This window comes from Phaseolus vulgaris, chromosome 9, assembly GCF_051622355.1.
Source record: "Phaseolus vulgaris cultivar YP4 chromosome 9, ASM5162235v1, whole genome shotgun sequence".
Lineage (NCBI taxonomy): Eukaryota > Viridiplantae > Streptophyta > Magnoliopsida > Fabales > Fabaceae > Phaseolus > Phaseolus vulgaris.
The window spans coordinates 15,194,027-15,305,873 of record NC_143506.1 but is presented as its reverse complement, the minus strand read 5'-3'; the positions used below and the strand labels follow the sequence as shown (position 1 = coordinate 15,305,873).

The window sequence follows — 111,847 nt, the reverse complement described above, 5'->3', positions numbered from 1 at the left end:
TGTTAGACATAATAATATCATCATATATTCCCGATTTCAATCAATCTGTATGTTATGTATTAAAGTATTTTAGTTTACGAAAAATTAATAACTATTAGTTATATATTTTGATATTTTAAATAACATACTGGTCATACAAAGTGAAACTGAATTTGAATATATTATATAAGATATTGAATGAAAATCGTATACAAAAGTATAATTAGGAAAAGATACATGGGTCATTTTTTTGAGAGGATTAGTTGTAGGAAGAAGAATGTTTGTAAACAATTCTATTGGGACAATGTTATTAAATGTTTTGGAAATATTAAGAACAAGGTCTACTAGTTGTGTTTATTTTAATAATCTGTGAAGTTGTTTTGTTTTGATTTGGTTGTGTGTCGGCATCATTGAAGTAAATAACGAATTGAAGTCCCACATCGTGTGGTTGGGGTAGGGGTGCATGCAAGTGGGGTATTGATTTGATTCCATTAAGATATGTAGTGGGGTTGGGGTGACGATATTGACTGATCATGAAGTGATAAACCCTAATAATCCTAATGCTACAATTTCCACAGTGCGAAAATCCTTTGGAATTCGATACTCACTACACACCACTCCAGTGTGTTGGGAACTGGCCAACAAAACCAGTCAATGAAGGTCATTGCATGCCTTATCAGAAATTAATGGAGGCTCTATTCCTTTTCAATTTTTTATTTGGCAGAGATGGTGGCAAGCATGCATGCATGTGACCAGAATTTGGAGCCATGTGCTTCATATCACACATTCATAATAACTTTACTGCTGTGAACTCTGCACGCCAATATTGGCTAAGTTTGGCGGTGTGTATGTAACTACATCCCTACCTCTGCACTGTTGCAGAACCTTGTTGCTGCTTCTGGAGCTGGTGGATCCATGCATATTTTTTGCTTCTCTATCTTTAACTATTTTATGCCTTCTTTTCTTCTTTCTTTCCCATATTTTTAGACTTTACAAAAGAAATTCAACTTTATTCCTTTTACTCTATGTCTCACTAATATATATATATATATGGTAAGAGAATGGTTTCTTTGCAAGTGTAACTTGTGCCACTGGAATAAGGTACATTCTTTCTTAGTTTAGAGGTAAAATAAGAATGTATTGTTTAAAGTTTAGCATCATATTCATATATGCATATTTCTAAATGGTTCTACTTGCAACCACTACTAGGAAAACATTTATTACCTACAAACTTTCCTGCAAAAAATTATTCATAGAAAATACTTACAATTTTTATTTTAAAATATTTTTCGTAAAAAATATATATGTATTTTCTAGAATTATTTTTGCAAAAAATATCTACAAATTTTTTTTGCAAGATTATTTGCAGAAAATCAATATTAACACTACAAGCAAATTATGAAATAAAAATTAATTTAAAAAATAATAATTAGTTGGTATAATAAATAAATTAAAGATAAATTAAAAAAAATTAATCTCTAAATTAGTTTATATTATTGTTAAATAATTTTTAAATTAGTATCTAATTAACAACCAAGATTTTAACTACATTGGTTGCTAATTAGATATCAATTTAAAAATCATTTAACAATAATAGAAACTAATTTAGAAATCAAAATTTTGTTTAGTCTTTAAAATGATATCTAATTTAATCATTATAGCAACTAATTATTTTTTGTCTCTGAAATTAATTTTTATTTGATAATTTTTTTAGTGTAATACTTGTCAATTTTACTGCATCAATTACTAGAAAAATATGTATTACCTGCACGTTTTTCTATAATTTTTTTTATAAAAAGGACATCTGTGATTTTTGTGTGGAATATTTGTTACAGTAAACACCTACAAATTTTTTGGTAAAAGACTAAGAAATACATGCAAATTTTGATTTATAAAATTATCTGAAAAACAGTATTTATAAAATTACTTGCGTCGATGTTAATTTAGACATTTTTTTGGCTAATGCAATTTTGCACCAAAACTATTAAAAATTTCATTATTATTAGAAAATCATTTATTACATGCAATTTTTTTAAAAGAAATTTTTCCAAAAAAATTATGTAAATTATTTTTTGCAAGAAATGTTTACATATTTCTCTTAAAAGAATTTCTGCTACAAAATTACATGTGAATGTTTCAAAATTATTTTCAATACCCGTAAAATTAAATACTTTTATATTAGTTGTATAATTATATAACTCTTTTTATAAATAAAAATGTTGTGAAGATTCAATACTTTGTAATTTTCAGAGCTTCCCAAAACTCCTAAACAATACAAACAAATTTCATACGTTATCTTCTGGTGCTTGCAATCCCTAAAAACAAATTTGAATTTATCTACGAATATGTTAATAAACATCAAGATATGGTATTTGATATTGCTGTGTTCAACATTTTATACACAATGAAGAGGAATCTCTCCAAACATGGAAGCTACCAAATTTTATGAAATGTCAAATTCTACTCATAGACCATTCTGAGAGTTTATTATAAACTAAATAAGAGTTTATTATAAACTAAATAATTGGTAGTAAAAACTTTGATTGCTAATTAGTCATCAATTTAAAAATCATTTAACAATAATAGAAACTAATTTAAAAACCAAGATATTTTTAGTATCTAAAATGTTCTCTAATTTAGTCACTATAGCAACTAATTATTTTTTGTTTTTAAAAATTAATTTCTTGTAAAAAGTCTCACAAGCTTGTTTAATTGATGTGATGAAATTGATGAAAGAATCAAACCATCCTAATAATCTAATAATGTCATTCCTTCTAATTTTAGGGAAACAAAGAAACTTGTTGCAGGGCTTGGTTTATCAAGAATAAATATAGATAGTTGCATTGATGAGTGTATGTTGTATTACAAAGATCACAATAGTTTAAAGGAATGCAAGTTTTGTAAAAAGACTCCATATAAAACACACAACAAGAAAAACTCTAAAATATTAAAAAATTCTAGTAGTAAATAAACTAACATGCAATTTGAATTTGTATTTGTATCAGCAATAGATTCTGCAAAGCAAGGCTCAGGTTAACTTGGTGGTTGTTATTGTTAATATAATATTCTTTAACACAGTTTCAACTCACTTCTTATAATTAGATAAAATTAATGTTTGGTAATGTAAATTATACTTTTATCTTATACACTGTATTTAGAAGTGTTACTAATTTGAAGATTTACAATATTATGTAATATGAGGGTATTATATGTACTAATATTTTACATATCATGTATTAGTGAAAGATATTTTGTTAACATAAATATTACACTGTTAGTGCAATAAAGACAAAGGGCAATCTAATAGTTTATATAAATCTATAGTTTCTGACAAGCAATTAATTTCTTTAGGTAGTGTGGTTATTAAGAGCTCTCTCCTTTACCATTCATTCTCTGTTCCTTAATTCAAACAGGAAAAATGTTGCAGAAATTAAATTCTATATCTTGGAATAACAAAAGTTCAGGTCTGCTCACATGACAAAAACCCTGTGCAGTGTTATACAGTAACGATGCATGCAGTGGTCTTTCTGCTCTACCTTTGACATATTTTCTGACCATGTACAATGTATATTTACTCCAACCTCAACACTTTGTCAGAAAAAAAAAAAAACTTCATGGGGGTAAATAAGAATGTAGAATCAAATCATTTCTTTAAAATTGGCAAAATATATATCAAGAAGAAGAAAAAGCAAAGTAATGAGTTCTGGGTAACTTAATTTTGGTACTGAATGAAGAATATTGTTCTTGTCCTTGTAAAAAAGGAACTACTATCCTTAAAAATCTGTCAGCAGTTGTCAATTTCAATACATAATTTTAAAATAATTGAAACACTTCCATTGTAGTTCATCGAAAACAAATGTGAAGCGTGAGCAACTGTCACTGTATCCCATGGCTATATGGCTCTGTCTCATTGCTCAAAACCTTTATTAGTTATCTATCAGTTTTTAGTTTCATCCATGCATCTGCAATTTTAAAATCCAAACTTCAAATATAATCATCATAGAAGTTCAAATGCAGAGTCCATTGCTATCATTAGATTCAACTTTTACTATTTTTAATTAATATATATCATTTATTTGCACTAAAAATGATTTTCAGAGCTTAATAACTTAATCTATTCTCATAATAAGCAAAAACTAATATTATTGTAAAGAGATGGGCCCTTAACCTATCATATGCTAAGGATACAAAAAAAATAAACCTAAATTGATCTACTAAATTATTTCAAAACATTTCAGTTGAATAAAAGTCTATATATTTTAAAATTTTAACTATTATTATCAAAATTAATTGTTTACTTATTTTTTATGCTCTCAAGTTAAAAAAACATCTGATTTGATATAATATTATATGTCTCGCCTTATATAAAATCCATTAAAATTGTGTATAAATATTGAATTGAAAATAAAACATTTTATGTGGATACGTAAAGTTTTCACAATAACAAGAAAATATACTTAACCTATTTTTTGATATGTTAGTGTTACTGTATAAATTAAAAAGTCCCTTCACTTGTCATATTTCTTTTGAGATATTCTCTTTCACAATGTTGATGATTTTCTTCAGTATAAGATGAGATGTAAGATGAGATGTGTACATGTAAAAGATGTTATGATGCTCAAGTTAATTTTTATAGATAGTTAAAAATGATAAATGATTAACAGTGTACATATACTTGGTCCTTGTCCACCTATTTATAGATGGAATGATTAAAATGTATTAGTCTGACACCAAATATATTTTAATTATAGATAAAAAAAAATTCTTAATATTTTGTGGTGTCAAGTTTCCAAATTATGTTCAACAATATTTCCAAAATTATTATAAAATATTTTCAACACGTTATGGTACAAGTTATAGACAAGATAATATCAATTGTATATCATACAAAACATTCGACTCAAAATTATAAACAAGTGGTATTGAATAATAAAAAATATCATTTTGTATAATATCCTTAATGAACAACATTATACTTCTACTTTATTTAATTTTGTTGTATATATTATAATAAACAAGAATTAAGTTAGCAAACAACATACAATAAAAATGTGTGCTTATGTTATGTATATAATAATTATGCCTGTATACTATGTATTATTATATGTATATATAGAGAGATATAATATTTATTTATACATAATGTTTACAGATATCATGGGTTCGAATATAACTTTTATTCTTTCTTTCAACCTACCTAAATCAATATTTATTTAATAGAAATTTAAATATATGAAAGAAATAAAAATATCAAATCTCTTCAAAGACAAATACTTGATTAAATTGTAAATCATAAATCAAAATATTTTTTATTTTTTTCAAAAATATATATAATTTGATGAAAAATAAGATAAATTTAATATGCTTACAATTTGATTTTGAACGCAAGGATTGAAAAATCAAATTACATAAAAAAAATGCATATTTATTTTTTAAAATTAACAGTTGCTAGTTTTCAATCTTTATTAGTTTGGATGGGTTATCTATCACCCTTAACTATGTTACGATATAATTGTTTAACAAAGATAACACTTTCAGCAACATTCATCACATTAAAATGAAATAACTGAGAAAATTAACCAAGAAAACATAAAACCGTTTGGAAAGACCAAAAACTAAAAAGTGAAGAGTGAGAAACAAACATGAAAGGATTTTGGCAAATTCTTCCTACACCCAACATTTTTGAACCTGCACCAATACAATTTTAAAATTTCGAAAATACCCTTTATTCCAGAAATCAAAATCCAGAATAGATAATAATACATTCTGCAAAAATAAATACTAAAGAGTTGTGGCAATTTCTCCCTCCACCATATGAATTTCAGCATGCACCTAATCAGCTCTAGAAGATGACAAAAATACCCCTTCTAAATGATGAAAATAACCTTACACAAAAATGGAAAAAATTATTTTTGAAACTTTTATCTAAAATATTTTGGATTTCAATTTTCGGAACATATTTTTGAATTCTGAATTTTTTTATCCAGTTTAGTTGTGTTCAGAATTTTTTTTCCGGCATGTATTTTTTTATTTCTCAATTATCATTATTATTTTGGATTTTTTAATTTGGAATAAGGGTAGTTTTGGAAATTTAAAAAATTGATATGGTGGTGGAGGTTAAAATTGATATGGTGCAGGAGGGTAGTTTTGGAAATTTATAAAATTGATATGGTGCAGGAGGGTAGTTTTGGAAATTTATAAAATTGATATGGTGGAGGTTAAAACTGATATGGTGCAGGAAGAATTTGCCAAGGATTTTTTCTAATTTGCAAGACGGCCCAATTTCTTTTCTTAATGTAGGCCCAATATGCAAGGCCCATGAGTTCAACTAAATCTTTATTTGATCCAAAAAACTTTAAAACTCAAATTTAACTGAAACAAAATATTAAAATTTAAAAATTTACTAGTGAGAAATTAGATTTTAAAATTTTATAAACTGAAAATCTTATTTTTATACTAAAATTAATATTTTAAATGATATATTTCAAGATAAAATTTTAGATTCTAAATTAATTTTTATAATAATTAATTTTGAATTTAAAGTAATTACTAATTAAAGTAATTAGTAGTTAGAATGTTGGTAATTAATATTATATATAAATTAAAAATTATTTAAAAAATATATATTAACAATAAAAATTACTTTATATACCATTATTCTTTTAGTTTATAAAATAATATCTAAGTTAATATAACAACTAATTATTTTTATTTTTAAAATTAATTTTTATTTTACTCTTTTAGTTTATAAAATAATATCTAAATTATTTAATATAATAAATAATTATTTTTATCTTTAAAATTAATTTATATTTAATAATTTTTTAGTGATAATTTAATTTATTTTGATTATTAAATATATGTTCACTGAAAAAATATTTATTTACATTAAAATCTAAATTGATTCATTTATTTTAATTATTTTCACACTATCGTTTACATATCTTAATATATGTAACAAGAACATTTGTGGATAAGAAACTATCAAAGTATTACAAGTAAAATTAATTTTTTACTTAATAGGAAAACTCAACAAATGACATTCTAAAAATAAAATTACATAATCAAAAAATTAATATAAATTATGAAAGAGAAAACAACATTATGGAAACACATTAAAAAATATATTATTACCAGGTCAGAAATTATTATTTGTATGATTAATTGGATAGGTACTATAACACTGTCTATTCAATAATTTACAACTTTGAAATCTCACACCTTAGTTGTGCATGACAGAATGAGGCAGAAATAGAAGAGTGGAAAAAAAAAGTTTCAAATCATAATTGTAAAAGACAAATTATAATAAAATATTTTAACGTTATTATTATAATCAATATATAATTATAGATTTTCAATATTTTAATGGAATATAATTTATTTATTTTTTATTACTAATATACTATGAAATGCTCTAATCTCTAGTCGATGTGGGATCTCCAACACACCCTCACGCCGAGACTGCCAACTCGTGCGTGGGACTATATATTATGGATGATCCGATAGCGGGTGACACGATAGGTCCAACACAAACATTCGCTAGGATAGACTCGAAAATGGCTCTGATACCATATTACGAAGTGAACTTTAAACCTAACTCAACCCCATCAAATCGACTCATGGGGTTGAGTTAGGCTTAAAGTCAACTTTGTAATATGGTATCAAAATCATTTTGAATCTATCATAGCGAGTGTTTGTTGGGTTTATCAGGTCATCCTTTATTGGGTCGTTATCGAACCACCCATAACATATATCTCTACACACGAGTTGGTAGTCTCGACGTGAAGGGGTGTGCTGAAGATCTCACATCGACCAAAGATGAGGACATTTCATTGTATATAAGTAAGTGCAAACCTCATCTTATGAATCGGTTTTATGATGTTGAGTTAGGCTTATACTACACTTCTTAACATGATATATCTCCAACAGTTTCATCCAATAAATAATCACCCAAAATATCAATTTTCACTTTCAATAAAAAAAAACACCTTTCTCAAATTTTAATCTCACATCCTACTATATCTTCTAAATTTTATCAAAATTTACTAAATTTCCCCCTTAATCTTTCAAAATTAATTTATATCATAAATATTTTTTTAAATAAAACATAAAAATTTAAATAGCTGTAACAAAATAAGATTTGTCGAAAGTTTCTTTTTAAAATAAGATTTCCTTAATCTAAGCAAACTTATCACGTGTTTCAGTTTTTTCTATTAAAACAGAGGAAGGTTTATATGTAAGTGGACACGACGCCGTAACATTGTGGATGAGGCTGTAATTAACGGAAAATATCAGGGGTAAAATCGAGAAATAAATTGAAAACAAAATCATCGAAATCCATTGAAATAAGAAAACATTTCCAATTTCACACTCTCTTCCGGTGTCATCTTTGATACGTCGTTGTCTCAAAGCCACCGCCATCGCCCTTCGATTTTTGGAAACCCTAACTCCACAATTGCCTCTCACAGACTCAATCCTCTTCATTATTTCGTAATTCCAACTTCTTCCATCTTCCTCAAAGGTTCGATTTCGTTACTTAGCTGTTATTCAGATTTCTTTTATTTGAAATTTATGGTATAGATTACTGTCGCTCTTTTGATCGGATCGATTTATTCTCTGGCGTGATAATTCTTAAAAAAGTTATTTCAGAACTCACATCTTCCATAAGTAACTGAAACTAATATAACTAATGTTGTTTAACTTTTTGCTTGTGTGCTTAAAAGAAACGCCGATGGTTATCTGCCTCTGCTTCCCTGTAGGTGTTGTATGTTCAGTAGACTGTATCAGATTATTCAGAAAAAAAAAATCTGTATTTGAAGTTGGAAAATTGAAATTTGTGCAATATCAGTGTCTAAGCTTTGATCTGTCGATTGTGAAATGAGTTGATGTCTTGTGTTCTTTGCAGTTTGAAATCATGGCTGGGCAGGCACCAGAAGGATCACAATTCGATGGTCGTCATTATGATGCTAAGATGGATGAGTTGTAGGTTTCCCCTTCCCTTAGATGCTTGCTTAATAGAGATGCTATTGCATTGACATGTGTTTTTTTCATCTATGTACTTGTGATTCCATCTTATTATTTCATACGCAATGCCTACCTGTGATGCACCCATGCCTAGAATTATATACTCATTTTTGGTTTCATGTGTTGATGGGACCAGACTCGGAGCTGATGGGCAAGATTTTTTTACTTCTTATGACGAAGTTTGCGAAAGCTTTGATGCTATGGGATTGCAGGAGAACCTTCTGAGGGGTATTTATGCATACGGTATGTACATCAATATTTGAATGTAATATAATTTTAAATCTTGATTCTTGCTTGAGAGTGTTGGTTATACTTTCTATTGTTTATATCTGCATAAAATATGAGATTAATTTACAGTTAAATTATATGTCTCGTAAGAATCTTGAATGCTTGCTGCACTTTCTGTTTTAATTATTACCATTGTTTTATGTCATTGATAACTGAGCCTTTATATGGATGTTGTATTACTTCTGGGAAGGTTTTGAGAAACCCTCTGCAATTCAGCAAAGGGGGATTGTTCCTTTCTGCAAGGGGCTTGATGTAATTCAGCAAGCACAATCTGGAACTGGAAAAACTGCTACGTTTTGCTCTGGAGTTTTGCAGCAGCTTGATTACAGCTTAGTTGAGTGTCAGGCACTAGTTCTTGCTCCTACTCGTGAACTTGCACAACAAATTGAGAAGGTCATGCGAGCACTAGGGGACTATATAGGTGTCAAGGTTCATGCTTGTGTTGGTGGGACCAGTGTTCGTGAAGATCAACGCATCCTTTCAAGTGGGGTTCATGTAGTTGTTGGTACTCCTGGTCGTGTATTTGATATGCTGCGCAGACAATCTCTGCGCCCTGATCACATCAAGATGTTTGTATTGGATGAGGCAGATGAGATGCTCTCTCGAGGTTTTAAGGATCAGGTCCTCTCATTTACTGATGTTGATTTCTTTAATTTGCTTTATTCTGTTGATTTGTTGTTATGGAATTAGATTTTGGCTTAGTATTTTATTTGAATTTTAACCAGATATATAGATAATGATTATAATTGCTACTTTAAAGTTGTTAGTTGTAGTATATCAGTCAAACAGTATATTTTGGTGTGCTAGATACATATCAACAATGTATTAGCTTGTTAAAGGCACAAGTCCACAGTTGACTAGATTTTGCACCTAGAAGAACAGGGAAAATGAAAATTCATTTTTTCAGTCTCTTGGCTTCCTTTTCTTTTATGTATCCATTTTTCATCTCTATAAAATTTGAAAAAAAAAAGCGTGTGGAGCTATTATTTGGAAAAAATATTTTGTTCACTAAGTGCTACATCTTTAATGTTATTATGGACAGGAAGATTTAAATACTTACTCTCCTTTCTGAAAACTATATGTTATCGTTTGCAGTCTGCATTGGTAACATGTGCATGAGAAATAGAAAATAGCTACAACTTTATCTACCTTTTGGTTGGTTCATAAAGTGTATCCTTCTGAATTTGCCTTTTTTTTTCCACTTTCCAGATCTATGATATTTTTCAGCTACTGCCTCCTAAGATTCAGGTTGGGGTATTCTCTGCCACAATGCCTCCAGAAGCGCTGGAAATCACAAGAAAGTTTATGAACAAACCTGTGAGGATTCTTGTAAAACGTGATGAGCTTACCCTGGAGGGCATCAAGCAGTTTTTTGTCAATGTAGACAAGGAGGAATGGAAGCTGGAAACACTATGTGATCTTTATGAAACTTTGGCAATCACCCAGAGTGTTATCTTTGTGAACACTAGACGCAAGGTGGATTGGCTGACAGACAAAATGCGGAATCGTGATCACACAGTTTCAGCCACCCACGGAGATATGGACCAAAACACAAGGGATATCATCATGCGGGAATTCCGCTCCGGGTCCTCCCGTGTTCTTATCACCACAGATCTTTTGGCTCGTGGTATCGATGTCCAGCAAGTCTCACTTGTTATAAATTATGATCTGCCAACTCAGCCAGAGAACTATCTCCATCGAATTGGTCGTAGTGGTCGGTTTGGGAGAAAGGGTGTTGCTATCAATTTTGTGACCAGTGATGATGACAGGATGCTGCTTGACATCCAAAAGTTCTATAATGTGATGGTTGAGGAGCTGCCAGCCAATGTAGCTGATCTCATTTGATTTGGTCTCCCCTTCATTGTTGATTGGTATGATTTTTATTATGGAGGCCTCTGTCATTATTTCATTTTTCATGGCCCTGGCAGGGCCTTTCTCTGGCAAGACTTGAACTTAACTCCAAACCGGTGATTTTGAAATGGGCATACTTCTCTAATTTTGGGTTTAGCAGAATGCGTTGCTGCAATTTTGTTGCTTGCTTGTTTGTGTATCTGTCTTACTACAGATTGTAGATTGCTGCTTTCCGTGTGTTTTGTTTTAATATATCCGCGAGATGGTTGTGTATATTTGAAACCTTTTTTATGTCGCGCTGGAAATATACTGGACTTATTCTATTATCGCCCTGTTGATTTGATTCGACTTTTATTTTCCTGTCAGTCATTTGATTCTATTTTTTAGTTGCAGCCCAATTAAATTTCATTTTCTGGACCTTTGTGCACAGGCTTCTCTATTTGTCTGCAAGGAAGACTTATAATTATTGATATCTTTATACAAAAGAAATTATAAATAAACACATTTACTTGTTAACTTTATATATTATATAGCTTTTGATTAGATAATGTGGCATGCTTAATTTACAATGAGGGTTCCCTTCTGAGTTAAGAATAGATTGCTCGTCACGTATTTGTGAATTGTGAAGTGACGATATGGTGCAAATCGAAGCAATTGCTATCAGTTGCTAGGTCAACTATTCGCTATACTACTCATACTACGTGCGGAGACTTGTTTGTGACATGTTGGAACAGTTCACAAGCTATTTAGAACTTAAAGAATAGTCTGTCAAGGATTATCAACTAATAAAACTAAATTAAATTACGTGTAGTTCATCACCGTCAAATCAGAGAATGATGGAAATTAATATGTTATGAGAACTTCCCAGTTAGAATGAACCTCAAGACAGATATTGAGAACCATCTACCTGTACTGCATACGCTATCTTAAGTATTCTAAATTACTTCATCTTCCTTTTTAATTGAGGAGCCTTTAACAAAAATTTATTACTTTTTATGTCTTTTCTCTTATTCCAAGATAACATTTTTTCAAATATAATTTAATTAATATGGATTGAGAAAAATTAGTTATAATCTGCAATGATACATAAATTAAATAAAAAACTGAAAATGATATAATAGGTTAATCACTTAAAATAATATTAAAATAAATAAATAAAATAGATTTCTTGGCAACAACACTTTAAGTATCAAATAAATAATGTTTAAAGATACTACTTGCCTCATGTGTTCTCAGGATTATTGATACGTGGCGGTATTTGACCGTTCGGTACATAATTATTTTATAAAAGAATCAATTCACACAAATAGTTTGGTTAAAAAAAATGGAGCAGTACAATAGGAACAAACTTTATAATTAGAATAAAGGAATGTCAAGTGATGAATAAAAGGAAGATGCGAACATCCACGAAAAAGACCTCTAGCTAAACATAATTATTATTTTTTTTTTAAATGGAGCTATTTCTCACACGTTTAGTCTATTCGAACTACTGAAAACATTAAGGTTGAGATTTCATTTTTTAGTAATTGTTTGAATTTATTTATTCTAAAGTGAGTAAATATATAGAGTGAATACCCACTTGTAATTCAAATTAGAGAATTCCATAAATTTAAAACTAAACTGAATGATTTATTATTCAATTATAACTGTTTAGTGAATTTACTATAAATTTTTTGAATTTTCGCATATTTTAGATTTAAGGTTTTCCCCAAAAATATTGTCATCATGCCTTTATTTTAAAATCTTATCATAATATTACTAACAAAACAATTCCTTTTTGAAAAATAAAATTGTAATTAAATAACGTCGTTTTCAAAAAAAATAACACTTTATATAAATTTAATAAACCGATAAAATAAATAAATAAATTAAAAAAACAGAACAATAAAATATACATTAAAATCATAGATAATAAAAATCATAAAATAATAATAGTTGGGAGATAAAATATATCATTAAACTTAAATTTTATTAACTTTAAATTAATGGCATATAGTTTCCATTTTATTTTTTTACACATTTATTCATTTTAGAAAAATAAAAATGGTTCAACATCACAACTCACTCGTTATACCTAACCCCTTCAAGCATGCACAAGCAAAAATGATTACGTTGAATATGTATGAAACAAACGTCTGTGTAGAAAGAAGATAGTGTGACATCTACGGTGTCTTGATGGCTTAAAACAAATAATAAATGAATGGTAAAAGTATGCAAATATAATCTGCTTTAATATTTAAGACAATAAATTGTGTAAATTTCCAAAAAAATGTAAAAAAAATTACTTATGCACCATTAAGGGTCGAATGGTTCCATGACGTATCACTATCCGATTGAACGACATGTGGATAAATATATTAATTAAAACGCATATTAATATTAATTAAACAGTATAAAAATTAGGTAATAAGAACGCTAGGAGTTTATAAAATATTAATTAAAACGCATATTAATATTAATATTAATTAGGAGTTTATAAGATATTAATTACACTCAAATACACATCTGAATATTGAAAAATCTTTTACAAAAATACTCTCAATCGAAAATCAGAATTGTAATTTATTAAAAAAGACAAAAAAATCAATTATTTATTAATTAATAATTGCTATCTCATCCTCTCATACAAAAACAAACTTATAAGAATCTACTAAAGATATTAAAAACTTTTGAAATTTTGTTTGTAAAAATATAGTACTCTAACAAAACCTTGCAAATAAGTATCATTATAAAGTACGTCAAATTTAAGACAGCTGTTATAGTATTTAATTTAAGGTAAGTGTTTTGATATGTATAGAAGGAATTTTAGTTCAATAGTAAATGTTAAAATATAACAATAAACTAATGATTTCTTCTGGAGTACTCTAAATGGAGGTAATAATACTCCAAAACTAAATTCGGCTATATATATATATTTGAAAAAATATTGAATATATTATTATCAAAATTAAATATTTATTTTGATTATTAACGTTCTGACATTAAATTTATAAAAATAATATATTAAGTTAATCATTGTATTTAAAAAATTATATTTAAAAAGTATTTAGAAGGTTAACAAAATATTATTTAAATTTATTGAGATAACATTATAAGAATTAATTAGTATATTTGAGATATATATTTTATTTTAAAAGGAGAATCTCCTAAACTATGTTAGATTATTGGAAGCATAGAAAAACTAATATATATATTTATTAGTATCAAAAGTTATGTTGTAGGAAGTTAGAAAAATTATATTTTAAAATGTGCCTATGAAAAAAAAAGAATAGCCTTTGTTTCTGTTGCTGTCGTGAGTGATTAAAAAAAGCATCAGAATTCGTGGCAGATGAATTGTCTGACGCGGAATCCTTTGTCCGGGTCAAAAGCAAAATCCTCAACAATTTTAAAACCGTAAATTTTAGACAAAGGAAAATTCTAAAAGTCACGGATTAAAAAAAGACAAAGTAATAAATATATAATAAATTTAACTAAATATCCAGAATGTCTTAAAAAATATATATTTTTTGCTTATTTTTGTTTATTTTTTAGTTGTTTAAAAAATGAATTTAATAAAAGCGTTGATAATTAGTAATCTCCAGAAAACACGGCACCTAACAATGAATATATGAATTGTGCCTAAGATTCATTAACAGTGGGTGGAATTTAAATTATTAGAAGAGAGACAGCGAGAAAGAAAAATGGAGAAAGCTACAACAAAGTTGAAAGTAAAACTGAGCCACCGTAGACCAAACCTCTTATGGTCGTTGCTGGACCCCACGCCACCACTGTCCCTTGTATTTTCATAATCTTTCTATTCTGATCAAATAAATAAAAGGTTGAGAGTTGAAGACAGAGAACCACCCTTTGGCTTTTCCACTCTTGTTCTTGGTCCTCCCTGTCCAATTTTCCATGGAAGAGTTTCAAAGATCAAGGTCTTACGCAAATGGGCAAATGATGCAGATTGAGAGCTACTATGGAGCCCCCAGCAGGCCTTATGATCTCAGATGTTACAGTGCTTCCTATGCTCAAACTCAGATGGGTCCTAGGGACTTGAAGTTGAAGAAAGGGAAAAGCATTTCTGCAGCCTCTTCTTTCTCAAAGTCTTTGACCTTATCTGATCCTGAGCTTCAGAGGAAGAAGAGGGTTGCCAGCTACAAAATGTACTCTGTTGAAGGCAAGATCAAAGGCTCCTTCAGAAAGAGCTTCAGGTGGCTCAAGAACAAGTACTCTCAAGTCGTGTATGGCTGGTAGTGCTTTAATCTATTTAAATTCCTCCTTTCTATTACATGTATCAGCTATGTTTATGGGAAGAATTTGTAGATTAATCATTCATGGGTTATGATCGGTTTACTTGAATTCGTCAAAGCTTTTGTCTTTATGTGAAATAACTTGTTACTTGTTATTGGGTCCTGGAAAATCGATTTTGAGGGTTGACAGCAGTTTATATTTGTTGTTGTTCATGATTTTTTAACTCCATGATGGACTGAATCATGTGTAGTAAAGATCTTTCCATATTTAGTGAGACTTTTGTTATGAGTGTTTTCTCAATCTTGTCTCTAGTATCATCATCATTGGGATACAATAAGCCATCTTCTAGTTCTAATCAGAATTAGTTTTGCAGCAAAAATCTTCAAGGGTAGGTGTTTTTTTTTTCCATGGCACTTTCTCTGTCTTCTGTAATGGGATTTTCTTATATATATGTTTCCACTAAACGTTTAAGGTCTTTTATTTAGTCCGTGATACTGAAGGTGTTAAAAGCTTTTGTGTTTTGTGGTGATCAAGTTGCTTTCCCTTGTGCTGTCATTGCTCTTTCATGGGGTATGGCCATAGTGATAACAAAAATTGGGGGGGAATAGCTTAGTGTGATGTGGACCTCCACTTCAACTCCACAAGCCACAAGTCAGAAAGTAGTTTGAAATGAAGTTGTGGATAAATAGTTCTGTGGGCAGGGACAGTAACTTCTGAGTTCTTCAATAATTTGCATAATGGCATGGTATTTTTGAGTGGAAAGGAAACGAGAAGGGGAAAAGATAACTCGTAAGATACATGTTTCCCTCTATTGACATAGTTTATTAGTATGTTTTATCTTAAATTAAGTTAATTGAATTGAAAAGTGAGTAAAGTATGATACAGAACTTTTTTTGTCAAAAACACAACTTAGAATGTGCTAGAATAATATGATATTGAATTCTATGATGCATTAAGCATTGTTGATTGTTTGGTTTGTTGGTTGGGAGAAAGGAAGTTTAGTGAATGTGATTTTGATTAGCCAAAGCACATGAAGATGGTATGGTTGCATAAAAAGTTAGATTCTTTCATAATTTTAGTCCAAAATGTTGCAGAATAATTTCTCAGTTGAATTGAATAATCTTTTTAGTAAAATATGTTTTAAAATAAATTTTATAATTTTAATAGTAAATTATCTGGTCTAAGAATCTTTGAATTTTAGACAAGTTTGGTCGTTATTTTATGTTTAGCATTGTCCTCCTATTCCTTTATATTGTTGTCTTATTGTTCTTAAGTGATGTATGTGTCATTTTTATGATCCGATACATTACATTTATTGTTCATTAGATGGTAATGCAATCATGTTTCATTAATAAATTATAAGATTTAAGTTATTCGTATTTAAGAATGTCTCTATAATTTTTTTTTATTTCACATCATGTTTAATAAACTCGTCCAGTTATGAAAGTCTCATTATTAAGACTCGTTTTATGTCCTTTAAAATTATTCAATTACACCAACTCAATAAAATTTTTAAAAAATAAACGAAGTTGTATATTAACTCATTGATTTTCTTACCTTAAACCCACATGTCGCCCATCTTTTGATAATAAGCTTGCGCACAGTAAAATGAATTTTATATATCTTGAACCAAATTAAATAGTGATCAATTAAAAAAATTTAGATCAAGTTGGTCAACTACCATCCATTTATAAACAAATAAAGAGAAGAAATGGCTTATGGTTTTCTTCTTTGTTTTGTTTTATGTGCGCGTCTTCTTGCATTAATGGAAGGAAATTTAGGTAGATAATAGAAGTGATGTTTAATATAATCATTTTAGGTAGGCATAGAAGATACATTTATACAAAACACCGTCAAATTTAATAAATACTCTTTTAAGCATGTAAGCAATGTGTTTATAAATATGGAATGTTAATGAAAATGAGGATAATAAAAAATGTTATTGATGAAAATAAAAATTATTGTAATCATAGGTATATAGCAAATATAAAATATTTGTTTTCAACATTGAAAAAAAAAGTAAGATTTCTTATTGTTCTCGTACGGGGTTAGGGTCTAGAGAACTATTGAAACTACTCCTCTGATTTCTTGGTCGGTCGGTCGGTTTGCACGTATGTTCCTTTCCAAGCAAGTTCCTTCCTCTCCTCTACTTGCTTCACTCCTCGATCTTTATGTAGTTCAGACTCAAATAGTACCTGCAGAAGACACTCTGATGCTCAAGTCATATTTAGTATTCAACACTCGGTATTCTGAGTACTGTATAATTACGTGTCTTATTCTTAAAATTTGTGTTATTTATATTATTTTAGTGGACCTTTCTTATTGAACCAGATTAGAGAGAGTATAAGTCATGTTTAGAAATACATTACTTAGCTCTTAACTTTTGATTAGATTTACTAATTATGCTTAAACATAATCGGTTGTGAAGTATCGACCGATGTAATGATTACATGGATTCGATTGTGCGGACCCTACCAATACACTTATGAGAATTGATGTTTGGTCTTACAAGTAAAAAAAAAAAATTAATTATTAAAATAACATGAAATATGATGTGAATAAGAAGGAAGATGATATTACCTTTTTTATTATTTGACGAAAACCAAATATATCAATAAACATATCCAAACATATTTAGAATATCTCAAACACTTTCTATAAAATAAAATAGAGAAAATTACATTTAATTTCTCAAAAGCTATATGACACTTAATTTTAGTTTTAAAATAAAATAAAATGATTTTCACACATTCTTTAATACTTAAATAAATATTCAACATTTCTTAATTTTGTAATACATCATTATCACCTTTTTATATTTTAATAAAGTAATATTTAATTTTGATATTCTTTTAAAATATTGCATTGAATAAAATTTAAATAAAAATTATGAACATTAAAATTAAATAAAAAATATTTAAAGAGTTTTTATAAATATTAAATTAGTTTTTTATGTAAATGGAATCAGGCAGATAAATGTAAATTTATTAAAAACATAAATAGTGTAAATTTCATTTATTAAAAACATAAAAATAAACAAATATTTATTTAAAAATTATAAAAAGTGTAAATGTTTTTTATTAAAAATAGAAAAAAAATATTTATTTTTAAATTATAAAATATAATAATATTATTCAAACCTTAGCAGAGGTAAATATAATTTTCAAAAGACTCTGTATCTTTTAAAAGTTAAAAAAAATGTTTTGGACTTGAATTATAATTTGATTCAATTTATGGCAATCTCGTTTGATCACAAACCTAATAATAGAATTGAGTGTATGAATTCTTTTACAAACTAATAAGTTTATGTGATGTGATGTGTAGCTTTTAAAATCGAAACTTTTAATGATTATTTTTTAGGTGTTAGTGTCGTAAATGTATTATTGTTGTGTTTGGATGAGGGAGTGAAAAAGAAATTATTGGAAGAAAAAGTGTAAAAAAGTTAGGGTGTTTGAATTAAAGTAAATAAAGTGAAAAGTGTAAGAAAAATTTATAAAAGTTTGTGAGTAATGTGATAAGTGTGATTGAAATGATATTTTTTTTAATTGATAAAAATGTAACTTTACACATTTTCCTTTGTATTTAAAAATTTATAAAAAAATAATTTGATTGATTATTTGTGAATTATATTGTTTTTTAATTAAAATATTTTTTTTCTGCAATTGAAACATCATTTTTAACAAGCTAACTTCGAAAAAATATAAATTATATAAATTGTTATAAAATTTATTTATAATAAAGTTATAATTGTGAATTATTTATTTTTCAATTATAATTGTATCAATTAAAAGATTATTTTTGGTACTGGAACAAATTATTTATGATAATGTGTTGGAGTTATAATTTGTAAAAGAAAAATTATGAAATAAATATTAATGCAGTATTTTAGTTTATTAAAGCAAAATTCATTAATAAAGTTTGTGTATATATGCACTTACATGCAATTGTTATGGCACATGGTGGTGAAGGATAATAAGGTAAAATGTAAAAAGAATTTAGAAAATTTTCACAACTCAACAAAGAACCATTTTTCACTTTATCTGTCTTTCCCCTCCCTGTATTACTCGCAAGTCCTGGATACAAATACAAAATTTCATCGCTTTTCAATATGGATAAATAGTGTTCAGCGGATCCAAAGAGAACCTAAATGTGTTTTTTTGAGTTGCTAAATAATAGGTTTAGTTATATTTTATTCAATTTCATGAATTTGAAGTGAAATTAAAATGTAATTAATAGACATATTTGTAATTATATATGTCCTAAGAGGAATAAATAATAAATTCAATAAAAATATTATATAATTATTTTAATAATTTAATTAAATTACATTATCTTACTTTATTTTGTTATAATGTTATATAAAATTATTAACCATAACGACAAAAACAAATAATATTATTTATTCACGCAATATAAGAGAACAATTTTGTTTTAAAGAATTATATGTATATATTTCATTTTTATGAAAATAATGTGTTTGAGTATTTTGTAATGAATTAAAATATTTTCAAATAATATGTTTATTTTGTGATGTGTGGTGGTATTTTGAAGATGTTATATTAAACATATTAAAAAACGAGATATATTAATACTTTTAATTTTTTTAGAGTTTAATATATGTATATATAAGCAAAATAATTATTTTAATATATATTTTAAATTAATTATTTATAAAATTCAACAACTCATTAGTATTATTTTCTACTAATATATTGAAGTTAGTTAAAATATTCTAAATTTCTTATAACAAAAAACATGGATTTTTTTTTACTCAATTTCTTATATAACACTATTTATGCTTTTATTTATCCATCTAACACCTTTTTATTTTATTTTCAGATCTAGCACTTTTTTTTTATTTCTTTATCTAGCACCATTTCAAAAGTAAAAAAAAAATATTAATAAATTAAAAAAATGATAATTTTAATTTTGAATACATTAAAAAAATTATTTTTAATGTTTAAAATAGTTATTAATGAATAAAGAAATGAGTTTTTACAAAATAAAAATAAAAAAGTAATAAATTAAAAATGTTTAGTTTAATTTTTTTTTTAAGAATGAAGAAAATAAAAAATTAAACATAAAAGTTAAATCTATAAACAAAAATTAGTATTTATTTATTATTATTGATGATGTAATCATGTTATTTCAAGTAAAAAAATACAGGACATAATTATAAAAAAATTAAAGTCAATTAGTATTAATTAGTAGTAGACACATATGTAGTATTAATTAAAGCTTAAAAATGAGTAGACACTTTAATATTATATGTGTCTATGACTAATTAATATTAATTAACTTTATTTTTTTTTATAATTATATCTTATATTTTTTACTTGAAATTAACATGATTACATAATAATAATAAAAATAAATGCTAATTTATGTTTATAAATTCAACTGGTATGTTGTTGTAGGGTTTAATTTTTTTTATTTTCTTCATTTAAAAAAAACTAAATATTTTTTTTAAAAAAAACTCATTTATTTATTTATTAATAACTATTTTAAATATTAAAAATATTTGTTAATGTATTCAAAATTTATTTTTTATTTTTTTAATTATTATTTTGAAATTGTGTGGATTGATAAATAAAAAAATATAAATAGAAAAATAAAAGTGTAAATAATATTAAACTTGAGTCGTATATAAAGTTCTTAGAGAGTGTTTAAATTTTTAATCACTGCTTCAAAACGAAATAAGTATTGGCGTGGAATAAACAATTAATAGCTAGTTTATGACAATTAGCAAATCCTAGGCGCAAAACAAAACGGAGGAGTAGACACGCAGAGCAGAGGGAGGAAGAAAGGGTCGGAGAAAATGTGGGAATCAATTGTTTTGACGGTGGTTGCCACCGCCGGAAACAACATCGGCAAAATCCTTCAGAAGAAGGGCACCATCATTCTTCCTCCTCTCTCTTTCAAGTTCAAGGCATCTTTCTCTTTTCTCAATTCCACATTTTTTCCCCATTTTCATATGCCCATGGTTTTCTTTCCCTTCAAAATCTCACCTTTGATCATAACTATTCCATTAAACATACGCATGTGTTTTTCTTTGATGTGGATGTACGTTAACCCCAAAACTTTCAATTTGAGCGTTTTTTTTTTTTGTGTACATGCACGTGCGTGTGTATGAACGTGGGATTTTGGGTGAAGGACATTTTACCAAAGATCCCATTTTTCATTGAAGAACGTGTGACTAGGAAGTCACTGTTTGATTAAGGATTAACATTGGTATCGTATTTGGTACTTTTTGACAATTATGTTGTGTTTGCAGGTCATAAGGGCATATGCTTTGAACAAAACCTGGATCATAGGTTTTCTGATGGATATATTTGGGGCACTGTTGATGTTAAGGGCATTAGCTCTGGCTCCTGTAAGTGTTCCAGTCATGCCTATAATAGAAGCATAATTCAGAAGAAAACTAATGGATATTACGTTATCATCAGCAGAGTCTTTCAGTCCCTTACCCAAATTTTATATTTGTGTAATTTGGTTGTTCTTCTGATTTAGGTCTCTGTCATTCAACCAGTTTCTGGTTGTGGACTGGCAATCCTCTCAGTCTTTTCTCATTTTTATCTAAAGGAAGTCATGAATGTTGTTGATTGGGTGGGCATTACCTTGGCAGGTTTCGGTACAATAGGTAATGTAAGTTAAAGTAAAGAGCATTTAGTGTAACTGCTTTTATTTCCTTTGACACACTCGCGGAACATGGTTATTGAAGTAATGCTAAAAAATATATATTCTGTTTCCATTTGTTTGTCTCACTAACAGAAAAAAAAATAATTAAAATCTTGTGCACTTATTGCTAATTCATTTTGTTGATAATGACATGAGTAACAAAATTTCAAGGTTTTTATGTATAGTCAGAATTTGAATCCAAACATAAAAATTGTAAATGTGATGTACTGATGATACAACCATTTTCTTTTTATATTGTGCAGTATGCACTTGTGTTGCGTGGCTGAGCAATGTATTGAGATTTCCTGGAATATTCCTAATTTATTATCTGGCTGCTAATGAAATCAATTTTGCAGTCGGTTTCTGGAATTTTATGTGTTATTCTATTGGTACAAGACTTAGGTTTATGTATTCAATTTGTTAATATGCTCTTCTATATTTAGGAGTTGGTGCTGGAGGTGAGGAGCAAGAGGCTGCTGCTCTATCTATATTTCACATACCGTGGCTGGCATTTGTTGTTTTCATCTTGTTTGTAGGTACCCTGTCTTATGCTTTGGTTCATTGTTTACCAACTTTCTTTATAGTCAATAGGAAGGCATTTCTGTGGTCTCGTGGAACTAATCACGCAGCAGTATGATTTTTTTTTCACAAACCTGAATGCATGATTACAAGCCTTACGGTTTTGATACATTGTTTTATCAATAGTATTAGTTTTTTATTGGCTTAACTTTTCTTTAGTGAGTGTAGGGTCATTAGTGCAGCAAAGTAACATTACTATTTTTTAGTTTCAAACAGTCACTTTTCCTAATTGTTAGAACCACTTGTACAGATAATGCTTAATGGATGGCTTCGAATATGTAAGCGTAATCGAAGAGAACAAGAGATGGTAATTAATGTTTTTTAATCATGATGGATGTCTTTATTCTTACATGTTATACCTCCCATGGTAATCTTATGGGATATACTGTCCTTTATTCTTCTTCCATTGCCTGACATTTTAAGTGATGCAGATGGAATATGATGTTGTTGAGGAAATTATCTATGGCTTGGAATCTGGAATTTTGTTTGGGTACTGTTACTTCCCTACTACATTTATATGTCGTGCTCTTAGATGAACACATTTCACTTCCTTCATTTACCTCAACTCCTTAATGTTAGGATGAAGAAGATGACAATTGAGTGCTTATCTTTCTTTTTCTTTTTAATCAAGAATGCTCTGTGGTGAATAATACAGCTAGTAGAATAACAAGGCATTTAAAACAAACATGATCTGCTTTTTCTAAGTATGAGCATTTAAAAATATACATATTTTTCATTGATTACAATATTTTTATATGTGAAGTCTAAACCTTAGTTCAATTAGATCTGTCAGCTTTTATTAGGTATCACTGCTTTCTGTCAGCTACTAACAAAAACAGCAGTGGATAAGATATAACATTACACAGAACACACACACACAGAGATAACAGAAGTTGATTATAATTCATAAGTTCTTATAAATAATTCTATTAGTATGAAAATGCAGGATGGCATCTGTAATATCAAAGATGGGGTTTCTGTTCCTGGAGCAAGGCTTCTCCAAGCTGTTGGTTCCTATATGCTTGATCGTAAGTGTATGTTCAAGTGGTACAGGCTTTTACTACCAGGTACTTTGAAGATCTTTTTCATACTATTTACTGTGTTGGGAACTGTTACATCCCTTAAGCCTAAGGGACATTTCAACCTATGGATGGTGGGATTTCAGTCAAAAACAGGCTAGATATTTGTCCAAGATCTGCGCTGCCAATTTCAGAGATACTAACCTCTTTTGTATTTACTTCTCCAAATGCAGACACGTGGTCTAAAACACGGGAGGGCTATTATAATTTCTACATGCGCCGCGGTGGCTTCAATTTTGACTGGTGTACTAGCTGGGATGCTTGCTCTGGGTGAAAGACTTCCTTCGGCCCCAAAAGCTCGCATGTTACTCCTTCTAGGATGGTAATAATTGATGATATACTTCTCTAGTTCTAAATTTCACTCCCTCTGTTAATAGTGGCATTGCATTCATTAGCATATCCTGTTCCGCTTTTAATCTTAGATGCAAGTCTTTTTCTGATTTAGTTAAATGCCTTCATCTAATTAAGTTAATATATATAATATTGTCGTTCTCAAATAAGATGGACACCTTCAAGTTTTTATGTCAGGAATACTTTAATCGTAAATGTTTTGCTGCAGGCTACTTATTATCGTTGGCGTGATTTTACTTGTTGGTTCAGCAAAGCTAGTGAAATTCTTTCGATTGTCTTCACACAGCTTTAAGAGAAGCAACGTTGATAAGAATTATGCCCATAGAAGATCTGCAGCTTCCCGTAATAGGGAACCCAGCCCAACTGCTGTCACTCAAGCGGCGACCATAAACCATTTACTCTAATAATCTTCCAAAGAAAAAGCTTGATTTGACTTTTGCAGGAAAATGATCCTTCATCCATCCTCAGGATTCACCTTCACCTCTTGAAGAAGATCCCTTTTGTAAGGCTAAGTTGTTTGTGTACAGTGGTTGCTTTTATCCGAGGGCATGAATTTTTAGGGATAATTCCTTCTGGCTCTCATAATTCATTAACTTTCTGATGCTACTTGTATAAACTACACATGGACTTGTGATATTTCTCAATATTGTAAATGAGGATGGTATAGTAGCATGCAGAATGCTAGTATAGCATGGAAACAACTTGCAGGCTGCAGTACAGAATACTTCATTCTTAATTTCTTATGCTAATGTAGTAGCAGCAACGAATCTTCTTTGAGAATTGATACGGTTTCTGTTACCAAGTAGTACAAGAAGCTGTACTTTTATCCTCGAATTTTTCATTTGGGCAAAAGGGTCGATTCTATGAAAAGGCCACAAACCCTCTGTTGAAGGGAAACATAATGATCTTTTGATCCTCACTGCTTGATGAGGGAGAGTTTACTACGTGAGATGATAAAATCACACTTAAAAATTGATTAGAAAAAAGATACGCAATCGTTCAGATTTCATTTTATATTCTAAACAAGATTTTTCACGAAAATGTTTTGAAAAAAAATAAGAACACTTAAACTAATATTACAAGAATATAAAAAAGAAGACAACATATAATTATTTAAATTCTTATATTTCAAACATTCTCTCAAAAAAAAAATCTTTTTGCATAATAATTAATAAAAATTCATGTATCAGAATACTATATTATGAAAATAATACTTCACTGTCAAGTGGGGTAAGAGAATTATCTCCTTTTTTTTATAAAAAAAGGAAATATTGAGTAAAATTAACCACGATGTGTTTTACTTCTTTTTTTCCCCTTAAAACTGAAAGAGTGGTGGAGACAATGAGTTTGTGTTTTATTTTTGTGTTTTACTATTCAAGATGGAATAAACTGAGGTGAAAATATTAAAAATATCTTAGTTTTCTTCTCTTATACATTTCATCAATTTATTTATTCTTTAGTATATTTAATTTTATGTCTTAATATTTATTAAAATTAAATGCAATCTAAAAGAAATTTGAAAACCCTCCTAATTTAATTCTCATCAATTCTCACATAATAATAAAGAACTTTATGGAGGAGGTGGGGCGCATGACATCTCCCGCTCCTATAATCCTCCCCTACTACTTCTAAATCAGAGAGTATAAAATATTATTTCATGACTTATTATTAGATAAAATAATAAAAATATATTTTGAATGAGTTACTATATATTGATTTAGTAAGATCTTAGTCTCGATTATATTGTGTATTATGTGCTACATGTTGTAAAACTATGTATATCGCAAAACGAAAAACAGAGTGCGATTTTGCGAAACAGAAAAACAGAGAAGTGGCTTTGATTCATGAACCCTAAAACAGTTTTGATTTACAAACCTAAAATCCAGGGTTCAGTTTCTTTGTTATACGATTCACGGAAACCCTCGAGCAAGCGTTCCTTTTCTCTTCTCTCATGATCTGTGCAAGGGCAAAGCGTGAGACTCGGACCTTCGAAGAATCCGTTCTTCTCGGGAGGTTGTGCAGCCGGGACCTGGAGTAGTGCCGCAGATGACTACTGGAACGTGGGTTGTGGCCGTTTGGGGCTGTTACCTTTTTCCCTATATAAGCAAGGGTTTCCCTCATTCAAAAATTGCATCTCTCTCACACACCTCTTCATCTTCTTCAGACCCACTCGTTCACCATCTTCTTCCTTTCCCCAATTTCAACTTTTCACTTTCTCTCTCCTTTTTATTTTAATATTATAATATTTCTGGGTTCTATTTGGTATTACTCTTTTAAAGAGAAACTTGCTAGTTCTGATCATCGGAAATTACCGGGAAGTTCCTATTGTATCCTGGGGGACTTGCACAATACACCGCGAATAAGTCCTTACGGACAGTGATCACTCACGCTTCGGAAAATCTTTTTGTTCGTTTTAAAGCCTATTTTACTACACTACACGTGTAAGGAGAATTTAAATACATTTTAACTCGTTAACCTTCTGATACCTCTTTTAATAATATAATTGTAATGAAATTTTAAATTTTGTGATAGAATTATGAGTTTTAAAGTAGATAACACCTTAGATGCAATAATTGATCCTAATGATGTTATCTCAATATACTTGAGATTAAAATATTAGCATAACATTGACGTCATTTGTATAAGTAGAAAAGTGATTTTAAAGATTAATCATAGTCCCCTTAACTCTCAAATGGAAGAATGACGAAGTAGATATAAAAATGAATCTTCGTTTTTTTTTCACCTCAAAAAGGAATTTGTTTTAGTTCATCCAATAGTTTCAGAGTCAGGATAAGAATAATTTAAAAATAATTACTAATTTAAATATCAAATGTTTAAATATTTTTTTAAAAAAATATTGAAGGAAGTAATAGTTACTTTGAAAAGGTTAATAATATACCCCAATGTTAACACCATATCCATTTCAACATAACAACAAGAAGGATAAAAAGTATACAACTCTCATAAACCCAGAAAGTTTAGGTCATCAAATTATTAAACAAACCACATTAACTATTACTTGAAATAATGACTTGAAGTTTCAAGTACAAAGATTAATAAAAAAATGTGGTGGTTTCATCTCGAACTTATAAAACAAGTAGGTCAATTGAAGACAAAAAGAAGGGAAAGGAAAATATAGTAAAAACTTTAATATATATATATATATATATATATATATATATGTTATTTGTTCATCACAAATATTGCAGGTTTACTAAATCCATATAGCGAACTGTAGTTATGATTCTGAAAAATTTGAAATTTTTAGTAGTATATACATTTTTTTGCATATAGAATATTATCATCATGTCAAAGTGACAATTACATAAATTTACTTGATGTCGGTAAAATAAAGTTTGTAAAATGTAAGTATGAAATTATGTGCATGTTGTTCTGTGATAGGTATTTTGGGCATAATATTACATAACATTTTTTTTCTACAAAATATAAGGTGAATTTTCTGTGATGTTTCATTTTGTTCTCTGATAGTATTTGTTCATAAATAATGGAAGACCATGTTCTTGGGAACCTAGGTGTGAAATAATTTTTGCTAAAACCAGAAGTGGCAGATGCAAAGCTATAAAAGATCAATCATTTGTCTTCACATTTACAAACCATTCATTACCTTCTTTAAATAGAAGAATCCAAAACTTCACATTTGTTACTGACATTTTTGTCTACTCATTACAAAATAATATATAAAGAGGACTTCTATGCAATATAAATTTTAATATATAAACATATATATTTTTAGATATGAAGACTAATTTTTATTTTGTTTTTAAAATAATAAATAAGGGGTCTTTTATATATACAAAATTATATTTTAATATGATAAATAAATTTAAAAAGTGACTTTTTTAAAGTGACGAAATCTACGTTCTTTTATATTTCTTCAATTCGGTAACCTAGTTTCAGAAACAATTTTACACGGATATGATACGAATATGGACACAAAAATACGTATAATATTTAAAATGTAAAACACGAAACACATATCTATATATTATATAATAATAAATTATATAAATTGACAATAAAGATTTATGTGCATAAATATGTTTCAGTATTTTGTTAGGAGAAAAATATTTCTCATGACTAGTTGAAAATGATTTTTTTCTTATTTTTATAATTATAATAAAATTTTATACAATAAATTTTAAGTTTAAAAAATTGTTGTATTTTTTTTTTAAAAAATTATGTTAAAATCATGCTAGAATTGTTAGAAATCCAACAAATATTTTTTGAATTGGACACTTCACCGATACATATCTTACAAGAGTCGTACGAGTGTCGATGTTTGATACATGTGTTCGATATGAACACACAATTTAAGAGACATGTCCAAGTCTAATAACTTTTACACTACTCTTATATCTGATCTAAACTCGTATATCACCTCTAATGGAATGGAGCTTGTTATACTAAAGCTTATTATTGGTGCTTAGTAAAAAGTTGTTGTTGGAATTGCACCAGATCTTGTGATTTTTTTTCATCAGATTTTTTATTTTTTCAAATACATTACATATATATTTTAAAGTTATTAGAGAGAATAAGTGTCACAATCTTCTTCGTGAAGAATATGTAATTGTTGAGGAAGTTTATCTATGTTTAGGGTTTAAATAAATTACAATAGACTCTAAAACATAATTAAATTGTAATTGGTTTTTTTTTTCTACGCATAGGTCTATAACACTAAAGATTCAGTCATAAAATATAAATAGGAGAGACATCTAAGAGACACATGTAATTTTTTAATAAACCCTAACACTTGCGGATGGTACTCAAACTAACTTGAGTGTCGGAATATCTTCGTAAGTATCTACCATTGGTGAAACAGAAGGATTGAAATACCTAGAAGCCGAGAAACCTAAAAACCCAACAATAAGAAGAATCATTCTTGAAAGAATCTGACATTGTAAGAACAAATAACATAAACAAAACTTACAAACTATAAACTTGATAACTAAATTCTTAGTAACTAATTAGATACTAATTTAAAAACAATTTATAATTTTTTTCTATTAATCATAAAAAAATTATAAACCAATAATTATTCAGTCTATATAATATTATCCAATTTAGTTAATATAATAATTAATAACTTTTTTGTTTTTTAAATACAGTTTTAGTTATTGATATTGTAATAATGTATGCTGATAAAAAAAATATTAGAGATGGAATTAATCAACTCTCATGGTTTTTATTAGTTACACAGTTTTTCAGTGTCGTTTTTTTACCTTTCTACAGTTATTTTATTCAATTCTGTGCCTACGTTGAGATTCTAGAATTGGGTCGACAACTCAAAAAATTTGATCTGCCATATATATGCATTTTGGTTTGAGGGGAAGAGGGGTCCCCTTGTTTGCCCAACAGTTCTTCGACAGGTTTCACATGTCAGTTCTCAACACTGTTGTCTATCTTAAACTGTAACAAGGTGCTCTCTACCTCAACTACGTTCTTGTTTTAATGATGTGGTCAATAGTCAATACTCAGTTCTACAAATGAAGTGGACACATTAAAGGGTGTAAAGAAAACAAGGATTTTCTTTCATGCTTCAACCCATGAGTTTAAGATTTTTCCTTTGAATTCAATTCCATGTTGAATGCAAAGGAAGTGGTGTCATCAATAGGAGATTAAAAGGAAGATCAATTCAGGAAAGTTTTATCTGAATGGTGATATGAGTTGGTTGAACATGAGGAGTGACCCAAGAACACAAAATGTGCAGTTGAATACCTCTGCAATCCTTTCAGAGTGGGGCTGTGGCAAACAGTTAACAACTTTTCAAGAAGACAGCAAACAAATTATGAAGAGGAAAGAACAAAGGGAAGAGGGACCCCTCAAGGGAAGTAACAGCACTCCCCACTGGGCTTTATCTTGTGATATAACCATATCACTTGGTCCACCACCACAAGGACCAAGACGCGGAATGTACTGTGCTGTGAAAATCCAACTTCACACTACTACTCATAATCCCTTAGCCATCATCACACTTGTGACCTGACCAACCTCAAGGGGACTCAACCGACACAAAAGGACAGTGCAAGACCCAATTACATGACTCATCAAAGGCAAAGCCAAAGAACCATACAATGCAGGTCCTGCTCAATAGTTCCCTCTGAATTCAAGTCTAGTGCAATAACCATTCAAACATGCTCACATTTGTCCCACTCTTCTATTACCACATTCAGCATACAAGAGTCAATTTCCATAGTTAATGTCAGTAAAAATATGCACACTTCAATGTATAGCCATGTTCATCTATGTAACCTTAATAATTAATTAATTTTCTCTTAAAAGAAGTGAATTTTAACTCTAATTCCACCTTATAAAATTGGTTTATTATGAAACTAAAATATTTATGGGTGGTTTGATAATGAACCGACTAGAGATAAAGTCAATTAACAGTATATAAGTGTGGATGTAAACATTATCTTACAAGCTTATTTTATAAGATTTAATTATGCTTAAAGTTTATTTCTTGAAATGATATTAAAATTATTTAGAATATATCATAGCGAAAGTTTGTTCGGCATATCAGATCACCCGTTATCAGACCACTCTCGAACCACCTATAAATATCTAGTCTCACATGATAGAGAATGTATTGAAAATCTCACATCGACTAGAAATAAAATCAATTTATGGTATATAAGTGAGCACAAACCTCATCTTACAAACTGATTTTATAAAGTTAAGTTAAACTTAAGATTATTTTATTAAGATTAAGTTGTTTCCCCTAGTTTTGTTTACTTAAACAATAATTCAAACAAACAAACTCAAATCCATCTGGTTATGGTATATCAAGCTATGAAAATGTTAATTCAACAACTAGGATATTGATAGCTGCTAAATTTCAGTAATATTTCATATAAAATATAGACGCTTATGAGTATTAATTGCTAAAATAAGTATAAAATAACTCCTAATTTATACATTTTTACATATTTTATGATTTTAATTTGAATATGAACGATTTATTCCCAAATTTTGTGTTAATTTCAGGATTTTAGGGGAGAATGAAGATGATTGGGCGGAAGGAGAATATACAAAAATAAAAAGGGAAAGTTGGAATGTATCAACACTCACCAAGATACCAAAATGCGTAAAGGAACCATCTCACCACCAGGGGAGCTCGCTCAAGCGAGCTATATCTTGCTTGAGCAAGATAGCACCAATGAAGTTGGGTTGGACGTCGTTTTGCTCGCTCGAGTGATCCCATTCTCACTTGAGCGAGAATCCACTTAAGCCCAATCAAATTTAGGTTAAATAGGGGTTTGAGGCACAACCCTAGTGTGTAAGATTGAGAGGAAAACACCATTGAGTGACTTGTAACCCAATTGGGAAAATAAGAGGTGTGAGAAACATTAGAAGAGACAGTCGTTAAGGAGAAACATCATGGATCTTCTTTTCATGTTTTCCGTGCGTGTAATAGTCATAATGAGTGATTAATTTTGCCATTTGGAATTGAGAGTAATCTGTGTAAACTCTTATGTATTGGGGTGATATCTTAATATAATATTTTGTTTTTGATTGATTATTGGTACTATTGTTTTGCTTGTAATTTTTGATCTAGAATCTTAAATTTGACACGTGCTGATATTATTAATAATAAATTATTTTTATAAATGTGCGAGAAATCAATATTTAAGAAGCATCTTAATAAATTTATATGGAAGGAATTAATATAAATGATTTTTATACTATCATCAATATCAATACGATCATCAATACCTACATTCTTTGTTTAGTGATGTTTAAGCTGCTTAAACTTGATTTAATTATAATGACGGTGAACTTGTTTTTGTTTTATTTTTTTAATGTTGCCTGGTTACTTTAGTTTCTCAACACTCGTTAAGGAATAAACATTTATGTTTGAATCCTTATCCTATATTTATTTTATGATTAATTATAAACTTAAAAATGTTATTATTATATTTATGTTACAATCTTTTTTTATGAACATAACATAACATGATAGTTAAAGATAAATATGTGATACTTAAATATTAAATAAATATGTGCTCGGATAGGCTATATTCAGGATCATCCCTTAAGATAGAAAATTTATAAAAAAATATTAAAATATGCTGACATGACATAAAATGTAAAATTCCGAGTCATAAAAGTAAAAAAAAAATATTTTTCTATATTAAAAACATCAACAATCAAATAAAATATTTATTAAAGTGTTAATCTTATACTATTCTTCCATTATAATAAAAATAGCAATAAATTTTTTAAAGTGGTGTGCTGCAATTGAATTTGAAGAATATGACAAGTTTTATAATAGAGATGACATTATTTGCCCAACTCAAAGTTAAAGTAAGAAAAAGGATAATGTTAAAAATAGATGTGTGACAAAATAAAAAAGAACACAGGATACTAATTATATATGAAAAGAGTTCGGTGTAAAATATAACAGAAAATCGATTAAAGTAGTTTAAACATGTGTACAGAAGGTTCTAAGAGAAACCAATAAGAATAGTAGACTATACAGTTTTCAGTCTTACAAAAAGAATGAGAGAGACAATAAAGGATACGAGAGAAAGTGATAAAAAGAATTTCAAGTCAATAACATATTGCTGAAACTTTGGTCTTTGAAGACATTGAATAACATTGTATGATCCATGCAACTGAGTTTTGAGATAAGACATTTTTTGTTCCTATTTTAGTAAAATTCATTTAAGGAAACAAAAAAAGAGTAAAAAAAAAATATGTATTGCACCTTAGGAAGAATGGTAAAGGTTCATAAAATGTTGAGGTTGGCCAAAGGTGTAGGTTGTCCTTGATTAACCTATCTTGTCTAATTAAGGCACTACAAAGTGGAGCCAACCCATCACGCACAACTGAAATTCTGCTCAAGAAATGGTTATCATCTCTTTCCATTTCCAAGTACTTTTGGCTTTAATGAGTGGTAACAACCAGATATGACTATCTCGGCAGAAGGAATCAATTGAACATTAAATGAAAGAAAAAGGAAAATGATGAAAAGCAGCAAAGCCAATATATTAGCACTCCAGTCATAAAACAACGTGGTACACGGTAACAAACAACATATGGCCCCCATCTATGCAGGCACTTGTACACATCTCATATGATGAAGAATCACATCATAAATCAATTTTTGGAGGAAAAACTTCCATCAATAACACTCTCACTCTGCATCTGGATAATTACCTAATTGCTTCTTCGTCTGCCAGCTCTCATGAGGGGCAGCATGCTCGTGAGAAGGAGTGTAATGCTGCAAAAAGGAAAAGTCAGCTACAATTCAAGTTTAACACACTTGTTTTATTCCCCTAAGGAAATAAGACAAAAGAGAGAGTGAAGAGGAAACACGGACCCTTTGAAATCATTGATTTTTATGATCATTTTGAGAGTTTAAAAAGTCATACACCTCATAAGCTTTCATGTTTAGAATTGACACATAAGCAGACAAGTCCTATATGACAACAATTACCCATGAAAGTGCTTAAGGCAGCAAAGTCCTCCTTGACAACTGTCACACAACAAAGTGCCTAAGGGGGGAGAACATAAGAAAAGAATAACACCTCCAATGTCTATTCTCACGACTCCCCAAGTAATGATAAGCCATGCAAAAGTCTTATGTGTATGCTTTATTTTAAACTTCAGATAGCAGCCCTTAAACTGAGCAATTTGCATTTGACACGACAATATTAGCATTTTTTTCAATAATGATAGATGCTCAGTTAATTTTTCCTCATCACCCTAGTAAACCGGTCTACTATTAATTGATCTTCAAAGATTATTTCTCATATTTGAAAACACAGATTTACGAGGGTAAGGTGGAAATGAATGGCTAATTGAAATTAGACCTCCATCTTCATCATAAGTTCTTTGGCAGAAGTGGCAGAGACAACAATATTCCGTGCACAAGGCTTAATGAAGCCTTCTTTAACACCGTTGTCAAATAATGCAAGCAAACAGTTATAGTATCCGTCAACATTCAGTAGACCAACCTGTGCAGGATGATTTTGAGAGTTAGCATTTGATTGTTACATTAAGGATTTTGAACTACAAAGTAAAAATACCATGTTACCGGTTTTTTATGAATTCCAAGTTGGGCCCAGGTTATCATCTCCAACAGCTCTTCCATGGTTCCGTATCCTCCTAATTATAAGGACAGCGAGAGTCCATACTACATAATCAATACAAGAATCCAAAACACCAAAGAATACAAACAAATTCCGTACAATTAAGAACACTTTAAGTGGCATTCACATGTACAAGACACGTAATCATCAATTATTTTTAAAAATTATTTGAGAGCTGTTGAGGTAAATACCAGGGAGAGCAACAAATGCATCAGCTTCTTGAGCCATTGCAGCTTTACGCTCATGCATATCTGAAACAATTCTTACTTCACCTACTGTTTCACCAGATATCTGTCAAAATTGCAATAATTCATTGATTATATTTTCTCCTTCAAAAGCATCTATAAATTGTTTCCATGGCCAAGGGGTCATTATAAAAAAAGCACTAAAAGATTATATCAGTCCTGTTATCATTTAAGCTACATTCCAACGCATTGGTGGTAATGAGATAACCATAACACTAAATCCCAGAAATAAATAAACCAGTTGATTAAATTAACTGCACAGAAAAATAAACAAAATGATTAAAGATTGTTAAAGAAGTTGCTAAGGTGGAAGGACAATACCTCGAGAGGCATGAGAGCTTTTGGAATGATCCTGTACGTGGAGTGAGGGTAAAATGTGGAGAAGAAACAAACAAATGATGAGACAATGTCATCAATTATCAGTGACACTAAAAAGTAATTTTCTTTTTTCTTTGTGCACATACCCCAGGACATGGCAGCCTCCATCATACACTCTCTGAGATATTAAGCCCATCAGCCCAACACTGCCCCCACCATACACCAAGCCTAAGTTCCTCTTTATCTGTAATTCACACCAGAAGATAAAAATGAAAAAACACAAACAAAATGATGATGAAGAACTCTTCACTCAGCGTCTGCAGGCCACAGAATGCATTCATACAAAATTGTTAAACCTACCAGAAAAAAGAAAGACTCAGCCCACAAACAATAAAGAGCGTTCTTTCGCAGAAACAACAAATTCATCATCAAGTATCATCATAGAAAACAAGAGCTTCTTTACGTTGAGCACCAGTTATGCAGAACAGAATACATCAAAAGTGAACAAAGCAACACAGAGGAGGTGCTCTGAGACCATATAAAATTCTTTTTATAGACAAATGGTTATAGATAAAGAGAATAATATGCAAGATAGTGAAGAATGATGCAAGAGAAAACCACGAACCAGTTCATTGCCCAATTGAATCGCAGCGTCGCTGAAGATTTGTCGGTTGCCGGAGTTGCTACCACAGAAGACACACACGGTCTTGAACTTGCTTCTGGGGTACCCTTCCTCCATTCAAAATCGATGCTTTCTTTGCGGGTTTTCAATTCAAACCAAAACCACTCATTGGAAGAACAAAGAAAAGAAAAGAAGAAAAAAAGGGGAAGCCTTAACGCGGATCAAGATTATATGTTGTGCTTTACTACTTTAATACCTTTATGAGCAATGAAGAAAAGCCAGAAACTTTCTTTGAAGGGGTGATCCTAAATAGACAAATAGAGCATGTAAGAGAAATCGATGAGACGGGGACTCATTTTTTTCCACCCCACAACATGCTCTTATTTCTTTTCCAATCCTACGTCTTTTTGTCGGCTCTGTAAACTTTAAACACAGTATTACAATTAATTTACACTGCGATAATAACCAATTTCAGGGTTCCATTAACTAACCCACATACATAATTCCAATCATGTACTAATTGATCTACATCACCATTAATTTTAGTTTTAGTAGTGAGAGTATCTTCTCCTAAAAGGAGCTAAATTTCACTGTTCTTAAGGAATTCTTTAGTTAAGATTATTGTCTATCCTACGTGCTCTCATCTTCTATATATACGCGCAACAATATATTATTGTGGAATAATAAGATTAGATGGATAATGATATTAAAAAAAACAGTCGAATTTTCACTGAAATGATAGGGAAAAAAGGGTTGAAATGATCCTCGATGAGGTGTAAACATTTCTATCATGGTCAACTACTGTTTGTTCAAGAATTTTTAGTACGTTCAAAAGCTTTAACAGTAACAAGCTGTCTTTAATTAATCATTCGTTACAATGAAATTATTATTCAACCATGTTGATACCTGGTTTTTGAGAAGTCTCTTTCCGCTAAAAAAACATTGATTTTTCGTTGTTTTATGGTAAAAAACGGTGAATTTTTGTTTGGAATGCTTTTTTTTATTATTTTTTACCCGCACTCTGGTGTGGTTTGTGACGAAGAAAAGAACAGGATGAGCCATTGGAAGTTTAGAACATCCAAGTAAGATTTTCCGAAAAAACAAGGGTCAAATCAAATTAGGCAAGATGAAAATATATGCAAAAAAAATGGTGTACCAAGATTTATGTTTTTTTTTTGACAAAATATTTATGATCGTTGGTGAGGTATCGAATAAATTTCATCCTCTCGTATGTTAGCTATTCCAAACTCCAAAGAGATGCCTTCATATTTTCTTTTAGGTCATTTATGGACCACAAATAAGACTGGGTTTTATTTTTGTTACTAAAGGCATGGCCATTACTGGAAATGAATTGGTTCTTAGTAAGAAGAAGCATGTTGAATTTTGTGAGTTATTCTGGATCTAAGATTAATAAGGATCCTAAGAAAACTCTCCAGTTAAATAATTTTTCTGAAACATCTGAACACTGTGAAAGAAATTGAACAATTTAAAAATTGATAGTAGCAGATTTGTTGAATTGGTTAAGGCAACAATTGAGTTTGTGTGTGTGACCCTACCATTGAAAAAGGTTTATTGAATTGGTTGGTGGATGAGAGTGGAGGAGCGTGTGCGTGTGGCATGGGAATATGTGATGTAGCAGTAGCTGTAGCACTACAAAAGGGTGAAAGAAAGGAAACATCCAAAAATAAACATCATACGACATCTCATTGTCCTCCAAATGGACCTCAAACCTACGTTTCTACCATTTTTATTTTCAACAAATCTTCATTCTTTTCTAACAATACTCTTCCTCTTCTCATACTTTCTTTCTCTATATAAACATAATACGAGAAATCATAAAATAATGAAAACACCCTTTTTTTCCATATTATCAATCACAACTTTTTTTCTACATACTTCATTGAATTTTTTATGTTAGGTCCATGTAGCAAAAATATGTGTTTAAAAATATTACCTCTTAAATAATCTAAAATGAAAAGAAAGCTGATATTTTGACACTAAAAAACAGCAATAAATTAATAAATTATATTTTTTAATTTTTAACTTCAAATATTGGTATATATTATTATCAAATGGGTTTTCTTAATTTTAGAGGTGTCGAACTATCATTTTCAAAGTAAAAAAAATACTAAATTTATCAGAAAAACATATTTTTTTCTGTCTAATATGTAAAGTCGTGAACACACTAAAAATCACAACATTTACGTATTATAAAAAGAAAATCACTAAATTTAATTGAATATAGTTATCCATTTCTGCAATTTTTTATTATATTTATAGTTTTGTAAATTGTCGTTCTTCACTTAAAGGTTTTTAGTTTTCTCTTAAGAAAAATCACAACGTTTAAGGAAAAGTTTGAAGCTTGAGTGATTTTTTGACTTGGCTTTGAAGAAATGCTGAAGGAGGAGTTCTATTTGCTTGTATAATAAAGTGTGATATATCTTTGAGCCAGATTTGATTGCACAAACAAATGTCTTTGGTTTCCTTTTTGCCTTTCTCTTAATTCTTTTATTCTCTTCTTTCAATTTTATTGCAAAAGATACCATTTTTTTTAAATTAAGAAATAAAATATCAAAAGTAATATTTATATTTATAGTTTTTTAGAGATTGTATCATTTTAATAAAAATAAATGTCAAAATTAAATTGATACTTACATACCATATTATAATGTGCTAGTTAAAAAAAATATTCATATTTTGACAGCCTATAATAAGAAAATAACTATTTGATAACGAATTATATTAGTATTTTAATTGTATTTTTCTATTTCTTAAATTGATTTGCTGATATATTATTATACTGTTAAAAGCGTCAAGCGGACGTTTATTTGACAAAGTTAGTCCAAATTTAATTTAAAAATGTTTTTTTTATTTATTTTGCCCTCTGTTAAACCAAAATCTAGGCTCCATTGGTATAAATGACCACTCAATAATATTAAATACACACAAAAAAAAGACAGAACTTAACTATAATTACTTAATAATTTATATGATGTATTTAGTTAAAAACTTAAACTTAATGTTTGGTGTCTACAAATGCAATATAATCCAATATAATTAGGGTTTTTTTCTTCTTGCACCTTTATATATTCTTCTCTCACCTCCACAAATTTTCATATTTTCAAAAATATATTTCTATAATATTTTAGATTATGTAATCCGGAAGTCTTTTTTTTAAATTTGTAATTTGCTTACAGATTACATAATTTATAAGTCTTTTTTCCATATGCATAATTAGTTTCTGGATTATTTAATTCGAAAGTCTTTCTTAACTTATGGATTACATAATCTTAAATTCTTTTTTTAAATATGTGTCCGGATTACATAATCTAGAAGCTACCTATGAAAGTGACAAAAAGATATAAAAAGGTATCTTACCTTGTGTATGAAACGGACAGAATAACCTATGGAGGTGCACGAAGAAACCGTCAATAATTAGCATTTAAAGTCCATTTTGATTATATAAAAACTTACATTTCAATGTGTTAAGTTATTGAGAGGAGAGGAGGAGGATCCAGTGCAACATAGTGATATTTTTAGGCTTAGAAAGGCAACAACAATGCTGTCATATTTTTCAAAAATAGAAAAAGTAAAAAGTATAGAAAAACACACATCTACGGTTGGGCCTTCTTATCTCTATTTTCTCTTTCCCCCTAAATTCAATCAATATTCCAAAGAAACCCCAAAACATGGTATTTGACTTCTGAAATTGTATTTTCTCTCAGGACTTTTTCATGCAAAAAGAAAGTCCTCACAATACAGTTCATAATTGTTCTGTAAACAAAAACAGCAGGCAATAACATACATTGTTCTTGCATGTCATGGGAAGAAGACTCCCAATTGAAAATCTCGCATTCATACACCATCCTGTTATATATCTGTCATTCTTTGCTGCAGGTTTGGCCGCTAGCATGGCCATTATCACAGCCTTATGCAGCGTCAGATTCGGCAGAAAATCGTCACCGCCACCACCCACTCTCGATCCTGCAGAATTGTCCAAGGAATCGGACACTTCGCAGACATCAAAAACAGAGGAGAAGAATAGCAACGAGAACGAAAACGAGAAGGAGAAGGAGTTACCTCTTCCACCAGCATTGCAACAAATCCCAGTGGACCCCTTTATCTCAGAGAGAATGAAAAGAGTGACTTCTGAACGAAGGGTTCCATTGAGTCTAAGCATAAAAATGCCAAGGAGTTTGTCGGTGGCGAGGAACTGGGATGTAAAGGAAGAGAAAGTAAAAGGGCCTAAGTTGAAAGCAGAGGACTCTGTTTGGATGAAAACCATTATTCTCGGAGAAAAATGTGTCCCTGATGCAGAGGATGACCCTGTGATATTTGAAGGAAGGGGAAAGAGAATCTCAGCATACCACACAAAAAGGCATACCGTAGTGTCCATTTCTAGACAAACCTCTTTCATTGATCCTGATGCATTGTCATCATCACCTCTACCTAAAATCCAACCCCAAGATGAACCAATTAGCATGGCTTAATTTTTCCATCAAAAGTTTTGCCCTTTTCTCTTCTTCAGATAGTTAGCACATCAATGCGTACCAACATTTTCTCTGCCTCTGTACCTATTCGCCATTTCTATCTCTGAAGCTCGTGTTCTGGGTAATCAAATTCTCACATGAACAATGTTTCACGTACAACGTGATCATGATCCTGTACATTGTAAGAAATAGTGGCATCTATTGCTTTCGCATTTAGAAATTTGTTGATTAATTACAACCAACTGACTCGTTGCTCAAATTCAAATGGAAGAACATGTTCAATCAGATTCATCTTTAAGCTTATATTTAAAATAGGTTTTACTTTTTGCTGCACATTGTGAAAAACATGTTTTCATGCCTTTTTTTCTGTGCTAATATGTCACATCATTTGGTATTTTTTTCAGAATCGATGGTATATTCAAATCAAGAATAATAAATATGTTTATGAAACCAAACTCTAGTCAGTATAATAATATGAACTATTTCTTCCTGCACCTCCATATCCATAGGTTCTTCTTCTATCACCTCATACACAATGGAAAAATACTTTTTTAACCTTTTCGTGTCACTCCCATAGAGTAGCTTCCAGATTATATAATCCGAACACGCATTTGAAAAAAGACTTCATGTAATCTGGAAGTTAAAAAAGACTTCTAAATTACATAATCCGAAAACTAATATGCATCTGAAAAAAAGCTTTCGGATTATGTAATGCAAAAACTAATTACAAATTTGAAAAAAGACTTTCAGATTACGTAATCCAAAATATTATATAAGAGTATTTTTAGAAATACAAAGGTGGAAGAAGAATAATGGAGGTGCAGGAAGAAACAACCAATAATATGTAATATGAGTTCATGGAAAGACGATGATATTTAGTGTGAAATGTATTCGTATAAAAACTCGCTTGTACATATGAATAAATAATATCATTTTGTTTAAATAAATAATAATAATAATATATATTAAATATGAATTGAGAGTATATAATGCGCATTTCATTAATTCATTTTTATAAATATTAGTAATTTCAAGAAGAAGAAAAAATAGATTCTAATGATAGCAACATTGTATACATACTTAGTCAAAATCATAGAAAAACATTGTACATATTTAATCATTGTACTATTTTTTGTATGCAATGTCATTGCGTTGCATTTCTTTGATTAATGAGGTGAATAAGAAGATAATATAAATAAATAATTTATTTTATATTGTTAGTTTATGTTTTTGTTCCAACTAATAATGTGTATAACATTTTTTTTTTCTAAAATAAAAATCTAAATTGGAGTTTCTTGCCAAACCTAACTAAACATTTTAATGTTCAAGAAAGATGTATGTTATATTTTACTAAAATATAACAATTGACTTCCCTTTATTTTCACATTTAACATTAAACTTACAAGTAATACATAATTTATTTTTATTAGAAAGTAATATACACTCACATTCAAAACATGTGCTAAAACTTCTACCAAACTTTATAGAAAATATATACCATATATAAAAAAATTGGTTTAATTTTTAAATTATTGAACATTATATGAAAATGTTTTGAAAGATTTCAATATATTTTCATTCCAGAAAAAAATTCTAAAAATATATATAGTAATTTTAAATTATTTATATTTAAAATGTTTTGAAAAATTATACCAATTTCAAAATAAGTATCCAAATTATTTATTTTAATAGAATATGGATTTAAAATTCAAATATATAGAATTTAATTTATAGAAATTCACACTAGTTTTTTCATAAAATAAAATATGAATATAGATTTAATTTGTATTCAATTATTTTTAAATTTATATTGAATTTTTTAAAATCTAGGCACATCGTTAAATTCTGGTTAATTAAAATTTCCCTTTTATTCTTAAAGTTAAGGATACATATATTGTTATACTGTTGTTATTTATACTGACGGAAACACAGATGCAACAACCTTCATAATGTTTTTCTCTTTTACTTTATTTTTACGATGATAAAAATTTATCATATATACAAAAATAATTTTGGAATAGCATGTAAAAAATATGAATTGATTAAATAATTTTTTTTTTCTTATTCGGTTTAAATCTTTCTTCTTTTTCAAATATTTTCTCTTCTTTCATTGATAGTTTTGGGATTGGAGAGTGTGATGATGTTAACATTAAGGTTAGGATTGACTTAATGGTAGATAAAAAAAATAATGGTTTTACCAAAGAATATAATTGTTTGAAATGAAGTGAAGAGAGTGATTTGTGAGATTTGATGTGGAACGTGTGAGAGTATGTTCTCTCTTCCTTCCTATTGTTACCTTAAAATAAAGAAAGGAAAAGTGGAAAAGTCAATACAAAAACGGTACATTAATATTAATTTAAAAAATTAAAAAATAATTTTTGTTAAGTAATTAATATGAAATGACAAAATACTTCATTGTAGTAATAAAATGAGATATATTAAATAAGGGTATGATCGAAAAAAAATTATGTATATAAAAAAAGGTTATAATGAAAAATTCCCTTTACACATAGTTAATAGGTATAGATAGGTATAAATTAAAACTTAATTACTTTATTAAACAAAATAAATTAGAGTAGTTCATTTAATTGATAATAATAAATTTATTTGTTTTTCAAAATAATAACTAATATTAACTATTTTTTCTCTTTTTAGTATCACGTCAGTGTAAAAATAATTAATGCATAAACTTTATGAATTGAATTTTACATAAAAAGAAAATAATTTTATAAGTATAAACACAAAAAAAGGAGAATAATAATAGAATTCACGTAAATTTTTAAAAGATTACAATATTAAACATCATTTTAAAAATATTAAAATCAAAACGTTATATCTATATATAAGACGTAATTTATTTTGTTTATATTTTTTATTACAGTTAAATCCTTTAAATAATAATATAATATAGTAGTATAATAAATATAAATTTAATATATTAATGAAGACAGTGATGATAATCAATTAGTTACTCAGTAATACTTTTAATACATTTACTTTTATTAGATGAATATTTTAAAGATATAAAGTTTTCACAATATTTTAATTTTTATATATTTTATTATATTTAACTATTCAGTATTTTAATCTTAATTTCATTATTGTTATTTATTGTTTTCTCTTCAAATATATATATATATATATATATATATAGGGATATATAATTTGCTAATTTCCTTTAGTGTCATCTTTTAGTTAAATAATTTTATCCTTTGATAAATAAAATATAATTAAATAAAAAATAATTTATTTAATAAAAAACTATTGAATAATTTTAATAGTTATATAATTTTTTAATATCATTTTTACAAAATTATATATATATATATATTAAATTGTATTATTTTTAAATAATTATTCATAAAAATAAAAAACTATAAACATAATAAAAGAATAAAATGGTATATATTTTAATCTAATAAAAATACATACATGACAGCGATATCAATTAATTATTAATTTAAATATTTATATATATATATATATATATAATTTGTAATGTCAATTTAAATTCTAGCTAAATATATTTATTTTATTTTTCTCTCAGTCCGTAATTAACTACGAAAAATAAAATTATGTCATGAAATCTAATAAATTGATTATTGAATTAGATAATCCTAATTACATATTAACATTTTTTTCAATTAAAGAAAATAATTAATCTTGTGTAATCTTATAAGATAGAACCTAGCTTAGCAAATTTTTACAATAATATAATTAACAGCAGATATTTGTTAGATGGATATTTTGATGGTTGATGTGCAAGAATGCAAGCGTCTTATAAGTATATTTTAATAAAAAATATACTTAAAAAAATAAAAGAAAAGTAACAGTATAGATATTTTCGTGTATAAATTTAGGTGGAGAAAATCATAAATCATAAATGATGCTATGAATGTTGACGGGGGCATAACACGTGAAACATCAAGAAAGATCCGATGTAACTGCAAACTGGCAATTGCGAGGAACGAAAATAGGAACGTTGAAAAAGAGATCAGTTTATAAAAAAATCAAATCAAAACAATAAAACCCAAAATTGAATTTGATTGAAAGGAAAACGGGTGTCTGTTCTTTCATCCTCCCCAACTCTCACATCACACACCCGTTTTCCTTTTCCCCCTTTCTCCCAAGAAAGGGGTTTTTGTTCACCCTTTTATTTTCATGCCATTCGGATTCACGGGATTATGTTCTTTGGGGCACACAAACCCTTGTCTTTCGGTGTAAATTCCTCTTCATTGTTGCAATCGAAAACTGTCCCTTTGTTCGTTCTTGTCTGCTGTTGATGTCTCTTATTGTTGCCGAAGGGGATTGGCTCGTGATTCTCAACACACCCAATTCCTTGCCATTGCAACACACCCACTTGTCTTTCGCCAAACGCCGATGGGATAAGGAGTTCTCTGAGCTCCAGAGTGGATAGTCCTAATCTGATTCATAACAATTCAATTCTTTTTTTTTTATAATTTTTGGAATCGATGGATTCTTCACAAGGATCTACCATTGCTGGTTTCGTGGACAATGCATCCATCCAGAGGAAACAGTCTAGTTTTGATGGCGTTCCTGTGTATGTCAAGGAGCTAATTGCCGGAGGCTTTGCTGGTGCGCTTTCTAAGACCACTGTTGCACCTCTCGAACGAGTCAAGATTCTTTGGCAGGTTCACCACTCTTTCTCTTCTATCTTTTTTTTCACTTGTTTAACTGAAAACATGATTCAAAGCTTGTACGATCAGACCGCGTTATAAGTTTTAAATATCCTTATTTTTGTAATGTATTGGAGGTAAATATCTTATGATATGATGATGATACTAGTCAATAGTAATATGTAATGTAAGTTTTTGCTAAGGAAGTTAGGTATATTGGATCTAGATTAGGAAGATAAGGGAAGGGGGGAGAGAATTTTAGACGTGTAAAGAGAGGATTATATTATATCTTGGATTGCCTCTGTGTCAACTAAATTATTCTCTTTGATTTGTGCCTCTTGCTGGAGTCTTGAAGTCATTGATTTCTACTCTCATCAAGTAACTTTCAGAGGTTTCTGCCCCTTGTCTCAAGGATTTTTATTTTTACTTCGGTTTTAAGCTATATGTTTGTTGTCATTTGTTAGATGTATATCATTTATGTTGTTGTTACTTTCTTTTTGCCGTCTTTACTTCGTCAGAATGTTCTTAATTGGTGTATATTCCTCTTTAACCTTTATTTATTTTATCTTCAGACAAGGACACCAGGATTTCATTCTCTTGGGGTGTATCAATCTTTGAATAAATTACTAAAGGCTGAAGGTTTTCAAGGATTCTATAAGTAAGACTCAAATTACATGACATGGTGCTTTCTTCCACTTAAGTTGTGTATTGTTAATCTTGTTTATGCGGTGATTTCAGGGGAAATGGAGCTGGTGTTATCCGCATTGTTCCATATGCAGCCTTGCATTTTATGACATATGAGCGCTACAAAAGTTGGATCTTGAATAATTATCCAGCGTTAGGTTCGGGTCCTTTTATTGATCTTTTAGCAGGCTCTGCTGCTGGGGGAACATCAGTTTTATGTACCTACCCGTTGGATCTTGCCCGTACCAAACTTGCTTACCAGGTAGTTATATCATTTGAACATTTGAAGCTTTGAAATAGACTTGAGGGTACCTTTAACACATGCACATATGCTGGAATTATTGAGAGACCATTATTATCCACTTCATTGTTTCTCTTTGTTCATATTTAGTCGAAGTTAAATTAAAGTTTAAGGAAAGTTGTATCACCAGGGAAAAAGATAGATGAAGAATACTTTATATTAGAATTACATCTACCAATTTCATATAGAGACTATGAAAACTTTTCTGGTGTTCATAGAATACTTCAGGGTGATTTAATGAATCGTAGTATCTTGATTCCAATACGCATGGTCCATCGGACGGCAATTTTTACCATCATTTGGGGATTCTTGTGGGGAGGATTGCCTCAAAGCATATTTGTGAGCAGGGACAAGAGCATTCTCTCCCGCCTGCAAGGTCTTTCCATGTGGAAAATAATATACTTGTATGTACATGTATAAATGACTTTGTAGTCTTTTTCTTTCATATATTCTTATTTTTTAAAATCATAATAGGTTAAAAGAGACTTAAATGGTGCCATCCCTAATGATTTATGATAATTCCTAGGCAATATAGGAAAGTATGAATGCCAATGCTTTAATGTTAGAATAAACATAATGACCCTAGTCAATTAAAATTGATAAAGATTAGCATTAGTTACCGGGGGATATTTTATTAGGAAAAAATTTCTTGTAGTATACAATCTAATCAACTTTTCTTATTTCTGTTGTTTAAATTTTTATAGGTAGTGGACACAAGAGCAGGTATCAAAGATGGTATGAGAGGAGTTCAACCTGCACATAATGACATTAAAGGTGTGCTTACGAGTGTCTATAAGGAGGGCGGAGTTCGTGGGCTTTATAGGGGTGCAGGTATGTATGTTACAGGATCTAGATAACCGTAATTTGTTATTGTGGTGGTGGAATCTGTTGGAATACATATTTGTGGAGATAATGTCTTCTTACCACATATATCAGTTATTATTTCTTGTATTTTACCTTCATTTTTTCCGTTACATTGATGAGAAACCTCATCTTTTTCTTTTCCTTAGGACCGACCCTTACTGGAATTCTTCCATATGCTGGTTTAAAGTTCTACATGTATGAGAAATTGAAGACACAGCTTCCTGAAGAACATCAAAACTCCATTATGATGCGTCTTTCTTGTGGAGCTCTAGCTGGATTGTTTGGGCAGACTTTAACATACCCTTTAGATGTTGTCAAGAGACAGATGCAGGTATTTGAAGCATGACTTTTTGTCTAGCTCAGTTTGTAGAATCATTTCCCCTTTTTCTGGTTATGGTGAGATGGGTGTCTAGCCAATTAGCTCTGCAATCTTTTTGCTGTGTATAAAATTTGATGTTAGAGCCCCTTTAGGTCGTTTTCAAGTTTTACAAATATTAGCACATTTCCCTTTGTTTAAGCTTTTACTCATCATCTTCTATTTGTTTGTTACAGGTTGGCGGCCTGCAGAATGCTACACATGAGAATGTCAGATATAAAAATACCATTGATGGACTTAGGACGATTGTTCGTAATCAAGGATGGAGGCAGCTGTTTCATGGCGTAAGCATTAACTATATAAGGGTAATGCTCACCTTATCAAACCAAGTTTATGCATGCTTCATCTTTTCTATTGTTTGCTTTGTCTATAAAAGAAATGCTATTTATTTTTTCTTTTCACTTGTTTTCGGATTATTTCGGTCTACAAATTTTATACGTCTCGTTGTTCTGTTGTCTGGTGGTGTACAACACTTTATCTTTCTTAACATTGGTTTTCTTGGAGTTGAATAAACTGATGTGGAATTTGATGCCACTGTATTGCATTGGACAGTAAACCATGTGACCAATCCTGTTGGACACCAATTTCTTCTGTTTGCCAACAACCTAAGGACTGAAAATAATAGTTGGTGAATCGTGGTAGTTAAGGCTCTTTATCTAGCTTCATAAACTACGCATACGCATACATTTCAGTAATGGACAAAAAATCCAAATTATAAAATCCAATCCATCTTAGTTTTAATCCATTTCAATGGATTTATTTCAAATCCAAATCCATATTTTTGGATTTTAAATTCAATCCATTTAATTGGATATGGATTAGATATAAATTGGATACATTTTTGGATTATCCAAATTGCATTTTGGGTTGGATTTTGACTTGGCCCGATTCAGGTTTAGCCAAGACAATCCGGGTCCAGGTTGAGCAAAGTCGGCCTAAGTCCACGTCTAGACGAGTCATCCGGGCCCAAGTCGAATCGAGTCGATATGGGTCAAATTCGAGCCAAGTCGTTCTGAGCCAAGTGAACCATGGGCCAAGTCGAGCTGAGTGGCCGATATTGAGTCGACCCAAGTCGACCGGGGCCGATATCGAGCCGAGTTAGCCCAGGCCAATGTCTAGTTGAGTCGGTCCAGGCCCATATCGAGTCGAGCGGACCTCGAGCCAATATCCAGAAGATCGGGACAGGGTTGATGTCGAGTCGAGCGGGTCCAGTTCGATGTTGAACCGAGCAGGTCAGGGCTGGGCCAAGGCCAAAATTGAGACGAGCGGGCCCGTGTCGATGTAGAGCCGAGCAGGCCCGAGCCAATGTCGAGCTGAGCAGTTCCGGATCAATGTCAAGCCGAGTAGGCTCGGGCCGATGTCGAGTTGAGCGGGCTTGGGCTGACGTTGAGTCAACTGATTTTGGGCCGATGTCGAGCAAAGTGGGCCAAAGTCGATATTGAGCCAAGCAAGCCGGGGTTGATGTCGAGCATAATGGACCTTGGCTGATGTCGAGCCTAGCGGGCCCGGGCCAATGTTGAGCGGAGCGGGCCCTAGCTGATGTAGAGTCGAGCGGGGCCGCGTCGATGTTGAGCAGAGCGGGCCCGAGCCAATGTCGAATCATCCAGTCACAGTCCGGAGTTGAGTCGTCCGGACCCAGGCCAATCTCGAGCCGTCCATGTCGAGTTGAGTGGGCCCGGACCAAGCAAGCCCGAGCTGATGTCGAGTTATCCAGGCCCGGGTCCGATGTCGACTCTTCTGAACCCGGGCCGATGATGAGTTGTCTGGGTCGGGGCCGGTGTCAAGCTTAGTAGTCCCATGCCAATTCCGAGCCGAGCGGGCTTGGATCGATGTCGAGTCGTCTTCGCACGGGCTGATTTCAAGTCGTTCAAGCCCGGGCCGATGTCGAGCAGAATGGACCCTGGCTGATGTTGAGCCTAGCGGGCCCGAGCCGAGCTGCCCTGGCCGATGTCAAGTCGAGCGGGCCCTGAACGATGTCGAGTCAAGCGGGCCCAGGCTGATGTTGAGCCGAGCGGGCTATAGCCAATGGCGATTCGTTCGGACCCAGGTCGATGTCGAGTTGTTCGGGTCAAGCCGAGCTGATGTTGAGTCATCTGGGCTCGAGTCTGATGTCCAGTGTCAAGCTTATCAGTCTCAGGCCAATTTCGAGCCGAGTAGGCCTGGACCGATGTCTAGTCGTCCGGGCCAGGGTCGATGTCGAATTGTTCGAGCCAGGGCCGATGTCGAGCAGAATGGACCCTGGCTGAAGTCGAGCCTAGCGGGCCCGGGCCGATATCGAGTCGAGCGTGCCCGGGCTGATGCCGAACCGAGTGGGCTTGGGCTGATGTCGAGCCAAGCGGGCCTGCGCTAATGTTCAGCCGAGCGGGCTAGAGCAAATGTCGAGTCATCTGGTCCCGGTTCAAAGTTGAGTCGTCCGGACTTGGGCCGATGTCGTACGGGTCGAGGCGAGCCGATGTCGAGTCATCCGGGCCCGGAGCGGATGTGGAGTTGTTCGGGTCTGGGTTGATGTCGAGTCGTCTGGGTGGGGCCCGCGCCGATGTTGAGCAGAGCGGGCCCGAGCCAATTTTGAGTCATCTAGTCCTGGTTCGAAGTTGAGTCATCCAGACCCATGCCGATCTCGAGTTGTCCGGGCCCAAGCAGATGTCGAGTCGTCTAGGTCGAGCTAAGCGAGTCCGAGCCGATGTTGATTCATTCGGGCCCGGGTTCGATGTTGAGTCTTTCGAACACGTGCTGATGACGAGTTGTCCAGGCTGGTGTCGAGCCTAGCAGTCCCAGGCCAATGTCGAGTTGAGCGGGCTCAGGCTGATGTCGAGTTGAGTGGGCTAGAGTCAATGGCAAGTCATTCAATCCCGGTTCGAAGTCGAGTCGTCTGGACCCGGGCCGATGTCGAGCCATCTGTGCCCAAGTTGATGTCGAGTCGTCCGGGTCGAGACGAGCTGATGTAAAGTCATCCGGTCCCGAGTTCGATGTTGAGTCTTCCGAACCTAGGTTGTTGTCGAGCCTAGCAGTCTCAGGAAAATTTCGAGTTGAGCCGGCCTGGACCGATGTTTAGTCGTACGCGCCCGGGCAAGTTTGATGTCGAATCGTTCGAGCCCGGGCCGATGTTGAGCAGAATGGACCCTGGTCGATGTCGAGCCTAGCGGGCACGGGCCGATGTCGAGCCGAGCGGGCCCTGGCCGATGTCAAGTCGAGCGGGCCCGGGCTGATGTCGAGTCGAGTGAGCCCGCGCTGATGTTGAGTCGAGCGGGCTAGAGCCAATGTTGAGTCATCCGATCCCGGTTCAAAGTCGATTAGTCCGGACCTGGGCCGATGTCGAGTCGTCCGGGTTGAGCTGTTGTCAAGTCGTTCGGGCCTTGGGTCGTTGTGGAGTCGTTCGGGTCCGGGTTGATGTCGAGTTGTTTGGGTCGGGCCCGAGACGATGTTGAGCTGAGGGTGCCAAGGCCGATATTGAGCCGAGTGGGCCCGAGCCGATGTCGAAACGAGCGGGCCCGGGTTGATGCCGAGGGGACCCGGATCGATGTAGAGTCGTTCGAACCCGATTCGATGTCGAGTCGTTCGAGCCCAGGCCGATGTCAAGTTGAGCGGGCCCGAATCGATGTCGAGTCGTCCGGGCCCGAGCCGATGTCGAGTTGTCCGGGTTAGGCCTGTGTCGAGCCTAACAGTCCTAGGCCAATTTTGAGCCAAGCGGACCTGGGTCGATGTCAAGTCGTACGGGCCTGAGATGTCGAGTCGTTCGGGCCCAAGCCGATGTCGAGCCTAGCAGTCCCAGGTCGATGTCGAGTCGTTTGAGTCCGGGCCGATGTCGAGTTGAGTTAGTTTGCATCCAGGTTGAGTCGGCTTAGATCCAGTTCGAACCAAGTTAATTTGTGTCAATATCAAAATGGATTTAATGTAATTAACAAAGTGGATTTAATCTAGATTTAATTCACTTTAAATAAATTTTAAAAAAATTCAAATAAATTTGATCTAATTAAAATAAATTTGATCTAATTAAAATGATATTGATTTTAAATCAAAACCATTTATTTGGATTTGGATCTGGATCGGATGTATATTCCAATCCATCACGACCCTACATTTCATAACCTTGTGCCTTTGGTACTCATTTAAATAGCGAGAAGCATGTCCATATTAAAAAAAACTCTTAAAAATAGCGAGGAGCCATATCTGCGGCCGATTCCTGAAAATTGTTAATATGAACTTGATCATTCCTATCCATTTTGTTGGTGGCATGTCATCTGTGCTTTCTTTTTGGTTCTATTTTGAATACATTACTTGCTATGTTCATGTTCACAGATTGTTCCTTCCGCTGCAATTAGTTTCACCACATACGACATGATGAAGTCTTGGCTTGGCATACCGCCTCAACAAAAGTCTCGATCAGTTTCGGCAGCATGATTGCTCACTGCTCGCCCTAAACGGGAAACAACAAGTGACCAAGTTACCTTATTCAAACTAATTTTACAGGAATATCTTTAACTCAGTATTACAGCTATTCACAGATATCGTTGGAGGATGCGCTTAAATTAACTAATGTCCAACTTTGTCAGATCTGGAAAGTTCCATATAGTGCTACTCATTTTTTTCTTTATCCTTAAAATATATAACTTGTATACTCATACGTGGATGCAATACAAAGTTACTTGTTTCCCCTTGAAATTTCTAAGAGATGTTGTGCATGAAAACAAACTCTTATTCGTCAAATCCATATCACTAACTAGGGATGGCTTAAGTTTTTATTTGAACAATCTAGTTAATCACAAGAATCATCATCTCCATTTGAAGGATTTTCACCGGGTACGATTTTATATGACTGCAATGCTAGAACATATATATATATAAGTAGACATGGTACGACATACTTATGGCTTTAACAAAGCAAGAGGTAACACTTTTTACTTATTTATGCTCTGAACATTTATGATAATGCTCATGCACTCATGCCTATGTAAATATACTGCATTTTATCATGTTTTGGGGGAGACAAGGTCACAGGAGCCAGTCTGACAACGTGCTATATTTTTTTTTTGTTAAAACAATTTTTGAACCTGTTTGGGCAGAGAGAGAGAGAGAGAAATGGTAAGGAGAAGAGGACATTTTCTAAATTCAAAAATTGTTTGATTAAACAGACAATGAAGAAAAACATAGGTGCGGAAAATTCAAAATATTTATACTTTAAATTTAAAAGCTTTCTCTCTCTACTTATCAATATGTTTTTGTGATTAAGCCATTTTTCTACATACTTTTTAGTTTTTGCCGTTTAACTTTAATTATATTTATTTGATTTAAAGTTGAATAAAATCAATTGATATAATTAATTGTAAATAATCTAAAATATTTAGATGTGCACTTTTTTGGGGTAAAATTTATCTAGCCTTATCCAATGATACCATTATAGAATATATAACATTTAAATAGGTACGTTGGGTTTTATTATACTCAAAGAATAATTTCAAAATGGAAAAACAAGAAAAAGTGACTCACCTCGTCGTTGACCATCTGTCTCATTTTTCGTTTTTCTTTCATCACGTAATAATGTTTTTATTCACTTTTGTTTGACTATTGATCAGAAGAATGTTGACCACTGCTTAACACCTTTTTTTTTTTTTTTTTTTTAAGTTCTGTTTTGTATTTAAGCAAAAGAATTTAAAAGTATTTTTTTTAGGAAGTTTTACACTTCCTTTATTTCTTTTTAGTTGTAGATTTTTTAATAAAAACACGTTCTTTACTTTCATTTTTTTTTTTAATTTAAGTATTCTATTATTATTTTTCCTATTTTACCGTTCATTCAACTAATATGAAAAAAAGAGTTTTAATAACACAAGAAAAAATGTAACAATTAAAATAAGAATACGAGAAGAAATATGATAAAAAAAATCACTTAAAACCATATCAAAAATAAAAAATTAAATGTTTTACTCCTTAATTATTTGACAAATTAATTGAAAATTTATAGTTTTGTTCGAATTCACATTTGACATGTCAGTGTAAAACAAATTAAATGTTTTTTTCCCTTAATCGTTATATTTGACAATACATTAAAAAAATTAAATATAAAATGTAGATTTAAGTCTCATTTAACTTATTAATTTTTTTTTGCATAAACTTTTATATTTATATATATATATATATATATGTGTGTGTGTGTAAGGACATAGAAAAATAATTTGAGTAAAAATGGTATAATTAAAATGACACATGAATATTTTATTATTAAATTTAAAAGAATATATAAATAGAAATTCACTTAGTGAGGTTTCATTTTGAAATAATCATCATCTCTATAAAAACTCAATTTTTTTTTTTTATGCATTTTCTCTAAAGATTCTAGCATCCTCTTTATCAGTTTGACGATCAGAGTATGCCATTGGACTCCTGACAGTGAACTCTAGAAGATTGCTCGATCAAAAACTCAGATAGAGTAAGTTAATTCTTGACTCCTTTTTTTTTGAGTTAGTTTTGATCTCGTTAGGTTTGTCTTAAGCTTGCATGTGATGTTTTTATCTTCAGAAAAAGTAGTCTCTCTTAGCTTAGAGTCCTAATGGTATGGTTAGAGTTTTTATCAGGACTCTATGGTGCAGGTTAGGCTACCCTTGAGTTATTGGTAGTTTGGAGCTCTTAGGGAGCATCTGCTCAAGCTCAAGTTCAGGTAAAGGGATTTTGGTTTAGAAATCATATATAAATCTATGTGTGTGTGTTGTTAGTTAAATGAAATTCTAAGTTTTGGTATGATTTAATTGTGTGATTTTGGATATTATGAGATTTGAAATATAAATTTTAATCAAGACATAATATTTTCAGGAAAGAAAATATGTGTTAAGATTGTTTAGGATGTACATTGACTAGGAATTTGTCTAGAAGAAGATATTCAGACTCTCCTGAGATATTGAAATCATTTAGATGAAGTTATTTAGGTGGTGAGAGTCAATGACGGTTCATATAAATGAGTAAGTTGTTGAAAGATAACTTATTTAACCTGTTATGAGTTACTTCTGTCATGCTAGGAGAGATGATATTAAGATTATTTATGCGCATTGCTTTGTGGATTTCACAGTGAGATAGTATAACAGTGCAAATCTGAGTCTAAGTCAACGTCCAAGTCTTCCGGAAGTATAGTCAAATGTTTATGTATTGTGAGTCCGTAGAAGTTTAATATGTGAAAGATGAATTTATGAATTTTAATAGACACTTGATGGTTTGAGAAATTGTATGAGACTTGATGAATTATGTTTATTAATTTGAAATTGAAATTATATAGAAATATTTATAGCTAGCTTACCCTGTTCTTTGTTTGTGTTTGTTTCTTTATCTGTGATGATTGCGTTTTATACTGGAGCAGATGAGGTTGCAGGTAATAAAGCTTTTCACTAGACAGTTAGAGAATGAGATATCTTTTATTAGAATGCTTTGTATTGTTTTAAAAATTTTTGGTAGATATATTAAAATCTCTATGAAAAAGAATATCTTTTTGAGATAGTTGTACATATTTATATATTAATTACATATTGCTTGTTTTACTTTTATTTTATTATATATGTGTAAAAATTAGGGATGTTATATATATATATATATATATATATATATATATATATATATAAAAGTCACATTATTTATTTCGGACATATGCCAACCTCAAATTATTTTAATAATTACATCCTCAAAATCAATTTAAAATCAGAAGTTTTCAGATATTATTACATGTTAAAACCAAATTTTGTTAATATGTACTATTATTCAAACAAAAATAACTACATATTCATACTAACTCTAACCTAATTCTAGAAAATGTTTACAGATCCACAACAGTAAAATATTATTATTGAATTATAAAAAGTTGAAGAGTAATTTTATGGAGTTAGGTTTAAAATTGAAGATTCCCACCAAATTGAACCTAAAAAGTTGTAATAAGAACAAAAGGTAATTAATTTGTGAAGTGTTGGATTTCACCCCAAAGGTTCAAATTTGGCTTTCAACTTTAGGCAGCCAATGAAAGACAGTGAAGACAGCATTTTATTATAGTTTATTTGAGTTGTTTCTCTGTTTGTCTTTGGATTCCTATGAATGAATGCTTCACTGTTCTCGAAAACACAGAGGATGCAAAAAATTACTCGTTACCCATTTCCAAATCAAAATCCCTGTTAATGCCATAAAAAAAAAAGTAGAAGCCTGGTTCCACATTTTTTCTGGTTTTCAACTGCTACACTTTATTTCTCCAACTTTTCGCTCATCCCTTCAGAATGGTCCTCAACACTAAAGAACAAAGACAAAACATAAAAAGCCAAACTCCCTTTAAAATCATATGCATAAAATAAAGGATTGATAAACATTTTTTCTTGATCTAATTTATTTTTTTTTATCAATAAAACGTTTAATCAAGAATGTGATAGAAAAAAACGCACGCAGAAGCAACCCACAATTACGAGTCAACTGCAGAAAATAAACAATACAGAATTTAACTTGGTTCGATCGTCAATATGCAACCTACATTTACGGACAACTAATTAGGTTTTCATTCTGTTTATTACAATTTTATTATAAACACAAAGATATCTTAAATAGAGATTATAGAGGGAACACAATAATTAAGTTTATTCACTAAAACATGATGTCTAATCATCACAGTCTAATTGATGTCGACTTCACACTCAACCGTATCTATATTTAGAAGTAAAACAATATGATTTTTTCAAAATTAAATCAAATTCTTCAACGATGGCCTAAGAATATAGTTGGAACATAAAATAAATAAACCATTGGAACATGAAGATAATGAAAGCTATTGCAAGTGTGTGAACCCAATTTTGAGTATGAACCAGGGCGATGTGGACGTATAGTAATTGATCTCATGCATCTAAAAAAATAGGAATAACAGAGGAAAAAAGTTGAGAAAAAAAAAGTAGGGTTGAAGGGTACTTAACATAAGAAAGTGTTATAAAGTGTTATATCTCTTTTCACTTCACTCACTCTCTCTTTGCTACAAAAAGATTTTTGTCGTGTATTATTTGGCAGGATACTCCATCCTGTCATTTATTTTTTTACTTTAATAATTTTTTTTTGAAAAATGTTTTTTACTTGAATAAGTATTTTTTTTTCTAAATTAGTTATCTAAAGAGTATTAGTCAAATTTAACTTTTATTTATTTTTAGAAATAATTTTTATTATAAATTTAAATTATTGTTCTATTAGTTTTATTTTTACAAATTTTATTGAATACAATTGTCGCGAATCATTGGTTAGTAATTTTAATTTTGTATTTTTTAGTTTAAATTAATAAAAAATAAAAATTTGATTTAACAAATAAGAAAAATAGTATAATAATTAATTATTTTTATAAATTTAAAAATACATAATAAAAAAAGAGAACTAAAATATTAATAAAAAATATAAAAACATAATGAATAATAATAAAAGAAAACTAATTAAACTTGAAACTACAAATAACTTATAACTTATCATTTTTAAAATAAAACTACTTTAAAAATTTATCAAACATTTTTATATTAATTAAATTAATTTATAAGTTAGTCAAGTAAATTAATAATTAATTGAATTTTATCAAACATTACTATTTGAATAAGGAATGAAAGGAGAAACATTAATATTATAATGTATTTAAATTAAATAATGAATAGAACATTATTTGTCCTATTGTCAACTTCCTGTAAGCATTTTACACAGTTAAAGAAATAGAAATTTAAAAATTGCATTTAGAGGAAAAAATATCTCAGCGTTAATTAATGACAGGAGAAAAGAAATATTACATCATTAAAAGTACATTACATTACTTATCAGAATATACTACATTTCATATATTACATTATTATTATTATTACTATTAAACACAATATTTTGAATACCAAAATAATAAAATTGTAAAATTTAATATTACAGTGACAAAATGATAAAATAATATAACAAATATTTTTATTATACGATAACGACATCAAAGAGAAAATTCTATTAATAAAAATATTTGATATTAAAAATTTGAAAATAAAAAAATAAAGAAAAAGATTAAAAGAATATGATAGCGCTTTTGTTATTTCTGACTTGATAACACTTTTCAGATAGTACACAGCAAAGGCTTCGTGCCTTTTGATGACTTTATTATTATATCTCTCAACAAAGACAGTGGGCCCCACCCACATCAAACCCTGAACCTCAACGTGACGTGGTGGCACTGTTCCAATGCAACATCGAACGATTCCTTCATCATGCGGGACCAACGTCGTCAACCCCCACTTTGTCCGTTCCACGTTTTGAATTTCAAATCTCCTAACGTTACATCCCTTCACGAACTCTCTCTCTCTCTCTCTCATCTCCCCGACATTCTACGCTGTAACCCAGTTACGTTTTAACAAAACTTTGCCTTTTGTTTCAGCTCATTTGACACACACTAGCTTCCTTCAAAGAAGCAAAGCCAAACTCCAACGCCTGCTTCATCATGGGTGCCTCAGGAAAATGGGTAAAGGCTTTAATCGGACTCAAGAAACCAGACAAAGACGAACATGTTAGTCAGTTAGTTCGATATACTTGCATGCGTCCATCTAAACTCTACTATTTTTTATGACTTGTATGGCTTATGTGTAGGTGAAAGAGGGTGGTAAGAGCAAGAAGTGGAGGCTATGGAGGAGTTCTTCTGGGGATATGGGTTCTTGGAAGGGTTTCAAAGGAAACCACCACAGAGAGGCTTCTGAAGGGTCTGATTCTCCACCTGTTTTAGCAGCAGATGCTTACACAGCTGCAGTAGCCACTGTGGTTCGAGCACCACCTAAGGATTTCAGACTCGTCAAGCAAGAATGGGCCGCTATAAGAATCCAAACTGCTTTCCGTGGCTTCTTGGTATAGATCTTCATTCTAATAACCATTACCACTTTTTAATATGTTGTGAAGAACCCATGACTAATTAATAGAGTTGTGTTGACTTCAAAACTTCAAAACCTGTTATGTTTATATATAAGCTGTGTTGACTATGACATTGGAATATGTGGATCTTTAATGAAATAGGAGAGATTTGGTATTAATAGTTGTGTGGTTTTGATTGTAGGCAAGAAGGGCTTTGAGGGCATTGAAGGGAGTGGTGAGGATTCAAGCTCTTGTGCGGGGTAGACAGGTGAGGAAGCAAGCTGCGGTGACACTGAGGTGTATGCAGGCCTTGGTTCGGGTTCAGGCCCGTGTAAGAGCTCGTCGTGTGAGGATGTCCATGGAGGGGCAAGCTGTGCAGAACATGCTTAATGAAAGGCGCACTAAGCTTGAACTTTTGAAGCAAGCTGAGGTATCATAATTCACTCATGCAAGCTTGTGTTTCTGTTTTGTGTGGTGCGGTGTAGTGTCTAACAGAATGTGCAGGAAGGATGGTGTGACAGCAGAGGGACGCTGGAAGATGTGAAAGTAAAGATACAGATGAGGCAAGAAGGAGCTTTCAAAAGGGAAAGAGCAATTGCTTACTCTCTTGCTCAAAAGGTAAGTGCAACTGAGTTTGATCGAGTGAGGTTGCAAAATTGGTTTTGAAAAAAAAAAAAATTGTTTTGGCTATGATTGATTATGAAATATGTAAATATTTACTTAAAATCATGATAACAAGTATTTCAACTTGATTCTCCTTAACAAGCAATAACAGAGTTGAAACTATGCTTCCTTTGATGTCCTTTCTTAGAAAGATGTTTAAAATAGTGTATATGTATTCCAGCAATGCAGATCAGCCCAAAGTTACAATTCACGAACTACTAATGGCTCTTTTTGCTCCCTGAAGAGTCATGAGAGTAACAAAGCTAACTGGGGGTGGACTTGGTTGGAGCGTTGGATGGCAGCCAAGCCTTGGGAGAGTAGATTGATGGAACAATCTCAGGCTGAAGCCTTGTTAGATAAAACCCCACTTCCAAAGAAGTTTGAGGAACCCTTTGTGAACTCTAATTCCAAACCATGTTTGGTCAAGGTAAAGAAGAACAACATGACAACAAGGGTTTCTGCTAGGCCTCCCCTTGTTGGGCAAGCTACTCGTTCATCCTCAAGTCCAAGTTCTGAGTTTCGATATGATGAGAGCTCTGCATCATCTTCTATTTGTACATCTACAACACCGATATCTGGGAACACTTGTGACAGGACTGATGATAGTAACGGTAATGCTGTTGCTAGGCCTAATTACATGAACCTGACTCAGTCCACAAAGCAAAGTTAAAGACAAGTAGTAATCATGTGTATAGTAGAGCTCAAAGGCAACAGTCCATGGATGAGTTTCAATTTCTCAAGAGGGCAGCGGTTTTCTCCAATGGAGATTCCAAAAGCACTGCCGGTTATGACCCTTCAATCAACCTTTCTAGGCCACTTCACTTGGACAAGGGCTCAGTGAGGCCACGGTGAAAGGGAAAAGGCCCAGTTTACATGGACATGGTATGAGTGTGGTGGAAGCTCAACAACCTCTTTGTGTATTTTATCATTATTTTTCCCAAGAAGTTCAACATCTTGTTGTTCCATGCAATTTAAATTGAGTTAGCTAGCTAGAAGTAGCTTATGTTTGATAATACATGTGAGGGATCTCCATTTGTACAATTGTTCATTTATGGGTATTGATATTTGTCAGGGCTAAGAGGCTTGTCAGGATAAAATCATATACTTAAAAGCACGTTTAGAAGGACTTTGTCCCCTTATTTTTGTTAAAGAATATTTCCCACAACAAATAATTGTTGGGAAAAACGGGTAATTTTCCCACTAAAACAAAACCCTAACAGAGCTACCCGACAAATAATATTGAATAAATAAAGCGGAATAATAAAAGAGATAAAGAGGAAAAAACACACCCGAAAATTGTTAACAGAGTTCGGCCTGTTTAGCCTAATCTCCGAGCACAGCAAAAACAGCTCCCTTTTATTACTATGAGAGAAGATATTACAAATTGGGATATATAACAGTGAAGGAGAAGAGTTTAATTTATAACCCTCAAACCTCCTTCCCAAACAATGAACCCACCGATGTGGGACTTGGGATTAAGCCAAAATCAACAAATCTCCACCTTGGCTTAATTTCAAGTCCCACCTAAAACAAATCTTCTCACAACATAACAAAAAACAAACTTTACAGTGCTTCAAATTTGCGCCTCCGGGCGCCAACTTCAAATGTGCAAAATATTAACCAAGTCTAAACAATATTCAAACTTGGCCCTTGTAACCACCTTGCCTTGTAGCAAACATCTTCTTTATTAGAAAATTCTTCTTTCTTTGCAAATACCCATTTGCACCCAATTGCCTTCTTACCTTTTGGTAATTGTGCCAACTTCCACGTCTTGTTCTTCTTCAAAGACTGCATCTCCTCTTCCATCGCACCCGCCCAATTACCACTTTCTGAACTCAGAATGGCTTTTGGGTAAGTGGATGGAATGTCATCAACAACTGGAAGTGCATAGGCAACCATATCCATGAAACGAGCAGGCTTCTGAATATCTCGTCTTTGTCTTCTAACTGCAATTGGCGCTGATTGTTGTTGAGATTCTTGGGTAGGAACCTCTTCCTCATCTGACTCTTCTTCTGCCATAGGAGAGTCACTTGTGGTATTTCGTGTTGGGATCACCACTGTCGGCTCAAACTCCACCTGCTTCCGAACACACTCCACCTGTTGTGGAGTACTATCAGCTCCTTCTGGATTTACCTTCTTTAACATGGCAGATTCATCAAAGGTAACATCCCTGCTGATAATCGTCTTCTTTGCCTCTAGACACCACAAACGGTATCCCTTCACTCCAGGACTAAAGCCCATGAAAAGAGCCTTCTTTGCCCGTGGATCCAACTTTGATTCAATCACATGATAATATGCAATAGAACCAAAAACATGCAAAGAATCATAATCAGTTGCAGGTTTTCCAGACCATACCTCTAACGGGGTTTTGCCATCTATAGCAGATGATGGCAAACGATTGACGAGATGTTGAGCGTATGTCACAGCCTCAGCCCAAAACTCTCTGCCTAACTCAGCATTAGACAACATACAACGAACTTTCTCCACAAGTGTCTTGTTCATACGCTCCGAAACCCCATTCTGCTGTGGTGTTTTTCTAACAGTGAAGTGCCGAACTATGCCACAATCTTGGCATACCTTCAGGAACGGATCACTCTTGTATTCTCCTCCATTATCTGTTCGGAGAACCTTAATCTTCCTTCCTGTCTGGTTTTCAACTTGAGCTTTCCACTTAAGGAAAATTCCAAGCACATCATTTTTGTTCTTCATAGTAAACACCCAAACTCTCCTGGAAAAATCATCAACAAAAGTGACAAAATAATGCCTACCTCCGATTGACGGAGTCTTGGCAGGTCCCCACACATCTGAATGCACATAATCCAGAATACCCTTGGTATTGTGAATTGCAGTGCCAAACTTCACTCTTCGTTGTTTTCCCAGAACACAATGCTCACAAAATTCAAGTTTGCAAGCCTTCGTACCTTTCAACAATCCTTGCTTGGTAAGAATTTGCAAGGATTTCTCTCCAGCATGTCCCAACCTCATATGCCACAACTTCGTTGCCTCAGCATCCTTCTTAGTGCTAGAAGTTGTTGCCGCTACTGTCCCCACCACTGTACTACCTTGGTAGTAATACAAATTGTTCTTCCTCACGCCTTTCAACATCACCAGTGCTCCTGAAGTTGCTTTAAGAATTCCATCTCGCATCGTCACAACTAGGCCTTTAGATTCTAAAGCCCCCAATGAGATGAGATTCTTCTTCAACTTTGGCACGTACCGTACATCCCGCAAAATTCTGGTGGATCCATCGTGATTCCGCAACTTGATTGAACCTATCCCGACTGTCTTACATGGATTATCATTACCCATGTAAACAACCCCGCCATCGAGTTCTTGAAAATCAAAGAACCATTCCCGAATGGGACACATATGATAGGTACAACCTGAATCCAATATCCACTCATCTGGATGCAATGATGCTGAAAGCGAGACAATCAACACATCACTTTTGCTTTCTGCAACATTTGCATCTTGCAGAGCCTTCCCTTCTTGATCCGAATTTGCCATTACAGACTCACAATATAATATTCAATATTACAAATAATTTCAAACAACCCAAGGCGAACCTTCGGCTCTTGATACCACTTGTTGGGAAAAACGGGTAATTTTCCCACTAAAACAAAACCCTAACAGAGCTACCCGACAAATAATATTGAATAAATAAAGCAGAATAATAAAAGAGATAAAGAGGAAAAACACACCCGAAAATTGTTAACGGAGTTCGGCCTGTTTAGCCTAATCTCCGAGCACAGCAAAAACAACTCCCTTTTATTATTATGAGAGAAGATATTACAAATTGGGATATATAACAGTGAAGGAGAAGAGTTTAATTTATAACCCTCAAACCTCCTTCCCAAACAATGAACCCACCGATGTGGGACTTGGGATTAAGCCAAAATCAACAATAATGCCATACAAAATCTTGTAGGAAGAGTGTTCAGCTGATATTTATTAAAACATGGAATTTTTATGAACTTCGTAACACACTCTTTTTGGTATTCTATTGAACAAGCTGGAATAGGCTAAAGCTCTACGTAAGGTAACATTTGCTAGTATTCGGATTTTAGCACACTTTAACATTTAAAAGATAAAATCATCTGAAACTCTGCAGTATAGAGTATATGAATTATCTTAACCGTGTGCTTAGGAACTGTGTGTTCTTTTTATGGCTCTGAGCTTGACCCCATGCTTGAAGTTGAGAACTATCCCATACTGGAGTTGCAAGGGGTTTTCCATATTGGGTGAATGCCGAAACACGTATTTCCTATATAAATGAATGAGAGAAAGCTTGATCTCTTGTAGGGAAAATTGTTTACCAATGCAAGCCCGAGGACCAATTCCAAATGGTATAAAAGCATAAGGATGCCTTCGTTTCATTTCTTCACAGTTGGGATCAAACCTCTCTGGTTTGAACTTTTCAGGTTCTGGAAAGTCCTTGGGATCTTTTGCTACAACTCCAAGTGCTAACCACACCCAAGTACCCTGCTTATAGCAAACCAGATTCAGCAACGGCACAGATAAAACATAGTTAATTTATGATTGTGATCTGTGAAGAGAATGTTTACCAAAACTCACAGTCTTGGACATCATCAAGACTGAGTTTATATATATAATCAATATTAACTTTTCAACAAACACTCTAAGAAAAGACAAAGAACGAATTTGAAATATAAAATTAATTTTTACACTTCGATATTCAGAGAAATTGTTTCAAAAAATAAAATATGATCGAATTTCTTTTCTTTTCTTCTAAGCATCTATTGAAATGTTAATAGACTTGTATTACTATATTACCTTTGGGAGAAGATAGCCTCCAATCTCCACTTCATTTGATGTTTCTCTTGCAACCAATGGAGATACAGTGTAAAATCTCATTGCCTCTTTGATCACCTACATTTGAGGTAAAGCGCACGAAAAGTATAAATATAGAGTGCATTCAAAAGATGGTAATAAAAGTGTTGCTAGTATTTCTTGTGTATGAGTAGCTGTTTTGTACTGACAAGGTAGCAATTTCAAAGTTGTAGGAGATTTTGTGGTTAGCTTAACAAACCTGATCAAGATAAGGGAAGTTGTCACGAAGATCTTGAGAAGTCGGAATCTGATCCAGGGGACCAAAGGCATCTAACTCATGAAGCAATTTTTTCTCAACTTCAGGATGTCCAGCAACCAAATAGATAATAGAAGATAAGGTAAAGGACGTGGTTGCTGAACCAGCTAGTAGATGCTCGTAAGTAACTGCGTTGATGTAGTCAGGTGTGAATACATTCTCTGAAACTGCTTTTGTTTCTCTGGCATTAAGTATGAGTGACAAGAAATCCTTAGAACTTCGGGTCTTATCTTTCATTCTTTTTTCTACTATCTCATCCAAACGCCCACTTAGTTTTTGGTTTGTACGCTCAATCTTCCAGTCCATGGTTCCTGGAATTCTCTTCAGAATCTGCCTAAATGGCTCTTGAAGTATTGGCAAAAGCAGACCCAATATGATGGATAAGGAACCAGACAAGTCCATCTTCAGTTGTGTAGTGGAGTATATGTGCTGGTTGATGAAATCCGATACTTCATTGTCCTTACCAGAACTTGCATGGTCATTGTCCACACTCTGGATAGAATCACAAACTGAATGGGGTCTAGAAAGGTCAAAGTTGACACCAAATGCTGCCTGACCAATCACATCAGTTGCAAGTCTGAGGGACAAGTTGGAAAAAACAATGTCTTGTTTTTGAGAGTCAAGGTTTTGGGTGGCAGATTCTATGAAAGACTGCATCATTGGCACTAATCCAGATAAGTACGATGGTTGGTAGATTGATAGTATAGTGTTTCGCATGGTAGACCATTGTGAGTCCCTACACCACCAAGTTCCAAGACACTTCAGATTTTAGATGCTTTACTATCATTGCAATAGTTTTTGAGTTTTAACCCATCATTTCATTATTAATGATTACAAAACAGAAACAAAATGACATTCAACTTAGTGCACCACTAGGAGATCGAGTTTAAGGTCTCTTACTCTTAGATTTCTCAGAAGTAGAGAGTGTCACGTGTTGTTGTCTTGTATAAGGTTCTCTTGAATATCTCATATCAACTACTAAAGATTAGAGTATTTTATAGTATGTAATGTTGAAGATCTCATATCAACTAAAGATTAGAGTATTTTATAGTATATAAGTGGGTGCAAAGTTCACTTTATAAGCTGATTTTATGAGGTTGAGTTAGACTTATTAAAGTTTACTTCTTAATACGATATCAGAGTTATTTTCGAGTCTATAATAGCGAATGTTTGTTGGGGTTATCAGACCACCCATTATCAGACCGTTATCGGATCATCTATAATATGTTATCCTACGCACAAGTAATCACTCTCGGCGTGTGAGTTAGACTTAAAATTCACTTCTTAATAGATTGATGTATCCTTATTATTTTATTTGTTTTTGCTAAAAAAAACTTAGTGCACGACTGAACAGTACTCTAAAGAATGACTTCTACAGTTTTACGCACAACCATTTAAATTTCCTGTCGCTCACTTCTGTGTAATATGCACACTCTAAATTCTACTTCACAGCATCACCATAAAAATTTGTGATTCAAATAAATAATTAACCATATAAGTTTACCCCATTTTGAATGTGACCCTTGCACCTTTCTTTTAGCATTTCCATTGAGTCCTTCCTATTTTTGTTTGTTTGAAGTTTCTTCTCCTTCAACATTTATTAAAAATCATAAACATGATAAGTTTACATTTTTGAAAGTTTATCCTATTATTCTACAACTTTTTATTTAATAATTTAATTTATATTTTAATTAAATAACTTAATTGAATATTTTATTAATATATAGAGTTGTTAAATGGAACTTGAATTATCAAAATATTTTCTTCCTAAAAAAGTAAGATGATGATACTTTCTTTTCTACTTTTATTTTACAACCAAAATGTTATTATTTTATTTCAAAATTCTGTTTATATTTATTTTTACTAGTTAAATATATAATTATTATTGAAAGGAGTTGTAAAGTGAAAGTAAAAAAAAACGAGTTTCAAAAGATTATTTCTCTAAAAAGGAAGATAAGTTTAGTGAATCAAAGAATCAATATATTTACATGTTAGACTCTTAAAGTAATAATAAAGTTATATTCTAACTTAATTATAAGTTTTAATTATCCTTGTTGACCTAATAATATCTAACTATTATCATATACCAAATGTAAACTGAAGGAAATAAAATTATTGTTCTTTTACACTTATAACTAAGGAGTGCTTCAATTTATGAGGAACCAAACACTGCTTTCACATTTAAGTTTGATTCTTGTCATTAATCATTTCTCTTAGTAAAGAAATTTGTAAAACATATTAACAGCCATACGTTGTTAATGCATGTTACAGCATTTTGTTCCTTCAAATCTTAATTGTCAATTGATGAAATGGTTCAACTTTTGTACTATTTATTTTCTATTTGGTCAACGTTCTTGGGTGTTTCAAAGAATCTTATGCAGGTTCAATTATTGATTTAACTGATCAAGGGAGTAAAATTATTTGTTCATTAAAGCATTTTATTAACAACTTATTCGGTTTCATGGCTAAAACTTTCCACCATTCTTACAAACTTCAGATTTTCATACCTGTAATTTTTGTTTGTTTGAGAAATTATATTTATTTATACGACTCTTTCATGTAATTAGAAGACAGATAAAAGACAAATTAATATAAGATAAAAATAAGCAACACATAATACAAAAAAAAGTTATATAATAATGTCATAAAAAGGTTATAAAAATATTTTGAGTTTTTTTTTTTTTTTTTTATATATTTCACTGTCTGTTTCATTCTTTTTATATGCATAAATATACCTGGTGAAGAAGAGGCCCTTTTGGTGAAGAGGGGAAGCAGAAATTGGTGAAGGAATACTTCTGTTTGAAATATCTTTGAATTTCTTAATTCCTGCTTCCTTGCACAGCTCTGCATTTGCTATAATTATTAGGGGTTGTCTTCCCATATGGAATCTGCACCAATAAAAGTTGTGTTTATTTATTTTTAATTTAATTATTATATATATTTTTCAAATATTTAAAATTTTTAAACAAATTTTTCTTCATTGTAAAGCGTACACAAAATCCATCTTATTATTTTTATATGTGATTTATTTTTTATAATAATTAATTTAAAATTTATACCCACTACAATTTTTTATTAGTTGATATTGTAAGTCATACTAATTGATTTTTATTTTATATTTTATGGACTGTAGAAATAGAAAAAGGTTATAACTTTAATGAAAAAAAAAACAAAAAAAAAGTATGTCTAACTAACATGAAAAAAATTATCATTCATGGCAGAAAGTAATTTATATGAAGAAAAACTTATTTTTTTTTCACTATCACTAAATTAGAAAAAAGAAATCCCCAGTCAAATATCTTGTTAATTATATTATTTGAAACTTGTTCTAAAAGAATTGACACTCAACTGTACACCAACTATACTTCTGTGCTTAGTTAAAAAAAGACAACAATGCAATAAAACCTTTTTTTAAGGACTTAATTATATTAATTTATTTTAATGTAATGCTAATATAAACACCATTTTTTGGTGCAATCTGTTAAACTAGAGTTTTATTCCTATTCACATAAAGTATTAATAACATTTTATACTAACAACACAACAAATCTAAATTTATAATAAAAAATAATATTTGTTGGAGAAGATGGTAGATTGACTTAGTAAATAATTCTATTTTGAAATTATTTGCCTAATGGTAGTCACTATTAAGGAGCCTAAATTTTTTCTAGCCCAAAAATAATAATCTTTCCGGATATATGACTAATAAAACACATAGTTATTTAATAATCAGTGTGGCCTATTAAATGATAAAACACTTAAATGTGGAAATCCCATTTGTTATGAAAATAGACTAGAGTTTAATAGAGTTACCTTTGACTATTTAATATGTCCAAATCATCTTTAATATAATATTTAAGTAATTATTAAAAAAATATTAAATTTGTAGTACACGTGATCTATTACGTGTAACACTCTGAAATTGTTTTATGCGTCGCTACATACTTTATTTTTTTTTCATTTTATTCCAAAAAACAAGTCTCCTAAACTCTTTTGCTTTTTATCAAATAGATAAAACATTTGCGAAGGTGTTTTATTTTATCTTTCATTCTCTTTCTGATTACATCTTTATTTTCTATTTCATTACTCTTACATCTTCTTTCACTTTCATTTCATGCTTTTTTTTTCTATCTCGTCGTCTAAAATCAAATAAATCATTGCATAGCTAGATACTCGATCTCGAACAATTGAACATTAATGGTTTCAATTAGTTTTTATATCGTCTGATCGAATTTTTTTCAATTCTTAAAATCCAAATTAATAAAAATTATATTACTGGATAAATTTATTCATAAATATTTTTAGCTGAAAATATATAAAAAAAGTAAAATGGGTTTCTTAATAAACTAAAAATAGTTTTTATATATAGGTTAAAAATCTAAAATAAATAATGATAGGTGTTGATTAAATGTATGGAAAAAGATGAGTATTAATATATCATTTCTGAAAAGTAAACAATAATAATTCGGTATTATTGGTGGCTGGAGTTTAGAAAGACACCAAAGTATACCACGCTTGCAGTGGGCCCTTTTTCAGTTTTGTGTATAGAAGCAAGCGAGCATCTGAATAAACCAGAACACGTAGGACAATTGGATCATACAATCATCACTTTTTTTAAAATTTATATCTATTTCTGGGGCACAGAGACACCCACTACACACACAACACAACCACCCTTCTCAAAAGTCAAAATTTTTCTCCCATCATCATTCTGTTTAAGATCATCCTCTCAAACTTTGAGTTCAGACATTTGAATAAGATCCATTTCCAATAACAGTAACACCCTTTTCCTCATACCAATCCAATGAAGGGGCAGGAAAAAAAAACATAGACATATGTAACAAATCATGAATCAACCATTGTCATACATAAATGTTGCACTAATCACAAGCAAGTAAGCTAACCTGTAAATTGGACCATATTGTTTGGCAAGGACTGAGAAGACATCAGGACCATACTTAGCCAGCAAGGGAAGGTGTCCTACAAGAGGCAAAGAAGGTGGACCTGGAACCTTCTTTACACCCCAATAAGGTCTATAGAGATATACCAACAATCCTGCTATTATAGCCAGCAAGGTAAACATTGTTGAAGCAGAAAGAGAAAGAACAGTATGAACTGGAAGCAACCACTGCAAATCCATCAGCACCATGTATATATATGTGTTGGTGTTTTATATATTTAGTTTGGTTGGTTGGTTTGAGGGGGAGTGGGGGACTCTATATATTTTCCTGAGTTCACTCTTGGTGTCTCCAGGATTAAGGCTTATATTAAGGAATTGGAGGTACTATAAGAAGATGAGGTTTTGTCCTTATGTGAATGATGAGATGTGGGAATTAGATACCCTTCTACCCAATCACTCCCCTTCTTCATTCTTTTCATCATATAATCAAACCATGCCTTTTTTATTATAATTTTTGTCAAGACAAAACCATGGTTTTCGTAGGGAGGCAAAAATAATAGTTTTGGAAAAAGATAGCTACTATGAAGGGTGGTGCATGTGTTGAGAGTGTGGGGGTAAAAGTGCAAGTTCTCCTGAATCTGGACACACACTCCTCTATCCACTATGCATCCTATTCTTGTACCCGCCATGAAAATCATCTAGGTGTGCTCAGACCTACTCTTTTCTCACGAAAGCGATTGCTGAATAAGATAATCATAGTTTTTCACGTTCTTCATCGACATTTATGTTCGTGGACTTTTAATATACGTCATTTACAGTTCTCACAATAGTTTATACATAATCACTTGCCATTATCTCATCATCATAATAAGATATTGAAAAATTATGTATGTTCTAAACCACTACATTATAGCAGCATGTGTAAACCTATTATTTGCATCTTTGGTTTCCCTAATTTATTAAAAAAAGTGATCATATTTTTTAAAGTCCCTAAACTCAACACCATAAAAACCACTTTGAGATAAACTTTGCACTCCCGTAATAAAATATTCTCTATCCGTAGTCGATATGAGATTTTTATTTTTTTTTTAAATATAAAAAAAAATTCTTATTTACTTGTGTATTAGAAAGTAAAATACAGAGTGTATATATAAGAAAAAGATTAAGACTTAGCTGAAACCGATAGACAAGTTGGATCAAATAAACAAAGCTCAATAACTTATTAAAACAGAAAAACTAAATATGTTAACACCCCTCAAGCTGGATAATAGATATTCGTCAGACTCAGTTTGGATTTGATAATAGAGAACTCTGTGGAATAAATCCTAAATCTTAAACCCTTCAAATAACGTTCAATCAAGTCTATAATGAAGGCATCAAGCACATCGAAATTGATTGTCATCTAGTTTGTGAAAAACTTAACTCTAGTTTCCTCAAACAAACAAAACTCAATAACTTAAAATAGAAAAACTAAATATGTTAACATATATTTTCAAAATGTCCGGACCCGAAATTTTTACAGAATATTTTTAAATAATTATATAATTTCAAATACTTTTAAAGTTTGACCACTATACACAAATGAACCACCAAGAATTACACATTCTTAAAACAAAAATTGTTGTTGTTATATACTACATATATAGGCAAATGTGCAAACACGGTTAAATTTCGAACTTTCAGAAAATAAAGGTCAACAAAATTAAACTCTTTACAGTGTAAATTTAAGTGAATTAATATTTCTCTATATACTTTACTCTTAATATATGTAATATTTTATTGCAAGTATGACGAATATATATATATATATATAATTTATTGATATTTATACCTTGAGTTTTTTTAATAAATGATATTTTCACAACTTGAATACAGTTAAATCATATATATTATCATACCATACAATGTATAGCATTAAATCAAGTAAAAGAGTTAGCAAAATCGGTGAATATTATGTACCATTATTGACTATAAAAAATATAATAACATTATTTAATTTCTAAACTATATAAAAAATAGTTGAATACAATTGTCAATGTGAAAGTTTATACTGGCATTCAATTACAAATTCTAATACAGTTTAAAGTTATTAACTTCCTTAATAGTTACATTAATGTGACACTTAATTAGTCATAGGTGATTTTTAATTAGTTGGTAATTTAAAGACAATATTACATCAAAATTTAATTCACATAAAAAAGTTAATGGTATAATATATATTTTATGATTTTATAGCTGAATTGATATAGTTTATCGTTTTAAGAGACACGTGTAGTATGAATAGATTGCATGTTTAGGTATAATGCTGCCATTTATATAAAGGAACATAACGAAGTATTATTATATCTTATTTTATTCGACATGGTTTTTAGTATTTTTATTATTATTAAAGAATAATTAGATTAAAAGAAACACTTTAAGGTGTTCCAAATCTCTTTTTAGTATCTATTAATTGCTTATAAAGATATTTCTTTACATTTAACCATTCCGTTCTTTTACTGTAAAGACATAATCGATCATTTAATTATAGGATTAATTATGCTAATATACAATTGATTAAGTACCTTTTTCTTACAATAACTCTTGTTCAAAATAATTAAATAATTTAAAACATTATATATTACATTTTTATTTTTATAGTTTTTAAATACTTTTTAAATATAATAAAAAACTAAAATTAAATAATATTATAATAAATATATAATAAAAAATATTTTTAAAAATTTAACTTTTTTATTTATTTTTCATTCACTCACTTCCATGATTCTATCCAAACAAAGACCTAAATAAAATTATATTAAATTTCAATCTATATTCCTTTAGAAAGTGATTGTATTGATTTATTTATTTTTATTTAGACATAGCTATTAAAATTGTTTTGAAGAAATCAAATTTATTTCAGCTTATGTTTAACTTCTTCTTTTTTCAAATTTATATTTTAGAATAAAAATTTATTTAAAGAAATGGTTATTACTCATCTATGTTCCAATTCATTATCCTTAGTAATCTATTAGTAAGAGCCATGAGATTAATTATGAGGAATATTTTGGTAAAAAGGTATCTATTATCGACAAAAGATATTGTTTTATCCTTTTGACTCTGAAATTATAATTTGAAGTGGGTATTAGATTCAAGATTCTTGGTGGAATGCTAATGAAAACTGAAAATATAAGATTATGTTCGCAAAATGTTTTCCTAGTTCATTGCATTCTAATAACTCAATAGTGCTTTTGTTTGGTAGATATAAGGAGAATATAAGATAAAATTCTATTCTTTAGTTGCCCAAGAGGAAAAGAGAGGTGAAGAAATCAAGACCAAAAAGGAAGGTTCATTTAGCTTACAAGAGGAAAACATATATATAGAATAATGTTTTTAAAGAAATTGTAAAATTGAAATATAAGTAGTTTGAATGAAATAAAGTTTGAATATTTTATTAATTAAATTAAAAGTCGTTTAACTATTCAAGCTCTATTCACAAAAAATGTTTTTTTTTTCTATTTTCTCTCTAGGATTTTGAATTAACTATTCATTATTTTTAAGATCTAAATCTTTCTTAATAAAGCTAGTAAAAACGAAAAGACGTTATTATGATCATATTTCTATTTAGAATAAATTTTTCTTTATCTATTTTTTTAGTTGTTTATATGTGAGAGGTTTAATGTTTTGATAGATGTTTTTGCATGTAAAATTTGAAGAAGTAAAACATATAAATATTAAACTAATTATATAACAGATTTATTTTGCAAAACATCGCATGTGTCCATAGTACACCCCTTTAGTGGATGTGGATTCTCTCTAGTAACATTTTTTTTTCTCCTCTTCAGTGAATATTTTAAAAAATTTTCATTTATATTTCCTAATATTTAAAAAATATACATTTTTTTCTACTTTATTTATGTTCTATTTATATTATTTTTTTGTACTTTAGTTTCTTCTCTAAAACAAAAAGTGTGTTTAGCGATCAAACTTAGGCTAGTATTATAATAATGTTGGTGCTAATTTTTCTTCTCTTTCACGTCCATGTATATTATAGGATGACCAAATTTGCTTGCCTTTTCTTTGAGCACATCTTTATAATCTGGACACCAGTTTTTCGTACGAACCCACCACGATGATGTGATTGCAATTTGGTGGACAAATACCAAATTAAAGAATAAAAAGTCTCACGCTCTACGAAAGTTAATAAGTAATTATGTTTTTTTCAGTATATTAAGTAGGGGTGTGATTAAAAAAAAAATAGTTTGGATTTTACTTTATCTTGATTGAAAAAAACTTAGAGAAACCACTTCTGTTAACATTTTTTTATTTTTGTTTTTTAGTATTGTTTCCAGATGGAATCTTCGGATGATGGGGAAAATAAAGTTATTTTCCGAGATAAGTCTAATTAAAACAATATCTTAAGAGTATGAGTCAATTATTTTCTGATTAATACAAATGGTTCTTATATATAATTGGTAAGGTTACTTCTACTATTGAGTTTTTCCTTTGGTGTCTTTTTTTAGTTTTTTCTATTGGATTTTTTTATCTTCTTATTATGGTTTTCTTTCAATATGAGGCCAGAGTGAATATATGTAAAAAGATATTTTAATGATCAGATATTTTAATTAATGTTGAAATTACTTAATCTCATACTTATTCATTAAATATTCTATTTATATCAGTATCTGATAGGTTTAATGATGGATAGTGAACAATGTTAGACTTTTTATGGATTTGGGTATTTCCCCTAATCTACATGATTTAATCTTTAAATTATATTACGGGATCAACTCAAATTTTTCAAAGTCGTCAGACCGAGATGGTTGCAGACCAGTTGGACGTGCAAATCGATTGAGTGTGCAGAGAGTGTTGAGCTGAGAGGCCGAGAGGTTGGACGGTATACAACTTATGACCATGGCATTTGGTAACAAGAATTTAAATACTTTTTGCTATTATTTTTTTTATTTTTCATTTACTCACTTTCCTTATTCAATTCAAACAAAGACTTAGGTTGTGTTTGGATTAGGGAGGGGAGGGAGTGGATTTGTAAAAATTTGAGAGGATGTGTGAGGATTTGTTTAAGATTAAATAACTTGGTACCCGATTCTATAGTAAGTTTTAAATTCATATAGTATTTACATCCAAGCATACCACAATCTTTCAATAAAGACAAAAAATAATGTCTTTATTGCATAAATATTTTTTCTTGAACCTAGATAATTCTAATCCAATTTTTTTTTAAGATGTCCAAAATCTTTTAACCCAAAATGTTGATGATTTTTTTTTCTGGAAATAGTATCATTATGAGGCTCAATAATGATAATATCATCCATATAAATTAAGACAACAACAAATTTTAAACCACTGCCATTAGTAAACAAAGAACAATAAAATTTAAATTGTTTATAATCATAATAAATCAAAGTATTATTAAATTTGGTTAACAGAAGTTAGTTTGAGACAGTATATATATTTTTTAAGTTTGCAAACAAGAGGAGGAGTAGAATTTTTTATAACAGTGTATTTGTAATCTCGAGAAAACTTCATATAAATATCTTCTTCAATATTATTGTTTAGAAAATCATTATTGACATCTAGTTAAACTAAATGTGAATGTATAGAAGCAAATAAGGATAAGAGAAGTCTGAAAGTAGTGATATTGGCAACAAGACAAAAAGTTTCCTGAGAGTCAAAGTCATATTGTTGGATAAATCTCCTAACAACAAGTCTAGCTTTGTGTTTTGAACAAAATATCATTAGCATTAAACTTAAACTTAAAAATCCACTTACAGTTGATAGAATTTTCCTTGAGGAGAAAAGGAATGATATCTTAGGTTTATTAACATCTAGAGTAGGTAACTCGTTAAAAACAACTTACTGTCAAGATACAAATTTTATAGCCTGATAATAAGTTTGAGATTCAAAATGTTAAAAAAATTGTGAGATGTAATGCCTATGAAAACTAATATTGAGAGAAAGAGAAAAGAAAAATATAAGATTTTAAAAGAGTAAGAAGTATAAAAACACTCTTTTGCATATAAATCAAACTAACTAAACATAAACTAAACTAAATAATCATGATAAACCATGGTTAATCACAATAATTATGAATAATTATGGACATAAGATGTTGTTTCATGATGTCTTTATCCCTTAGAGTCTGAAATTGAAATTGAAATTTTGAAGTGGGTATTGGATTCAAGATTTTTGGTGGAAGGCGATAAAAAGTGAATATATAAGGTTTTGTTTGGAATGAGTGTTGTTTGTCACATGAATGAGTGATTCATCCATTTCATTCCTAACTCAATAGTGCTTTACATTATCTCTTTGGTAACTAAAAGGAGAATATAAGATAAAGTTATCTTCTTTAGTTGTCCAAGACAAAAGGAGAGGTAAAGAAATCAAGATCAATAAAGGAAGGTTCATTTAGCTTAGAAGAGGAAAACTTATATATAGTATAATGTTTTATTTTGTTAAATATAATATAATTCTAAAAATACTATCCATCTCATGATCATATGACTGGACAACATTATGTCTTCTTCTATCAAATAGGATCATCGTACCCATAACAATGGTAGTATAATTTAATTAAAAACATAAATACATGCCGATAAAAATGTCAGTTATATGTTGTTAGTATCACGTTACTTTTTACTAAATTTGTCTATTTCATATCTTATCACATATATTAAACATAAAGATTAATATTTAATTCAATATTAGAATCTACTTGTTCACAACAAATTGAAGTAGTTCCGTACACTTATTATGAAGTATACAATGTAGGAATTTTCATTAGCTTCCCATTTCCAATATCCTTGTTTAAATTATTTGAGATTTAATTAAATATAATGTTTTGATAGTTCCAATAATTTTATACACCTTAGAAGTCGAGATTAATAATGATTTAAATGCATATTTTTTTTTAAGATGTTTTTTAAAAATAAAATCATGATCAAACCTTCTTCAAGTTCAAACACATATCATTGTTCTTTTAGTCCCGACTAAAAACTTGTTCTTTACTTATTAAATTACTAATTTAATGAAACATGCTAATGTAATTTAATTAAAATTAATTATACATTTTTCGTATTATATCACTTTTTCTTGAATTTACCTATTTAAGTAGTATTTTATCATTCTTAATATCCTTGTTTAAATTATTTGAGATTTAACAAAACCTAAATATCACTTTTACCTGATTTTACTACTCGATAGACATTACATATATCATATCGGTAAGTTAAGATCAAGATAATTAACATTTCCATTGATTAAATTAAATGAAATACAATAACATATCTTCCACTCTATATAAACCAATAAATCAAGTCAAGTTATATCACAAATCATATGCATTTAATTAATTTATATCAATCCAATCATCATAAATAGAAACGTTTGAAATACCTTAAAAATATACATAGGTTTTCTCCCTAAAAATTATTATCATGAAGTGATGTAAGTTATTTCTTGTACAATTTCAAATTTTATTATAATAATAAATTAATTTTTTTGGCAAAAAATAAATAAAATAATATGAAATATTTTACGGGTGTTTTAATCCTATTACAAAGAGAATGTCCAACAAAGGGGACTTTCAACCAAACCTACAAGACCCAAGAGAACTACATACTCTTATGTCCCAAAACCAACATCATAAGAAAAGTTTCTCCAAAATCCTACTCCACTAATAACTTCATGAAGAACCAACTACTAATAAGTCTTATTTCAGATATACTTAGTTGTTCCACAACCTTATACAAAACCTATATATTTCATAGTACAAACAACATAAACTAAAAAAGATATGTATACAAAATACAATCATATTAAGACCATAAATATGTTTAAACTCCTCAACAAACCTCCTCAGAGGCACAACTTCCACTTAGTCCATTAATATCCAAGCTCAATTCTGCGTATGAGATTGAATTGCGCAAATGCAAAAATGACTGCAACACCAACATCTTGCACTCTAGTCCGGGCCACTAGATCACACCTTTCTAGCCATGTATTATACCATACATTACTAACAAAAAACATTTTCCGACCAACTAAAAATAAAAAGTAATATTATCGTATTGATAATTCTTATAATATCATTCTTACTATAATTAATATTATGATTATATTATTATACTAATACTATCACACTATTATTTTTATTACTAATTTTATGTTGGTGTTATTGTTGTAGTATGTGTAGAATAACCCTATTGGTCAATTTGGAAGGGGTAGAATCTCTATAATGGTTGTAAACATTTGAAAAATTTTATGTTAAGACTATTAGGGTATTATTGGGTTGAATATCGCTCAAGCAAGACTCGAGTGGTGTGTTATCATTACAATTGTTGCCATATGTTGCTAAAGCGATATATGTCTAATTCAAACAATGATTTATAGTTTGAGGGAGAGAGAAGTCGAGAAAATGCTCTCTCCTCTTAAAACATGTTACTCAAGTGAACGTTCAAACGATATGACTTCTGGCTCAAGCGTTGTGTTTTGAACGTTTAAGCATGATAGAGGTGGAGTACGCATCTCTTGAATGAGTGCATGACACGTGTCCTAAATGCTCAAGCATCTAATAATGATGGAGTGATTATTTAATTTGTTTCAGGATTCTTAACAAGTGATTGTCGCTCAAGCATTAACGAGAATCGTAAAGACACTCAAGTGACGAGGTGATCACTTAAGAAGGGGGAACCTAGAGGGGATATTACTCTTCATTTACATCTTGCTCAAGCATCAAGAGTGTCGCTTAAGCGAGTTGGTTTATTCCTTGATTATAGCAAGGATAGCAAGGAGATCACTCAAGTAAGAAAAGTTTGCTTAAGTGATGATATTTTGAACGTGAGATGTTATATTATGTTTGATGCTTTTATACATGTTCAATATTATGTTGATGGTATTATATACAAAATGTATGATGAATTGTATATGTTATGAAGGTATATGATTAATGATGAGATGCATGATATTATGTATCCATGATATGCATATGTTTTTTGGGTGGCTCTTGAGTGGTAAATTGTAGTTAAATCAACTTATATACATGTCAAGGTGTTGTTATGTATGTATGTCTGGATATATATATATATATATATATATATATATATATATATATGACTGACTTTTGATGAATATTGGAAGAATACATAAAGGTGATATCATGTCTCGAGGAGATAATGAACATTACATTCACGTTAAACAAATATATTATGATTTCAATTCATTTATGATTTAGTTACATACATAAAAAAAAACACTAAAAAAATCAAAGAAGATTTAAATCTGATAGTAAGTTAGTTGATATTTTATATTATCCTACAAAACTAAGATTCACAAAAGTTTGATTATAAGATATTAATCGCTAATAAAACTTGTTTATTATAATTAAAGAAATTAAATAACATTTTGTATTTAATGATAACATAATATATAAGGAGTTCGTTAATATATATATATATATATATATATATATATATTATTTTATATTTATATATTATCCTTTTCAATACCAATTGACATAATAGACAAATGACATAATAAAAAATAAATTAAATATTAAATATTAAAATAGTTCTTGTAATTCGATATAAATATTTTTTAGTATATATATATCAACCATTTTACAGTACAATAATTTAATTATCTATACGATACTTTAATTATTTAAAAGGTCCTTCAAACTTAAACTTATAAGCCTATTCAGAAGAAAAAAACATTATAACAAAGTAAATTTAGTACAAATATGCTATTCACTACCAATCTTCCCAACCAGCACTCAAAAATTGCATATCTGCATAACCCTTATTTCCTTCTATAATCCCTTCCTATAGTTACTTATAAACAACACCCATCAATAATATAGTCATCTTTACAAGTATACATTTCATCCAATCCACCTCCTAAATCAATACACTTCCTTCCAAAGTTATTTCTTTACCTATCTTATAGAAACTATTCTCTTACTATTCTTTTTCTATCCATCACAACAAGGTCTCCTTTCTAGCTTTATTTGAATCCCCCACCTCACCTAATTCGAACTCCTCCTTGTTAAGACACATTTTCTATCTTATTTATTCTTCCACTGCCCCTGCATCCTTTCATCAACAAAACCATCAACACTATTCAGATTTCACCTCTGCTCCATCTCCACCAACCCTGCTAAGCATTTCTTTCATCTTTTTATATTATGAAACCTATATCAATATCTAAACTCTAAATCTTAAACTATATCTTAAACTATAATACATGTATAAATGATGTTGCGAAAGTTGTATATTTAGAAACTATAGCAATTAAAATTATGAATTTCATTTATTATAATACTAAGAAGAAGAATATTATTAATATTATTTTATAACAATTATTTTTAATATTAATAATATATCGTTCTTATAACAATAACTATAATTATTAAATTATTATTATAATTACTATTGTTTTTATTATTGATATCTATTATAATGAAATGAAAATCATATTATCGATTTTAGTTAGTAAAATTGAAGCCGAACTTCTTCTTACTATTTTAATTTATTTATTTTATAACAATAAAAAAATTAAAATAGTATTTTAAATCACGATTTCACTTTATCTTACAAAAATAAAATTTTAAAAATGCAAACACTGTATTTCCAAACATAATTTACTTATTTTTGTACTTTTCTTTTTTAATTTTATCCATTTTAATAACTTAAAAATTTACACCAGTTAGATAAAACAAGCCATAAAAATATCTCAAACTTAGTAAAACAAATAACTATCTCGTTCCGTGCTATGCTAATTATAATTACAAGACTGGATAATTTTGGACAAACTTCGTTAATATTTAAAAAAAAAAAACTTCTACTAAAATTTAAACAAAATAAAATAAAATAAAATATATTTATTTATAAATTAAGATTAATTTGTAAACGTTTTGCTCATTATTTGTTAAAATTTTCATTTTTGACCTATATATATTATATAAATTAAACTTATAAAAATATTCATCCCATTGTTTTTCTTATTTCTATCTATAATCGTGTTCAAAGGCCGTCAACTATAATAATAAAAGATGAAATTGGCGTATTTCCTTTAATCAATGTAGAATAGAGAAGGTGAGATGGCTAATGAGTAAAGCCATTGTTAATGATATTTTACTATGGATTCAGTTATTGTACAGGAAACCAATGGTCTTACTTCCCCCTCCCTCCATCCACACTCAAAAACTGGTAATTCAAAACAGTAAACAAAGTGACATGGTTGAACAACAAAATAATTGTTAATGATATTCTTCTGTAGAGCAGCCACTATAGAAATCCAATGATCTTTACTTCACCTCCATCCACACAGAATATTTGGCAATTCAACAAATTACCATCAGATTATTACTACTTTTCCCAATCAATCAGCCCTCAGACATCTGTTTTTTTATCTACCCTGCAAAAAAGTACAATGTAGTTATAAACAGGGGGCGGCAACATAGTAAAAATAGTATCATCATTAATGGTACAATGAATACTCAGCCATTCACAAAACACATGGCTGTTTTACAAAGGATACAGATAAAGAGCAATATCTGACGACCTCTTCTGCAGCAACCACCTTCCCTGCTGCATATAAAATCATTCACATGCTACATCAATTACAATCACAGAAATGATCAAACCACAATTATTAACGAAAACAATGAAGCCTTGTGAAATTATACTACCATGGTTCTAGGGGGATAGTTTATCTGAACTCCTAGATGATAAAAATTGACCGAGTCCACTAGGGTTTGGACGCAAGATGACCCAGATGATCCACAAGATTCTGCAAATCCTCACTCCACTCATCAGGATCAGCAACCAAATCCTCCACAGGAACATCAACTTGTGAAAAATCACCAATCACAACTTCCTCCTCTGGGTCCCCAGCAACCAAGTCTTGGTTCAGTAAGTCCTCCCAGATTGCATCACTTACCACCCCCAAATTACTCCCACCATCAGTATTAGGAACTGAATTTAACATCGGGTCTTCGAATTCAGTGCTTGATTCTAATGGATCATCGTCACAAACAGCTGAGAGAAGAGACTCAATAGTAGTAGAATCCTCTTCAACTGGCAATGCCACATCAATCACAGGATCTTGCTGCAAATTCTCCACACTTGGGGAAGCAGTTAGTCTCCTCTTTCTTCTAGCACCTTGCAACTCTATCTTCTGAGCGTTCCTGTGAAGGAACTGTTGAATAAAAGTCTGATTGTTGAGTGCCTTAGCAAGAAAAGTGATCATCTGCTGATGTTTCTTCTCGCTGACTTGCAATCTGGTCTCAATGGACAACAATTGCTCCCTTGAATTGTGCTGTTGCTGCCTCAACCTCACAATTTCAGCCATCAAAACTGCCCTGTCTCTCATCAATCTCTCAATCTCGCCTTCCAATCCAAACTCCCCCAATTCAACACAAGCTCCACTTCCTCCCTCGTGCGACTGTGTCTGTGCCACGTGCCTTCTTCTCTTGATCGTCTTCAACAAGTGCCTCTGTCCCGCCAGAAACCCTTCGTTCGCAAATTCCCATTTGTCAGGATCAACTTTTCTAAAACCCTGCACCCACCAGTGTAAGTTGTTACCATCCACTTCCCAAATCATTCAAATATTAGAACTACCAAAAGATATGCTTGACATACCCTCAAACACACTCGTTTAGAACACACTAAATTGTTGATAAAAAAAAATGCTAACTTTAGGAGTATACGCCAAACGAGGTTAAGTAATCGAGTAGGAGATAAGAAGAAAAAAAATGCTTACATAGGTGTTGAGCTGTCGGACGAAGCTGGAGAAGTTGTTGTGCTTGAAGTAACGAGGCAAGATGGTGGTGGAGAACTTGTGAGAGTCCCAAACGACGAAACTGTTGCGCGCCCTGCTCCACGAAACGATGTCGTTGGTGGAAGGGTCTTCCACCACGTCAAAGGTTTTGGTGAGAAACGGAGGGGGCCCCACGTCGTGCAACCCTTCCCTAGGTTGTGGGGAGAGGTTGGAAGTTGAGGATGAAGATGAAGAAGAAGCAGCAGCAGCTGCAAATGCGGTGGTTTCTTCTTCTTTCACTGTACCTCCCTTCATTTTCTTTCAATGGAAACTATCTCTCTGCGGTGCGAGTGTAAGAGTGTTTTTGGTGGATTGCGATGTGTGAATAAACGAAGGATTACTTGGGGCTTCGGGAATAAGGAATTTAAGGGATGAGAGAAGGAAGGTTCGAGAGAGAGAGGGTGACACGGGAAGAGATTTTTGAAGAGTGTGAGAAGCTTCTGCCATTTGTCAATTTCCTGTGCAAAGATATTTTGTAAAACTTCTGGAAACTTCTCGACTTATCGGCTGCTTCCACCCAAAATATATATTCAAAATGGAAGGGACGCGTGTTAACTCACTGTTGCAGACAAATGACGTTCTCACTGTCACAAACCACTGTTATGCTTTTGCTTGAATTGGGAAAACAACAGTAGAAAAATAAAATAAAATTTGTTTAGATGGAGAGAAATTTTTTTTAAAAATAAATAAAGATAATTATTTTTATAATTCTAAAAAATATAAATATTATTAAAATATTAACTACGTACTTGATTATATCTTTACATATAATGTAAACATGAATTATTTTATTAATATTTATTACATAAAAATATAATTGTTATATAGAGTTTTTGCGTAAATTTATTCTCTTTCACGAAAAAAATTTAATGTCTCAGTTTTTTTTTTGTATTTTTTAAGGATTATATATCTCTCACTTTTCAGATTTTCTCTTTCCCTTTTCTTCGCTTCTTATCCCGTCTCCAGCAATAAATACACGTTTTTTTTCTTCTTTCTAAAGTAGTGTAATTCGGTTTAGGATTTTCTTAAACGATTAACTTTTTTTATTTTTTTATTTTAGAATTGTGCAAGTCGAATACAAAGAGTACTGGCCAATTATAAAGAAATTCTTTAAAAGATTTAAAAAAATTCAAATCGGATAAATACATACAAGTTTTGTATAATTTTTTTGCATAGAGAAAATATATTTAATAGATAATTATGCTGAAATTGTATAGGTAAAAAATGATTTTCATAAACATATTATATAACTAAATCCTATTTTTCATATACAACTTTACTTCAGTTAATTTATTTTTTTTTAAAAAGTTTTTTTTTAAACGATGAAATGATTTAAGAGATATTAATTGTTTTGTTTTGATTGAAAAAATTATGAAATTAATAATGATAATAAAATTCTAAATATTATATACTACAAATATTACTTTAGATTTTAAAATTAGTAACTAATACTTTTTTTAACTAATTAAATATCAATTTAAAACTTATTTATTAATAATAAAATTTACTTTAAATATTAATAATTCTTTTAATCTTTAAAATAATATATTTTATTAATATAATATTTTTTTTAAATGTGAACATTAAACACATTAATCCAAACATAATTATTGTTCTGAAATAATTCGTTAGAAGTGATGAATTCCACCATCAACCAATTAAACCATGATCCACACAAATATGTAGGTGAAGAATTAATTTTTTTTTGGACAGATTTGTCATTGAAACAGATGTTAAGTGCACTTCATAATTAGATATTATTAGAGATGTAAATTTTGTCTTAGAAGGTTAACTTCCAACCCACATGCCTAGGTCAAAAGTCTCACATAAGCAAAAGCTCATAGTCAAAACATTCACAAAAATTTAATAATCTCATCAATTATTTTAAAGCGAAAAATCTTATTTAAAAATAAAATTGAAAATCAAACATTTACTTTAAAAATATTTTTATACATGTAAAATATTTACTATCCAAATTCAAATCCAAGGCAATATGGATATGGTCGATTTAGGCTTAAGTCAAATCGGGACTATGTCAAGCTAGTCAAGATGGACCTAGGATAGGAAAAATTGGACCAAATATTGGTCAGGTTGGGATTTACTGAGTCAAACTCAAGTTGAATTGGACTTTCTCCAAGTTGTGTCGAGTTGAGTCTAGTTCAATTTCAAGTGAGTCAGCTTAAGTTGAGACGAGTTCGACTCAAGTTAGGCCAAGTCGTAGCCTAGGTCAGGTTGAGTTGAGCCCAAGCCAATATGGGCAAGGTCATGTGGGGCCTAGTTTAAGTTATGTTGACTTGGAACCATGTTATGTTGGTCAAGCTGACTCAAGTCGGTTGGGTCAAAGTCAGGTCGATTTGGGTCAGGTCCAAGTCAGATCATGTTCGATTAGGCCTAGGTTAGACCGAGTTGGGTTAGGTCCAAGTCAGACCCATATCATGTTAAATTAAGTCAAGCTCATGTTGGATGAGGATGAAAAAATCAAAGTATTATTCGAACCCACTCAATTTTGACAGGAATCGCATTGATTGAGTATAAGTATAGTTGTGGGTAATATCTGGTTTTTTAAATTGGGTATGAGGACGGGGATGTGTATGTAAATATTTGCGTTGTCCCCGTCCTTGTACCCATTTGAATACTCATCATCGTCATCACACCAATCTTTGTTTTGTATTACTAAAACACCTTTAATTTGTTAGATAACCTAAAAAAAATTATATTATCTTTTTTTTGTCCTTAGTTTCGTAACTTATTTCTAGAGCATATATTTGACCATTTTTACTTTTTTCTATAATTATTTGACTTTTATCCAAATATTTGATAATTATACAATTATGATTTCTTTCTTGATATTTGACATTGAAGAAAAGAAAATGTGTATCCTTTTGACATTGAATACTTGATATAGCAAGTTTCCTTTGATGCATTTTTTATTTTTTATAAAAAAATTATTTAATTAGGCGGGTACAAATGCGAGTACGAGTACACTCACTCCCTGAAGGGGATATGACTAGACAAAAAATTTATACCTATTGAATGTTGAGATGGGGATATAAAAAAAATGATAAAAAATGATAAGAAGAAGAGATGTTTCTTATTCTCTTATGTGTATATTACATCACTCATGTATAAGAAATATATAGGGAGTTTCTCTCTCCCAAATTACAATATAATTAGGTAGGATACTAATAATGAGATTCTATAATTATTAAATTAATTGCATATAATTGGGTACATTATCGTCAAATATTGTATACAATAATTGCATATAATTTGATAATTATTATTTTCTTAGTAGGGGATGTGAATGAATTTGTACTTCAAGAATGAAGATGAGATAGTCAAACTCGCACTCGTTCCGCTCTGTTGTCATCCTTAAAGTAGAGTCATGTACATTTGACCCATGTCAAGTTAGGATGAGACATGTTCAACCTAAGTTAAACCCATGTTAACAATGTCGGATAAGCACATATCAAATTGTGTCAAGCTTAGCTCAGATTGAATTGAGAAAGTCTAATCAGATTGAGTTAAGTTAGATAAATTCTTATAGTAGTAGGTCAAACCCCTTTAATTTTTTTATTCTTATTCACTTCATGTGTAGTTTTATTAGTTGTGAAATTTACAATTCACTTATTTAATGAATAAATGAAAATTAAGAGTAAATTGAGATTATCCACAATTATTATATCGAATATATAAGTTTAGTTATAATTTAAGAGTTAAAATATTTGTAGTTATGTACTTGTGATTTAAGACTTAGAGTTATTTGGATATCATTATTAATTGTGATTAAAAAATAAAAATAAAAAAAGGTAAAAATTAAATACTGTAAAAATAACTAAATTGATGAATAATAAAGTACATTAGTTTTTATTTTTCCACAATGACTTCTTGAACTTACACGTATGCTATTTAACATATTTTAAATTTGAATGTTTAATTTGCGTTCATTTTTATTTTAAAAGATACAATGTATTCACTTCTACTACGGTTTCATATAAATTAGCGTTTGATAACTTTACTTTTCTTATAAACTCTAAGTAACATTGATAACTACTTAGCTTCTAATATGCAGCCACAAAACAAAATTTAGATAGGTTTAAAATTAATTGCTAATAATATTAAATTTTTCATAAAAAATTGTCTTTAGAGAACTAAACTGGTTTAAGATGCTCGATACACCAAAAAAACTTTTTATATTAAAACTATTTTAACATTTTAAAAAATGCATAACATGTTGTAGTTCATGGAGATACCAATTTGACATAGTTCCGAATTCAGCCAACATTTCTCGATGTTTTTAATGCATATTTTTGAAATAAATTTGTATATATTTTTATTATTATATATTCATATCACTATTTTTTAATATGTAAGAAGGAGATAAAAGCTAACTGAAATCAAGTGGAGGAAGAAGAACACCTTCCTATGAAATGAACAATATTATTGATACTAAGATAACTAACTTTGATATTTTAGTTTTCAGATTGCATTTTTTGTGATTTAAAAACATTATTTTTTTATGACAAGAAATAAAAAAAGAAGAAATACGACCCAATATGAATAAAGTAAGGATTTGTATTATCTATTTAATAATCTAGAGTGTCTTATGAGATTGTTTCATATTGCAAAATTTAGAAAGAAGTTCACTCCTCCTCCAACATATGAGTACCCTAGGTTAAATATAGAAATATAAAAAAAAAAATTATATCATCACATACATATTTTATATTAAACAATTAAAATATAAAAAAATATGAAGATTTCTTAAAAAAAAATATTTTTTTAATAAAAACTCTTATATTAAATTTCACATCTCAAAATAATAACAATTATCTGTAATCACATAAAAAAATTAAGTCAAATAAATTAAAATAAAATTAAACGTAATATAATTAGGAATATGAGTAAATATAAAAAATAAATTAATTCTATCTTAACATTAGACAATCAAGTATCATCTATTAAATTGATTATGAATTGATTAATATAATATTATATTGGTGAAACTCATACAATGAATAAACGAATGATTTATGATTAAGGTTTGATCAATTAGTTTTCTAAATTCTAATAATTATATATTTGAATATTATGAATCGAAAAACTAATTCAAATTATTCATAATATAACCTATAGAATCATTGCAAAGAATTAACCCTCATACGTTCAAGTTGTTGTAATCAATCCTACGAAAAATGTACAATAAGAACAATAAAAAATATAAAAAATGATAACCTAAATGTAAAACAATAAAAAAAAAGTACAATTGAGAAAAATGTTTATTTCTAATTATTATGTGTGTTTAATTAGAGTCTTATTAGTTAATTTAAAAGTTTTTTATTAGTGGTAGATCCACCTTAATTATGGGTCATAATTATAATATGAGTTAAATTACAAAAATTATATCTTAATTTCACAAGAAAAAAATATAACAAATTAGGCTAAACATAAAAAATTTATTAGTGAACTTCAAATTTAGCAAATCATACATTCATTTCAAATCTCCGAATGCGAAAGAATCCAACGCAAGAAAAATTAACAAAAGATAATACATGTATAAAAAAATATTGTCAAAAAGTGGATAAAAGTCACATTATCTAAAATAAATACGAAATTAAAGTATTTAGGTAAAACAACTCCAATTATTACAAAAGCCGATAAAAGATAAAATCTAAAAAGTAAAGCATATGAAAAAAATATTCACTACAAGAAAAAAATTTTAGTGGAGGTTAACCTAATTCTAAGAATTGATTTAATTAATGAAGTTTTTTTTTCTAAAATCTCAATAAAATAACGGAAGTTTTTTAACCTTAGTTAAATTTTAAAGGTTTATTCTAAAACATCAACAAATTTATTTTTTTTCAACAAAGAATTAATAAAATTAAATTGAGAGACACTTTAGGAGTGTCCCAACCCTTTTACAAAAAACCAAAAACCAAACCTAACAGATAGATTAAACTAACCTACACAAACAAACATGCCTAGGCATCCAGAATAAACAGACCCAGCAACATACAAGACTAACTCCTCTAAAAAAACCTCAAACCACTCCACCTAAAGGTATCAAAGTTGCCCAACATTACCTTAAAAATTCACACGTACACCTATACCACCCTCTTTTAACTGGTCCTAAAAAGCATATACTCACCCCAACTCAAGATTTAGCTATAGATTACAAGGCACCTTCACATTTCCAGATTCAGTAAAAGCCTTGCTACTTGGTTGCAGCATCGGGCTCGAGACTTCCTAAGCAGAAAGTCCAACATCCTGTTTCGGTCAGATGAAAAAAAATTGATGCAATGCCCAGCACTAGTCTAACACAGTTGGTTGACCAGAACACCCTACAGAGCCATCCAACTACTTAGATAAATTCTAATGTACCACAGTAGCACCACAACATGCTTTTGCAATGATCTTTCATGAACACTCCACTTTCCATAAATTCTTCTTTAAAACCTCTGCTTAATTCTACTTCCAGCTGTTTCTTCAGCATCATTCCAATATCTCCCAGAAAAAAGCTCTTTCTTCCAAACCTTATGTGACGTTATATACGTGGGAACTCCGCCTTCCTTCAAAGTGCTTTTCTCTCATCCTACTCCTTAACCGAAATAAATCCATACTCCCCACGGCTTAACCTGCATAAAAAACAAAACAACATTCCCCTCCACACAAAGCTAAAACAAAGAAACCAGAACAACAAAATATGTATGAATTGAACACACCAATAAACAAGTAAAAAGCTGCACTTACCTTGTTACCATATTGACACAGGTTAATGGTGATAAAATCCAGTCTGAAAAGGAGAATGTGACTTTCTTATCTTTATGTTTCATCCAAACCCATGATTGTACTTGTGCCATAGTGAAGACTTCCTCTGCATCTACCTTTGCTTGGTTAAAAGTGACCCTATTTCTATGCTTCCATATACTCCATACAATTGAAACCCAAAGACTCTTCCAAAGTCTATTGCCTTCCTTGTTAAAACAAATACTAGAAAATTGTTCAAAATGATGATACAACTCATTGTGGTTCACCGAACTAATTCCCATCCAGCTAAAGCACATATTTCATACTTTACTTGATTCCTTACATGTAAGGAGAATGTGTGTGGTTGTCTCCTCTTCCTTTTCACATAAAGCACATAAAGTGTCACTTAGAGACACACCCCTTTTACTCAGATTATGTTTTGTCGCAATCCTATTCGAGAGGGCTCTCCACACATAAAACATAGCTGAGGGAAGAACCTTCAGACTCCAGAGAGAACCGAACACTGATTCCCCCTAGGCCTATAATTAACTAACTTATTATAAGCAGATTTAACCGAGAAAGTGTATGATGGAGGGTCGTTCCATATCCTTACATCCTCCTTTTCGGGTTGAATTATCACCAATGATATTAAAGACATAAAATCCTCCACCATAGTCTTCTCCCATTCAAACCATTCCCTTCTCCAGCTGAACTTCCTTTGTCGGACTACCATTTACCAAGACCGAAACTGTAGTTGATTCAAGGCAGGCTCTAATCCACTGAACCCATTTCCTGCAAAACCCTAGTCTTCCCATCATATAAAATAAGAACTCCCAAGTTACCGAATCATACGCCTTCTCAAAGTCAAGTTTCACAATCACCCCGCTTTTCCTCTTTTTTTTCAAGTCGTCCACAACCTCATTCATTACGAGGACACTGTCTAACAAGCCTCTATTAGATAGTAAATCTGATTGCGAACCATCTATCACATTCTCGATGACCTTTTTAATCCTATTTGCTAGCACTTTTGTCAGAATTTTGTACAAACAACCAACAAGAGATATAGGTATGTACTCTTCAAGGGATTGAGGATTCCCTGACTTTGGGATCAACGTTATGAAAGATGCATTACAACCCTTTGGGATCATCCCTTCTTTATGAAAGAATTTTACGACCCCCAACATGTCTCTTTCTAAAAGACTCCAATTATTTTTAATGAAGCTGAAAGTTACACCATCTGGGTCAGGACTTTTTTGACTATCACAATTCCAGATGGCTTTCTTTATTTCTTTATCATCAAACGGATATGTCAAGAATATATTTTCAGATTCGGATATCTCCTTGAAAACCACATTATCCAACCTAACACCAATATCTTCAATAGCCGACATCTTATTTTTGTAGAAATCCAAAACCATCTCTTTTACCTTGTTTGGTTCTTCCACCCAGTTCCCAGATGGATTACAATTAACTCCTCTTATCTCATTCCTCATTCTCCTCCATTTGATCGAAGCATGAAAGAATTTGGAGTTCGAGTCCCCCTGCTTAATCCATAATGCTCTTGATTTTTGATGTAAAAGGGATTCGTTTCTCTCATTTATGACCTGTAATTCATAAGCTCTCTTCTTTCTATGATCCTGTTTTCATCCAAACCGTCTTCATCGTCTCTCGAATCCAGCTCTTGTATTTTCCTCAAAATCTCATATTTTATCTTATCAGTATACCCAAAAACATCTTTATTCTAACCTTTGAGGTCGCTCTTTAACATTTTCAGTTTCTCTTTTAGCACCAAGATTTTGTTACCTTGAACCAAGTAACTGTCCCACTTACTTCTAACAAAATCTTCAAACTCTTTATTTTCCTGCCAAATGTCAAGAAACCTAAAAGGTTTTGGACTCCAATCTGCCACGTTTGATTTTAGCACTAGCGCAGTGATCAGATATTTGTCTCTCTGTGATGTATTGCTTACTTCCTGGCCAATGTTGTAACCATTCAAAAGACAACAAAAACCTGTCTAGCCTACTCTTTGCTTTACCATTAGGTTTATACCAAGTGTATTTTCTTCCAATACAGGGTATATAAATCAGCTCCATATTATCAATAAAGTTATTAAAACCTTGCATTTCTCTCTTATTGCCTCTTACACTATTAACCCCCTTTCGTTCCCTTTCATTTCTTATGGAGTTGAAGTCCCCCAATATACACCAAGAATTACACGGGTCCCTTTGTCTAATTTCCAATAACTCTTTCCACATTTGCGTTTTCTCATGTACAATACAGGAGGAGTACACATTTACAATAACAACAGAGATATTTTTCTCCTTAGACCATCCAGAAAACACTATGAACCGTCTATTGATTATGTTACTATTACACTGGAAGAACATTTTGTGCCAAATCATAAGAATACCCCCTGACCCATTAGATGGTTCACTATATAAGAAATCAATGTCATTGTCACCCCATAACTTACAACATAAATTTAAGCTGAAATTATTCATTCTTACTTCTTGCAAACACAACATTTTAATCCCTTCCTTTCTAATCGTTTCCTTAACATACCTCCACTTTACAACGCTCTCAAACCCTCTCACGTTTAAAGAAAGAATTATCATTAACAACCTATAGCCTCCCCCGCTTCCCTTTTGAGTTTCATAAACCTGTCTTTTTTTTCTAGTTCTTCTAGGCTTACCATAACTTTTCCTTCTTCCCCACATGTAGCCCCTAGTTGTTTACCCAATTCCCAAACTCTAATTGTTTCAAGACTCCCATGTTTCAACCAAAATAAACGATTACAATTATTAATGGCCGAATCAAAAGCAAAATTACTAATTTGAGATAGTACTGACCTTATGTTCTTACGTTCTTCCCGCTTGCTACTTTTGCTTGATTCACCCACCCAGAACACTCCTTTCCAATATTGTAGAAGAATTAGTAGTGATCGAATTATTGACTTGCTTTCTTTGGTTGTCCCCTGCATCCACGATCAGTTGGATCCCCTTGTTCCTTTGCTTGCCGAAAGGAAAGTATGTGTCTTTGATTCTGCTTGATTATGAATCCAATTGGGTTTGCCTAAGTTTATGTTTGTTCTTCGTGACGACAAGGGGCTGTTGCTTAGAAAATTGGTTTGCCTCCCCCTCTTGTAACTCTCCTAATGAATCATCCACCCTCGATACTGACTTAGATGAATCGAGAGTCCCCCTTTTATTCTCTTCCGCCATCGTCGATGCTTGAACGGTTGAACCTTCTGCTCCTTTCACTTCCACTCTTTTCATGCGAAGAAGATTTCTCCTGCTCTCCTCCGTAGCCCCCAACGACCTAGAGGGGAGTGCTGTGATTACTTCATTTCTAGATATCTCATGGTGTGAGGAGGCTTTGTCTTCCCCAAGTTGGCCTCCCTGTTCTGATTCGTTGAGATCCTGGAAATTTTCGGAGATGGTCAGGCTTCCAAGCGGCCCAATCCAGAGCTGCTCCTCTCCATGGAAAACTGGGCCACTTAGCCGCGTAGCCTCGTTAAGGTTTTTACCTCTACACCCTCCTTCCTTCACCACATATGATGCATGAGTCTCCCCTTCTTGGGCCATTTCTGGAGGCCTAAACCGCTTGTCCACGTCAGCCCTGCTTGGAGCCGTTGGAGTTCTAGACTCTAGGTCATCCTTTCCAATGATTGTACTAAAGATAGGTGCAAAAAAATGACCTATAGGTCTATCCAAAAGGGGGTCGCCACAACCAGTCGGTACGATAGGCTCCGATCTCTGGTGACCTTGTGCCAACAGTGCTGGGCTTTACATATTTCCGCCAACAAATTCTCCTCTACAAACCTTTCTACCATGCTCGAAGTCCCTACTCCCCGAACGCACTGATGCATTTGACGCGATTGAGTCCACCTCTGTTTCCATGCTTTCAGATTCTTCACTCCAATGGCATTGACACAATTTATAGTCTGGGACAGTGCATTCTTCTTCCACCGAAACCTGGTACAGCACCTCGTTGATTTTCATATAACTAGTGATCTTCGCCTCGCAACCCATCGAAACTCTAATTTTGAACCTTGCGTACTCGAGCTCTTCCAGGTCCATAGTTGCCTCGTCAACCTCAATAAGTGTTCCCAGTAGCGCTACGATGTGCTTGAAACAATCAGTATTCCATAACTTCAAAGGAAGTCCTCTACATCTCACCCAAACTAACTTCAAACGTTCTTCCCATGGGATAATTGTGTCAAACATTTCTTCAAACCAAGCTTTATTCTCCTCTATGGCTTCTTTGATCTTCAATTCATTTTCCCCCTTCAGTAGCACATGGAAACCCCCCAGAAATTTGACCTTAATGTAACCTAGGCCTCCCAAAATGAAGCTTTCATTTAGGCTAGATACCTTATTTAAATCCGAGACTCTCCCAATGTAACACTTATTTAGCCAATCTCTGGGAGTCTCCTATGCTCTAAAGTGAATTGCGTGCAGGTTATCTCTGTTCTGCGTTTGTGCTCTATCTCTATGACCATACCTTATAGTGTTTGCGTACGTTCTTAACCCTTTTGCCCTCCATTCTTTTTTAACATATTTTTCAGACTCTATTGCCTTCTCCTTCAACTTAACATTCCACTCCTTTCTTGTATCTGCTGCCCTACTGTATTTTGGTCTATTAACAGACAACTTCCAGCTCCCAATCCATATTGTGTTTAGATGATATTCCAGCCCCCTGATGTTCTGTACTCCCTGAAATCTAACAAAACCAAATCTTTGCTTCTTAATGTTTTATCTATGAGATATAAAGACATCGCTCACCCTTCCCCATCTTTTGAAAATTTTCCACAAATCCGATTCTTTAAAATTGAAGGGAAAGTTTGAGAAGAAGAAAGATGTTCCTCCTTGGTTCATATTTCACTCCTTTTTTGTGATATTCATTCCTTCATTGAAGCTACAAAAGAACGGTTAAATCCTCTCAAAATACATATAAGCAAAAAAAAAAAAAAAAAAAAAACTCAGCAAACTGATGGAGGTTTTTTTAACTTTCATTAATTTTTAAAGGTTTATTTTAAAACCTCCACAAAATAACTGAGGTTTTTTTAACCTTCATTAATTTTCATAGGTTTATTTCAAAACATCCTCAAAATAATGGAGGTTTTTTAACCTTAGTTAATTTTCAAAGGTTTATTTTAAAACCTTCGCAAAATAGTTGAGGCTTTTTAACTTTTGTTAAATTTCATTAATTTATTCTAAAATTTCATCAAAATAATGGAGTTTTTTTTAATTTTCATTAAGTTTGAAATGTTTATTATAAAACATCAATAAAATATTTTAAATTTTCTCAAATTTCAATAAATAAATATAATTAATTTTAAAAAAATTAATATATTTGATAACTAAATTCTTAAAGTTGTTGAAAGTTTAAAGTTTTTAAAAGTGTAAGTTTAAACATATAAATTTTTTAAAAAATATTCTTAATTTTAAATATTTATTTAATTAAAATTAATTAATTATTTATTTATTTTATATAAATATTTTTAATAAAAAAAGAAAAATTATCTTTTTTTTAACTTTTCCAAAGATTTATTTTCAAACCTTAGGAAAATACTCACACTTTTTCAAACTTTTGACTAAAAAATCCATTACTGTTTTTCCTCCTCCACCGTAGAGCTACTTCTCCTCCTCCATCATAGAGCTACTTCTCATCCTCTACCACAGAGCTTCTCCTCCTCTACCACAGACCTGTTTCTCCTCCTCCACTACAAACCTGCTTCTGCTGCTCCACCACGGACCTACTTTTGCTGCTTCACTACGGTTATTGGTTTCTTCTTCCTCTTCTCAGTACATATTCTCTCTCTCACGCCCCTATACGCTCCACCACCATTGGTCTTTCCGGCGAACACAGCACTACCGTCATCACCATCGATTTTGCTCTTTTTTTCATTATCCTTTCTCCGATTCCATTGTCGATTTCTTCAGTTGGCATTGAATTTTCTGAGTTGTTTGTGTCGTGTTCAAAATGCTTATTTGAATCAGTAGTTGAAGCATAATCCCTAACGCTTGACTGAAATAAAAATGTTGACGATTTTGTTACAGGTCCAACAAATACGAGGCCACTGATAGCTGTCGTTTTGCTGTCAAATTAATATGATTCTAGCGTAGACTTGTCTAACACTAGAGAGATGATAGTATAATTGTGGACAAATGTCCCCAAGTCGTCTCCCAACGAATCCAATAGTAAAATTAGCTGATCAGGGTTTAAAATCTATCTGCAAGCAATAAAAGTTAGCAATAACAATAAAGATAAAAAGGGGGTTTGAGATAGTTGTGTAGAAAATATAAAAGAGATTAAAATAGCAAATAAAAAGTTGTTGATCCCAAGTTCTTCCACCATTGAATTCTTCACAGGTTGTCTAAAGATTAATCTTTTCTCAATCCTTCAACAGAGCTAAACCAGATTGAACATGCGCCGATCTGATTCAACTGAAACTCACCAGTAAAGCATGCGTCTACTGGTTTAATCCATACCCACTTTGTTCCATGCGTATACTCCATGGGAATGCTTACCTCCTCTCCCTTGAATCATGCGCCCAAGAAATTAATTAGAACAATGCGAACTAACTAAGAAACCAAAGTTTAAGATAAGGAAGACTCTCAATCATGCGTTCAAGTACAACCTCTCACAAAAACTAGTTTTCCAGGAGATTAGACAATAAAAACAACTGCTATAGAGAATTAAAAATCGAAACTTTTATTGAATAAAACCTCAGAACTCAATGGGAAATTACAAAGGACTCAACCAAAAAGGTTTAGCCTTCCATGCGGAGGCAAAACAAAAGAATTACTAAGAGGAAAATAAACTAAGAAAACCCTATGAAGCTCTCCCTTTTCTCCTTGATGCTTGTGTCCTTTTATAGGCTTTTCTGCTCCAAGGATCTTGAGAGAATATTGTAGTTTATATTTTGTTAACCGTTTCTAAGTTTCTATCTTTCCAGAATTCTTGTATTTTGCAGAAGATTTGCTTCCAATTCTGTTTCTAAGATATTGTAGATTTTATTTTCTCTTTTTTCTCCTCAGAATTTGTTTTCTGTTTTGGTTCAAGAAGCAACTTGGACTTTTGCATATTTGGCCCATTCACAAAGGTAGATGCTTCCTCCGAATAATTTACTCTAAAAACACAAAATTAACAATAATAATAGTTAAGGCCCAAATAAACCCAATTATAAGAATATTAATTAAAACAATGGATTTATTTATTATTATAGTCCAATAATCTATGAATAAGGCTAGTGAGTGTGAATAAATATATGCTCATCAACCACTAAGTTATGATAAGACCTATAAACTTTCGAATTAAGACTGCTATTGTGAAGAGAGGGTTGAAGTTTCTTCGTGAACTCATTAGTTTGTGCTTATAGGTCTTATTTAATACAATATATTATTTTAGTTTGTTTAGTTAGATAACAACAACAAAAATTCTTGTACTCATTTCTTTTAATATGTTTAACTTTGAAATACAAATTTCAATGTAACCTGCTCTAGTTAGATATTTCAAGTTCAACATTCATTTGGCTTTTTTATGCTACCTGTTGTAGAGTTTGCTATTTTTATTTTACTTCTTATAAAATCACTATCTTTAATTTTTGCTTGTCAAGGAGGAATTTAGCATTTTACTTGGAAAAAATGAATTGGTGTTTTCTTTGGGTTTGTTGGTGAATTAAATTAGGTTATTTTTGGTAAGGATCCATTTAACTACAATTAACAGTGCCGACAACATTAAATTGTTTCTATATCTTATCCATGCATTTATAATCTTTTATAACAACAATGCTTCCACTAAGAAATAGTAGTAACTGATTCTTTTTCAGACAATGTTCTCAAACCAAAACCCACTACACAACCAGTATTGTGTATACATGAAATAAACATTTGGACCAATAATTGTGCTACTAGTTAATTTAAAGAGTAGTTTATGCTTCTAGCTAATTTAGGAGTACATAGGTCATGCACTAATGATGTAAGGTGTTACTGTTCATCCCATTACAAATTAGTATGTATAATAATGCTAGACTATGACAAAAACTATAACCTAATTTAAACTAAAACATCTGACAAAAGTGCAATGTGGTGGATTTCCAGGTATAACAAACTCACAAATCACAATGCCTCATCAATTAGTCAATGGGTTGAGTATCTTCCAGGTTGTGTAAAAGAAGGGGCTGCAAAGGATACTAGAAAAATTAAGGTTGGTATACACTTGTCCACTTGTTCTTAACATGATCAAATTAAGCTATTATATGCCATAAAAGAAGGTCTATGCATGCAGGTGAACTTCCTTGGAAACATCTATTGGAAGGACTTTGTACTTGTTTTCTTTGTGTGGCTCGCAATTATCTTATAGATTACCAAAATAATTTTATTTTCTGTAGAATTACAAGAATTTGCATTGCATTCCTCCTTTTTTTTCTGGCGTAATCATTTCAACTAACCATTCAAAGGGGTTAACTTTTGGCAGAATCTTGTAGTTTCCTATTCAGTCACATACTTGATACTTCTTTTGTCATAGGTAAACCAATTATCACTTCTTTTTTTGTTGTGCCAAATAGCAATGGATGTGCATAAGAGGCTAAGATCTATTATATAATTGAACCAACTACTTTTATTTTGTTATTTTCTTAATGTATCTGAAAAGTATAGTGAATAATTACTCTATCTTATTCACTGTTGTTGCCACATAAATTAACAAAATCCTTCCTCACTGTTGCAACACATTCTTTGCCCTCTTATTGCTACTTTAAAACCTTATGCCCAATTTTCTTTCTCTGCAGATTCTAGCATCATCATAAAAAGGTTCTCATTGAAGTAGCTTCTCCAAAGCAAGTTTGATAATCCAATTCTGTTTTTAGTACCAACCTCACCGTCTACTAAATTATTTTGTTAACCCATTTGTTGTGATTTAAACATGTCCTATACACCAGATACCTTCCCTTCAACATTGCTAACCACCCAGACTAACTCCCCTGCACCGCCACATGAAAAACCTGCTTTACATAAATTATTTGACATTTATTACTCTAGCTTTTTCATTGTTACTAGATGCTTTTAATTCTATAATTGTGGTATCTTCTAACTAATGTCATTATACCATTATGCCATTGTACCCTAAGTTTGCAAGTTTAACTCTAATTAATAGAGGAAAAACCTAGCGTACAGTGGTCGTCTCAATTTTTTTTATATGTACTTTAGGTCAATGTTGGAGTCCTCCATCACCAACAAGTCCAAAACAATTGAAGTAAAAGTGCCACTGTCAATTCTTCCATCATCAAACTCAGTACCATAACACCAATTTTTTATTATTTTTCACAATTTCAGATGAGACAACTTTTTTCCTGGTCGTTTTTTAGTTTTAGAGAAATAAGTTTCAAATGTTGCATATGATAAGAAATGACTAAGACATAAAAGAATTATTAAAATATATGGAGTACGTAGTTCAGTAAAAATAATCTCTTATAATTCTAAAATAATTTTTAAAAAAAACATGAAAATAGACTAAAGATGATTCCATTGAGTAAAAACAAATAGCAAATCTTTTCAAGTGTCTGATTTTGCAGGGAGGAAATCTAAAGGATTAAGGCTAGTAATCCAAATATCAGACACAAGGAGGCTTTCAGCTCCGCAACCAAAAACGTGAGTTTAACCTTAATCACTACATTCATCAATATATATATCATTTTGTGATCCACACAGACAAGTGCATGCTGCAATTTTCTATATTTTTCATGTTTTTTGGAGCCACTTGTGTCAATTCAACTACCTTGGTTAACACCATTAGGTGTTAACTTCACATATGCTTTGTTTGTACACACTAAATATTGCTTTTCATCTGTAACATTGTTTACCCTTAACTGCACTTGTGATGTGTGCTTTTCATAATTGAATGTCCACACATGTAATATTCCATGTTAATCATTTTTAGATCAATCTTGATCATGTCTTAATTGAGAGTATCCAGATTCGAATACTAATTAATAATTAATTGAGTTTAAATAGAAATAAAATAGATTTCTTTTATCACTTTCATATCTTCTAAATACACTTTGTACAACTTCTTTATACACTAATTTCACTTCTATTCTTTTACGCATTCTAATGCTCTTGTTGACACATGTTTTTTTTTTAACTTTCATGTTAGGTTTGCTTTATTTTTATCAAACAATTCCATTTAGATATGGATAAGTCTTGGATTAACATGTCTCGAAATACATGTCAGTACATGGATGGATTGAATAAATATTTGGACTTTGCATTTGCTAATAAGAGCGTTGAGGGTAAGATAATTTGCCCATGTCCAAAATGCAATCTTAAAAAATGGCAAACTCGAGAAGCAACACATGAGCACTTGATTCTTCATCCTTTTTCAAAAGGTTATACATTCTGGCTTTTACATGGCGAGACAAGTTTTGTACAAAATACGAATGAAACACCTCCAGTTTTCCAATCAAATGAGCATAAAGTTTCTGGTAATGATCTCATACGTGTCATGGTTAATGACGCATTCAAAAAAAAATTCTATGATGATAACGTGGAGGATGATGAGAATATGCGTCCTAGATCAAGTGAAATGATGCCTGATGAATAAATAAATTGATGCAAATACTTTAATAAACATAGATAAATAAATACAATAGATGCAAATAATTGTGGTTTAAAAAACACATTAATGCCTAAATGGTAAATGAATAAAAAAAAACAAATTTTCATAATTTTGAAACCTATGGTATTTTTTAAGGAGGTTCTAAAACATTTTATGGAGGTTTTGAAACCTATGATATTTTACATAGGTTTTGAAACCTATGGTATTTTATGGGAGTTTTGAAACCCATGGTATTTTACGGAGGTTTGAAACCCATGGTATTTTATGGAGGTTTTGAAACCCATGGTATTTTACTGAGGTTTTGAAACCTATGGTATTTTACGGAGGTTTTGAAACCCATGGTATTTTACGGAGGTTCTTAAACCCATGGTATTTAACAAGGATTTCTAAAGGCTTTTCCTGAGGTTTAAAAAACCTCCGAGGAACACATTCCCCATAGATGATTTACCGGAGAAAACTACAACCATGGGTAAATGACTTAATGGAGGTTTTAACCCTAGATAATGTAAAAATAAACCTTCGTTAAAACCATTTTTTCTTATAGTGATTGACTTCACAGTTAATCTTTTACACTTTTAAATGAAGGTAAAATATGCATATATATATATATATATATATATATATATATATATATATATATATCATACATCTAAACTGTGAAAGCTGGAATAAAAAATAAAATATCAAGAAGAATCACAACATCTCACAAAAAAAATACATTCTTATGAGTATCTAGGATTATGTTCACATTGAAAAACACATTATCAAAGTAAACATTATCATAAAATTTTAAAAGATTAATTCCCTTTACTTAAAACATATGTAACTAAAAATCAAAAGAACTTTTATTACGATTTTAATGGGACCACAATAAAGATAAATAAAAATAATAATAAACAGTAAAACCAATAAAAAATAAATTAAAATAAGTACAATATCATCCTATTTATTTGGTTCTTCTTTTATTACTATCACACTGTCTTTCAAATATATCGAGGGCTAAGCATGGGATGGGTGAAACAAACAAATGCACTTGATGAGGCCCATATCAAACTCAAAAATGGGCTTGGCCCGTTATCACATTTCTCTGTTGTTGTTTTTTTTTTTTTTGACTTATCTTCTTTTCATTTCAATAAAATATGGTAGTGAGCGAAAGTATAAAAACGCTTTGAGAAAAGTTTTGTTGATACAATGAAATAATATATATATATATATATATATATATATATATATGACACTTATATATAATAATATAATCATATTTTTAAATCAAAAAATAAAATAAAAATAATATTAATTTATTAAGGTGTGAAATGTTAAAGGTGTTAATATATCAGAAAAAAAAATTCAGTGTCGAAACTTCCACCGTGAACATTTACAAAATCAACTTTACACATATAAATATAATTTTACTTTTATTTATTGAATAAAAGGTGTAAAAATCACTATTTTTCTTAAATAACTCCTATAAAACACGTTTTTAATCAAAATTCGTCCAACAATATTTACTGTGTTTATACTAGTAATGAAGTATATTACACCAAAAATATGATGACTGATATTGTGTTAACTTTTTACTTAACTCCTGATAATTTTTGTCAGTAAGAGATACATTTTATATTTTTTAAATTACTACTACTACTACTATTTATTAATGTCTTATTTTATTTAAATTTGAGTTTAAAATAAGTTATTTATTTTTAAATTATGATGTTTAATATTATTTAAAATTTAAACTAATTTATATTATTTTTTATAAACACATTATTATTATATTCAAAGTAAATTTTATTATGTAATTATGTTATAATATTTGGATTTGAATTAAATTCCTCTTTTATATTTCTAAATATTTTTCTTTATTTAAAACATACAAAATAATTTTATTTCTAGAACAGAATAGCTGCAAATGAAAATATTTAATTTTTATAATAGTTAAAATACTAAATATAATATATGAGTAAATCTATATTATGTAATGTATTTTCTTTATAATAAATATTTTTGCATTTTATTTTTAAAAAAGTATTTAATCAAAATAACTATAACTTAAAAAGTATTATTATCATTAAACTCAATTTTGAATTAAACTAAATTTTGTTATTATAATAAAAATGCTATTTTAAATCTAAATATTGTTACTATTTCAATTGTGTGAGTCCGCATTTGTTTTTTTAAATGATTTTTATATTTAGACTGATCTATCCACAACTCATGTTACTAAGTCCTGTCCAATTTCTTATATTAAAGTATATTATTTAATGGATTCAGTAAATGATTATAGAATAAATATATGTCAATGAATATCAATATAATTGTATACTCCATATAACTTACAGGACAATTGGAATTCATACATTGTTGAGCTAACTTAATTCATTATATATTTAAATAATTTGGATTGAAACTAAATGAAAATTCATATTACCTAAAAAACTATTTTAAATTTTTATACATCCAAATCCAAATAATTGTATTGAATCAAAATTCATATTTTTAAAGGAAGATAGTTTAGATATTTAAAAATGGTCTGATACTGATTTTGAAATATATTTTTTTTCAAAATTGACTGTAAGTTTAAAATATTTTAAAATATAAAAATTACTAATGGAGACAAATTTATTTAGCATAGTAATAATAAGTTATATACTCTACTTTAATCACATATTTTTCACAATCACAACACCAATAAATTCTAATTTTGATAATATTTAATATTTGTAAATATTTAATTTATAAAAAAATTAATTATAAATCTATATTAAAATTGAAAATAAAATATTTCTGAAGTAAATATTTAAAAAAAAAATACTTATATGATTATATTTGTCGGATCAAATTTTAAAAGTATTTATGAAAAGTTAATATTATTATTTATAAAAAATAATTTTAAAATTAGGGTGACATGAGCAACATTTTGGAATAATGCAGATGATGTTTTATGGGAGATGATTCATTGCACTGTATAATAATTAATAATAGAGGTACAAATAGACAAAGTGACAATGAAGTCATCTTTAGTTAAATCAACAAACGACACCGTACAGTATCATCAGATTGCGTCACCCACGTGCCAAGCTAAGCATTTGATTGCGTCACCCACATGCAACCCTAAATTCTGAATGATATCTTTTTAATAAGAACGTAAACTAAAATACGAATTTCGTATTTGAGTATTTTACGAAAATAAATTAGTAATTCAAAACACGTTTGATAAATATCAGTTGAACGCCGACACGCATTAATGACAAAGCATTGGATCCACGCAAAGGCGTAGAATAATGTTAAAAACTAGAGTTTTTTTTTTCTCAAAAATGGTGTAATATGAATGTGAAATTTCTGGGTAAATGCGTGTAACATTTCTGGTGTAACATTTTTTTTTTAAATTTTCGTAACAAGTAACTTGTGCACATGTTTTCCAGGACCTTATCGGCATGTTTGTATCTAGACGATGATAAAGAAAGTGTAATACAAGTTAAAAAAATGAATAAATAAATGAATAAATACATAAAAAAAAATGCAATTTTTTTTAAAATTTTCTCTTTTTCCATGAAGAGGTTTGCGAAGAAGAAATTTGCGAATAAGTTTACATTATCATTTTGAAAAATAATTAATAAATTATATACTAATTATATATATGCAAATTTTATTTTAATATATATATAACATTTATAATTTATTTATTAACCATTAATATTAATTTTCATATTATAATAAAATAAATAATAAATAAAAGATTAATTTAAATTATTAATACATATTTTTATTAAATTTAATATTAATTTTATTTTAATTTAATCTATATTTTTAAATTCTTTTATCAAATTTATAAACTTACATACATTTTAAAAAAATAAAAATTATTTCACAATATCACACTAATTGTAGCATACCTATATTTTCCCACATCTAAAAACTAAAATCTATATAAAATATTAAAAAGAAAATATAAACATAATACAAATATGTCCACCACTCTTTCTTAAAATGTTACAAAACATATCTCTCTTCATAAAACTTTAATATCTACACAAAATTAAAACAAATATTCAAATTTCAACTAAAATAATTTCATCATCCAGCTTCTCGAGGAGCTCAATCACTTGTAACATCATATGCTCCCGTGTAATTACACGATCATCACAGATAAGAAACAACACAAACAAATAACAGGGTAAGCTAGCTATATAAAACAAAATTCTATATAATTTCAATTTGAAATTAGTAAACATAAATCATTAAGTTTCATACAATTTCTCAAGTCATCAAGTGTCACACAAATTCTCAAATCATCAAGTGTCTATTAAAATTCAATATTCATCTTTCACATGTCAAATTTTCACTGACTCATATCACATAGACACTTGACTCTACTTCCTGAAGACTCGTGCGTTAACTTAGACTCAGAGATCGACACCTGTCATACTAAAACACTGTGAAATCCACACAACTATGCACATAAATAATCTCAATATCATCTCTCTCCTACCATGACAGGGTTAACTCATATAACAGGTCAAATTAGTTATCTTTCAAACAACTTACCCATCCATATGAACCTCCTTCGACTCTCACCTGAATAACTTCATCTATATGATTTCATTATCTCGGTAGAGTCAGAATATCTCCTTCTAGACGAATCCCTAGTCAATGCACATCCTAAAAAAATCTTAACACGGTATTTTCTTTCCTGAAAATACTATGTTTTGATCTTACTTTCACATCATTGCACACTTCATTTAACACATCAATATACCATTCAATCATAACATATATTTTAAACTTTCTAACAATCCAAATATATCCAAAAAGTTATTTAACAATAGTAATCCAAAATAAACTATGCTAAAATAATAATAATATCAATATCCATATATGTATACAAAATTTTGGATTGATCGAAAATATTTTAGGTTGATCTAAATGACACTAGAGAGCACCAAATTTTTTGAATTAATCGAAAATATTTTAGGTTGATCTAAATGACACAAGAGAGCACCAGAAATTTTGGATTGATCAAAAATATTTTAGGTTGATCTAAATGACACCAGAGAGCACCAGAAATTTTGGATTGATCGAAAATATTTTAGGTTGATCTAAATGACACCAGAGAGCACTAAAAATTTTGGATTGGTCGAAAATATTTTAGGTTGATCTAAATGACACCAGAGAGCACAAAAATTTTGGATTGATCGAAAATATTTTAGGTTGATCTAAATGACACCAGAGAGCACCAAAAATTTTGGATTGGTCGAAAATATTTTAGGTTGATCTAAATTACACCAGATAGCACACAAAATAACAAAGTCTATGTTATAGCTGAAATTACTCTAAATCAACATCAAACAACCCATACTTAACAACATTATAATTGTATAACAACAACCATATATCAATTTCACATTCAAATCTCAATCAATTTGAGCATCACCCTCACATCCAGATCTTCTAGCCTAATGTTCTATTGGAAATTAAGGCTAGCTTTCCTTACCTGAAAATTAGCATATATTCGCTAAGAGCTCCAAATCCACCAAAAACTTAAAGGTAACATAATCTGCACCATAGAGTCCTAATAAAAAATCTAACTATATCATTATGACTCTGAGCTAACAGAGATTAACCCTGAATCTAAAAAGGTCACATGCAAAGCAAAGACAAAAACAACCTAACAAGTTCAAAATTTGACTCAAGGAGAGGAGAAAAATGAACTTACTATATTAGAGATTATGATCGGGCAGTCTTGTAGTACTCACTGTCAGGAGTCTGATGATGGACTCTGATCGTCGAACTGATGAGCGAGGAAGTCAGAATCTTATAGAGAAAGGAGAGGGAAAGAAAAGAACTTTATAGAAATATGGTGGTTCTTTTTAAAATGAAACATGAATAACAGAATTTCTATTTATATGCTCTTTTAAATTTAATAATAAAATATTCATGTGTCATTTTAATTTTACCACTTCTACTCTAAGACTATTTTTCTCAATCCTTACACTAATTACAAATTTTAACAAACTGTACTCACAAATCTACTCTAAAATACCTCAATCTAAACCATATCATTTTTTTCTTAAATCATTTTAATTCACTTCCTCAAATTTTGTTTTCAATCCAAACACACCCTACAAGAAAAACGTGTTTAAAATTAAATAATTATTAATCCCAAATACGAGTTTAGTTAAAAATACATATAAATTGTGTTGGAGTCATATTTATTACGGCACACTTTTAATATTTTATTCATAATTTTTTTTCCACAACTTCACTGTTATCGGTACTCATACTTAATATTTATGTTTCTCTTACAAAGTTATTTATATTAAAATCGTTTTTGACATAAATAATTTTAAAATATTAACTTTTTTACAGAAAAATCGTGAACTTCAAACACATTTTTTCTTATACAGTCCCCTCCTAAAGCGCATAAGCAAGTACACGACTTAGCTATTATGAAAATAAATAAAAAAAATATTTTACATATTTTAAGAATTTCATCTACACATTACACCAATTTAAAAAAAAAACTAAAAATACCAAATAATACCATTTATTAATCCTACCTTCAATGTTTAAAGTTCTTTCTAAAAAACTAATAATTTTTTATAACTTTAACAAAAAATATCATATATAGATCTAATAAATATATAAACTAATTAAAATTAAGTAAAATACATAAATAATAAAGAAAATAATATTAATTTAAAATTTGAAATAAGAATTAAAGAATTAAATGGACGCGAATCAATTACGTTTGTTTGTAGTGATTATTGTTGATTTGCGCTGGCGGATTGGAAGGGAGAGGTGGGTTTGTTCCCCCTAACCAATGAGTAGAAAGAAATTAAAGTTTATTGAATTACCATTTTGTCCTACCATTCTAAAGCATAAATTTGATATTATTCTATTATGTCAATGATGAGACCATACTAAAAGTTTCATTCAAGGTGCTGAGAGACCTTTACTATGTCTTTTCTCTTTGTTGTCAATGTCACTGTTCTCCTTCCTCAATCATATTGCTTTTTATCAAAATTATAATACTTCATTATTACATTTAATTTAAATCTTTAACTTTTGGTTAGATTTTAAATAGTTATAAAAAAATAAAATTTATATTATTAAGCATATAATATAAAGTTATAATTATTAAGCATGGGGTTGTGTTTGATATTTATTTCTTTTTAACATTAAATTAAATTCTCCCAATCAATGGTATATAGAAATTAAGGAAAACACAGTTAATATAATATTATGTTATTGTATAATTTAGCAGTAAGTAGGGGCGTTTTGGTAAATGATAATATAACCTAATTACTTTTAATTTTTTTTCTTTCATACCAATCAAATGTATTATAATTTTTTACTCATTTCAACTTAATTTAAATGATCTCGTTTTTTTTATTCACTCTGCCTTTTTTTTTCATCCTCATCTCAATCCAAAAAAAAAAATAGATGAACGAATAATATTTATCTTTTCTTAAACACTCTTAAATAATCCTAAAAACCAATAATTTATGGAAGAAGAAGTAAAAATTATAATTATAATAAAGTATTCACACGCAAAGTTATAATAAATGATCGATATAAGTATTCGGAATTTAGAAATTATAATAATTTTCACGATTAACATGAAATTATAATAAAAGACAGTTATGTTTACAAAATAGTATTTAATGATTTAATTAATTATTATTATAAAGTAATTTATCGTGACAATACATAAGGTAACTGATGACGGTATACTTATTTCCGATTTTTTAAACTTTAAGGAGTAAAATTATAGTGAAAAACGTGTAACGTAGGGGTTGATTAACAGAAAATGCATGAATTTAAATTATTTAAATGTAAAACTTAAAGTATTTATTATTACTACTGAAGGAATGAATCAACATGTAAGGAAGTTATTCTAAAATAATTACAAATTTTGAATTGAAATCTTACAAATACAATTCTATTGAAATTTATGTAATTTGTAGAAAGAATTGCGTACTCTATAAAGATTTTATTAAGTTTGACTATAAGTGAGTTATATGATTATTAATAAATTATACATCCTTGCACATGTTTATTGATAAACTAATTTATTAAAAATTTAGGATTTGAGAGTAAAAACCTTAGTTATTAATTACATATCAATTTAAAAATTATTTAATAATAATAGACCAAAAATTTATTTAGTCCCTAAAATGATCTTTAATTTAGTCACAATAGTAATTAATATTTTTGTTTTTAAAATTAATTTTTATTTTATAATTTTCTTGTAGTGATTGGTGGAATTTGAGGAAAACAAATCTTTGGAAACCAGCATTTTGCTTAGTTATGATTTGTTGGGAAAGTAACATTTTGAAAATAAAAATGAATGAGAAAGTGAAGCTAATAGAATTGTGTTTAGGGTTTATGAGCATACGTAATAAAATTGGGGCATTGGAAGCAATAATAGGAAGGAATAAAACTTTGGTTAATGGCCGGAACCATGACATGTGACTTCCACTTTATGGGACATATGCTAAGTAATGAAGTTAGATCCACAAGATTTCTTTATTCCATAAATTTAGAGATTGAGACATAGACAGATTTAAATGGAAGAGTATCGAACATGAGATGTGTCGAAATTTAGAACTTGTAAAATCAACCACTAATCAAAAGTCCTACGATTGAACCCACTCACTGTCAAATCCATTAAAGCTCAGTGCAATGCATTCATTCGATGGTAGTTATATTATCACCAAATTATTATTATTTTTTTGTTTAAAAGTTGTTTTTAAAAGCATTATGTTTTGAGTTGGGTAGTACACCAAAGGGTTGTTTAGGAATCGTTGTGTTTAAGGCTGGAAAGGACCATATTGTTTCAAATTTATTGAGTTTGTTTTGGTTCAAATGTGCAAAAATGAAGGGAAGGACTATGTGGACTTCATTCTTCATTCTCACGCTTAGAAAAGAGAAGAAAAGTAATGAATGAGGGAGAAAGACATGGTCGGATAAAACAAAATCCTAAAATGCCTTTTACTTTTACATCTGAAAATGTTTTACATGCCTAACTTATTTTAAACATTGCTATTCTTGAACCTCTGCCTCTACCTCAAACTTTGACTTGCTCTTCGTGTGTTTCTACTTCAGCTTGTACTCATATTCTGGATTCAACAACTTCCTCACTTCTCTTCGACTCAAAACTGATTTATGTAACCCTAAAGCGCATGCTCATTACATGCATGCAGTGAAACAACATAATTAATATTCATTCAACTCCTTTTCTGCTACAAATTTAAGTTTTTATGGCAATGAAACAATTAGGTCTTTTTTTTTTTTACATAAATATACACTTTATGTGTACTAGTTTTTGGCTTCTACTTAGTTTATTTTTAGCACTTAATGATTGAAAAATATTTTGTTTATTATTTTGCAAAAAATATACGTAATGAGTGAGGAAAAGTTTAATATATTGAAATTCAATTCACTTTGAACTCATAATATTTTTAATTCAATAGATAAAGAGTTAATTAATGTCAAAGACAATGATAAAATAATTTCGAATACATATTTGTCATCAAATGTTTTCATTTATGTTGAATTAACGGATGTAATTTTTTTATAATTTTGACCGATGTTTTTGTTTCGCTTATGTTAGTTTTTATGTTTAATTTTTAGATTGATATTTATTTAAATCATGTGGATTTATATGGAAAGGATATACAGTGGATCAAATGTTTTGATAGACTACTTTCATTATTTTTTTTCATATAAAAAATAAAATATCCTTTAAACACTATTATATATTTATTTATTTACTTATTACTGATAAAAAAGCATATTCATAATTAATTATCATTTATGAATCTTATGAAATATAATAGCTTGTATTTAGAATATCATTTCATTATTCACATTTTCTAATTCCATATATTCACATTTTCTAATTTGAGCATTTAAATTAAAGTAATATATCATGTAATAACATTATCATCTTTGCATAAAAACTAACTGTCCTCTCTTTATTATTTTTTTTCAAATCAATTAGTCATAGTTATAAATTTTTTACATATTTATCATCTCTTTCTACTTTCTTTCCTTCTGTTCAAATAAACTCATTTTTCATTTTTTTTTCAATCTTCACTTTCTATCAATCCCATCAAAACAAAAAAAATTTGTTAAGAGTAGGTGATGAAAAGTGAGAATAAAAGAGAAAAGAAACCAATTGAATCAGAGTTGAAAGCGAAGTTCTTTGAATCGAGTAAAAAAGAGTAAGAAAAGTATTTAAATTTTAAACTTAAAAGATAAATTTCTCTCCATAACTTCCAATTTTTTTGACATGGGATAAATATATTTGGATTATATATTCTTAAAATGATGTAGATGAAGATGATTTGGCATATTTAACTCATGTTACAAGATAACTGTATTTAAATATTAACAATTCATATAACACTCCAAAAAAATTGAAGTGCCTCTTCATTAATTAATATAAAACCAATGTGGCCATGAAAAATCCACGTCATATAATGAAAGCTTTAACTTCAAAACTCCTATTTCATATTTTTCATTTTGTTGGATCTGTACCATTAACTTTGTTATAGGAAATATTTAAATTGCGATGAGTGGAATCTGGAGATATAAAAATAATTATTATTTTTTAAAATAGAGTTATTAATCATTTTAAAATATATTTTATGGCACAATTAAATGTTTAGTTTTAGATTTTAATTAAGGTGTTTTCGGTGGACTCTTCCTTCTCTGATTAGTGCCTTGAATTCGTATTCATTAAAAGTTTTTGTTAATTTATAAATCGTGAAGACCAATGTTATTTGTGTAGATAGTTGGTGACAAAATTATAAATTTTTATTTTTTTTAATCTTTATTCTGTATAAAGATTAAAGTACTCGTAAAGTAAGTCGCATTTATTTATTTTTGTCGATAAAAAATAGAAAAAAAATAATAATATTAAAGAACAAACATCATAAACAAAATAAAAAAATAATTTTAAGGAATCAATTAAAGGCATCCTGGGCCCTTCCTGGCACCTCTTCCCTGCAACGCTTCTGCGCCACCATTCTTAGCAAGAAAGAAAGGAGCATCACACAGCCTATTGTTGCCAAGAAAGAAACGAGCACTATGCCTCGCATCAATAAGGAGAATTAGGTTAGTTATTAAAAAAAATATTATATATTGTTTTATTCTGAAATTAGTACTTATTTAAAATTTATACCAAAATTTAATTTAACAATTTAGAATTAAGATTAGTATTTATATGGAAACATAAATTTAAGTTAAAATTTTTATAACTATGATTAATATTTATATATGAATATATTTCTATTAATGTATATGTTGAAGATATTGGTTTTTTATGTTTATTTTTAAGTTAAAAATTTAGAACAAGATTAATATTTATATGAATATATTTGTATTCATTTATAAGTTGAATATATTATTTTTGGTTCAAACAGTGTTCCATCCTTATGTTTATTTTAAATTTTAGAAGTTAATATTTTAAGGATTAATTATGTTATCAATATTTTACTGTTGTAGTTTACTGTCAGGAGTCGAACTCTGATAGTCAAACTGATGAGTGAGGAGGTCAAAATATTAAAGAGAAGGGAGAGAAAAAGAAAAAAGAAGTTTTAGAGAGATGATGATTAGTTTAACAAGATTTTCTATTTATAATTTTTTTTTAAATAATAAAATATTCAGGTGTCATTTAAAATATAATACTTATACTCTAAGATTATTTTCTAAATCCTTACACTCATCACCTGAAAGAGATTCAAAACAATCTAACAAGACTAAATCTTGAGAAACAAGTTTACAAGTAATCTGTTTGATAACTAATTTATTTATGACTTGTTGCATTAATTACATATTTGAAATGAGAGAGTCTTAATATGAAGCTGAGATTTTCATGAGGCGAAAACCTTTTTTATTTGTAACAAAACATTTGATTCATGAACATAATATTCCAAATATACCAGCAAAAATCTCCCATCCTTAACTAGCCTCTATATCTTCCGCCAAATTCTTAAATTTTTAATCAATCAGAGATCCACTCTTCAACAAGGATATCAAAATCAATAGTATTTCCCACCACTTCAACCAACCATGCCTTAAAATATGTTATACTTATATGTGATGAAATTAATAAATTGTTTGATTGAATTATTAGAAATGTTAGAAATTCACAAGTTTGAATTAGAGAGTTTTTTTACCACATCCACACGACGTCAAAGAGAATTTTTTTTGTTTACTCGGTTTTTGTTATAAAAATATAAAGTACGTTATATTTATCAATACTAAAATTGATAAATTGTTTAATTGTGTCAGTAAAAATTGAATTTCACACATGATAATAAGGAATGTTTGTCTGTTCACCAAATTAACCTCTTTCATGGAATTTAAAGGCACTTAAAGGTAAAGTGTCTTCTTTTAATTGGATTTTTTATTCACAAAAAGTTATAAACATCACTGCTTACTGAAGGAACTCAAACCTATTGCCATGCAGAAGATCACTTGTTGACAAAAGAGAGGGGGCTATAGGGGCCATGGTCCCCTATTTTATTTTAAATGTATTAAATTATTAAAACAGTTATGACTCCTAAAAGAATTATAAACTAAATTAATGGAAAATGATATAAAAAAATGAATATGTTAATAAAAAAAATGTCGATATAATTGGTAACATGACATGATTTTATAGAAAAAAAATAAGGAGAAATTATAATTGTTAAATGAATGTTCGTGGGTTGAAGTGTTATATAACACGTCATCACAACACATTTTCTTCGCATACTCTTATTTCGTATCAATTAATATCTTCTCAAACCAAATTTCTGGCTGCTTTTTTATATCTAAGATGGCATAAATGTATCTTACGAAATTAAAATAATAAAATGGCAGAGCAAGAGCAAGAAGAATTTCAAAGATTGAGAGTGATTTTACAATTAGAATGATGAAGAAATTGAAATGATTATTTACTTTTGATTGATGTTGCTAAACACAAGGGTAAAAAGCTTGATCACGCGCTCTCTTGTCTCCCCACTCATTTTGTTTCAAAGTATAAATGATATTGTAGTAACTAGTAATAATTTATTGGTGTTCTTTGGTCAGGCTCCTTATTTTCTAAAGTCTCACAACCACTACTAGTTCGAGTCTAAAGATCTCGTATCCATGCGTGCATCAATCAAAGTTGATGTTTTCCATATATGTAGTTAAATAAAAACACACATTAGAATATGAGTATGCAATGCATCTTGTCAAACATTAATAGTTAGAATTACTAAAAAAATAAAAGCAGGAGTGAGTTAGTTTTTATAGAGGAATCAGCACATTTGAACAGAAAAAGAAGTCGAATCTTTTGTTTGACGAATCCAAATAGCGTAACACATACATATGAAACTAGTAACTTTACAAACATTTCTGGGGTTGTGGATTTGATAGTCATAATACAAAAGAGGGTATA

At 30.4% G+C, this 111,847-nt stretch overlaps 8 protein-coding genes across 17 annotated transcripts; 5 read left to right on the top strand and 3 right to left on the bottom strand.

The window, feature by feature from the left end:
• Positions 1 to 8,214: 8,214 nt before the first annotated feature.
• Positions 8,215 to 11,468, top strand: LOC137822836 (eukaryotic initiation factor 4A-9). The gene is made up of 5 exons (XM_068627840.2): positions 8,215 to 8,500; positions 8,885 to 8,961; positions 9,140 to 9,246; positions 9,482 to 9,912; positions 10,501 to 11,468. Exons 2-5 carry the CDS (start codon positions 8,894 to 8,896, stop codon positions 11,134 to 11,136), a joined length of 1,242 nt encoding a protein of 413 aa, XP_068483941.1. The 5' UTR covers positions 8,215 to 8,500; positions 8,885 to 8,893; the 3' UTR covers positions 11,137 to 11,468.
• A 3,341-nt stretch (positions 11,469 to 14,809) lies between these two features.
• LOC137820654 (uncharacterized) lies at positions 14,810 to 15,568 on the top strand. The gene has a single exon (XM_068624838.2). The coding sequence runs from the start codon at positions 15,034 to 15,036 to the stop codon at positions 15,373 to 15,375; it is 342 nt and encodes a 113-aa protein (XP_068480939.1). The 5' UTR covers positions 14,810 to 15,033; the 3' UTR covers positions 15,376 to 15,568.
• Positions 15,569 to 21,092: 5,524 nt separating this feature from the next.
• On the top strand, positions 21,093 to 24,839 carry LOC137820653 (putative magnesium transporter NIPA9). Of its 3 annotated transcripts, none has more exons than XM_068624837.1 (9): positions 21,093 to 21,301; positions 21,647 to 21,745; positions 21,883 to 22,012; positions 22,494 to 22,582; positions 22,880 to 22,936; positions 23,061 to 23,119; positions 23,576 to 23,696; positions 23,882 to 24,030; positions 24,268 to 24,839. In XM_068624837.1, the coding sequence occupies exons 1-9, from the start codon at positions 21,191 to 21,193 to the stop codon at positions 24,461 to 24,463; spliced, it is 1,011 nt and encodes a 336-aa protein (XP_068480938.1). In that variant the 5' UTR covers positions 21,093 to 21,190; the 3' UTR covers positions 24,464 to 24,839. The 3 variants fall into 3 exon arrangements, with proteins under 3 accessions (XP_068480938.1, XP_090151705.1, XP_090151704.1); XM_090295579.1 differs by having other exon boundaries at positions 21,097 to 21,301; positions 21,883 to 22,017; positions 22,494 to 22,586; XM_090295578.1 differs by having other exon boundaries at positions 21,127 to 21,301; positions 21,883 to 22,017.
• Positions 24,840 to 33,044: 8,205 nt separating this feature from the next.
• LOC137821440 (cytokinin riboside 5'-monophosphate phosphoribohydrolase LOG8) lies at positions 33,045 to 35,982 on the bottom strand. Its single transcript, XM_068626034.2, is given in 8 exon segments — positions 33,045 to 33,233; positions 33,235 to 33,303; positions 33,896 to 34,039; positions 34,120 to 34,190; positions 34,366 to 34,465; positions 34,741 to 34,771; positions 34,884 to 34,981; positions 35,363 to 35,982. Coding segments are annotated over 8 exon segments (681 nt in total). The 5' UTR covers positions 35,477 to 35,982; the 3' UTR covers positions 33,045 to 33,179.
• Positions 35,983 to 43,711: 7,729 nt separating this feature from the next.
• On the top strand, positions 43,712 to 51,400 carry LOC137820842 (Mitochondrial substrate carrier family protein). Of its 2 annotated transcripts, XM_068625123.2 has the most exons (7): positions 43,712 to 44,501; positions 45,059 to 45,144; positions 45,225 to 45,432; positions 46,176 to 46,302; positions 46,482 to 46,666; positions 46,888 to 47,016; positions 51,008 to 51,400. In XM_068625123.2, exons 1-7 carry the CDS (start codon positions 44,322 to 44,324, stop codon positions 51,107 to 51,109), a joined length of 1,017 nt encoding a protein of 338 aa, XP_068481224.1. In that variant the 5' UTR covers positions 43,712 to 44,321; the 3' UTR covers positions 51,110 to 51,400. The 2 variants fall into 2 exon arrangements, with proteins under 2 accessions (XP_068481224.1, XP_090151682.1); XM_090295556.1 differs by lacking the exons at positions 43,712 to 44,501; positions 45,059 to 45,144; positions 45,225 to 45,432 and adding an exon at positions 45,737 to 45,875.
• Positions 51,401 to 56,956: 5,556 nt separating this feature from the next.
• On the top strand, positions 56,957 to 59,297 carry LOC137821543 (protein IQ-DOMAIN 6). The gene is given in 6 exon segments (XM_068626184.2): positions 56,957 to 57,221; positions 57,302 to 57,553; positions 57,759 to 57,986; positions 58,061 to 58,174; positions 58,401 to 58,878; positions 58,881 to 59,297. Coding segments are annotated over 6 exon segments (1,329 nt in total). The 5' UTR covers positions 56,957 to 57,155; the 3' UTR covers positions 59,072 to 59,297.
• Positions 59,298 to 62,139: 2,842 nt separating this feature from the next.
• On the bottom strand, positions 62,140 to 69,000 carry LOC137821542 (cytochrome P450 711A1). The gene is made up of 5 exons (XM_068626183.1): positions 68,231 to 69,000; positions 66,062 to 66,214; positions 63,270 to 64,062; positions 63,014 to 63,109; positions 62,140 to 62,701 (listed from the first exon to the last, which is right to left on the bottom strand). The coding sequence occupies exons 1-5, from the start codon at positions 68,473 to 68,475 to the stop codon at positions 62,363 to 62,365; spliced, it is 1,626 nt and encodes a 541-aa protein (XP_068482284.1). The 5' UTR covers positions 68,476 to 69,000; the 3' UTR covers positions 62,140 to 62,362.
• Positions 69,001 to 79,318: 10,318 nt separating this feature from the next.
• Positions 79,319 to 81,588, bottom strand: LOC137821838 (heat shock factor protein HSF30). Of its 7 annotated transcripts, none has more exons than XR_011082885.2 (4): positions 80,986 to 81,441; positions 79,913 to 80,781; positions 79,786 to 79,811; positions 79,319 to 79,638 (listed from the first exon to the last, which is right to left on the bottom strand). XR_011082885.2 is itself a non-coding variant. In XM_068626610.1 (2 exons), the coding sequence occupies exons 1-2, from the start codon at positions 81,295 to 81,297 to the stop codon at positions 79,972 to 79,974; spliced, it is 1,122 nt and encodes a 373-aa protein (XP_068482711.1). In that variant the 5' UTR covers positions 81,298 to 81,454; the 3' UTR covers positions 79,319 to 79,971. The 7 variants fall into 7 exon arrangements, 1 of the variants encoding a protein (XP_068482711.1); XR_011082886.2 differs by having other exon boundaries at positions 79,501 to 79,638; positions 79,786 to 79,808; XR_011082883.1 differs by having other exon boundaries at positions 79,319 to 79,811; positions 80,986 to 81,588.
• Between the last annotated feature and the right edge of the window lie 30,259 nt (positions 81,589 to 111,847).

Coding starts and splice junctions, on each gene's coding strand:
- LOC137822836 (XM_068627840.2), top strand. CDS start 8,894: ATGGCTGGGCAGGCACCAGAAGGATCACAATTCGATGGTCGTCATTAT. Junction 8,962..9,139: donor GATGCTAAGATGGATGAGTT/GTAGGTTTCCCC, acceptor TGATGGGACCAG/ACTCGGAGCTGATGGGCAAG. Junction 9,913..10,500: donor CTCGAGGTTTTAAGGATCAG/GTCCTCTCATTT, acceptor TCCACTTTCCAG/ATCTATGATATTTTTCAGCT.
- LOC137820654 (XM_068624838.2), top strand. CDS start 15,034: ATGGAAGAGTTTCAAAGATCAAGGTCTTACGCAAATGGGCAAATGATG.
- LOC137820653 (XM_068624837.1), top strand. CDS start 21,191: ATGTGGGAATCAATTGTTTTGACGGTGGTTGCCACCGCCGGAAACAAC. Junction 22,937..23,060: donor ATCGAAGAGAACAAGAGATG/GTAATTAATGTT, acceptor TAAGTGATGCAG/ATGGAATATGATGTTGTTGA. Junction 23,120..23,575: donor GAATCTGGAATTTTGTTTGG/GTACTGTTACTT, acceptor ATGAAAATGCAG/GATGGCATCTGTAATATCAA.
- LOC137820842 (XM_068625123.2), top strand. CDS start 44,322: ATGGATTCTTCACAAGGATCTACCATTGCTGGTTTCGTGGACAATGCA. Junction 44,502..45,058: donor GAGTCAAGATTCTTTGGCAG/GTTCACCACTCT, acceptor TTTTATCTTCAG/ACAAGGACACCAGGATTTCA. Junction 45,433..46,175: donor GTACCAAACTTGCTTACCAG/GTAGTTATATCA, acceptor AAATTTTTATAG/GTAGTGGACACAAGAGCAGG.
- LOC137821542 (XM_068626183.1), bottom strand. CDS start 68,475: ATGGTGCTGATGGATTTGCAGTGGTTGCTTCCAGTTCATACTGTTCTT. Junction 63,110..63,269: donor ACTTCCCTTATCTTGATCAG/GTTTGTTAAGCT, acceptor CCTCAAATGTAG/GTGATCAAAGAGGCAATGAG. Junction 62,702..63,013: donor GAGGCTATCTTCTCCCAAAG/GTAATATAGTAA, acceptor TGCTATAAGCAG/GGTACTTGGGTGTGGTTAGC.
- LOC137821838 (XM_068626610.1), bottom strand. CDS start 81,297: ATGAAGGGAGGTACAGTGAAAGAAGAAGAAACCACCGCATTTGCAGCT. Junction 80,782..80,985: donor TCCGACAGCTCAACACCTAT/GTAAGCATTTTT, acceptor TGGTGGGTGCAG/GGTTTTAGAAAAGTTGATCC.